The sequence below is a fragment of the Mesoplodon bidens genome (genome assembly GCF_964165515.1).
Source record: "Mesoplodon bidens genome assembly, chromosome: 3".
In the NCBI taxonomy this organism is placed as follows: Eukaryota; Metazoa; Chordata; class Mammalia; order Artiodactyla; family Ziphiidae; genus Mesoplodon; species Mesoplodon bidens.
In genome coordinates, this window is record NC_138178.1 from 71925966 (window position 1) to 72047861 (window position 121896).

At 41.9% G+C, this 121896-nt stretch overlaps 1 protein-coding gene across 2 annotated transcripts; it reads left to right on the forward strand.

Moving 5' to 3' along the window:
- Window positions 1-20139: 20139 nt before the first annotated feature.
- Window positions 20140-119128, forward strand: GABRA5 (gamma-aminobutyric acid type A receptor subunit alpha5; the record flags this gene model as incomplete). 2 transcript variants are annotated; one of them, XM_081230178.1, is made up of 10 exons in its annotated part: window positions 20140-20161; window positions 21732-21891; window positions 35059-35180; window positions 36004-36071; window positions 36177-36397; window positions 80289-80371; window positions 101855-101998; window positions 104778-104930; window positions 107636-107847; window positions 118829-119128. In XM_081230178.1, the coding sequence occupies exons 2-10, from the start codon at window positions 21806-21808 to the stop codon at window positions 119126-119128; spliced, it is 1389 nt and encodes a 462-aa protein (XP_081086304.1). In that variant the 5' UTR covers window positions 20140-20161; window positions 21732-21805. The 2 variants fall into 2 exon arrangements, with proteins under 2 accessions (XP_081086304.1, XP_081086303.1); XM_081230177.1 differs by lacking the exon at window positions 20140-20161 and adding an exon at window positions 21320-21357.
- Window positions 119129-121896: the final 2768 nt, after the last annotated feature.

A 121896-nucleotide genomic window follows, 5' to 3' on the forward strand; every position in this document is an offset into this window, starting at 1 on the left:
GCCTAACTGGCCACTGTATCAGCTTCAATCCTTCTTTTATTTATCTCTTTTAGCTTTGCTGTTACTACTGCATTATTAGTACCTTATTGTATACTATTTTATCCTGTGGTTGTGATTGTCTGACCCAGCTCTTTATTAGGTAATTTTGTTATGCACAAAAGCCTCTTACTTAGGCACATGTGTGTGAGTGTGTGTGTGTGAGCAGGCCCATGTTTTTCAATAATGAAAATGACAATATTAATGATAGGTGCCAGTTGTTGAATTCCTTCTACGGGTGTGCCACACTTCTCAGAACCTTCCAAATACAGCATCTTCTTTACCTCAACTTGGTAACTGAGATAATGATTTATTAGACACTCCCATATTACTTTTTTTTTTTTTTTTTTTTTTTTTTTTTTTTTTTTTTTTTTCTTTTTGTGGTATGCGGGCCTCTCACTGTTGTGGCCTCTCCCGTTGCGGAGCACAGGCTCCGGACGCGCAGGCCCAGCGGCCACGGCTCACGGGCCCAGCCGCTCCGCGGCATATGGGATCCTCCCAGACCGGGGCACGAACCCGTATCCCCTGCATCGGCAGGCGGACTCTCAACCACTGCGCCACCAGGGAGGCCCTCCCATATTACTTTTTGATAAGATAATTTAGGAAGCTAAGTATTTATCTCCTTAACTGAGAAAAAAAAAATGTTTTGGAACTATGAAATTGTTTGCATTTTGAAATCTTTGCAGAATTCTTAATTTTGATAGGGATAAGACTACTCTGTACAACTTTTGAACAACACAATTTTCAACAGAAAAAATAAGGCTGTGAATCAGATTAAAATGATTTTCTTTCAAAATGGAATTAAATTAAAAATAAGGTATAGAACAATTCCCAGGAAGCAAAGATCTGAACTCTGCTGTAGATGGGACAATGTCAGTCTTAGCTGAGCAACACCAGGACAGAGCTCTGTCACAGCAAGCGTTTTCGGATGACATAAGGTGGAGAAAGGCCCTCAGTCCTCCATTGCCTCTTCCTACATGACATTGTTGCTGCTTCTCCTCCTTTGCCCCCCAAAACAAAGGATCTAAGGAGGTAGATGGTCTTAGAATTGTAAAGACTCATGGTTGAAAAATAATCGTACCAATTATGCCCCAGATATGGGCACTGGTGCTTGTGGTCAGAGCCAGAGCCAAGGAAAGACTTGGGGACTGATCCAAGGACACTGTTTTGACTCAGGGCAGTAGCAGCCCGTGGAAATGTGGGTGGCAGCCTGCTTTCTCCCGAACTGTATTATTTTTATTTGCACATTATAACTTTTTACTCCTCAGAGAATGTCTCAAAGTAATTTGATGACTTAATGTAGACATTCCTCTCAGCTAATTCCTTGTACAACATCTTTTTTTAATCAAAAGGTATTACTATTCTCAGTAATGGAGGAGAGTACATGAAAGTCCCCCAAGAGAAAATGAATTAGTAACTGGAAGCTTAATCAAGTGCTAAGAGAAGAATGAAATTGGTATATTGTTCTGTTCATTCCTCCAAATCTGTTCCTTATACTAAACTGATCTTAATTTCAGAACTATACTTCCTTTACATCATGGGGTTGGTGAAGTCCTGCAGTTCAGCAGGGGAATGACCAGCAAATGCACATTTAAGACACTTGCTATTATGACCCACACATGTACAATTTTGTGGAAATCACTACAATTTCTAGCAGAGTACTTCATGACTTCTACATGATTATAGATATGTATAATTATTTCCAATAAGAAGTAAACAAATGGCTGTTTTTTTGAAGGAACATCAAAGAATAGACTCTCCAAGCAAAAAGAGCCATGAGTTAGAGCATGGATGCAACCACTCTTCGTCACGTGAATCTTGTCCTCTTGTGCTTGCCAAGGAATGAGCTGTTGCCCACATATGTGTAGTGTTTGAAAAATTAAGAGTTTACAAATATTACAAATAACATTATTTTTTAAATGCAGCTTTACATCAGTGAGCTTATGTAGAATTTTGGGAGGAATGGAAGAATTTACAAATACCCCTGCTAGTAGACTTTGAGATCTAGCACCAGCTTACTTCCATAAAGAGATATAATAAAATAATACAGTTAGGTGATCTATAAGAAGTTTTACTTAGAGACGACTGCCTTTTTTTTTAAATTTTTTAATTAGTTTCTGCTTTATAACAAAGTGAATCAGTCATACATATACATCTGTTCCCACATCCCTTCCCTCATTCATCTCCCTCCCTCCCACCCTCCCCATCCCACCCCTCCAGGCGGTCACAAAGCACCGAGCTGATCTCCCTGTGCTCTGTGGCTGCTTCCCACTATCTATCTACCTTACGTTTGGTACTGTATATATGTCCATGCCTCTCTTTCGCTTTGTCACAGCTTACCCTTCCCCCTCCCCATATCCTCAAGTCCATTCTCAAGTAGGTCTGTGTCTTTATTCCCGTTTTGCCCCTAGGTCCTTCATGACTTTTTTTTTTTTTTAAATTCCGTATATATGTGTTAGCATACGGTATTTGTCTTTCTCTTTCTGACTTACTTCACTCTGTATGACAGACTCTAGGTCTATCCACCTCATTACAAATAGCTCAGTTTCGTTTCTTTTTATGGCTGAGTAATATTCCATTGTATATATGTGCCACATCTTCTTTATCCATTCATCTGATGATGGACACTTAGGTGGTTTCCAGCTCCGGGCTATTGTGAATAGAGCTGCAATGAACATTTTGGTACATGTCTCTTTTGGAATTATGGTTTTCTCAGGGTATATGCCCAGTAGTGGGATTGCTGGGTCATATGGTAGTTCTATTTTTAGTTTTTTAAGGAACCTCCATACTGTTCTCCAATTCACATTCCCACCAGCAGTGCAAGAGTGTTCCCTTTTTTCCACACCCTCTCCAGCATTTATTGTTTCTAGATTTCTTAATGATGGCCATTCTGACTGGTGTGAGATGATATCTCATTGTAGTTTTGATTTGCATTTCTCTAATGATGAATGATGTTGAGCATTCTTTCATGTGTTTGTTGGCAGTCTGTATATCTTCTTTGGAGAAATGCCTATTTAAGTCTTCTGCCCATTTTTGGATTGGGTTGTTTGTTTTTTTGCTATTGAGCTGCATGAGCTGTTTATAAATTTTGGAGATTAATCCTTTGTCAGTTGCTTCATTTGCAAATATTTTCTCCCATTCTGAGGGTTGTCTTTTGGTCTTGTTTATGGTTTCCTTTGCTGTGCAAAAGCTTTGAAGTTTCATTAGGTCCCATTTGTTTATCTTTGTTTTTATTTCCATTTCTCTAGGAGGTGGGTCCAAAAGGATCTTGCTGTGATTTATGTCATAGAGTGTTCTACCTATGTTTTCCTCTAAGAGTTTGATAGTTTCTGGCCTTACATTTAGGTCTTTAATCCATTTTGAGCTTATTTTTGTGTATGGTGTTAGGGAATGATCTAATCTCAAACTTTTACATGTCCCTGTCCAGTTTTCCGAGCACCACTTATTGAAGAGGCTGTCCTTTCTCCACTGTACATTCCTGCCTCCTTTATCAAAGATAAGTTGGCCATATGTGCGTGGGTTTATCTCTGGGCTTTCTATCCTGATCCACTGATCTATCTTTCTGTTTTTATGCCAGTACCACACTGTCTTGATTACTGTAGCTTTGTAGTATAGTCTGAAGTCAGGGAGCCTGATTCCTCCAGCTCCGTTTTTCGTTCTCAAGATTGCTTTGGCTATTCGGGGTCTTTTGTTTTTCCAAACAAATTTTGAAATTTTTTCTTCTAGTTCTGTGAAAAATGCCTGTGGTAGTTTGATAGGGATTGCATTGAATCTGTAGATTGCTTTGGGTAGTAGAGTCATTTTCACAATATTGATTCTTCCAATCCAGGAGCATGGTATATCTCTTCATCTATTTGTATCATCTTTAATTTCTTTCATCAGTGTCTTATAATTTTCTGCATACAGGTCTTTTGTCTCCTTAGGTAGGTTGATTCCTAGATATTTTATTCTTTTTGTTGCAATGGTAAATGGGAGTGTTTTTTTAATTTCATTTTCAGATTTTTCATCATTAGTGTACAGGAATGCCAGAGATTTCTGTACATTAATTTTGTATCCTGCTACTTTACCAAATTCATTGATTAGTTCTAGTAGTTTTTCGGTAGCATCTTTAGGATTCTCTATGTATAGTATCATGTCATCTGCAAACAGTGACAGCTTTACTTCTTCTTTTCCAATTTGGATTCCTTTTATTTCCTTTTCTTCTCTGATTGCTGTGGCTAAAACTTCCAAAACTATGTTGAATAAGAGTGGTGAGAGTGGGCAGCCTTGTCTTGTTCCTGATCTTAGTGGAAATGGTTTCAGTTTTTCACCATTGAGGACAATGTTGGCTGTGGGTTTGTCATATATGGCCTTTATGATGTTGAGGAAAGATTCCTCTATGCCTACTTTCTGCAGGGTTTTTATCATAAATGGGTGTTGAATTTTGTCGAAAGCTTTCTCTGCATCTATTGAGATGATCATATGGTTTTTCTCCTTCAACTTGTTAATATGGTGTATCACATTGATTGATTTGCGTATATTGAAGAATCCTTGCATTCCTGGAATAAACCCCACTTGATCATGGTGTATGATCCTTTTAATGTGCTGTTGGATTCTGTTTGCTAGTATTTTGTTGAGGATTTTTGCATCTATGTTCATCAGTGATATTGGCCTGTAGTTTTCTTTCTTTGTGACATCCTTGCCTGGTTTTGGTATCAAGGTGATGGTGGCCTCGTAGAATGAGTTTGGGAGTGTTCCTTCCTCTGATATTGTTTGGAAGAGTTTGAGAAGGATGGGTGTTAGCTCTTCTCTAAATGTTTGATAGAATTCGCCTGTGAAGCCATCTGGTCCTGGGCTTTTGTTTGATGGAAGATTTTTAATCACAGTTTCAATTTCAGTGCTTGTGATTGGTCTATTCATATTTTCTGTTTCTTCCTGAGTCAGTCTTGGCAGGTTGTGCATTTCTAAGAATTTGTCCATCTCTTCCAGGTTGTCCATTTTATGGGCATAGAGTTGCTTGTAGTAATCTCTCATGATCTTTTGTATTTCTGCAGTGTCAGTTGTTACTTCTCCTTTTCCATTTCTAATTCTATTGATTTGAGTCTTCTCCCTTCTTTTCTTGATGAGTCTGGCTAATGGTTTATCAATTTTTTTTATCTTCTCAAAGAACCAGCTTTTAGTTTTATTGATCTTTGCTATCGTTTCCTTCATTTCTTTTTCATTTATTTCTGATCTGGTTTTTATGATTTCTTTCCTTCTGCTAACTTTGGGGTGTTTTTGTTCTTCTTTCTCTAATTGCTTTAGGTGCAAGGTTAGGTTGTTTATTCGAGGTGTTTCCTGTTTCTTAAGGTGGGATTGTATTGCTATAAACTTCCCTCTTAGAACTGCTTTTGCTGCTTCCCATAGGTTTTGGGTCGTCGTGTCTCCATTGTCATTTGTTTCTAGGTATTTTTTAATTTCCTCTTTGATTTCTTCAGTGATCACTTCGTTATTAAGTAGTGTATTGTTTAGCCTCCATGTGTTTGTATTTTTTACAGATCTTTTCCTGTAATTGATATCTAGTCTCATAGCATTGTGGTCAGAAAAGACACTTGGTACAATTTCAATTTTCTTAAATTTACCAAGGCTTGATTTGTGACCCAAGATATGATCTATCCTGGAGAATGTTCCATGAGCACTTGAGAAAAATGTGTATTCTGTTGTTTTTGGATGGAATGTCCTATAAATATCAATTAGGTCCATCTTGTTTAATGTATCATTTAAAGCTTGTGTTTCCTTATTTATTTTCATTTTGGAAGATCTGTCCATTGGTGAAAGTGGGGTGTTAAAGTCCCCTACTATGATTGTGTTACTGTCGATTTCTCCTTTTATGGCTGTTAGCATTTGCCTTATGTATTGAGGTGCTCCTATGTTTGGTGCATAAATATTTACAATTGTTATATCTTCTTCTTGGATCGATCCCTTGATCATTATGTAGTGTCCTTCTTTGTCTCTTCTAGTAGTCTTTATTTTAAAGTCTCTTTTGTCTGATACGAGAATTGCTACTCCAGCTTTCTTTTGGTTTCCATTTGCATGGAATATCTTTTTCTATCCCCTTACTTTCAGTCTGTATGTGTCTCTAGGTCTGAAGTGGGTCTCTTGTAGACAGCATATATATGGGTCTTGTTTTTGTATCCATTCAGCCAATCTGTGTCTTTTGGTGGGAGCATTTAGTCCATTTACATTTAAGGTAATTATCGATATGTATGTTCCTTTTCCCATTTTCTTAATTGTTTTGGGTTCGTTATTGTAGGTCTTTTCCTTCTGTTGTGTTTCTTGCCTAGAGAAGTTCCTTTAGCATTTGTTGTAAAGCTGGTTTGGTGGTGCTGAACTCTCTCAGCTTTTGCTTGAGAGACGACTGCCTTATTCTGACCACTTAAACATGTTTCTAGTGAGAAACTATATAAAGTTCATGGGTGCTTTATTTCATTGTGGGCTTTATGCCTTTGTTGCATTTATTTATTTTTATACCTTCTCTGTTCCACCAAAAATATTGAGGTAGGCTCCAAATTCTCATACAAATTCTCATTTAGTATTGATCATCTTTACTCCATAAGTAAGGTTTCATCTATATACTGTGCATCACTTTCATCACAATTCTTAATTGACCTTATTCTATGTGTTTGTCCAATTCCAACAAATGAGTATTTGAAAGCCAAGAATGCTTCTCCTTTAAATAGATGAGTAACGTAAACAGATCAATACAGGCATCTTTTATTTACATTTTAAAAGATGCAAACTTCTGAGAAAGAAGTTTGCAAATATATACTAAAAACACACATAGAAAACCAAGCTGCTGCTTTGGATCTGATCAAAACTTTCCCAAGTCCCTTATTTTCTCCTATTTTTAGTATTTCTTGAATATCTATAAGGTGTTTGGGAATTTGTAAATTTCTCCCAGATTTTATAAAATTTATTTAAATATTTATTTTAAATTTTATTTAAATATTTATCAAATAAATATATTTATTTAAACATTTGTTTATATTTATTTAAATATTTATCAGACAGGAAGTAGTATAAATTTTACAGAAGTAGTCATTAAATAAAATATGTATTTTCATTCCTAAGATAAACATTTTATAACCCATTTAGTCATTTTTGTGGCATTTATATTGAGGGTTCAGAATTGTAGTTATACTATATATAGGTGGAGAATGAGCTCTAGTCAGATTCAAAATATTACTATTAACTCCTGGATGATTCCTTGACAGAATTGACATTTTACAACTGAGAATAACTCCAAATAAAATGTTGGTTTCTGTGAAAAATAAAAATATAGGGTTTTTTTCCTTCCTTGTCCCTGATTTAAATTAGCATAAGTGGTGTAGCCCATGGACGGTGATAGAATTGTGACATGTTGGACACATGAGAGCAAGTCTTTAGGGTTACAGCAGAAGAACCCAGATGTTCAGAGCCCTTCAAAGAGGGTCCATGCTGGGGCTGCTCTTTCCTTGCTAAACATGACTGTGACTTTTTGGTGATGGGACAACATGCAAAATTATGCATGAACAGAAGACACTCTTGATGACCCATATTCTATATCAATCAAATGTATTTCATCATTTTGAATACTAAAACCCCAAAGTTTTAGCTATGAAAATCACTAAATAATCTAAGATAAATAATCTATGAATATGAATCTATGAATATAATAATCTATGAATATGAATGAGTGCTCTGAGTTTCATAGTAATGTCTTCACATTTATATTTTGCTTTATATGTGTCATATATAACGTTTCATTTGATCTTCTGGCAAACTGTAGAACAGGTATGCCTTTCATTTTTACAGAGGAGGTAGAGAAAATATAGAGAAAGTAAGTAATGGGTTCAAGTTTCTGAGGTTAATTATGGAAGAAAAGTCTATACCAAAATCTAAATTTTTCTCTGCAAATTGAGTGCTCTCCCTAGTGCCTCATTCTAAATGACTTTTTCAGACTAGGTATAATAGAAATGCTACCTTAATTTATTATGCAACATGACAAATTCACAAAATATGCATTTTATTTCTAGGAATAAGCCACTATGGTCACTTCTAAAATTGTGTGTTACTTTTGCCTGTTTTTGAACTTTTAAAAAAATGGCTTCACACAGTAAATACAGTTTTGTGCCTGGCATTTGTTTAAGAGATTTTTGCATGCTGTTACATGGAGGGATCATTCATTACTTTTCATTACTGTATGGTATTTGATGGTATGAATATACCATAATTTATATATTTGACCTATTATGGATGGATATTTGTCACCAGATTTTGTCTATTATGAATAATGCTGTTAGGAATATACTTGTACCTGTCTTTTGGGGCACAAGTGCACCCATTTTTACTTAGTATGTACCTAGTATTGAAAGTATTGGGTCATAGAGTATATGGATCTTCAATTTTAGCAGATAATATCAAGCAGTTTCCCAAAGCAGTTACATTAACTTACACTCCAATAAATATATAAGAGTTCCAATTGATTCACATCCTTAGCAATGCTTGAAATTGCCAGTCTTTTCAATTTAAGCCATTCTCACGCTATAGAGTGGTCTCTCATGGTGGTTTCATGTTTATTTCCCTGATGACAAGTGCCACAAAGAATCTTATCAAAACTTTACTGCCCATTTGGTTTCCATCTATGGTGAAACACCTGTTTAAAAGTGTTGCTGATTTTTTCCTATTGATTTTTAAGATATTTTATATTTTTTTAACATAAGGCCTTTGATAGTTAAAATTTTTGCAAATATTTTTCCCACTCTTTGGTTTCTGATAAACAAAAGTTCTAAATTTTAATATAGTTTAATCTATCAGTCTTTTTCTTTGTGCCTTTTCATGTATGATTCGTGTGGAATTGATTTTTGAGTGGTGTGAAGTTGGGAGCAAGTTTCTTTCAATATGAATGTCAAATTGAACTAGCACCATTCATTTTAAAAGACCACCCTTTCTCCACTACACCACAGTACCTCTTTGTCATATCCCAGGAGGTTGTATACCTCTGTTCGTATTTGTTTCCTCTCCTTGTGTTGATACCCTATTATTTATATTACCATTGGGGGTTATGGTTCAAGATGGTGATATGAGAATGTCCTGAACTCACCTCCTCCCATGGAGACACAGAACCTACAGCTAAATATGGAACAATTTCTTCTGAAAAAAACCCTAAAAATTGGCAGAGCTATCCCTTCACATCAGGCAAACAAGAGGGAAATCACATCAAAGTAAGTGGGAAAGGCTGAGACACAATCTCACCATAAAGCTCACCCACAGCAATGCAGCCCATAATCAGGAGGGAACTCAAAATCTGATGCTTCTCCCTGAGGAGCCAAGGGTTTGTACCCTACAACAGGCACCCCAGCTCCTAAGTCACACAACTGAGAGAAGAGCCCCCCCAAAACACCTGTCTTTGAAGATCAACATGGTTCGTGCCCATGAGATCTGCAGGGTTGTGGCAAATTGAGCCCAGGGCCCAGTGCAGAAGCAGCCCTTGAAAAGCTCCCAGACTTTATGTGAAAGAGACCCACTTCCTAATTTTAAAGCATTGGTCTGAGGGGCAGGGACTTGCTCAGATACTCCTCTGGGTTGGAAGCTGGCAAGTGCCATCTTCCTGCTCTCCCTCTGCTAAAATCAGTGGGCACCGTTTTATTTTTTTCATTTTATTTCCCTTCTTCCTTCTTCTTTTTTAAATTTTCTTTTTTTTTCTTTTCCTTTATTCAGCAGGTACCATCTTTGCACTCTTCCTCTGCCTCGCTCTAACTAGTGAGAGCCATCTTCACCCTCTCCCTCCACCGTGCTCCAGAACACCAGTATATCCCAGAGGACAGCTTCTACACATGTCCAGTGCCCTGTTTTTTAAAATTGAGGTATAGTCCATTTACAATATTATATTACTTTCAGGTATACAACATAGTGATTCAAAATTTTTATAGATTATTACTCCATTAAAAGTTATTATAAAGTATTAGCTATATTCCCCATGCTGTACAATATGTTCTTGTAGCTTATTTATTTTATACATAGTAGTTTGTACTTCTTAATCCCCTATCATGCCCCTCCTTCTTCCCTCTCCCACTGATAACCACTAATTCATTCTCTATACGTCTGTTTTCTGTTTTGTTACATTCATTCTTTTGTTTTATTTTTCAGATTCCACATATAAGAGATAACATGCAGTATTTGACTTTCTCTGTCTGATTTATTTCACTAAGCATAATACCCTCCAGGTCCATCTATGTTGTTGCAAATTGTGTAATTTCCTTCTTTTTTATGGCTGAGTAATATTCTACTGTACATATAATCCACATCTTTATCCATTCATCTCTGTTTTTTGTTTGTTTGTTTGTTTGTTTTCTGTTTTTTGGTTTTTTTTGCGGTACGTGGGCCTCTCACTGTTGTGGCCTCTCCCGTTGCGGAGCACAGGCTCCGGATGCGTAGGCTTAGTGGCCATGGCTCACGGGCCCAGCCACTCCGCGGCATGTGGGATCTTCCCAGACCAGGGCATGAACCCATGTCCCCTGCATCGGCAGGCAGACTCTCAACCACTGCGCCACCAGGGAAGCCCTATCCATTCATCTCTTGTTGGGTATTTAGGTTGTTTCCATATCTTGGCTATTGTAACTAATGCTGATATGAACATTCTGTGTATTAATTTCATATCCTGCAACTTTATCCAGTTCATTGATGAGCTCTAATAGTTTTTTGGTGGCATCATGAGGATTTTCTATGTATAGTATCATGCCACGTGCAAACAGTGACAGTTTTACTTCTTCCTTTCCAATCTGGATCCCTTTTATTCCTTTTTCTTGTATGATTGCTGTACCTAGGACCTAGGACTTCCAGTACTATGTTGAATAAAAGTGGTGAGAGTGGGCATCCTTGTCTTGTTCCTGATCTTAGAGGAAATGCTTTCAGCTTTTCACTGTTGAGTATCATGCTAGCTGGGGGCCTACATTATATGGCCTTTATTTTGTTGAGGTATGTTCCCTCTATATGCACTTCATTGAGAGTTTTTTTTTATCATAAATGGATGTTGATACAGATGATGAATAGGTACATGAAAAGCTACCAACATCACTAATTATTAGAGAAATGCAAATCAAACAACAGTGAGGTACCACCTCACACTGGTAGGAATGGCCAGCATTAAAAAGCCTACAAATAACAAATGCTGGAGAGGGTGTGGACAAAAGGGAATCCTCCTACACTATTGGTGGGAATGTAAGTTGGTGCAACCACTACAGAAAACAGTATGGAGGCTCCTCAGAAAACTAAAAATAGAGTTGCCATATGATCCAGCAATCCCACTCCTGGGCATATATCCGGACAAAACTATAATTCAAAAAGATACATAAACCCTTATGTTCATAGCAGCACTATTCACAATAACCAAGACATGGAAACAACCTGTTCATTGACAGATAAAGAAGATGCGGTATACACACACACACACACACACACACACACACACACTGAATACTACTCAGTCATTAAAAGAATGAAATAATGCCATTTGCAGCAACATGGATGGACTTAGATATTATCACACTAAGTGAAGTAAGTTGGAAAAAGACAAATATATAATAGCACATATTTGGAATCTAAAATATGACACAAATGAACCTATCCATGAAACAGAAAAGACTCACAGACATAAAGAACAGACTTGTGGTTGCCAAGGGGATGGGGAGTGGGGGAGGGATGGATTGGGAGCTTGGGGTTAGCAGATTCAAAATCTTATATATAGAATGGATAAATTACAGGGTCCTACTGTATAGCACAGGGAATTATATTCAATATCCTATGATAAATCATAATGGAAAAGAGTATAAAAAAATGTATGTATATGCATAACTGAATCACTTTGCTGTACAGCAGAAATTAACACAACATTGTAAATCAACTATACTTCAATTAAAAAATAATTTTTTAAAAATGAATAAATAATTGGATGTTGAATTTTGTCAAAACTTTTTCTGCATCTATTGAGGTGATCATATGATTTTTATTCTTTAATTTGCTAATGTGGTGAATCACACTGATGGATTTGCAGATATTGAAAAATCCTTACATCTCTAGGATAAATCCCACATCATCATAGTGTATAATCCTTTTAATATATTGTTGGATTTAGATTGCTAATATTTTGTTGAGCATCTGGAATCTATGTTCATTAGTGATAGAGGCCTGTAATTTTCTTTTTTTGTGATATTTTTGCCTGGTTTATATCAGAGTGATGCTGGCCTCATAGAATGAGTTTGGAAGTGTTCCTTCATCTGCAGTTTTTTGGAATGGTTTGAGAAGGATAGGTGTTAACTCTTCCTTGCTTGGTAGAATTCAGCTGTGAAGCCATCTGGTCCTGGACTTAGGTTTGTTTTTAATTAGGAGTTTTTAATTACTGATTCAATTTCATTACCAGTAATTGTTCATACTGTTCATACTTTCTATTTCTTCCTGATTCAGTCTTCAGTCAGGTATTTGCCTATTTCTTCTAGGTTGTCAATTTTATTGGTGCATAGCTGTTTGTGGTAATCTCTTATGATTCTATTATTTCAGTTGTGTTGGTTGTAACTTCTCCTTTTTTATTTCTGAATTTATTGATTTGGGCCATGTCTCTTTTATGCTTGATTAGTATGCCTAAAGGTTTATTGACTTTATTTATCTTTTGAAAGAACCAGCTCTACTTTCATTGGTCTTTCTATGTTTTCAAGTCTCTATTTCATTTATTTCTGCCCAGATCTTTATGATTTCTTTCCTTCTATCAACTTTGGATTTTGTTTGCTTTTTTCTAATTCCTTGAGGTGTAAGGTTAGGTTGTTTGAGATTTTTCTTATTTCCTGAGGTAAGGTTGTATCACTATAACCTTCCCTCTTAGGACTGCTTTTGCTGTGTCCATAAATGTTGGATTGCTGTGTTTTCCTTTTCATTTTTCTCTGGGTATTTTAAAATATTTTCTTTGATCTATTGGTTGTTCAGTAGCATATTATTTAGCCTCCATGCATTTGTGTTTTTTTCCAGTTTTCTTTCTTGTGGTTCTTTTCTAGTCTCATAGCGTTGTGATCAGAAAAGCTGCTTGATATGATTTTAATTTTTTAAAAATTTACCAAGGCTTGCTTTGTGGCCTAGCATGTGATCTATCCTGGAGAATATTCCATGTGCACTTGAAAACTATGTGTGCTCTGCTATTTGGGATTAGAATGCTCTCTGCATATTTTTTAAGTCCATTTGCTCTGATGTGTTATTTAAAGCCAGTGTTTTCTTACTGATTTTATGTCTGGATGATGTGTCCATTGATGGAGTGAGGTGGAAAAGTCCCTCACTATTATTGTGTTACTCTCAATTTTTCCCTTTATGTCTGTTAATAGTTGCTGTATGTACTTAGGTGCTACTATGCTGGGTGCATATAAATTTACAATTGTTATATCTTCTTCTTGTATTGATTCTTTGATCATTATGTAATGTCCTACTTGTCTCTTTTTACTGTCTTTGCTTTAAGGTTTATTTTGTCTGATCGAAATATTGCTACCCTGCCTTTCTTTTGATTTCCATTTGCATGGGATACCCTGTTCCATCCCCTCACTTTCAGTCTTTGTGTGTCTTTAGATCTGAAGTGAGTCTTTTGTAGGCAGCTGATATAATGGTCTTGTTTTTGTGTCCATTTAGCCACCCTATGTCTTTTTTTTTTTGCTTTACGTGGGCCCCTCACTGTTGTGGCCTCTCCCTTTGCAGAGCACAGGCTCTGGACGCACAGGCTCAGCAGCCATGGCTCACGGGCCCAGACGCTCCGCGGCATGTGGGATCTTCCCGGATTGGGGCACGAACCCGTGTCCCCTGCATCGGCAGGCGGACTTTCAACCACTGCGCCACCAGGGAAGCCCCACCCTATGTCTTTTGATTGGACCATTCAGTCCATTTACATTGAAAGTAATTTTTGATAGGTGTGTACTTATTGCCATTTTGTTAATTGTTTGGGTTTTTGTTTTTTTAGTTCTTTTTTGTTCCTTTCTTATTCTTATATTCTTTTCCCTTGTAATTTGATGGCTACCTTTAGTGTTGTGTTTGGATTCCTTTCTGTTTTTTTGTGTGTATCTATTATGGGTTTTTGGTTTGTGCTTACCTTTGAGGTATATATATAAATATATATATATATATATATATATATATATATATATGACTATTTAAAATTGCTGATTTCTTAATTTCAAACACTTTTAAACAACCTCGGCTTTTTACTTTCTAGCCCCCAAGAATTACTGTTTTTCACTTTATATTTTACACTCTTTTATTTTGTGTATCCCTTAACTACTTATGCAGATATAACTGATTTTACTACTTTTGCCTTTTAACCTTCCTATTAGTTTTGTACAAGGCTGATTTACTACCTTTACTGTATATTTGCCTTTACCAATGAACTTTTTACTTTTGTAACTTTCATGTTTTTAGTTGTGACTTTTTTTTGCTTAGAGAAGTCCCTTTAACATTTCTTATAAATTTGGATTGATGGTGTGGAACTCTTTTAGTTTTTGCTTCTTTGTAAAACTTTCAATTTTTCCATTAAATCTGAATGAAAGACTTGCCAAGTAGAGTATTCTTGGTTGTAGGTTTTTCCCTTTTATCATTTGAAATAGGTCGTGCTATTCCTTCTGGCCTGCAGAGTTTCTGCTGAAAAGCCAGCTGATAGCCTTATGTAACCCTTGTATGTAACCTGTTGCTTTTCCCTTGCTGCTTTTAATATTCTCTCTTTATCTGTCATTTTTGCCATTTGAATTACAATGTGTCTTAGTGTTTTCCTCTTTGGGTTGATCCTGTTTGGGACTCTCTATGTTTCCTGGACTTGGACGTCTCTGTCTTTTCCCAAGTTAGGGAAGCTTTCAGATGTTATGCCTTCATATATGTTCTCTGCCTCTTTCTCTCTCTCTTCTCCTTCTGGGACCCCTATAATGTGAATATTAGTATACTTCATGTTTTCTCAGAAGTCTCTTAAACTGTCCTCATTTCTTTTTTTTTCTTTTTTCTGTTCAGTTTCAGTGATTTACACTTTCTCACTCTGTTCATCTATTCTTCTCTAAGCTCTTTGATCATCTTTACAATCATTATCTTGAACATTTCATTAGGTAGACTGCCTCTCTCCACTTCACTTATTTCTAGGGTTTTATCTTGTTCCTTCATTTGAAACATATTCCTCTGTTGCCTCATTTTGCCTAATTTGATGTTTTTATTTTTATGTCTCTGGTAGGTTGGTTATGTTTCCTGACCTTTGATAAGTAGTTTTTTGTAGGAGACATCCTATGCATCCCAGCAACACACTCCCCTCTGATTACCAGTGTTATATGCTCTAGGGTTGTCCCCTATGAGGGTTGTGTGGGTCCTTCTGTTGTGGCAGGCTGACAACTGTGGGTAGTTTGGTAAGCATGGCTGGCCCTAAGTCCAGTTGGTTGCCAGGCCCTGCCTTGTGCAGAGCTTGCCAGCTTCTGGTTGGTGAGTCTGTGTCATGGGGTGGCTGTCTGTGGAACCCTGGGGGGTTCTGGGGCTGGCGCTGGCTCAGTTGTGGGCAGAGCCATGTTCTGGGGTGGGTGGTTGCAGGGCTGGTGTTCCTGGATCTAGTGTCATCCTGCTGGTGGGTGTGGCCAGTTCTTGACATGGCTGGCTGTGGGTTCTGGGGTGTCCCAAAGCTGGTGCTGAACTGCTGGTGAGTGGGGCTATGGCCCAGTGGGTCCTGGGGCTGTTACAGGCCTGCTGATGTGTTGGCTGTGTCCTGACAAGACAGGGGGCAGGGTTGCAGTTGTCTTGGGGCTGGTGTCCAACCACTGGTATGTAGGTTCAGGGGCCAGGAGATCCTGGGGTTAGTGTCCACCGACCAGTGTGTGAAGCTGGGTCCTGGGGCTATGCTGGCTCATTGGCAGACAGAACACAGTACTGGAGTCTCTGACTTCAGGGTCCAGGGGTTCCAGAGCTGCATTAGACTTCTTGTGGGTGGGGCCAGCTGTGGGGTATGCATTGTCCCAAAGCTTGTGTCAGATCTCTGGTAAGAGTGGCCAGATCCTGGGGTGGCTGATTGAGGGGTCCAAGGTGTTGGCCTGTGTTGGCCTGATGGTTGGCAGGACTGGGGCCCAATGAGCTTTGGGGTTGGCGCTAGCTTCCTGGTGTATTGCTAGGCCCTGACAAGCCAGGGGTAGGGCTCTTGTGATCTCAGGACTGCTTTCTGCCTGCTGGTGGGTTGGTGGGGCCCAGGGGACTCTGTGGCTAGTGCTTGCCCCCTGGTAGGTGAAGCTAGGTCTCAAGGTTTCTGGCTGTAGAGCCCTGGGGGTCCCAGTTCTGATGCCTACACACTGGTGTGTGGAGCAGTGTCCTGGGCCTTCTGGTGGACAAGGTCATGTCCAGGAATGGCTCGGGGCTTAGTGGATGTTAAGACAGCCTGTAATTGGTGGGTGGGGCTGTATCCCCACCCAGCTAATTGCTGGGCCTGAGGCGTCCCAGTACTGGTGCCTACAGGCTGGTGGGTGGGGGCAGGGCAGTGTTCCAAGGGTAAAAAGCTAAAGGGAGGCTTCCAAATGGCACTTGCCTGCATCAGTGCCCACATGGTAGAGCAGCTCCCCAAAATAGCTGCCACCAGTGTCTATGTCCCCAGAGAGAGCTGCAGTTGCCTCCTGCCTCTCCAGGAGACTCCAAAATTAGTGGGTGGTTCTGTGAATTGAGCTTTTATCACTTCATGTGCCCTGTTCTTTCCTACCTTTGTTCCTGCTCTTTCTTTTACCTTTTCTGATATCTTCTGTACAAATTCTTTTTCAGAGTCCAAATCAACTGCCACCTTTTCCTAGGAATCTTGCTTCTTCTTCCAGTCAGAACTGACGTTTCTGTTTCCTTAACAACCAAGACCCTCTTGTTTCTGTTCGGGCAAAGCACTAATAAATCCACTTTGAGTACATGTGAATCAATGAAGTTATGATTCCATTAATGAAAAGACTCAAACATTTATTAAACTCCCATCCACCAAAGGCTGGTCCTGCGATATTCATTCATGCTTTTAGCCTACGTTTGCCTCTTCTCAACACTTTTTCTGTATACAGCTGCTACAGGGAATCTGCTCTGGAACATGTACCTCCCCCACCAACAAAACTATTCAATGACTCCTTCTTGCTTGCAGAAGAAAGTTAACTGCTTGGCGCCACATTTCTTGTCTTCTGGCACCTGTCTCATCTTACCTGTTGTTATCTTTACCCTGTACTTGAATTTTCCTAAACACAAAATTACATACAGTTCCATGAGCATGCCTTAGTTTACACAGGTGGACTCAGCTTAGAACACCCTCCATTCAACTTCTCACCAAGCTCTTCTTCTTCATGGAGACACTGTTTTCTCATTTAGCCATCTCTGCTCCACCTACCCCGACAAACACAGCCTCCCTGTGCTGTCTCTGCTCTGGATGGGGTAGAAAGTGTCCACCCATCTCCCAGCTTCCCCAAGTTCAGCTATTTTAGGCTCTCACACTGGAAACTATTATGGAGACTGGTCCAACCCTAAGGTTATGTGGAACTGTGGTGCCCTCTACTGCTTTCCAGAACTATAACTACTTTGCTTTCTTTCATTCAATACAAGGGAAAATGCTAAAGGAACAAATGGGAATTCGGCCGATAGACCATTATTTTTCAGGGCAAACATTGAATTCCATATTAAAACAAACATTATGAAACGGTAATATATATTCTTCTAAAATGTGAATTTCTATAAGGTTATGATATGCCTTATTATTTCACTATCCTTTCAGGTCCATCTGACCTAAGGCTCTGTTATATGTTCATAAATATGGAGAGACTGGGTTACCATTTCATCTCAAGGAGAAGGTAAATATTTAAGCCACATGCTTAAATACAATTTTAAAGATTAGCTCTTAGTAAACATAGTTTCCATATGTTCAATAATATGCACTGAAATTAAACTAATAGGAAAAACATGGAAATTTTAAAAATAATTCATCAAAAGAACATAAATTCTCCTACAGTTGATTTCATTGATTAAAATAATATTGTTAAAAATTAGTATCTGTAACTCTCACTAATCCAAAATAGTCCCTGGTTTATCTACTTTTTTTTTTTTTTTTGCAAAAATTACTGAATGAATTTGGTAATTTCTAAAGCTTTAAATTCACCAATTATTTGAACTCTTTGATTTGCTTTATCCTGGGAAGAGTAGCTGTCACTGGTATCTCCAAACCTAGAATTCTAACACTTAGTAGGGTAAATTATATTGATTCTGATTGTTTTTAATTTAATGATTTTGACTGTCAATGAACTTTATCTTAGTGATATGACTTTTGAGAAATTATAAAATAAAGAAATGCCTGTGTTCAATTTATTCATTTTAGAATCAGAAAAGCTTTTCAAATGAGCATCTTACCTAATTTATATTTCATACAGAACCACTAGAATCTCAGTTATTTAATACTGTGACTAACTGTATATTCAGAATAACACTTCCTTATATTTGCAACATTTATGTATTTTTATGTCCTGTTCCTTAAATATATTTACAAGTTGTTATTTTTGGAAAATCTTAGAAATTTTGGAAAGTGCAAAAGTGCTAGCAGTTAGTTTAGATTTGGAATACATGGCATTAAACATAACTGAAGAACAGAGTGACTTCACACACTGAAAGATTAAAGATATTTTCTGGGGGAAAGTTAGAAATTTGCCTTTCTCACAATTATTCTGTTAAAAGTGATTGTAAACAACTCAGTGTCACAAAAGATGTGGAAATAATAGTACACTGCCCATCATGCTCTTGCTGGTTTTACTTTAAATCTTGAACATCTCCCCCTGGGTGTTCTCATAGCCAAAAGGCAGCTGCCTCCTGAGGAAACCAGATGCTGCCATCTTAAAACCAGGACTGTGCTTGCTTTTGCACCCCTATTCCGCCCAGGCGTCATTAGTGCCAGCCTCACCTCTTGGAGTGAGCACACTGCGGCAGAGACAGACACGATCCCAATAGTGAAATCTCACATGTGCGTGGGTGCAGGAGGCAGTGCCCTGCACCAGTGTCCGCGCCCCAGACACGTTCTCAGGTCTTCAGACCCCAGGGCCCCTTGCTACTGACAAGGCGGCTTCTTGTCCAGAAAGGGAACTTCCTAAAACGCCCAAATGTATACTGCAATTAGGTAAGTGTTTAATTCTACTTAATCCAATTTTACTCTGACTTTCCTTCCCGTGGCGATGAATTACAGATTTAAAAAAGTAGCCTCACAAGCTAGCTTCTTTCTAAAGCGAGGAGCAGATGCGGACACAGAGGTCTGCGTGGAGGACTAAGGAAGACTGAGGCCAGGCCAGTAAGGTGCTCAGGGCTGGCCCTGGAACAGGAAAGCTCTCGGAGAAACGGCCTCCGGCGGCTGCCTGCTGACACGCCCTTTCCATCTCAGCTCTGAAAAAGAGGGACCGCTGCTTATTACAGGAGGCATCGATATTCTCCCGCAGGCTACCAAGAAACTTCATCGAAAATGTGGCCTATCCCAAACCTGGCCCAGCCGCAGGCCCGGAGCCCTCCCCCTCCGCTGAGCCGGCCCGAGGCGAGGGCGCATTTGGTGAGAGTCTGGCGGCCTCTACCGGAGCGCCTCTGCAGAGGAACGTTCCCCAAAGCCGGAGACGACATGTGGCGCTCGGGCGAGGTGAGAGCGAGCGCGCGAGTGCACTGGGGACGCGGCGGGGCGGAGGGGGGGCGGATCTCTGCAGCAGGGCAGAGCGCGGCCTCGGTCGCGGAGCGGAGCCGCAGGGCGGCGGCGGGAGCGCGGGAGGCACCGGAGCCTTTCGGCCCGGGAGGACTGGGGAAGTTCGCGCTGGCGGCATGGGGCGGTGACGCCGCACTGGCCTTCCGCTCCTGCCACCGGTTGAGAGCAGGAGGAGGAGGAGGAGGATGCACCCTCACCGACGGCTTGCCTTCCCGGGCCGGCGCGCAGGGTAAGCCCGGGCGCGCGGGACCGGGGAAGTGGGGTAAGAAGCTGCGGGCGAGGGCGACAGGACGGGCGGCCCCGGCTCGGTCCGCACCCTTATCATCGGGGCTGCCTGTCTTGGGAAGGCAGGTAGAGACAGGCGGGGAGCCACGGGCGGCCGGGAGCGCAAACTTTCCCCCGGCGACTGCGGAGGCATAGCCAGCGCGGGAGCTCAGGGGGGTCCAGAGCGGCGCAGCCCCGCGGGACGGGGCACCAGGGCTCAGTGCCCACGGGCTCGCCGGTAGGAACTGGGGCGTGGGGCATCCGCCGCCGTCACTGGAGCCGACGGGCGGGATCGCCTATCCGGAGGGCCCCATCGGCCCCAGGCCTTCGAGGCGCGCGGCGTCCAGGAGCTTCCTGCAGGGTGGGCGCCGGCTCGGCGGCGGGGGGCGCGGGCGGGTCGCACGAGCTGCTCGAGGCCGGGGGACACCAAGCCGGCACTGCACCGCGCGCTTCTCTCCGAGAAAGAAAGCGCCGCCCGGCAGGACGCTCCGCTCGGACCCCGGGCAGGAGCCGGGAAGGTCTGCTGGGGCCAGAAGCTAGCCGGGGAGGGTCGGCGAGCGTTTGGCGCTGGGCGCGCCGCTGCGGACCGGGCAGGAGGCCGACCCTGCCGGGCCGTGGGCACCAAGCCGGCGGAGGCTTACTTCCGCAGTGCCGCCCACGCGCCCACCAGCTCCCGCGAGCCCCCGCGGCGGTCCCGGGACCGTGGGAGCGCAGCCTCTCTTTGGGGTTCCGGCTCCGGGCTGAGGGCAGCAGGAGGCGCCGCCCCGGTTTCCCGCATGCAGCGCCGCCTGCTCGCCGCCGGGACCCTGGCCCGGGTTTGGCGACAAGCCCCAGGACGCGCCCAGGCGACCCCCGCCCTGTCTTTCTCGACTCGAGGGCCTTGGATTCTGAGGTGGAAGTACCTGTTGTGTGTTTCCCATTTCCGGAGTTGGCCTGGGGTCGCCTCGGGAAAATGTGTCTTTTGAACACGCGGTGCTCCTATAAGACGTGTATCTATTTGCGTTATGCGCATATTGAGAAATATATGCCTTCGCTAAGGTTAGTTGCAGAGCCCAGGGATTGTGGCTACTTGGATTTCAAATGCATTAATTAGGGCCCAGCACAGAGCCCAGAGCCAAGAGACTTTCCCAAATGCAGTGATTTTTAAGTTCTTCAGTCATGGGGACAGATTGCTGAGAAAGTGGCAACCCTCCCTTATAAGCCAGTTCTTATATTATCGTGATCTTGTAGAAGACCTGTTTCTTAAATGTGCCTTTTTCCCCCTCTTTCCATATACTGTCTCTCAGCACCTTGAAGAACAAGGAGTAGCTTGCTGACTTTGAACGCGTGGCAAATATTTCAGAAAGGTAAAAGTATTCCACTTGTGGATTTGACAGATGCAAAATACAGTTAGATAACTTCAGGCATTGAATTTAATAATAGGACTAATGGGTCATTTGATAACATGGTAAAAATAAAACAAAGTATTTGAGGCATGGGAAAAAATAAATTAGGGGAATGATTCTGCACCTTGAGTAAAAGTGAAAATTAAGCCTACTGTAATTTCTTTTTATGCCCCCATAAAAAGGCCAGTGAACACAGATAACTCCTGATGTGGAGCCGTGCTGCACAAGGACAGCCAGGCTCCTTTCTTTCTGAACTGTGTGTGTTAGCAGTGTGATTTGATTCCAGGAACTGCGTCACAGAAACATTCATGTTTATATATTTTTCCCCCTTTCAGCTTCAAGATCAAGGTTGAGAAAGGAACAGTTATTCTTCCAAATTCATCTGCTTCAGCTATTATTCTTATTGGGAATGGACAATGGAATGTTCTCTAGCTTTATCATGATCAAAAACCTCCTTCTGTTTTGTATTTCCATGAACTTAGCCAGTCACTTTGGGTAAGTTATCATCTATGCTTTGATTTTACGATTTTCGGGGCACAAGTGCCTTTCAGAAACTTTGCTGAGCAGTGTATTAGCAAACCTTCGCTGGCCACCTTTGCAGTCCCACACCCTTGAACTTGGTGTAAATAAATAAAAGAGTCCTTGCCCTACCCCACACTTTATTCCTGAGCAAGGCACTTGGAATAAAGGCACTTTATTCCTTTATTCCAAGTGTGGGTCTCTGAAGTGAGTCAGAGAAAAGAGGCACATTATGTTTTCAAAAGTGGAAGAAGATGGTTTCAGAGTTGGCTGTGTTTCCTCCCACTCAGGTTAAAGCACGATTCAGAAGTTGACCTGCCTAAAGGACATTTATTGCTTGTTAGACAAGGCAATGATCACCATTCTGATTGCCCTCCTTGGTGCCATTATGCAAAGGAATTTGCCTTTAAAGCCAGGCCCACACTAGGCAGCACTGACAAGGACTTGCAGTGGTCCTGGCTTGAGGCATAGGCCTTGAACTGTGGCCATCTGAATGCAGAGGTAGATACCAGAAACTACATGTGCCTGAAGATCTGCAGGACACCCAGGCATTTGGCATTATCAACTCCTTTCCTCTTCTTCCCCAAACTGTTCTGGCTGATCAAAAGGATTGTCACTTGAAGTTGGTGGAGTATAATTAAGAAGTTAAATTTTAGGACAAAAGTCACCAAGCACCCCTTCTGTGAAAATCAACTGTGGAGGTTGCACTTGTGTGAAACATGGAGGGATCTTCAGGGCACGGTGAATCTGCAACAGATCCCTGCTAGCTGGCAGGAAGGAGGACCCTTCCAAGAGCATGACCTTCTCTCTTTGTCCTCTGGACACTTTCTGTTCTTTTGACATTCCCAGGTGTGTACAGAGGAGGAAACAGAGAGAGAGAGAGAGAGAGGCTTGTGACCATCCCCAGGTGTGTGGCTGGTACATGACGGCAGTGGGGCTGTGTACCAGCTCCGTCACGGACTAGTCCAGTCCTCAGCACCGTGAGGAATGTGCACACTAACCATGCCTGTGGGACGTGCCTCTTAGCCATTCAGGGTATTCCCTTGGGAAAGAGCATTAGTTGTTATTCTTGCCTTGCTGCTTGTCTTGAGTGGTTATTTCCCTACCTGTGCCTTTGGTTTTCTTATCTGTTCAGTGAATGTCTTCCTTTTCAAGGGCTCTCCCTGCTGCTAAACCTTATAGGAGTTAACCATGATGTTCCTACATATCTCTGCATGAGAAGTGTGTTTAGAAGTGAAATCATACACAATATTTAAATTTCCAAGTTAATACATTAGGTAGTTAATTTGCTTACTATATATAACGCATATATTTAGCAGTATTTCAGAGGTAAGAAATAGGCTAGGATTGAGAACATGTATTTTTTCCTAAGATTTTGGTCAGATATATTTTTGTGAATCTGCATTCTGTAGTCACGAAGGTATTGTACTCTCTGGTGGATGAAAGTCTGAAATATGAAGGAATGTGCATACCGAGTTTAGCTGTTAGAAGCAGCTATACTTTATTTCTTATTTAATTTGATGGCTTTCTGAGGTCATCTTCAAAACAGAGATATATCTGTTAGTTTCTGGAAGCTAATACAGAGCAAATGGTAGAATACCCCTCAATCTCCTTAGAGAATTAGCTGTTGGAGAAGTTTTGAATCTGTTAGATATAAGGTCAATAGTCCATCCCAAAACGATACCTACTGACTGCAGAAAATGTGTGAGACACAGAATAGTATGTGAAAAAGAAAAACATCCTTAATTCCACCACACAGAAACAATCATTCTTCATATTTTGGTGTGTTTTCTTCCCCTTGTTTCTATGCCTAGCTTTATACAGTTGGGATCATACTGTGCCTTCAGTTTTGTGTTTTTGTGCTTTCTTCATGCCAATACTTTGTTACTACAAACTTTGAAATGTATGATTTAAAATAGATGAATATTATTACAGTGCATAAATGCTTCATCATGGGCTACTTCCCTAATTTGGGGTGTTTACATTGTTTCCGGTTGTGCTGTTATTGCATTTTCCTACAGTGAACATATTTGGCTTACAATTATTTTAAGTATTTGAGATCATTTCTATTAGAAGATCTTCCTGTAAGTGGGATTTTACGTCAGCTCCCCTGAGTACTTTTAGCTCTTGGTCCTACATGTCCAGTTGCTTCTGAGCACCAGGATCTGCAGCAAAGCAGGAAGCCCAGCAGGGTGTGGTTTTCAACAGAAGACATCTTGACACCTGGGGGCACAAGTCCCTATTTATTTCCCTTCTTATACAAGGCTCCTTTCACTTGCTTATTACTATAAATGAATTTAAGAATAATTTTGTCAAATTGCAAAGAAAGTTTCAGAACACTTATTTGGCTTAAAATCTTGACAAAATAATAGCTATTGCAATATAGAGTGCCTGTTTGTTATGTGGTCTGTTTTAGATAAACCCTAGGAGGAGCCTTATGAGCTAAGCATCATTAGCCCTGTCTTATGGTCGGGAAGGCAAGAGTAAAGGATGGCTAACTGGGGAAGTTCGCCAAGCCGGTCATGCTGGAGTTCCGTCCTCAGCCCTCCTCAGAGTGAACCTGCCTGGTGGTCCTGAGGCTCCCCTCTTGATTTCATGTGGTTTGCAGGGAAGGTCTAAGTCAGACTGATCTATAGAGGAAGGGGACATAGTTTTTGAAAGGGATTCTCTGCATTGGAGTAGAGAGAGTTTTCTGTTCTGAAATTACAGGAAAAAAAGAGTTTGGGTAAGCTCTGTTATTTCCCCCAAAGAAAGAGTTTATGTGATTTGGTTCTAAAGAAAGGTGAACGGGGAAGCATGTAAGGCCTTAATTTGAGCATTGTGGGACAAGAGAAATGCTGATGCCTGTAAATACGTAAAGGAAACCAGACAACTGGTGGAGGGTTAGGAGGGTGACAGGAAACCAGTCAGGGAGCAGAAGGAAAGAGACAAGTACACGTGTGCTTTTGTGCAGTACAAAGTTATACCCAGTGTTTGTGAAAAGCATGTGGATTTGGCAATCAGGAAATTTATAAATGTGATAAGTAAAATGTATTTGGTGATTATATAAGATAATGTGAAATTGCTTTGAAAATATGAGTCTCATTTCTTCTCCTTCTTCTCCCTTATATTTTCTAAGTTTGATCAGAGCCACCAGTAGCTCATTTTCAGTAGCCTTTGTAATTCTTCTGTTAGTTTTAAGTTATATAACAGAGCATGAGTCAAGTGTATAACAGAACAGAGGCCTATTTGCCTGTCAGCCTTATGCAATGTCACGTTTAGAGACATGGTTTAATTTGAGGCATTATGATTATTTTAATGAGACCAGTAATCAAATGTACATGGTAAAAAAAAAAACTAGCACAGAAACAATGTCTGAATCAATGTAATGTCAAAATACATAATATTAAATTTAATCTGGAATTAGTTTATCATCATTTGAAAAATCATACTTTATCAGACTTGATTGACCAGTGTTAACTGTAAGATAAATTTGAGGATTATCAACTCAATGATAAGGTAAAATCTGATTCCATTCATTTAATAGTATTAAACATTTTTTAGAGGTTTATCTATTGGAAAATTAAAAATGCATTAGAATTTTATCACATGGGAGCTACAATTCAAATAGACTTTGGAAAACAGTATTTTATAATTGGCAATTATAGGCAGATTCTTGTAGAAGTAGCTTAAGAACAGGAACAGATAAGGTTCTTCTTTATCTGTCTACACAAGTGTGCTAACCGGGACCTTTGGTTTCATGAAGAGGGCTTGTTCATACACTTTCTCAAGGACAGTTCTCTTCTTTTAACTAGAGCAGAAAGTATACTCTCTCTGAGTCATTTAAGTAGTCACAATGTCTTTTTAAATGGCAAGTTCTCTCTTGTGAATCCCCAGATGGCAAGTTCTTCCTGCCTGTAGCTGCTGGTTCACAAGACCCAGGACAAAAAGCCATCGTAACAATTGTAAAAACACAGAGAAGTGCTGTGAAGCAGTTAGGACACACACAGGTGAGGGGGCGTCTAAGTGGAGGCTGCAGAGATGGCCAGAGATCTCACATATAGTAAACATTTTAGGTGACTAAGATCCTGCTACAGAGTAACGCCCAATATTTTTTAAGGCACCAAAAGAAAATACTTCCAAATTACACACTTTGTAGAAGAAACTCTTAGCAGGTTTATCATGCCAACAGGCAGAGCTTAGAAGGACAGTCAGCCAGAGTTGACCCAGCCGGCCCTGTCTGGCCATCAGCTCCAAGGTGAGTCACTGGCCTGGTTCAAGGGGAGAAGGAGAATGTGGGCTTTTGGATTTTTTACAAAGGTGCAATTGCATAACATGCATATTTTAATTGGTGTGAAATTTCAAAGGAAAATATTAGAATCAAAAGTAGAAAAATCTTATCATAGAACTATGGTGGCAGCAACAATAATTATCAGTGTTTACATGAGTATTTCTCCTTCATTTCCAGAATGCATTTTCAAAAAAACGTACTGTTTAATTTTCACAAAACCTTCACTTTGTAGGTGAAAAGAGTTCAGGCGATAGAACACAGAGAAACATGTCTAAGTTTCATCACTGGAAAGTGGAAAAGTCAGGATCCATCTCCAGGCTCAGGGCCTGGGCTAGCACCCTCCATGCAGGACCTTTTCCAGAATGTCTGGATATTTAAGGTGCAACGAAAAGGGATAGAGTGGGGGAAAATCTATACTTTGAAATGCCCTAACCTAGAACTCAAATAACACTGCTCTAAAGATAGTTGGTTTATCGTAGCCTGAATAAAATCAAATACAAAATATGTACTATGAAATATAATGTTATAGCGAGGGAACCATATTATAGGAAAATTAAGATATACTATGAAACTGGCTTTAGCAGTTCATTGAAAATTCTGTTTTATTTGTATTTATTTAACACTTTATTTCAAGGTCAAAAGGCAAACCTAAAAATAAATGAAACCCAGGACCAGTTCATTTTCAGTTTTAACAACAACAGAAAAAATGGGGCCATCACTCCATAATCAATTTGGTTCCTATTTCAGGGATGTAGGTGTCATTTTGACAGAGGACAGTGAAGCTGCTCTGTGTGGCAGCAGAATTACTAAGCCTGCCTGCAACTCAGTTTCCTAATCTCCAGGTGGAGTTAATAATGGATCTTAAGTCACAGGGTTGATGCGAAGGATAAATTGCTGAATGAGTGCTAAATGCTGAAACATGGCCAGGTAGGGAGGGAGTGCTAAGTCCAGGCTAGCCGTCCTGGGTGTTGTGACCAGGAGACCCTGAGGTTTACTAGACCCATGGGGTGGGCACGGCAAAGTCATGTCAGCAGAGTCTCCCTTGCCACGTGAGGGAGCACATTCACAGTCACAGGTTCTGGGGATCAGGATGTGGGCATCCTGCAGTACGGTGCCCTGTGGCTGCATCAGTGTTTACTGAGTCCTTCCTACATGCCAGGCACTGTTCTAGGTGCTGAGACTCTGTGGTGGGCAGAGTAGAGCCTGCCTTCCAGGAGGACTCCTTCTAGTGTGCAGTAAACACATACTTATCAGTTGGGTCACAAGGATTGCTGAGAAGAGTGATCAGAGTAGGAAGTAGTGAGTGTGCTGGAGAGAAGTGCTCAAGCAGATGTCTAAAGAAAGTGAGCATGTGAGCAGCGCCCTTCATGGAGATGATTGGACAGGTGAGAGAAGCAGCAGATGCAGGATGATGAGGAAGCAGCGTGAGGAAGGGGAAGGTTGGTGGGAGGCAAGACCAGAGAAGCAATTGGGAGGGTCAGATCATGAAGGACCTTGTAGGCCACACTAGGTAGTATCAGGACGAGCAGTTGGCTGTTGAAGAGTGAAATATGAGCCCATTGAGATGTGACCATAGAATGACAAACGTTAAAGCTGACTCTGGCTGCCGAGTGGAGAATACACTAAGAGTCCAAGGTGGGCAGGCTTAGTAAGGGAGGGACCAGGGAGGAAGTTAAGAGGCAAATCAATGACCCAGGGGAGGGGCATTTCGGTCAGCAGGATCTGTTGATGGGCTGATGTGAACGTGAAAGAAGAGGAGTCAGGGATGATCTCCCCAGTGCTTGACCTGAAAACATGATGGGTTCAATTGGCTGTTGTTGTGCTGGTGGGGACAGTAGGAGAAGAGGCTGTAGAGAATCATGAGTGCAGTCTTGGACCTGTGAGATGCTTGTTAGATATCCAAGTGGCCAGGCAGGCCATTGGACATACAGGTCTGGAGTCAGAGAGGAAGAGATTGGGGATGGAGACATGAACTTGAGAGAGACATTTAAAGCCATTAGATTGAATGAGATCAATCAGAGATTGAGTGTAGACTGAAAAAGGGTCCCCGGACAGCCCTGGAACACACCAGCGTTTAAGGTCAGGAAGGTAAGAAGCAGGCAAGCAAGACTGAGGAGAAGAGGCCAGTGAAGATAAGAAGAAGAAAGAGAGTCATGTCCTGCGACGAGCGGAGAAGTGTTGTAAGAAGAGGATGTGGTCAGCTGAGGGCTGAGACTGGACCTTCGGGTTTGGCAGTGTGGAGGAGCGGCCAGAAGAGAGCTTTCACTGGGAGGCAGTTGGGCAAAGCCCGAGTGGAGTGGAGCAAGAGAAGGGAGGAGAGACAGCAGAGACCTTTGAGCAGAAAACTCCAGGGAATTTTGATGAGAAGAGAGGCTAAGGATGGAACAATAGCTGGGAGGGGATATAGGGTGAATGAAAGACTTTTTAAAGACCTGATGTAATTACTGATAGGAATGGTTGGGGGGAGGGAGACCCGTGTGTGATAAGCACCAGTATGATTCATGTGCTTTATAATCATATATGTGGGGCACCCAGTGTGGCTGGGGGGAGGGAAGGGGCTGAGTCTAGGGAAGTGGGCAGAGTCAGATGAAGGGGGTGTGGCCTGCAAGACCGGGACCTGGGTTGCACCTTGCAGGTGGTAGGATTCTGAACCAGGCTGCAGTGGTTGGGGACAGGAGTGGAGCGTCTACATGGAGGGTGGCAGACAGGGGTAGGGTGGACTTGAGCACTGTCTACGGAGCTGACAGGCAGGACCAGGGGCACCTTTGACAGGGGCGCCATCTAAGAGTTCTGGCATAATGTTTTATGGCCATGACTTTATCCACATAAAGCACACATGTCAATCCCCGTTTTCCACCATAAGAGGGAACAACTCTTATTTGGAAACTCGGGGTTGACTTTCACGTCTGGCTATATCTACCATTTTTTAAATTAAATTTTACATATTTTTTAACATGGTTAGCTAAAGTTGCGTGCAATGGAAATTTGAAGAAAACATCACAAAACCATGCCATTTAGAGGTACTTATTTAGTGAGCTTAAAGTAACAAGCAAATAAACTGAAGATACATTTCTCAGAAGTAATTAAATACTGAAGAAAAAATGCAGAAAGAAATACAGTTCAAGAAAACAGATAAGCTGCTGCTTAAAAGCAATTCTGTTCCAGTCCCAAAGTAAGTTCACATTCAAGCTGGCCTGCAGATGCAATTACCTATCCTATTTTATGGAAATCAAAAAATGCCTGTCAGCATAAGCAGAGATAACATCACAAGAAATGCATCACACATTGCCATCAATAGCACCATTTGTGGTACGGGACAAAAGATTTTTCTTCCACAGAAATAATGACATAACTTGAACTTGAACTTGAACCCTTTACTGAAATAAGGAGACCTCATCAGGCATCAGTTGGTAAAATGAAGCACCTTTAAAGATGGACTCCACCTCACAGTGTTATTACTAGCAGAGATTGTAATACTGATAGAAAAGATACACTGGAGTAAAATTTCCTCAAAAAGAAAAAGACTCTTAGATTTGACTACCAGTACAACTCTTTGCTCACTCCTCTTTCAGAGTAATGTATGGATTCTACTGCAGGTTTCACCCTGTGTTCGTAACTGATTTTGGAGACAGTTCTCTTGGGATCCCTGCCCTGCTGTATTCAGACTCCTCCCTCCCCATTCCTCCCCGACTCCCCATCTGAAACGCTGCTGATGGCCTCATCCATCCCGCCTCTACCCCCTGCCATCACCTGAGCAATGGGTCTCTACGCCTCCAGTCTTGCCTCTTCTAAGTCCATCATCCCCAAGGTGCCTGGGGGCCACAAGGAAAGAAAATGTCCCTGTTAAGATGCTCTGAGTTTCCCACCACCTTCAGGCTAGATCCTAGCGGTGGAGCTTTTCACATGAATGCGCCATGATTTGAGCCACACACGTGGCTCTTCTCACCAGAGTTCAACGTACCCTCTGCAAATGTCAGTATTTCTTTTCTTTTCTTTTTTAAAATTTTTATTGGAGTATAGTTGATTTACAATGTTGTGTTAGTTTCTGCTGTACAACAAAGTGAATCAGTTGTAAATATACATATATCCACTCTTTTAGATTCTTTTCCCATATAGTTCATTACAGAGTATTGAGTAGAGTTCCCTGTTCTATACAGTAGGTCCTTATTAGTTATCTGTTTTATATATAATAATGTGTATATGTCAATACCAATCTCCCAATTTCTTAGTGCCACTGCTCACAACCCCTTCCTTTGGCTTGAGACCTGATCTTCATGCTTGAAGCCTTAGGTCTGCTTTCCTCTCCTCTGATCCCATACAAAGCTTGATCCCTCCCCTTTGGGTACGTAGAACGCCCTGCATATTGCAAAGATTCCTGCACCAACCATATTCTACAGAAATCCTCTGGGAACATGGCTTATTCTTTTAGATGCAGTCATGTTCCCTAGGTTGGGGACGCCACCTTTCTCATTGACACCACCAGTCCTCACCACAATACCAGGCACATGGTTGATGTCCACAATACCTTTGTTGAGCTGAGCTGCTGGGATAAGCACTGGGCCCAACCCGACAGCCTCTCTGAAGACGTGAGAGAGAAGAGACACTCTCTGGGGTCATTTGGAGTCACTCTGGCAGTTGGCTCAGAGAGCAACCTTTCTGTTTCCAATCTAGACAGGCTTAGAACAGTACCTCTCCCCCATGGCTGCACATGAAGATCACTTGGGGACATTATAAAATACCAGTGCGCATTCCTCCTGGGTGAATTAAAGCTGAGTCTCTAGGGCCTAGAAACCCCTAGAAACCCTGAAGAGGCTAATGCAGAAGTCACAGAATCAAACGCCTTGAAGAGACCAGATGTAAGACCCCAGGGACAGGTGGGAAATTTGCACAATTGCTAGAGTTGACCCTTTCTAAAGTCATTCACATTTATTGTTCTGAAAACTCTGCTGGTGAAATAAACCCATTAGTGGACCACGTTTCAAGGCTGTCTGTTCCCCACTCCACCTCATCAGAAGTCTCTGAAAGACCCAGAACCTCAAGCCTGGCAGGGGCCACTCATAGCGTTTTAGGAAGCCCTTCCACCTCCTGAGCATCTTGTACCACCCGTATCACTGCCCATGTCACAACCACCAGCTTCCTTCCTCAGTCTGGAATATGGGGCTCAGAGTTCAAGTTTAGGAATCGAGTCCTTGTGCCTTTTGTATAGACCTGTACCTGGGTAGGAAGTTATAAAAAATGAGGATGTTTTAACATGCATGGTTAGGTCTACATTTCCTTTATGATCCCTTTTCTGGAATATCAATCTGAAAATATTGCAACTGTTTCATAGACTAAATGTGACATGTGTTTGTAGAAAACAGGCAGTAACTATAAGGAAACAGTTCATATTTTCAGAGATCCTAGTTCATTAATCCTGATACTGAAGGGGAAATCAAATTTTTCAAGCATTTCTACTTTATCTAAGGTCGTTCTCAGAAATAACGGATCTAGTCTCAGCTTCTCCCCGAGATCAGAGCCTTATCCTGGAAGCAGCTGTGTACTCACAGCTTACCTGAGGGCCGGCAGAGCTCTTTGGTTTTACTCAGAACAGTGAAGATGCAAGCTGGAGCCTGCCTTCTGTACCTTAGAGGGCTGAGGGCATCTTGTGTTTCCACCTGGAGGACTCGTGGATTTGCTCACTGCGTGGAATTGCTCACCGAAGGCACAGCCCACTCTTGGTGTGTTACTTTGTTTTCCTAGCCCAAATGGAACAAAGCAAGCTGAAGTCACTCTGTATATTAGAAGCAGTCTGTAAAGATTATACAACTTGATGTGCGTGAGCAAGTTCACCAGACCCCTCTGAGAGTCTCCTGTACGCTGGCATGTCATTTGCTTTCAGTGGTAAGGGAAGGGCCTTCCTCTCCGTAGCAGTGAATGCGGTGCATTTTGTAACAACGAGCTGCAGATGAATGGTTTTTGAGGAAGATCTATGGACTGAGGAGGACTTCCCAGTTGTTCACGAGAGGAACCTCTACTCCTGCCCCGACAGGCATTTTCAGGACTTTTTTAGAAACCGTTTCCTACCTCCTAGGGCCTACCTTCAGTAAAAATAGAGAAAAAATCACTGCAAATCCCCAGCCATGGCCTCTCTAAAAAAAATTAAAAAGTCCACAGATAAATAGAAGAAGCAGTTACAGCAAAAGATGGCAGATATTGAAATTCCTGCAAGAAAAGTGTAATTATGTGTAAATGGGTGTAGATACATTTGAACTCTTTTTAAAATTTTGGCCAAAAAGTGGAAGAAGAGCTTTGGAAGTCTTAGACATTGCATACTATCCCATTGCTTTTGGCAATGATTTGGGTATTTGTGAAGCAGGATTCAGAGCCATGTGGAATGGTGTTTGTCTGAGTCAGTGGTGGAGCAGTGTACCAGAGTGTCTGGGAGGCAGTTCCCCTGGAGACAGGCACTGGGACTGCATGGTCTGTGGGCATCTCCATAGTCTCTGTCTCTGGACAGTCAAGGCTATTCAGAGCAAATATAATTTAAGAACATTTTCACAACAGATGTAATAGTTTTTAAAAATGTGCTTGAAACATTAAAGTATGCTTTTTCTTTTATTTTTTCTCATTGTGACTTTATTTTACATTTTTTATTGAGATATAATTGATATATAACGTTGTGTAAGTTTAGGGTGTGTTGATTTGATACATTTATATATTGCAATATGATCACCACCTTAGCATTAGCTGACACCTCTATCATGTCACATAATTATCATTTCCTTTTTGTGATGGAAACACTTAAGATGTAGCCTCTTAGTAACTTTGAAGTTTATAACACAGTATTGTTAAGTATAATTACTATGCTGTGCATTAGATCCCCAGAACTTATTTACCTTCTAGTTGGAGGTTTGTAACCTTAAATAACATCTCCCCAGTTCCATCACCCCCAGCCCCTGGTTACCACCATTCTACTCTGTTTCTATGAGTTGGCTTTTTTAGATTCCACATACAAGTGATAAGCCTTTTCTACTAGTGTGCATGCTCTCATCTCTCCTCTAAGTTAAAGAGCCAACGGGGACCTTCCAAAAATTGGACACTTGGACCAAGCCCAGAACTGAATAACCAAACTGGTGAGAGTTATGAGCACCATGCGACGTGGACATTGAGGTCAGATTTACTTTGAGCAATAGGTGTTCAACTGGGCATGTGCACAGACTTTCTTTCATAAACTTGGAGGACAGTGTTAAGCCCCTTTGTCCTGACATTAGGTCTTCAAGGCTGAGTGCTTTGTCTTTCTAAAGTGTGAAACTACAATAGATGTCAGAGAAAAGGGAATTCAATATTTTTAAACACTAAGTCACAGAGTAAAAAAAGTGTGTGTCTGTGGGCTCCATACTAACAGGGCTGAATTTTAGGTTGTTAGAGCTTCAACAATATGCATTTTAATGGTGATGGGAAAATTAGATCCAAAGAACTTTATAGTGTCTCATTCAAAAGGGAGTCACTTTAGGCCATTAGAGAGTTGATCTGTTTAGATGCAGTCAGTGAAAATGACCAATTTTTGAGAAGTGGGTGGGGCAGGTACTGCCCTCAGTGCTGCCCTCTTGATCCACCTGCTGATGGCAGGGCTCAGCGTCCATTCCAGCCACTTCACAGAAGAGAAAGTGCATGAGCACAGTGGGGCCCCACAGTCAGGCACTACAGGGAGGTCCCAGGAGCCCTCTGTTCTTCTCCCAAGTACCAAGGGTGCTTGACTTCTCAGGACCACAGCTGGCTCTCAGCTGGGTTGAGTTCCCCTTGAAGCCAAGCCAGATGTGCAGGTCAGGTTCTTGGTAATAACACATATCTTGCTATTTGCACTTCTGAAAAAGCAGCAATGGATGCCTGAGGTGGAACCCATGATGTTCAGGTGTGTTACCGTCTTCTAGACTTGTGACTTTCTTTCCCTCCAGATAACTTCCTCGGTTTGCCCAAATCTGCTCAGGGCCATTTCTCATTTCCAGGTGCTCCATCAACATACACTTTTGAGGCCTGGATAACTTCACTGAATTGTACAAACTAGACTGTTCTTCCTGTGAACCTCCTAGAAGGTTCTGCCCGTCTTCTCAGGGTTTTATCGTAAGTTGACATGTTGGGTCACACAGAACACTGTGCTCCCTTAGTCTCTCCTCTGAGGCGACATCACGTAAAGCCAGGGTTTTCAGCCTGGGCTTCACAATTCCTGCTCCCTGCATCCTGTGCTTTGGCTGGAGCTGTGTGTGCTGGCAGCTGGCAGTGCTGATGGTACAGAAGCCCACAGACTCTGTCGTCCCTTCACCATATGCTCCAGTCCTGGCATAATGCTCATAGCACAAATGCTCCCAATTAAGGATACAAGGAAATTTGGGCACACCAATCTTACTTTCAAATTGGATAAAATTTTTAATGTCTCCCCGACACCCTATAGCCCATTGCAGTTGACTCACTAACAAAATGAAGACTCAGTTTTTCTGTGTTTAAACCAAACTTCTGAAATACCCTGTGAGTGGGTTAGGTTCTGCTAGTCCATGTGCAGTGACTAATATGTCTTAAAAATGGCTACACTATTGACACAAACAGCTCTTCAGAATCTGGGAGGGATGGATTTTGAGCATCACGTAAGGTTGATGGGCGACCAGCCCAGAGCCAGCATTCTCTGGCTGGCTATTCAAGAATTAGGGTTATTCAAGATATTCAAGAATAAGGCTTATGTATGCAAAACAATAACCTGGGTAGTACAGGAGATCATTCTTAGATGCCCTCCCTTCAAGACAAGTCACCATATTATTCCCTGGTTTCTATACTTTGAGAATAATTTGTAAGAAATAATTAATACAAGCTTGAACTCTTTCTTTTGTTTCTCCATTAAAAAGCTTTTCACAAATGCCAACCAGTTCTGTAAAAGAAGAAACCAATGACAACATCACAATATTCACCAGGATCTTGGATGGGCTCCTGGATGGCTACGACAACAGACTGAGGCCTGGGCTCGGAGGTTGGTGTATGCTCCTTGGCTGAGGCCCTCGAGGCCCAAGGGAAATTTTTGCTTAAACCCAGCTCATGTTTCCTGTGGTTCAAACAATTCCTCAAAGAGCTTCCCTGCTAGGAGTTTGAATTGGTGGTGTTGCTAAGGCTTCTGCATATTTTCATTTTCCAGATGCAAGAAGCCAGGGGAAGTGGTCTCCCTGCAAACTCCCTTTTCTCCCCAGATAATGGTAAGGCCATTCTGGTCCACTTAAGGAGGAACCACTTCTTAGGTGTTACTGAAGCGGAGGTTACCCTATGTTAGGAAATACTTTATAATCAATGTCATACCCTCCCATCTATGCGAGTCCTTTTCAGAAATCCACTGTTCAGTGCAAGTGCTCATCACACCATTACATGTTACAGGTTTAATTTTTCACTAGAGCCATAATCACAGTTTTTACTTTGACCCTATATAGTTGATAAAACTAAATGTATAGTAAAATATGCTTTCAGGGTACAACTGGCTTAATTTTGTGCTGAGAATCATGTGCCGTTTCAGGCATGTGTGGTGCCCTTGGCTCTAACCGATTTAGATGTGGTACATTTGAACCTGCTCTATTAGGTAAGGAGGGACCTTCTAGCAAATACATTCCCAGAGGAATATGTTTAGTCTTTCTCCATTATTTGCATTTTTAGCAGGGACATTTACTTAAAGCATCATTTGACATTCTCTGCCTTTTTGGCAAGACAAGTCCACATAGGCTCCTTGACACCGTTTTACTCCACCCTGAGTTATGTCCCTCTGAATTGTGAGCTGGGGCCCTGGTGAGGAACCTGTGTCTGTGTTTCAGAGCGTATCACTCAGGTGAGAACGGACATCTATGTCACCAGCTTCGGCCCAGTGTCTGACACGGAAATGGTAGGTGTGAGGCGCGGCCCCACCCAGACCACTCTAAATCCTGAAGGCACTGGCCCAGGGCCTCCTCTCCTTGAGTTGTCACCTGGTTGCCTCCCTTTGCACTAGGAATACACCATAGACGTGTTTTTCCGACAAAGCTGGAAAGACGAAAGGCTTCGGTTTAAAGGGCCCATGCAGCGCCTGCCTCTCAACAACCTCCTTGCCAGCAAAATCTGGACTCCAGACACCTTCTTCCACAATGGGAAGAAGTCCATCGCCCACAACATGACCACGCCCAACAAGCTGCTGCGGCTGGAGGATGATGGCACTCTGCTCTACACCATGCGGTGAGTGTGCTTAGTCGTGCCCTGGGCTGCTGGGCAGGGGTGGGGGTGGGCGGAGCTGAGAGGAGATGGGCTGGTTTGAGGATTCTGTCATGTGTGTGATGGATATTTTTTACCTTGACCTACCTATACTGATGTCCATGTAGCTTATTTCTTTGGGCTGCTATGGGTTCATAGTATTTACCTATATTTGTTTTTTGATTCAAGATCAAGGGCATCTTTGTTGTTGTTGTTTTTTCTGGCTGTGCTGGGTCTTTGTTGCTGCACATGGACTTTCTCTAGTTGCCGTGAGTGGGGCTACTCTTCGTTGTGGTGCACAGGCTTCTCATTGTTGTGGCCTCTCTTGTTGCAGAGCCTGGGCTCTAGGTGCTTGGGCTTCAGTAGTTGTAGCATGCAGGATCAGTAGATGAAGCGTGTAGGCTCAGCAGTTGCAGCTTGCGGGCTCTAGAGAGCGGGCTCAGTAGTTCTGGCCCACCAGCTTAGTTGCCCTACAGCATGTGGGATCTTCCCGGACCAGGAATTGAACCCCTGTCCCCTGCATTGGCAGGCGGATTCTTAACCACTGCACCACCAGGGAAGTACAGACCAAGGGCATCTTTGGAAGAGTGACCCAGATAATGTAAGTTAGGGAAATTTTATTTTAAAAGAAATTTTATTTTAAAAATCTAAGGAGAACCCTTTTTTGTTGCAATTGTGCCACGCTTTTGACGTTTTAAAAGTCTGTTTCTTGTATGGTTTGATAACATTTCAAATGCTGAGGTTAAAATTTAGTATTTCTCATTTAAAATGATCATTAGTCATTTAAAAAAAATTCTGAGTTATTCATTGCATCTGAGTAAATCAATAAATTGACCAGAGAGACTCCTTTATAGCTTTTCAGGTTCCATGGTAGACCTAAGTAGACTTTAGAAAATATTTTTTAAATTAACAAAAAAGAAAGAAAAAAGGCACTAAAGCCAAGTTAAAAAAAAAAAGCACATGCATTTATGTAGCTGTTATTGGAATTTCTCTTAGTTACAATTCTTCACAATAAACTTTATATTTAAAAGAATAATCATAGTGGAAAATAATATTGATACAGTCATCTTTAGAGGCTGCATGTCCTAACATAATTTTGAGGAACCCTTTGGCACATTGTGTCCCAAACTTATTTGACAGCAGGTCTCGATTTATAGCAACCCAATAAGGATTCTGATCAGTGATCTGTGCACACACCTGGGCATTTTGTTCCAGTCCTCACTCTTCCCTTTTCCCTACATTGATCTGGAAGGTGTTTCACCCATAGATGGAGACAGGAGTTGTGAACTCACGTCAGTGTCCGAGGCAGTGCCTTCTCCATGCAGAGAGTATGTGAAAAGCTGAGAAATATCTTAAGGGTCGACAGTTAGTCCTTTGTCATCATTCTATGGAAAAGGAAGCCTGGGCAATGAAATCAAGAACACTTTGTTCAGCCCTGTGAGCAGAGAGCAGATATGGAGATGAGTTCCACATCCTGGAGGACGCTGGGGGTCCCCACAGTGGGGGCACTGTGTGGGCCTACTGTTCTACGTTCCGTTCATAGAATAAAAATACCCCCGGTCGCCATGGATTATTGCCCTTGATTCACACCTGGTTCCTATCCTGCAGAGATCAGTTAGGTCCATCACCTAAGACAATGGGATGCTTTCATCCCATGCACAGTTGCTTGGACAGGATGGTGAGATAAACCCCTGGTCTAGAAGGGGAAGAGGCAGCAGAGGGACCTCTTAATGAGTGTCTGTGTACCAGGCAACTTCACAAACACAGACAGCCCTTCAGTCCTCAGACAGCCCAGCCAGCTAGGGGACACCATTTCCATTAACCAACAAACAGGTTGAGGCTCAGAGATGTTTGGTAATCAGCCCAAGGTCACACAGCTAAAGAGGGGGGCAGCAGGAATTTGCATTCAGGTATGAGCAATTTCCTTCTTTAATCCACCACATTTGAAAATTGGAGAGATGCAACATTATTAGACATATAATGGCCTTTGTCTTACCTTTGTTAAAGTGTCATGCGGAAGACGGTGAGACCCAGAGCAACTTGTCAGCAGTAATTTGTCCTTGTTTATGTAGAGGAAGCCTGCTGCTAACGAGTTGCAAAGTTGATGACCAATTCTCTTTTTCAGTCTTATAAAACATTTGGAAAGTGGAAATAGTTCCACTTGAAAGTGTTAGGAATTTTAATATGATAGAGCTATAGCTGTAATTTGATAGCATTTTAATCTACTGATTTAGCAAAGACAGCAAAATGGCAATAGGAATTAACTAGTGATAGGACGGATCACACACACAGCCCCGTCCAGGTCCCACCCTGTCACTGAGTGTCCAGAGGTACAGCCTTTCTGTTTAGCACTTGGGTCACTCCTGCCAAGCTTTATAAAAGCAGTGATATACTTTGACCCAGTAATTTCTACGTAATGTCCATCTTAAGGAAATAATTAGGAATAAGGACTAAGCTTTAGACACAAAGGTTTCTATTGTCATATGGCTTATGATACCAAACATTGGAAAAATATAAAAATTCCATACAGTCTTCAACTAAAATTATATTTAAAAAAATTTTTTTTTTTTTGGTACGCGGGCCTCTCACTGTTGTGGCCTCTCCCATTGTGGAGCACAGGCTCTGGACGTGCACGCTCAGCGGCCATGGCTCACGGGCCCAGCCACTCCACGGCATGTGGGATCTTCCCGGACTGGGGCACGAACCTGCGTCCCCTGCATCGGCAGGCAGACTCTCAACCACTGCGCCACCAGGGAAGCCCTTTAAAAATTTTTATTCAGACTTTGGACCTACCTAAAAAGATGGAACATGAACATGAAGAACAAACTAGGGTTCACGTGATGCACTTTTAACCTGAGACAAATGTTGAGAAATGTCTGAAAAAGTACTGTTAGCAACTTCTAAAAAGTAACTCTATAGCGATTATGGTACATGGGAGGGATTCATTTATGTAAAATCCCCACCATGCTCCAGAAATCATTTAAGGTAGTATTCAAAAACACACACAATTCAGATGGCCAAAAAAGCCAAGGGAACATAAGCCATTGATGCCATTTGCTCCCAAAATGTCTTTTCTAAAAAGCCTTATTAGGTGCTTGCCTGGAAGTGATCTACAATTTCAGTTCTGAAGAACTTTCTACCACCCGTGTGTAATCTGTTTACAGGATCTAATGATAAAAGTCACTAGCTGTTCAGGGTAAGCCTAAAGAAAGTGACAGACATTTCCTGTTGGACTGTCAAGCAGAGGACACATAAAGTACCAAGTAGTTTCTTCCAGGATGTTCTTGTAGCAAACAAAATGATATGTTTTATAGAACCATCCCCAGAGTTGTGCTTCAGATGTCAGGCTGGTGGCCAGGCATCCTCAAGGGGACCCTCAGCACAGCAGTCTCCTCGGTCATCCTTGCCAGAGCTGGAGAAGGAAGAGGCACAGAACCCAGAGCCTGACTTCAGTCCACCCAAGGACTGAATGACTGTCTTTCTGGCCAGGCTTGCTAATTGTTTGTTTTTTTTGCTGGGTAGAACTTTAGGTCATCATTGAGTAGCAGCAAGTTCTGATTTCACTCCCCAGCAAGCCCAGGCAGTCCTGGGTGACCACATCTCTCAGGGCACATGCCGAATCTCATGACACATTTTCTTTATAACAAGTGAGCTAGGAGATAGTGACCAGCTCTCATCTCCATTTCCTCCACACCCTTGGAAGGTGCAGACTCTTGTGAGGACCACCTTAGGGCTTATTCCCCTGGCCCTTGGGTCCCTGGCAGAAGAGCCAGTCTCTCTTATTTAGTTTCTAGTGTAGGAAACCACAACAGGCAAGAAAGGAATTACTAGAAGGCAGGCTCTGCTAGTACAACACGGTATCAGAAAACCTGGCTGCTGTTCCACCCAGGATCACCATGTCCATGCCTGTGGGCAGGCATTTGAGAGTGCCGACGACTGTGCCATCGTGGGTAATAGAATGCCCTGCACTTGGGAAAAGAGCACTGGACAGAGAGCACTGCATTGTCACTCTGGCACACTATGAATTCCCCCATGCTATTTTTATTTTGAGAAAGGCATATTTTATGATTGTTTACATCTAAATATTTAGATTTTCATTATTAGTGAAAAACACTACTTTGAATTGGGGTGATAGGAAGAGAAAAGAGCATGGATTTTGGAGTTAGGCTCACTTAAGTTCGAGTCTGGACTTGATCATAGAGCGGTCATGAGTACTTTGTTGTTTTACTTTAATCTCTTAGAACCGCTATTTGTTAATTTCTTTTTTTTTTAACATCTTTGTTGGAGTATAATTGCTTTACAATGTTGTGTTAGTTTATGCTGTATAACAAAGTGAATCAGCTACATGTATACATATATCCCCATATTCCCTCACTCTTGCATCTCCCTCCCACCCTCCCTATCCTACCTCTCCAGGTGGTCACAAAACACCGAGCTGATCTCCCTGTGCTCTGCGGCTGCTTCCCACTAGCCATCTATTTTATATTTCATAGTGTATATATGTCAATGCTACTCTCACACTTCGTCCCAGCTTACCCTTCCACTCCCTGTGACCTCAAGTCCATTCTATATGTCTGTGTCTTTATTTCTGTCCTGCCCCTAGGTTCATCAGAACCTTTTTTTTTTTTTTTTTTTTTTTAGATTCTGTATATGTGTGTAAGCGTATAGTATTTGTTTTTTTCTTTCTGACTTACTTTACTCTGTATGACAGACTCTAGGTCCATCCACCTCACTACAAATAACTCAATTTCCTTTCTTTCTGTGGCTGAGTAATATTCCATTGTATATATGTGTCACATCTTCTTTATCCATTCATCTGTCAATGGACACTTAGGCTGCTTTCATGGCCTGGTTATTGTAAATAGTGCTGCAGTGAACATTGTGGTACTTGACTCATCTTGAATTATGGTTTTCTCAGGGTATATGCCCAGTAGTGGGATTGCTGGGTCATATGGTAGTTCTAGTTTTATTTATTTAAGGAACCTCCATAGAGTTCTCCATAGTGGCTGTATCAATTTACATTCCCACCCACAGTGCAAGAGGGTTCCCTTTTCTCCACACCCTCTCCAGCATTTATTGTTTGTAGATTTTTTGAAGATGGCCGTTCTGACTGGTGTGAGGTGTTACCTCATTGTAGTTTTGATTTGCATTTCTCTAATAATTAGTGATGTTGAGCAGCTTTTCATATGCTTCTTGGCTATCTGTATGTCTTCTTTGGAGAAATGTCTATTTAGGTCTTCTGCCCATTTTTGGATTGGGTTGTTTGTTTTTTGATACTGAGCTACATGAGCTGCTTGTATATTTTGGAGATTAATCCTTTGTCAGTTGCTTCGTTTGCAAATATTTTCTCCCATTCTGTGGGTTGTCTTTTTATCTTGTTTATGGTTTCCTTTGCTATGTAAAAGCTTTTAAGTTTCATTAGGTCCCATTTGTTTATTTTTGTTTTTATTTCCATTACTCTAGGAGGTGGGTCAAAAAGGGTCTTGCTGTGATTTATGTCATGGAGTGTTCTGCCTATGTTTTCCTCTAAGTGTTTTATCGTGTCTGGCCTTACATTTAGGTCTTTAATCCATTTTGAGTTTATTTTTGTATACAGTGTTAAGGAGTGTTCTAATTTCATTCTTTTACGTATAACTGTCCATTTTTCCCAGCACCACTTATTGAAGAGGGTGTCTTTTCTACATTGTATTTCTTGCCTCCTTTATCAAAGATAAGGTGACCATATGTGCGTGGGTTTTTCTCTGGGCTTTCTATCCTGTTGCATTGATCTATGTTTCTATTTTTGTGCCAGTACCATACTGTCTTGATTGCTGTAGCTTTGTAGTATAGTCTGAAGTCAGGGAGCCTGCTTCCTCCAGCTCCATTTTTCTGTCTCAAGATTGCTTTGGCTATTTGGGTTCTTTTGTGTCTCCATACAAATTGTGAATTTTTTTGTTCTAGTTCTGTGAAAAATGCCATTGGTAGTTTGATAGGGATTGCATTGAATCTGTAGATTGCTTTGGGTAGTATGGTAATTTTACAATACTGATTCTTCCAATCCAAGAACATGGTATTTGTGTCGTCCACAAATCTATTTGTGTCATCCTCCATCTAATTGTGTCATCTTTAATGTCTTTCATCAATGTCTTATAGTTTTCTGCATAAAGGTCTTTTGCCTCTGTAGGTAGGTTTATTCCTAGGTATTTTATTATTTTTGTTGCAATGGTAAATGGGAGTGTTTCTTAAATTTCTCTTTCAGATTTTTCATCATTAGTGTATAGGAATGCAAGACATCTCTGAGCAATAATTTTGTATCCTGCTACTTTACCACGTTAACTGATTAGCTCTATTTGTTTTCTTGTAGCATGTTTACGATTCTCTAAGTATAGTATCATGTCATCTGCAAACAGTGACAGTTTTATTTCTTCTTTTCCAATTTGGATTCCTTTTATTTCTCTTTCTTCTCTGATTGCTGTGGCTAAAACTTCCAAAACTATGTTGAATAACAGCAGTGAGAATGGGAAACCTTGTCTTGTTCCTGATCTTAGAGGAAATGGTTTCTGTTTTTCACAATTGAGAACAATGTTGCCTGTGGGTTTCTTGTATATGGCCTTTATTATGTTGAGGTAAGTTCCGTCTATGCCTACTTTCTAGAGGGTTTTTATCATAAATGGGTGTTGAATTTTGTTGAAAGCTTTTTCTGCATCTATTGAGATTATCATATGGCTTTTATTCTTCAGTTTGTTAATATGGTGTATCACATTGGTTGATTTGTGTATATTGAAGAATCCTTACATTCCTGAGATAAACCCCAGATGATCATGGTGTATGATCCTTTTAATGTGCTGTTGGATTCTGTTTGCTAGCATTTTGTTGAGGATTTTTGCATCTATGTTCATCAGTGATACAGGCCTGCAGTTTTCTTTCTTTGTGATGTCTTTGTCTGGTTTTGGTATCAGGATGATGGTGGCCTCGTAGAATGAGTTTGGGAGTGTTCCTTCCACTGCTATATTTTGGAAGAGTTTGAAAGGATAGGTGTTAGCTCTTCTCTAAATGTTTGATAGAATTCGCCTGTGAAGCCATCTGGTCCTGGGCTTTTGTTTGTTGGAAGATTTTTAATCACAGTTTCAATTTCAGTGCTGCTGATTGGTCTGTTTATATTTTCTATTTCTTCCTGGTTCAGTCTAGGAAGGTTGTACTTTTCTAAGTATTTGTCCATTTCTTCCAGGTTGTCCGTTTTATTGGCATATAGTTACTTGTAGTTATCTCTCACGATCCTTTGTATTTCTGCAGTGTCAGTTGTTACTTCTCCTTTTCATTTCTAATTCTGTTGATTTGAGTCTTCTCCCTTTTTTTCTTGGTGCGTCTGGCTAATGGTTTATCAATTGTGTTTATCTTCTCAAAGAACCAACTTTTAGTTTTATTGATCTTTGCTATTGTTTCCTTCATTTCTTTTTCACTTATTTCTGCTCTGATCTTTATGATTTCTTTCCTTCTGCTAACGTTGAGTTTTTTCTGTTCTTCCTTCTCTAATTGCTTTAGGTGTAAGGTTAGGTGGTTTGTTTGAGATTTTTCTTGTTTCTTGTGGTAGGACTGTATTGCTATAAACTTCCCTCTTAGAACTGCTTTTGCTGCATCCCATAGGTTTTGGGTCGTCGTGTTTTCATTTTCATTTGTTTCTAGGTATTTTTAAATTTCCTCTTTGATTTCTTCAGTGATCTCTTGGTTATTTGGTAGCATATTTTTTAGCCTCCATCTGTTTGTACTTTTTACCATTTTTTTCTGTAATTTATATCTAGTCTCATAGCGTTCTGGTCAGAAAAGATAAGTGATACTATTTCAAGTTTTTTAAATTTACCATGGCTTGACTTGTGACTCAAGATATGACCTATCCTGGAGAATGTTCCATGAGCACTTGAGAAGAAAGTGTATTCTGTTGTTTTTGGATGGAATGTCCTATAAATATCAATTAAGTCCATCTTGTTTAATGTATCATTTAAAGCTTGTGTTTCCTTATTTATTTTCATTTTCGATGATCTGTCCTTTGGGGAAAGTGGGGTGTTAAAGTCCCCTACTATGATTGTATTACTGTCGAGTTCCCCTTTTATGTCTGTTAGCATTTGTCTTATGTATTGAGATGCCCCTATGTTGGGTACATAAATATTTAAAATTGTTATATCTTCTTCTTGGATTGATCCTTTGATCATTATGTAGTGTCCTCCTTTGTCTCTTATAATAGTCTTTATTTTAATGTCTATTTTCTCTGATATGAGAATTTCTACTCCAGCTTTCTTCTGATTTCCATTTGCATGGAATATCTTTTTCCATCCCCTCACTTTCAGTCTGTATGTGTCCCTAGGTCTGAAGTGCATCTTTTGTAGAAAGCATATATTAAGGTGTTGTTTTGATATCCATTCAGTGAGTCTGTTTTTTGGTTGGAGCATTTAATCCATTCACATTTAAGGTGATTATCAATATGTATATTCCTATTACCATTTTCTTAATTGTTTGGGGTTTGTTTTTGTAGGTCCTTTTCTTCTCTTGTGCTTACTGCCTAGAGAAGTTCCTTTAGTATTTCTTGTAAAGCTGGTTTGGTGGTGCTGAATTCTCTTAGCTTTTGCTTGTCTGTAAAGGTTTTAATTTCTCCATTGAATCTGAATGAGATCCTTGCTGGGTAGAGTAATCTTGGCTGTAGGTTTTTCCCCTTCAACACTTTAAATATGTCCTGCCACTCCCTTCTGGCTTGCAGAGCTTCTGCTGAAAGATCAGCTGTTAACCTTATGGGTATTCCCTTGGATGTTATTTGTTGCTTTTCGCTTGCTGCTTTTTTGTTTTTTAATTTAATTAATTAATTTTTTTATATAGCAGGTTCTGATTAGTCATCCATTTTAGACACATCAGTGTATACATATCAATCCCAATCTCCCAATTCGTCACATCACCACCACCACCACCAGCACCACCACCCCCAAGCTGCTTTCCCCCGTTGGTGTCCATACGTTTTTTTCTCTACTTCTATGTCTCAATTTCTGCTCTGCAAACTGGTTCATCTGTACCATTTTCTAGGTTCCACATATATGCGTTAATATACGATATTTATTTTTTCTTTCTGACTTACTTCATTCTGTACGACAGTCTCTAGATGCATCCATGTCTCAAATGACCCAATTTTGCTAAATTTTATGGCTGAGTAATATTGCATTGTATATATGTACCACATCTTCTTTATCCATTCGCCTGTCGATGGGCATTTAGGCTGCTTCCATGACCTGGCTATGGTAAATAGTGCTTCAATGAACATTGCGGTGCATGTGTCTTTTTGAATTATGGTTTTCTCTGGGTATATGCCCAGTAGTGGGATTGCTGGATCATATGGTAGTTCTAGCTTTAGTTCTTTACGGAACCTCCATATTGTTCTCCATAGTAGCTGTAGCAATTTACACTCCCACCAACAGTGCAAGAGGGTTCCCTTTTCTACAACCCCTCCCCAGCATTTGTTGTTTGTAGATTTTCTGATGATGCCCATTCTGACTGGTGTGAGGTGATACCTCATTGTAGTTTTGATTTGCATTTCTCTAATAATTAGTGATGTTGAGCAGCTTTTCATGTGCTTCTTGGCCATCTGTATGTCTTCTTTGGAGAAATGTCTATTTAGGTCTTCTGCCCATTTTGGGATTAGGTTGTTTGTTTTTTTAATATTGAGCTGCATGAGCTGTTTATAGATTTTGGAGATTAATCCTTTGTCCAATGATTCGTTTGCAAATATTTTCTCCCATTCTGAGGGTTGTCTTTTCATCTTGTTTATGGTTTCCTTTGCTGTGCAAAAGATTTTAAGTTTCATTGGGTCCCATTTGTTTATTTTTGTTTTTATTTCCATTACTCTAGGAGATGGATCAAAAAATATCTTGCTGTGATTTATGTCAAAGAGTGTTCTTCCTAGTTTTCCTCTAAGAGTTTTATAGTGCCCGGTCTTACATTTAGGTCTCTAATCCATTTTGAGTTTATTTTTGTATATGGTGTTAGGGAGTGTTTTCATTTCATTCTTTTACATGTAGCTGTCCAGTTTTCCCAGCACCACTTATTGAAGAGACTGTGTTTTCTCCATTGTATATCCTTGCCTGCTTTGTCATAGATTACTTGACAATAGGTGTGTGGGTTTATCTCTGGGCTTTCTCTCCTGTTCCATTGATCTATATTTCTGGTTTTGTGCCAGTACCATATTGTCTTCATTACTGTAGCTTTGTAGTATAGTCTGAAGTCAGGGAGTCTGATTCCTCCAGCTCCGTTTTTTTCCCTCAAGACTGCTTTGGCTATTCAGGGTCTTTTGTGTCTCCATACAAATTGTGAAATTTTTTGTTCTAGTTCTGTGAAAAATGCCATTGATAATTTGATAGGGACTGCATTGAATCTGTAGATTGCTTTGGGTAGTATAGTCATTTTCACAATATTGATTCTTCCAATCCAAGAAGATGGTATATCTCTCCATCTGTTGGTATTATCTTTAATTTCTTTCATCAGTGTCTTATAGTTTTCTGCATACAGGTCTTTTGTCTCCCTAGGTAGGTTTATTCCTAGGTATTTTATTCTTTTTGTTGCAGTGGTAAATTTGAGTGTTTCCTTAAGTTCTCTTTCAGATTTTTCATCATTAATGTATAGGAATGGAAGAGATTTCTGTGCATTAATTTTGTATCCTGCAACTTTACCAAATTCATTGATTAGCTCTAGTAGTTTTCTTGTGGCATGTTTACGGTTCTCTATGTATAGTATCATGTCATCTGCAAACAGTGACAGGTTTACTTCTTCTTTTCCAATTTGGATTCCTTTTATTTCTTTTTCTTCTCTGATTGCTGTGGCTAGGACTTCCAAAACTGTGTTGAATAATAGTGGTGAGAGTGGGCAGCCTTTTCTTGCTCCTGATCCTAGTGGAAATGCTTTCAGTTTTTCACCATTGAGAATGACGTTTGCTGTGGGTTTGTCGTATATGGTTGATGTAGGTTCCCTCTATGCCCACTTTCTGGAGAGTTTTTTTTTTTTTTATCATAAATGGGTGTTGAATTTTGTCAGAAACTTATTCTACATCTACTGAGATGATCATATGGTTTTTATTCTTCAATTTGTTAATATGGTGTATCACATTGATTGATTTGTGTATATGAAGAAATCTTGTATCTCTCAGGTAAATCTCATTTGATCATGGTGTATGATCCTTTTAATGTGCTGTTGGATTCTGTTTGCTAGTATTTTGTTGAGGATTTTTGCATCTATATTCATCAGTGATATTGGTCTGTAATTTTCTTTTTTTGTAGTATCTTTGTCTGGTTTTGGTATCAGGGTGGTGGTGGCCTCATAGAATGAGTTTCAGAGTTTTCCTTCCTCTGCAATTTTTTAGAAGAGTTTGAGAAGGATGGCTGTTAACTCTTCTCTAAATTTTTGGTAGAATTCACCTGTGAAGCCATCTGGTCCTGGACTTTTGTTTGTTGGAAGATCTTTAATCACAGTTTCAATTTCATTACTTGTGATTGGACTGTTCCTATTTTCTATTTCTTCCTGGTTCAGTCTTGGCAGGTTATACCTTTCTAAGAATTTGTCCATTTCTTCCAGGTTGTCCATTTTATTGGCATAGAGTTGCTTGTAGTAGTCTCTTAGGATGCTTTGTAATTCTGTGGTGCCTGTTGTAACTTCTCCTTTTTCATTTCTAATTTTATTGATTTGAGTCCTCTCCCTCTTTTTCTTGATGAGCCTGGCTAATGGTTTATCAATTTTGTTTATCTTCTCAAAGAACCAGCTTTTTAGTTTTATTGATCTTTGCTATTGTTTTCTTTGTTTCTATTTCATTTATTTCTGCTCTGATCTTTTTGATTTCTTTCCTTCTGCTAACTTTGGGTTTTGTTTGTTCTTCTTCTTCTAGTTCCTGTAAGTGTAAGGTTAGATTGTTTATTTGAGATTTTTCTTGTTTCTTGAGGTAAGCTTGTATAGCTATAAACTTCCCTCTTAGAACTGCTTTTGGTGCATCCCATAGGTTTTGGATCATCGTGTTTTCATTGTCATTTGTCTCTAGGTATTTTTTGATTTCCTCTTTGATTTCTTCAGTGATCTCTTGGTTATTTAGTAACGTATTGTTTAGCCTCCATGTGTTTGTGTTTTTTACGTTTTTTCCCTGTAATTGATTTCTAATCTCATAGCAGTGTGGTCAGAAAAGATGCTTGCTATGATTTCAGTTTTTTTAAATTTACTGAGGCTTGATTTGTTACCCAAGATATGATCTATCCTGGAGAATGTTCCATGCACACTTGAGAAGAAAGTGTAATCTGCTGTTTTTGGATGGAATGTCCTATAAATATCAATTATATCTATCTGGTCTATTGTGTCATTTAAAGCTTGTGTTTCCTTATTAATTTTGTGTTTGGATGATCTGTCCATTGGTGTAAGTGAGGTGTTAAGGTCCCCCACTATTACTGTGTTAGTGTTGATTTCCTCTTTTAGAGCTGTTAGCAGTTGCCTTATGTATTGAGGTGCTCCTATGTTGGGTGTGTAAATATTTACAACTGTTATATATTCTTCTTGGATTGATCCCTTGATCATTATGTAGTGTCCTTCTTTGTCTCCTATAATAGTCTTTATTTTAAAGTCTATTTTTTCTGATATGAGAATTGCTACTCCAGCTTTCTTTTGATTTGTATTATGCATGGAATATCTTTTTCCATCCCCTCACTTTAAGTCTGTATGTTTCCCTAGGTCTGAAGTGGGTCTCTTGTAGGCAGCATATGTATGGGTCTTGTTTTTGTATCCATTCAGCCAGTCTATATCTTTTGGTTAGAACATGTAATCCATTTACATTCAAGGTAATTATTGATATGTATGCTCCTATTACCATTTTCTTAATTGTTTTGGGTTTGTTATTGTAGGTCTTGGTTGTAATCTTGGTTGTAGGTTCTTCCCTTTCATCACGTTAAGTATATCATGCCACTCCCCTCTGGCTTGTAGTTTCTGCTGAGGAATCAGCTGTTAACCTTATGGGAGTTCCCTTGTATGTTATTTGTCATTTTTCCCTTTCTGCTTTCAATAATTTTTCTTTGTCTTTAATTTTTGCCAGTGTTATTACTGTGTGCCTTGGCATGTTTCTCCTTGGATTTATCCTGTATGGGACTCTCTGAGCTTCCTGGACTTAGGTGGCTATTTCCTTTCCCACGTTAGGGAAGTTTTCTACTCTAATCTCTTCAAATATTTTCTTGGGTTCCTTCTTTCTCTGTTCTCCTTCTGGGACCCCTATAACACGAATGTTGTTGCATTTAATGTTGTCCCAGAGGTCTCTTAGGCTGTCTTCATTTCTTTTCATTCTTTTTTCTTTATTCTGTTTGGCAGCAGTGAATTCCACCAATCTGTCTTCTAGGTCACTTTTATCCATTCTTCTGCCTCAGTTATTCTGCTATTGATTCCTTCTAGTGTAATTTTCATTTCAATTATTATATTGTTCATCTCTATTTGTCCTTTAATTCTTCTAGACCTTTGTTAAACATTTCTTGCATCTTCTCGATCTTTGCCTCCATGCTTTTTCCGAGGTAGTGGATCATCTTCACTATCATTATTCTGAATTCTTTTTCTGGAAGATTGCCTATCTCTGTTTCATTTAGTTGTTTTTCTGGGGTTTTATCTTGTCCTTCATCTTGTACATAGCCCTCTGCCTTTTCATCGTGTCTATCTTTCTGTGAATGTGCTTTTTGTTCCACAGGCTGCAGGATTGTAGTTCTTCTTGCTTCTTCTGTCTTCCCTGTGGTGGATGAGGCTATCTAAGAGGCTTATGGAAGTTTCCTGATCTTCCCTTGCTGCTTTTAATATTTTTTGTTTGTATTTAATTTTTGATAGTTTGATTAATATGTGTCTTGGCATGTTCCTGCTTGGATTTATCCTGTATGGGACTCTCTGTACTTCCTGGACTTGATTGAGAATTTCCTTTCCCATATTAGGGAAGTTTTCGACTCTAATCTCTTCAAATATTTTCTTAGACCCTTTCTTTTTCTCTTCTTCTTCTGGGACCCATATAATTCGAATATTTGTGTGTTTAATGTCCCAGAGGTCTCTGATAACTGTCCTCAATTATTTTGATTCTTTTTTCTTTATTCTGCTCTGCAGTAGCTATTTCCACTATTTTATCTTCCAGGTCACTTATCCGTTCTTCTGCCTCCATTATTCTGCTATTGATTCCTTCTAGAGAATTCTTAATTTCATTTGTTGTGTTGTTCATCATTGTTTGTTTGCTCTTTAGTTGTTGTAGGTCCTTGTTAAACATTTCTTTTATTTTCTCCATTCTATTTCCAAGATTTTGGATCATCTTTACTATCATTACTCTGAATTCTTTTTCAGGTAGACTGCCTATTACTCTTCATTTGTTTGGTCTGGTGGGTTTTTACCTTGCTCCTTCATCTGCTGTGTATTTCTCTGTCTTCCCATTTTGTGTAACTTACTGTGTTTGGGGTCTCCTTTTCACAGGCTGTAGGTTTGTAGTTCCTGTTGCTTTTGGTGTCTGCCCCCAGTGGGTGAGGTTGGTTCAGTGGCTTGTGTAGGCTTCCTGGTGGAGGGGACTGATGCCTGTTCTCTAGTGGATGGGGCTAGATCTTGTCTTTCTGGTGGGCAGGGCCGCATCTGGTGGTGTGTTTTGGGGTGTCTGTGAACTTAGTTTGATTTTAGGCAGCCTCTCTGCTAATGGGTGGGGTTGTGTTCCTGTCTTGCTAGTTGTTTGGCATGGGGCGTCCAGCACTGGAGCTTGCTGACCGTTGGGTGGAGCTGAGTCTTAGCCTTGAGACGGAGATCTCTGGGCGATCTCTTGCCGATTGATATTATGTGCAACTGGGAAGTCTCTGGTGGTCCAATGTCCTGAGCTCGGCTCTCCCACCTCAGAGGCTCAGGCCTGACACCAGGCCAGAGCACCAAGACCCTGTCAGCCACACGGCCAGGTACATGGGGATTTTCTTGCCTTTTGGGAAGTCTGCGGTCTTCTGCCAGCGTTCAGTACATGTTCTGCAGGAGTTGTTCCAAATGTAGATGTATTTTGGGGGAGGAATGTGATCTCCAAGTCTTACTCCTCCGCTGTCTTGAAGGTCCTTGTTTGTTTATTAACTTTCTTTCAATGCAGTGAAGCTGCAGGGTCTGAGAATGTCAGTTTGAAAACGTGATTGTATATACAGCTATTCCTTGAATGGCCACCGGGAGGCAGCACAGTCACATTTTTTCATAGCGATTGGCTGACGGCACCATGAAGTTACAGTATAGTTATAGTATAAGTAACTTACTTGAAGGAAATTATATACATGTTACATGTTTGATTTGTGGGCAATATATTTGAAGAAATTTATACATATGTAAGTAGAAGTTTTTAACTAAACACTGGTATGTGTATGAGAGTGTCTACATCCCTACTTATAACACCAGTGTCTGGTTAAAAATGTCTCTCATGGTGGCACAGTAGTTAAGAATCCACCTGCCAATGCAGGGGACATAGGTTCGAGCCCTGGTCTGGGAAGATCCCACATGCTGTGGAGCAACTAAACCCGTGCACCACAACTACTGAGCCTGTGTTCCAGAGCCACAACTACTGAGCCTATGTGCTACAACTACTGAAGCCTGCACGCCTAGAGTCTGTGCTCCACAACACGACAAGCCACCACAATGAGAAGCCCGCACACCACAATGAAGAGTAGCCCCCAAGTGCCACAACTAGAGAAAGCCCATGCACAACAACAGACCCAAGGCAGCCAAACATAAATAATAAATAAATAATAATAATAATTTTTAAAGTCTTTCATGACACCAACAGATATATTGGCCAAATCTTGAAATTTTTAAGATAACATTTATGTTAATAACAAGAATCAATGTATTATTTAAAGATTTGTGAAACATGGAGAATCATCAAATATGGAATACAGTTATGGCACCCAGACCAAAGAAAATCAATGTTAATGGTTTGATGTGTGTCATGTACATGTGTCTGTGTGTGTGGGCACACCTGCATACACGTGTATATCTGTGTGTGTCCATACATACTCTTCTGTAGTTTTTGAGTGGTCTCATTCTCTGAAACTTGTTTTGTAAATAGCTTTATAATTTGAAATATATTGAACACTTTTTTCCTGTCATCAAACATTGTTCTCAAGTATTGTAATCCATCAAATTCCATCAGGTCAGTATCCTGTCATTATATAGTCTCTAAAAAAATTCATGTCATTTCCATTTTTGTCCTCGGTGATAAACATTGCCATGCAAGCATATAATTCTACCCATTGGATAAATTCCAGGAGTTGGCCAAAAGATAAGCCTTTTAATATGTATTTCCACATTGCTCTCTAGAAAAACTGTACCAATTCCCCTCCCTCCAACAGGGGGAAGAGGGATGGTCTCTGTTACTTCCTCACTGACACTTTATCTGTGAACTGAAAATGAAGCATCAGCCCATTTTGCTACATGAGATGTGATCAACAATAGAAAAGTCTATGTGTAACAGTTAGCCTGAGATTTATAGTCACACCAGCTCACAAGCTGTTCTGTGAAACGAGTCTCACAGAACAGCTTGTGAGCTGAGTTGACTGAAGATGACCTTTGCTCCTAAATGGGGGGCCTGGGAACCTGGCTGTACAGCACAGCCCTCACCTCCATCTCCCCATCAGGTGTGCACCCTTGCCCTCTCTCGGTTTCCTCGGGCATGGACACCCAGGCTTCCCCAGACGGCTCCCTGAAGCTTCCTGCTCTGTCAGCCCACTGGCACCTGGCTCAGCTCAGGGTCCTCTGGTCGCAGCCCCAAGTCATCTTGTCTGGAGCGTTGGCCACCTGCATCTGATATCCCGGTTGAACTTCTGAGCATCTTGGAGAAGGGCCCATGTCTTGATCATGCATGATTCTGTGTAATTTCATACACTCCATGGACTGTGGGTGCCTGGCTCCTGGGCTGGCCCTCAAGAGGAATTTACTGCATGTTTGTGAAGGAGTATACGGTAATGAACAGACCACATTCCTTAATCTAGCCCATTTCCATGCTTAGCCCTTAGCTTCAGGGATTTGGAAGGGAGATCTAGAAAATTTCTCTTCCACAAACATGCTCAGTGCTTAGGTTTCTGCCAGTTTTATATTGATTCAAGTTTATGTTTGGCTAACAAATTGTACTTTGGGGATACACATGAGGACATTTTAATACAGGTTTCTTGCCTATTTGGTTTGAAAACATGACTGGAATTATTCTGGGTCAGTTCACTCCAGTTAGTCTAGACTTTTGGACCATTAGATTGGACCACATCATCCTTTGCAAATGGGCAACTCCAGCACATTTTTGTCTTTTTAGGTTCTGGCCCCACAAAGGTTGTCAGACACTCAGTCCTAGGCTCCTGGCACCGTGCTCTCCTGGGCTGGAGTCTTGGGCTTCCCTGTCCAGGCAGGGACTTTCTTGAAAAGGAGCCACCTGCAAGCTCAGGGCCACAGCTCACACAGTGTTGAGGAATCTCTAGTAACCTCTCCTTGGAGGCAGTTGTGGAAAGTCCCAGGCAGCTGCTGGCTGGGGACTTGGTCCCAGACACCATTCCCAACCTTACAAAGGTAAGGTCCAGGCCCTCAGTAATGTCAAATGGAAAAAACCTCTTGACCTGGGCTGCTAATTGCTTTTCAAAAAGGTATATAGCCTTTATTACTTGCCAGATACTTTAGCAGTATAAACTCATATAACCCTCAAAACACCCTAAGAGGTTGGTACCATCATTATCCCTGTTCATAGATGAGGCAAATGAAGCAGGTGAAAATGAATATGCAGGAATTAGTCCATCAATAAAGCCCAAATGCCCAACTCACCTGCCTATACTTACTTTACCATAATGTCTAAGAAACGTACAGCCGTCAGCTATGCACTCTCAGCCAACATGGGTGAAAACAGTCACCACCAGGTGGCGCCCCATCCACTTACATTTAGGGGAAATGTATCAGACCCAAGGAAACTCTGGTTTCACCGAAACACTTTTCAGTGAAAGCAAAGTGCTGCGTTTCTGGAGAGTTTTCCCATGAGACACACTTAGCGTGTCTGCAACCGACCTGAGGTTTCTCAGAGCCCGGAAATCTGTCCTTAGCCCCACACCCTCACCCGCACACAACTGGCCTGTACCTGCCACCAAGTCATTGGGACACCTGGGTGCTGACTCAGTGTCGAAAGGCTGCTGAAGAAGTCCTCCCACCTCCTCACCTGGGGAAACATGAAGGTCCTTCTAGGTTGCTGAAATTGGTGGTCTCAGCTCATGCATAATCATCTGTCCACACTTTGAGTTTGAGATAATCCATAAATGTCAGACAAGTACCTTGCATAGTATAAAATTCAGAGAGGTCACTGTCTCTCAGTTACGTGGCTAATGCCCTGAGGATTTCTGTATTTACCCTGAAAATGATTATGCATATGTCTGATACTTATGGAGAAGAATGAAGGCACCAAGTCATCAGTGCTTAAAATATTTCCCAAGTGGCATGGAATCATGAGTTTTGGGTTTTGTTTTTCCTGTAATCTGTGCTATCTCTAATGTTAAGATACAGGGCTAGCTACTGTAACTTTTTTTTGTGTGTGTGGTACGTGGGCCTCTCACCGCCGTGGCCCCTCCTGCTGCGGAGCACAGGCTCCGGACGCGCAGGCCCAGCGGCCACGGCCCACAGGCCCAGCTGCTCCATGGCATGTGGGATCCTCCCGGACCGGGGCACAAACCCATGTCCCTTGCACCGGCAGGCGGACCCTCAACCACTGTGCCACCAGGGAAGCCCTAGCTACTGTATCTTAACATTAAACTTAAGATTAAATAAAACATTGAACTTAATGGTAAATAAAATTTAAAATTCAGTTTCTCAGTCATACTGGCCACGTTTTAAGTGGTCAATAGCTAGTCAAAGAAGGGCTTCAGTATCTGACAACACAGATACAGGACATTCATATCATCACAGAAAGTTCCGTTGGAAACCCAGCCTAATCCAACAGAAGCAGAAAAGTTTCTTAAGGGTCATATTTTTCTATTGGCCCTGATCATAGTTGCACACACAGCACATAGACCAGCAATAGCCAGCTTTTTGCTGTAACACATACAAAGAAGGGATGACAGTCAGAGGATACCAGGTATCCTCGGATTTCAGTAAAATTTTAGAATAGCTTTGAAAAAAGTTAAAGCGTTTATGATACAATGCTTTTTGTATATTTGTTTTCTAGTTTTATTAGGGTAATTGACATATAACTCTGTATAAGATTAAGGTGTACAATTTGTTGATTTTGACACCTTATGTGCTGCAAAATGATGACCACCATCATATTAGGTAACACCTCCATCACTCACATAATTACCATATCTTTTTTTGTGGTGAGAACGTTTTAGGTCTACTCTGTTAGCAACTTCCAAGTATGTGATGCAGTATTATAAATATAATCACCGTGCTTCCACATTAGGTAGCTAGAACTTATATTTTTAACTAGAAGTTTGTACCTTTTTACCATCTCCCCTATTTCACCCACCTCCCAACCCCTGATAATCACAAATCTACTCTTGTTTCTATAAGTTTGGCTTTTTTAGCCATATAATATTTGTCTTTCTCTGTCTAACATAATGCCCTCAAGGTTCATCCGAGTTGTTGCAAATCACAGAATTATCTTCTTTCTCATGACTGAATAATTTTCTGTTGAACATACTGGTATGTGTATATATCATATCCTCTTTATCCAGTCATCCAGAAAAGGGTACTTAGGTTATTTTTATATCTTGTCTATTTTGAAAAAACCCTGCAATGAACATGGGCATGCAGATATCTCTTGGAGCTAGTTTTCACTTCCTTTGGAAATATTCCAAAGTAGGATTGCTGGATCATATCGTAGTTCTATTTTTAATTTTTTGAGGAGCCTCCATACTTTGTTTCCTGTAGTGGCTGCACCAACTTACATTCCTACTAACAGTGTAGGAGGGCTCCCTTTTCTTCACATCCTCTCTAACACTTGTTATCTCTTGTCTTTTTGATGATGATAGCCATTCTGACAGGTGTAAGGTGGTATTTCATTGTTGTTTTGATTTACATTTCCCTAATAACTAGTGATGTTGAGCATCTTTTCATGTACCTGTTGGCCATCTGTATGTCTTCTTTGGGAGAATGTCTTTTCAGTTCTTCTGCCCATTTTAAAAATTGGATTGTTTGTTTTTTGCTATTGAGTTGTATGAGTTTTTTATATGTTTTGGAAAATAAACCCTATCAGATATACGATTTGCAAATATTTTCTCCCATTTCATAGGTTGCCTTTTCATTTTGATAATTATTTCTTCTGATGTGCAGAAGCATTTTAGTTTGTGGAGTCCCCCTTATTAATTTTTGCTTTTGTTGTTATATCCAAAAAATGGTTGCCAAGACCAATGTCAAGGAGCTTTTCCCCTGTGTTTTCTTCTAGCAGTTTTATGTTTAAATCTTTGATCTACTTTGAGTTAATTTTTGTGAATCGTGTAAGATAGGGATCTGATTTCATTCTTATGCATGTGGTTATCCAGCTTTCCCCACACCAAGTATTGAAGAGACTGTTCTTTTCCCAATGAGCATTCTTGGCTCCCCATGAAATATTAATTTACTGTATATTTGAGGATTTACTTCTGGATTCTCAATTCTGTTCCATTGGTCTGTGTTTCTATTTTTAAGCCAATGCCATACTGCTTTGATTACTATAGCTTTGTAATATGGTTGAAATCTGGAAGTGTGACACCTCCAGCTTTGTTCATCTTTTCCAGGATTGCTTTAGCTATTCAGTCTTTCATTGTTCCATACAAATTTTAGTATTGTTTTTCTATCTCTGTGAAAAATGCCTTTCGATTTTGATAAGGATCGCATTGAATATACAGACAACGTTGGATAACATGGACATTTTAACAATATTGATTCTTCTGATCCATGAACATGGGTTTTTTTCCATTTGTTTGTGTCTTTTTCAATTTCTTTCATCAAAATCATGTTCTTTTCAGTGAACAGATCTTTCTCCTCCTTGGATAAATTTATTCCCAAGTACTTTATGGTTTTTTGTGCTATTGAAAATGGGATTTTTTTCTTTATTTAGATTTTTTTTATTAGTGTATAGAAATGCAACTGATTTCTGTATGTGATTTTGTATCTTGCAACTTTATTGAATTCACTGATTAGTTCTAACAAGTTTTTGATGGAATTTTTAGGATTTTCTATATATAAGATCATATCATCTACAAAAAAGACAATTTTAGTTCTTTCCAATGTGGGTGCCTTTTATTTCTTTTTCTTGCCAGATTGCTCTGGATAAGACATCTGGTAACTATGTCAAATAGGAGTGGTCAGAGTGAGCACTCTTGTCTTGTTCCTGATATTAGAGGAAAAGCTTTCAGACTTTCACTGTTGAGTATGATGTTAGTGGTGGTCCTGTCATATATTGCCTTTATTATGTTGAGGCATGTTTTATACTGAAATTGGTAGATGTTTTTATCATGAAAGGATGAATTCATTTTCAATGAATACTTCTGTTGAGATGAACATATGATTCCTATCTTTTATTCTATTTATGTGATATATCATATTTATTGATTCCCTGCATCACTGGAATAAATCCCACTTGATCATGGTGTATGATCTTTTTAATATGCTGTTGAATTTGGTTTGCTAATGTTGGTTAGGAATTTTTGCATCTAAGTTAATCTGGGATATTGGTCTGTAGTTTTCTTATAATGTCCTTTCCTGGCTTTGGTATCAGGATGATGCTGACCTTGTAAAATGAATTTGGGAGTGTTCTCTCCTCTTCAGTTTTTTGGAAGAGTTTGAGAAAAATGGGTGTTCATTTTTCTTTTTATGTTTTGGTAGAATTCATCAGTGAAGCCATCTGGTCCTAGGCTTTTCTTTGTTGGGAGGTTTTTGATAATAATTAAATTTCCTTGCTCATTTTTCATCTGTTCATACTTTCTATTTCTTCTTATTTCAGTCTTGGTAGGTTGTATGTTTCTGGGAATTTATCCATCTCTTCTAGGTTATTAAATTTGTTGGCATGTAGTTGTTCATAGTAGTCTTTTATGATTCTTTGTATTTTGTGATATTAGTTGTAACATTTCCTCTTTCATTTCTGATTTTATTTGTCTTCTCTCTTTTATTCTTAGTCTAGCTAAAGGTTTGTCAGTTTTGATTATCTTTTAAAAAAAAAAAAACAACCCAGCTCTTAGTTTTGTTAATCTTTGTTTTTTCCTGGTCTCTCTTTCTAAAATTTCTGCTCTGATCTTTATTATTTCATTCTTCTGCTAACTTTGGGCTTAGTTTGCTATTTTTCTAGTTCCTTGAGGTGTAGAGTTAGGGTGTTTATTTGAGCTTTTTTTGTTTTGTTTTTAGTCTAGGCATTTGTCTGTAAACTTTCCTCTTATTCCCTCTTAGCATTGCTTTTGCAGCATCCCATAGGTTTTTTTTTTTTTTTTTTTTGCAGTACACGGACCTCTCACTGTTGTGGCCTCTCCCATTGCGGAGCACAGCCTCCGGATGTGCAGGCTCAGCAGCTGTGGCTCATGGGCCCAGCCGCTTTGCGGCATGTGGGATCTTCCTCGACTGGGGCACGAACCCGTGTCCCCTGCATCGGCAGGCGGACTCTCAACCACTGCTCACCAGGGAAACCCCCATAGGATTTTGTATGTTGTATTTCCATTTTCATTTGCTTCAAGATATTTTTTGATTCCCCTTTAGGTTTCTTCTTTGACCTATTGGTCATTCAAGAGAGTGTCATTTAATTTCTAGGTATTCATGAATTTTTCAGTTTTCTTCCTGTCATCAATTTCTAGTTTCATACCATTGTGGTCAGAAAAGACACTTGGTATGATTTCACTCTTCTTAAGTTTGCTAAGGCTTTTTGTGTCCTATCACATGATCTATCCTGGAGAATGTTCCATGTGCACTTGGGAAGAATGTGTGTTCTGCTGTTTCTGGGTGGTGTGTTCTGTACGTGCATGTTAGGTCCATTGGTCTAAAGTATGGTTCTAGTCCAACTTTACTTATACATTTCCTGTCTGGATGTGTGTATATTGTTGAAAGTGGGGTATTGAATACCCTACTATTATTGTACTGTCTATTTCTCCCTTCAGATATGTTAATATTTGCTTAATGCAATTAGGTGTTCTGATGTTGGGTGCATATATATTTAGGATTGTTATATCATCTTGATGAATTGACCTATTATCATTATATAATGACCTTGTCTGTCTCTTGTTACAGATTTGGTTTAAAATCTATTTTTCTGGTGTAAATACAGTTATCTCTGCTTTCTTTTGGTTTCCATTTTCGTGGAATATCTTTTACTATCCCCTCACTTTGAGCCAGTGTGTGTCCTTAGAGTTAATGTGAGTCTCTTGTAGGCTACATATGGTTGGTTCTTGTTTTTCAATCCATCCACCTACTCTCTATCTTTTTTTTTTTTTTTTTTCTTTCTTTTTGCGGTATGCGGGCCTCTCACTGTCGTGGCCTCTCCCGTTGCGGAGCACAGGCTCCGGACGCGCAGGCCCAGCGGCCATGGCTCACGGGCCCAGCCGCTCCGCGGCATATGGGATCCTCCCAGACCGGGGCACGAACCCGTATCCCCTGCATCCGCAGGCGGACTCTCAACCACTGCGCCACCAGGGAGGCCCTCTATCTTTTGATTGGAGAATTCAATCCGTTTACATTTACATCAAGTAATTTGGTTGGATAAGGACTTATGATTGTGGTGGTGGCCAGAGCCAGTGGTGTGCACTCAGCTGCAGGGGTCAGTTGCAGACACACATGTAGTGGTGGAGGCCAGGAGAAGCAGCAGGGACAGGGTCAACCGTGAGGGTTCTGGCTGTCTGTGTGCACTAGGGGTTGCTGTATCATGCCATGGGTGCAGCAGTGGAGACAGATGACGAGTCTGGCTGGGGGCTTGCTGGTACACGGCTGGAGGGGAAGGGCCAGCTTCAGGGAGCACAGTGGTGCAGGTCAGTGACAGAAGACAGGGCCCAATTTGAGCCCACCAGCAGTTGTGGCGACCTTGGCTCTCGTGTGCTCTCTTATGGCTACACAGTCTCCCCTGAGTGTGCACACTGTAGTGGAGGCTGGCAACGTGCACAACCCCACTGGAGGGGCTGGCCTCCAGTGCGTGCATGGTGGTGAGAATCAGCGGTGGGTATCTAGGCTGGAACTCATGCATCCACAGAAGCCTGGGATGGCTGCTGGTGTGGTGCCTGTGCTCTGGCAGGGGCACAGGGAAGGGACCAAGGAAAGACCCAGGTGGCTGGAGTCAGTGAAATATCTATGGGGTGAAAGCTGGAGAAATCTACAGGGGTTTGATGGTGGCAGTGCCACCTTGGTTTCATCAGTGGCAACATCTGCTGGTTTTGTCTACAGAGCAGGGCACTATCACTCTGCTGTCTGGCTGCTCCTAGTAGCCCCTGCTTTTCTTTCTGTTTCTAGCCATGTCTGTATATCAGCTTTGCCGGTCTTGGTTGGGTATAAGTGAAACGGTACCTTTGCACGGTGCCCAGAATAGCTGGGGAACCTGATCGCTCACCCAGCTCTTCCTTTCCTGGAAGTGGAAAGTGAGCTCTAGATCTCCCAGAGCTATTTTTAGTCATGAATAGCAATTGTTGATCTTTGTGAGTGGAAGGAGACTGGCATCTTCAAAATGATGATGTCACTCCCTTACAATCTTTTTTTTTTTAAAGATTTAAAATTTTTTAAAAATATTTAAATGATTTTTTTAAAAAGCATTTTAAACGTATTAATGATCAAGTAGACTAAATATTTTTAAAGACATCCAACAAAAAAATAATAAACATTGCTAATCTAATTTTTATTATTGAATGTATTGTTTTCCAGTTGAATCTAATTTCTTTCCCATAGTGCTTCAGACAATATTAATAAGGTCAATAAACAGACCTTTAAATATAAACAGAGGAAATGTTATTTTCTATTAGCATTAAAACACAGAGGAGAAAAAGAACATGGGAGAGAATAATAGGAAGGGCCCTTTAGGTTGGGCATGGGCCCAGGAAAGTCTTCTCTAAGTCACTTTGCAATTGTGGCCAGAAGGAAAAGGTGGCACTGGCTGGGTGTCCTGAGCCAGCATTTTAAGGAACAGAGGAAGGACTGATGTGGGGAGTGAAGTGCACGGGTTTAAGGTTAGGTATCTGCTGCCTTCTGAAAAAAACAGGGCTTGGAGGAATCAGGCTTCTGACTGGGATCACGATGCTCTTAGGGGCACCTAAGGGCTCCTAAGAGCACCATGCCACATCCAGGCAGGAGACGAGGGCAGATCTGCTGGAGGCAAAACCAAAGGACAAAATGGGTAGACTCATTTTGGAGGGAGAACTGCCAGGACTTGCTGGTAGAATTGAAATGGATAGATATGTGTGTGAGAAGTGTCAAAAACGATTCCCAATCTGTCTTGCAAAGCAGTGCTGTTCCGTAGACAATAGTTTGAAGGAATGAATGGCTGGGGACACCTGAAGGGCACCAGGGTTTCCTGAAAGGGTCAGAGGAAGGCTGAATTTCATGTTAACTATGCTCAGACTGTGCAGCCCTGAGGCTGCTAAGTGCAGACGAAGATGCAATCACACTCGACATTTTGGGTTGACTTTCAGCACATTGCTAAACCCTTTCCCTGGGTGCCAAACGGCAGAGGCCAAGCCCTGAACAGTGGGCTTGAGGGGACAGCAGATGACAGAGTAGTCCTGATGGGGGTCTGCCGGCCTCCCCGCCCCTGTGGTCACCTGCACCAGGGGTGCTCCATCAGCCTCTAAGTGCACAAGCTGTGCTTGGCCCTGCCTGGAAAACAGACAGTTGTACAGATGTCTGGAGGACGTACTCCTCCTCCCTCCCTGCTCTCTGTTTTCCTAGTGCAGTATTGAGCTTGTGGAAGGACATTGCACAGGATGTCAGTGCCAGAGTCGGAGCAACACGTAAGCCTGTGCGGGTGTGTGGGGGTGGTGATGAGGGGACGAACCTCCAACTGAAAGTATGTTATTAAACAGGGGAGGGGGAGGCGAGATGAAGATCTGTTTGGCTCATCTCCCTGTGTGTTAATTTAACTAAGCAGTGATCATGGGAGCAGGCCTGTCAGCCGGGATGACAACCTTCTCCCCTCAGCCCTTCACTTAACCATCTTTTTCTCCCCACTTGCTCCATCCCTTCATCAATTTACAGTTCCCTGAAAGAACTTTAGTTGGTGCATAAACACCATCCATGGACCCGGATGTCATGGAAATGGAGGCAGGCATATTTAGGAATACGACAGTGGGGGCCTGTCCTCTTGGGCTTTTGGGCAGGGGACCAGGTTAACAGAAGGAGTGATAGAGGGCTGTCTGAGCTGGGTCTTGAGGAGGTGTGGCTAGTGAGGTGAGGGGGAGTTGCAAGGATGTTCTAGACATAGGGACAAAAATGTGCAAAAATATGAAAATAGGAGTCAGAATGAAGTAGTATAAAAAATGTGTGCTGATATCAGAATAGACCTAAAAGGTGGGCAAGGACCGATTTAAAAGGTCCCTGTATTCAGGGCTGGTTACTTCTGCTTTGGGCCACTGGGAAATTCTAGGACAAGGAGCAGAACATTTCCTGACCCCCTGACTGGCCACCCTTCTCCTTTCCTTCTCAGATGTCTTGGAGTAGGGATCACTGTTCTCTGTGGCAGGTCAGCATCAAGTGGGGCTCATGGCTTCAGGCTGTTGCACTGTCTCTGTTACCTGTTTGTAAAAGCTGGTCCCTGATTGTCAAGGATCAGCCGGGTCAGATCCACTTCCCCTCATGGTCCTTCATCTTAATCCCTTGGCCTCTGAACACTGGGGCATGAACTCCATCTACAAGTGTTCACCGTCCTTCACTGTATAAACCTGTGCTTTCCTGTGCTCTTCTCTCACCAGACCCTTCCTTTCCTCTCACATTAGGAAGACGCTAATACCTGTTATTTTAGCCTCTTGAGGTGCGTGGTGTACTCTCCCTTGGGGAGGTTGGACATATATTTTTCCCCATTCTGTAGGGGGTTGAACTGAGACTTGGGACCCTCTCAAAGACACACAGACCCAGAGGCACAGCTGGGCCAACAGAACATCAGGCCCTCCGGTGTTTTGCCTTCTCATCTCACTCCCGGGTTTCTTCTCTGAAAATTCTTCTGTTTCCATGGCCCAACCTATCTATTTACTTATATGCTGTAAAACACAAGCCCTTATTTCATCTTGTGTGGTCCCGGGTTCCCAGTGGCCTTTAGGACACCCCCTCATGCACATCTGCTGAGGTCTGAAATGTGGCCCAGAGTTCTTCCCAGATAGCAACTGCTTCCCTAGTTTTTGGTTGACCAAATGGTTCCTTTTCATTCTTTCTCTGTTATGTGGCACTGGCCCTTTTTTCCAGCCCTGGCTACCAGGGGCCGCCTATCCCTCAAGTCCTGCCCTGCCTGCCAGGCCACTCAGGCCCTTCACCTCTGCCGGGAATGTTGCACTTGGCTGACTCCTGGCTCTCGGGGAGCCATTCTGAATTATTCATTCTGAATACAGAAGCCAAAACCATTTAAAACACAGTCTGAGTTTCCCTTGTTAGGGATGCAGAGCTTGTTAACCAACTTACAAGTTCTTGACCTGACACCACTTGTGTGCAGGCTCTGGAATGATTCCACTTGGGTTGGAATCCTAACTGTGCCACTAATTGTGTGACATGGGAGAAGTTTTGTAACTTCATTTGTAAGATGGGTATAAAAATAGTACCCGTGTTCTAGGATTTTTGTAACTATAAGTGAAAAGAGCTTTTTCACAGCACATGGCCCAGAGGAGAAACCCGTTTAGTTATTGTCAGCCAGGCTGGGTCAAGGTCTCCACGAGAGCCGGGTGGACCCCACTCAGGCTTTCCAATGAAGGGATGAACCTCCCTTTTGTTACACGTTTTTCCTCCAGAGTCGTCAGTTTACATCCTTCCCACCCTCGGCCATTCCCCAACCTTGAATTGTTTTGGAACCCAACACCTCTGGCTGCTCCTTCACTCTGTATCACACAGGGGTGTAAAGACTATTTGGAATACATTGACTTTCTTTTTAAGGGCTATGAGGTATCACTTGGTGTGTGTGTTAATGTTGCCCCCAGATGAACCAAAGATTTCTTGCTCTCTCTTCAAAGCAACCATAAAAGAGCTGTTCAAAAGATCTCATAAAAGGCATATGAAATGGAACATAATGTCTCACAAATTCAAAAGTTTTCACTCCCTTTTTAAAGTCACTTGTCAACAGTCCAAGTTTAACCAATTCAGGTAGATTTCCTCATTGTCTGTTTCAGTCTGTATGCCATCATTTGTCAAGTCAGAAAGGTGGGGGGAGCTGCAGGTAAGAAACACATGAGTTGGCTATTGTCATGGGCTGAATGGTGTCCCCCCAAATTCACACATTAAATAAGCCCAGGTTCCTCTGAATGTGACTATATTTGGAGATAGGTCCTTTAAAGGGGTAATTAAGTTAAACAGAGGTCTTTAGAATAGGTCCTAATCCACTACGACTGGTGTCTTTATAAGAAGAGGAGATCAGGACACAGACAGGCACAAAGGGAGACCGTGTGAGGACAGAAGGCGGCCGTCTGTAAGCCAAGGAGATAGGCCTCAGGAGACACCAGCCCTGCTTTGATCTCAGACTTCCAGCCTCCAGATCTGTGAAAAAATTCATTTCCGTTGTTTTAGCCACTGAGTCTATGACACTTTGTTTTGGCCGTCCTAGTGAACTCACACAGACATCAATGAAAAGCTACAATGCCATACAAACCATCCCAGCCCACTCTGCACAGCTGTCTCACCTGCACACTCAATTCCTTATGAACTTGGAGAAGTACAAGTTACTCATTGATAAAGTCTGAAGTTTCAGAATTCACAGGTCATTTATGTCTACTAATGGTAAGGAGAGTGGAACCCAAATCCTCTTGTCGGTTTTCCTGTTTTATGCTCAGCTCCTCCACTACAAGTATCTGATCCTTTGCTCTACGAACTTGCATCCTGAAGACCAGTCAATGCTACTCGTAGGGTATTCACTGTGCTGGGGGTAAGACCAACCCAGAAAGGGACTTTGTAGGGCACATTTTATCATGCTATTTTCTAAAAGTAATGCAATTTTCCTAAGTCGATGACATTTGGGGACTGGTAGCCTTGAGCTCAGTAATTTCAACAATAGTGAGAGAAACCCTTCCTGATTCACAGAAACTCCATACAGTTCTAAAATATTTGGCCACTTAATGAGAATGATAGACTGACACAAAATAAGTTGCTAGAGTAGAAAATAGAGGATTCTGAAATATGAAGTGGAAAGAAGAGATTGATGGTCAGACCACAGTCATGGAAATCAAGAGGAGTGACACTGAGGGGCAGTTCTAGGTAGAAAATCACTGAGTCTCTGAGTTTGGGCAAAGAAATCCCCACTGTCCAGTGAAGCCAACAGAAAATTTAACCAAGTCCTTGCATTATGGAAGATGTAGCCGCCACTCAGTTGGGGCTCAGCCCTCTAGCATCACCCAGTACAGCAAGTGTCTGTCTACTCACCCACGTGCTCCAACACCACCCTTTCTATCAGCTCTCCAAAAGAAGGATGTGGTCATCATTTGAAAGATTCTGGGTTGTTAAAATATGTTAAATAACTTTATAAATCCTGCTGTAATTGTCCATTATCTGCAGCATTCAGAATTCTGGAAGAAGGGATTCAAGGATAGAAAACTGCAGCATCTGTGGTGTGGAAGACTTGCACTGGGGCTGCAGACCCTGTGGGCTTTAGGTCACTGGGCAGCATGCCCTCTGGCTTCTCTGTGAGAGAGGCTGAGGTTTTTCTATTCACTACTTCACTTACCCAGTCTTTATTATTTCCTTCCTTCAGTTAGCTTTGGGTCTAGTTTGCTCTTCTTTTTCCGGTTCCTTAATATGTAAACTTGGGTTATTGATTTGAAACTTTTCTTCCTTTTTTATTTTTATAAAGTTATTTATTTTATTTATTTATTTTTAGCTGCATTGGGTCTTCGTTGCTGCACACGGGCTTTCTCTAGTTGCAGCGAGTGGGGGCTACTCTTCGTTGCGGTGCGCGGGCTTCTCGTTGTGGTGCGCGGGCTTCTCATTGCGGTGGCTTCTCTTGTTGCAGAACACAGGCTTTAGGCACGCAGGCTTCAGTAGCTGTGGCACACGGGCTTAGTTGTTCCACGGTATGTGGGATCTTCCCAGACCAGGGCTCGAACCCGTGTCCCCTGCATTGGTAGGTGGATTCTTAACCACTGCGCCACCAGGGAAGCCCCTTTCTTCTTTCTTAATGCAGACCTTGACAGCTCTGAATTTCACTCTGAGCACTGCTTTTGATGCATCCCATAGGTTTTCATATGCTATATTTTTGTCTCCATTCATCTCAAAGCTTTTTTCTCATTTCTTTTGTGATTTATTCTTTGACCCATTTGTTTTTTAGGATTGTGTTGTTTAATTTCCACATATTTGTGAAATTTTCCATTTTCCTTCTGTTATTGATTTCTAATTTCATTCCATTGTGGTCAGAGGAGATGCTTTGTATGATTTCAATATTTTGAAATTTATTGAGACTTGTTTTGTGGCTGTTCATATGGTCTATCTGGGACAGTGTTGTATGTGACCTTGAAAAGAGAGCTGTTGTTGGATGAAGTTCTCTATATACGTCTGCTAGGTCTAGTTGGGTTACAGTGTAGTTTAGATCTTCTATTTCCTTGTCATTATTCTCTGGTTTTTCTAACCACTATTGAAAGTGGGATATTGAGGTCTCCAACTATTATTGTAAAACTGTCTATTTTTCCTGAGTTTTGTCAGTTTTTGCCTCATATATTTTTGAGGCTCTGTTGTGAGGTTCATATATGTTTATAATTTCTATATATGTTTACTGGATTGAGTCTTTTGTCATTATATAGTGTCCTTCTTTGTCTCTTGTAACAAATTTTATCTTTAGCTCTCTTTGTGTTATGTTTGGGTGGAATGCTTTTTTCCATCCATTCACTTTCAACTTATTTGTATTTTTGGAACTAAAGTGAATCCCTTGTGGATAGTATATAGTTAGTTCATATTTCTTTATTGATTCTACCAGTCTCTGCCTTTTAATTGAAGTGTTTGTTTCATTTAGATTTAATATAACTACTGACAAGGAAGGATTAAAGATAATGTAGTAAGGGGTGTTGTTATGGGCCAAACTGTGTCCCTCCAAATTTGTATGTTGGAATCCTAACCCCCAGTACCTCAGAATGTGACTGTGTTTGGGGATAGGGTTTTTAAAGAGATGAGTAAGTCTATTTGCTTTCTGCTTTATTCATTTTTTGGTTCCTCAACTCTTAAATTATTGCCTTCTTTGGTATTTAATTGATTATTTTTTCTAGTGCACTATTTAAATGCTCACCTCACTTCTCATACTGCATATATTTTTAGTTATGTTCTTAATGGTTACTCTGGGGATTTAAATTAATATCTACATGTATGACAATCTAGTTTGAATTAATGCCAACTTAGTTTCAATAGTATATGAAAACTTTGCTTCTATATTTCTGTTCCCCCTCTTATGTTGTTATTGTCAAAAATTACATCTTTATACATAGTGTGCCCAGTAACATAGACTTATAATCACCACTTTATGCATTTGTCTTTAAAATCATATAAGATAATAAGGAAGTTTATGAACCAAAAATAAAAATAATACTGGCTTTTATATTTACCTATGTCTTTACCAGTACTGGTATTCTTCATTTCTTCATGTAACTTCCAGTTACTGCTAGTGCTCTTTTGTTTCCACTTAAAGGACTGCCTTTAGTGTTTATAGTAGAACAAGTCTGTCACAATGAATGCCCTCAGTTTTTTGTTTATCTGGAATATCTTAATTTCTCCTCCATTTTTGATTATCTTACAAAATTATCTTAATTTTGATTATCATAATATGGATACTTTTTTCTTCCAGCACTTTGAATATGTCTCTTTACTGCCTCTGACTTCCATAGTTTCTGATGGAAGTCAGTTGTTAATCTTATTTAAGACCTCTTGTTCATGAGATTATAATTATAATGTGTCTCAGTGTGGATCTCTTTAAGTTTATCCTACTTGGAGTTTTTTGAACTTTGATGTTAGATTAATATTTCTCATTAAAATGAAGACATTTTAGGCCATTATTTCTTCAAATATTCTTTCTGCCCCTTTCTCCTTTTTCACTAGTTCTGGGACTCCCATTATATATGTTTTGGTATTCTTGATGGTGTCCCAGAGGTCTCTTAGGCTTTGTTCATTTTTATTCATTTTTTTCTCTCTGTCCTCAAACTGGATAATTTCATTTGACTTATCTTCAAGTTTGCTGATTCTTCCATCTTCTCAGATATGCTGTTGAAACTCTCTAGTGAATTTTTCATTTCAGTTATTTTTTTTTCACCTGTAGAATTTCTATTTGGTTCTTTTTATACCTTCTATCTCTTTATTGATATTTTATATTTGTTGAGATATTGTTCTCTAGGTTTCCTTAATTTCTTTGTCCATTGTTTTCTTTAGCTCCTTGATATTTAAGGCAATTGATTTAAAGTGTTTTCTAGTAAATCCAATGTCTTTGCTTCCTCAGAGACAGATTCTGTTAATTTCTTTTTTCCCCTATGAATGGGATATCTATTTTTGTGGGGTTATTTTTTTTTTTGTATGCCTCAATTTTTTGCTGAAAACTGGATGTTTTGATTATCATAATATGGTAACTAGAGAAATCAGATCCTCCTCCATCCATAGAGTTTCCTGTTTTGCTTTTTGTGGTATTTTTGTTTGTGTAGTGAGTTTTCTCAACAACTTTTAAAAGTTTGTATTCTTTGTCATGTGTGGTCACTCTCATTAGCTTAATGGCCAGCTAGTGATTTGATACAGATTCCTTAATAACCTGGAGCAAGAAAAACAAAATAAAAGCTCTCTTAGTCTTTGCAGATAGACTCTGTGTGTATGTTGGAGTGCTCTTTAAAGTTTAGCCAGTTTACAACTTTGCCATAGCTTTCACTTCCTGCCTGTACAGATCCTGAGAGTCAGCCGGAGATGAGAACTTAGGGTCTTCTTGGGTCTTTTCTGAGCATGTGTCCAGTCCTGAGCATGCACATGGCCTTCTAGATTCTCTGGAATATGTGGGAACTTTTCAGCCCTTATTTCCCCAAGTATCTCCTCCTCAGCCTCTCCTTCCTAGGCTTTCAGTCTGTCTGTTGCTTGCCCCAACTTTATCCATTTCCCCTGTGACTGTGGTGAATACATTTGCCTTTAAATGTTTTCAATAAATAACACCCTAGGAAGACACCTCTGAGTCAGTTGAAACAAAGGCAGACCCTTGAACCAATCCTTCAGGGACCCACCAGACAGATCAAAACAAGCAACTAACATTCTTTGAGAATAAGGTCCATATCATTCCTGTTACCAGCAACCTGCACAAGGAATGTGAGTTCCCATTTTCATGCCCACTGCAGAGCTAGAGAGTGGGGGCTGGTAACAGGGTAAGTTAAAATGCTACAGAACCTGCTTACTGGTTTTCAGGCATTTTTTGTTGTTGTTGTTAAGTTTTCTCTGGCTGTTGTAAGTTTTTTATCAGATTCCAGAGTTCCATAAAAAGTCGATGCTGACTGTTTTTGCAGCTTATTCACTGCTTTTGTGGATGTTCCCTAGTCCCCCACTTCTACTGATGTCACCTTTACTTCTCCTCTAGGATTTTTAAAGCATTTACTGGGTGTTAGGCATTGTACTACATATCTGTATTGGTATTTGGTATGTCAGGACTTAACACTGTAAGATAAGCTTTATATAATCCCTTTTATAGGGGAATGTGGGCACATGAAGACTGAGCTGAGTGTTGGGGCTGGGTCTGTTTGATTTCACTGTCTATTCCATCTTCTCTGTAGCCCATGACACTGTTGATTGCATTGTGCTTTATGATTAGAGATGTACTTGAATTTCACTTTGAGAAAGGAATGTCTTTGCATAATTTTGCTGCTCCTTATTTGCAGCAGTCTTTTTATTGACCAAGCTTGTGTTTATTTTCCTACATTTTATTTATTAAGGTTTATTGCTGGGTGCGTGGATACACATAAAAAATTAACCAAAATGTTTCCACTCTCACATCAATCATTACAGTGCCTTCCTGAGGAACACAAGCATTAAAAAAGAAATAGCCATGTTAATCAAAATAAATCAGTAAAGTTTATATCCCTTTTTGATAAGAACTATGGCTAAGTTTGTAAAATTATCACACATCTACTAGTTTTCCCAAAGTATAGAAGAATTCCTAGCATCTTCTTTCTAACAGTTGAAGAAGAATGAGAATCCTAATAAATAGTGCAAGTTCAGAGAGGATTTTCACCCAGAATAATTCTGATGGTTGGTCCCTTGTACATCCCTATTACATTGAAGAGTACAAAATGAATCAATTAGATTTAGAATGACTTATGAAATGTGTAACTCAAGCTGGAAGTAAATTGTAGAATTTGGCTTCATTGCTAAAAGGAAGAGCTTCATTATGTTATCTCAATAACAGTTTTGTGTTTTTTTTTTAAGTATGGAACTTTACAATTATATAAACCAAAACATGCATCATTTTAGTATAGTCTTATTGGAACTTTCAGATAATGCCCTAAGTTCTGCTTTCTGCAAGCTTGCACTTCACTGAATTTAAATTCTATTGCCTTTTAGACAAGTCACTGCACCCTTTATTCTTCTGCTCTCCACTGGCTGCTGCCCACCCCAACCTGGGCTGTACCTGCTGATCTTGGTATCTCATCTCATCTTTATCACAGGCAAAGGCCCTGCTTTAGCTTTGGGTAGGGTCAGGGTTAGTGCTAAGATGGAGATCCCTCAGGAGGGCAACTAACCAGGATAAGCACCATGGCCAGGCCCTGAAGGAAACTAGGCTTGCAGTTCTGGTTTGGATCAAACTTAATTACAATAGATCTACAACTGTCACCAAAGGGACCAGTATACACAGGTTAGTTAGTAAAAAGATGGGGTGGAAGTGGCTGAACCTGGCTATGACCTCTGGGTTCCAACATACATTGTTCCCAACTTGTCAATGTTTAGATTTTAAAAGTTCAGCTTTTACATAGCTGAGCTTTAGAATGTTTTCCTCAAAACATTATTATGAATTGTAGTTAGTTTCAAGGAAAACCAGCGATGCCTAACTGACAAATAATAAACATGGTATATCACTATTTATCACGATACACGGAATAATGATTGTTTATAAGAAGAGAAATGCATTCATGCACTTTTTTATTGAATGAATAAGTTTGCAGCTCTTCCTGAGCACAGGAGTATAGAAGAGAAAGCTCCAGTAAACAGGATTTTGACATCAGGCAGAGCTCTTGAGGAAGTTTCTGACGGAGAAGCAGGGCTATCTCTATTCCTAGTGCTAGTGACTCAATAAATACACATGAGTAGACATGTTATATTAATAAAAAGACCAGTTCTTTGTAATACCTGAGTAAACTTCTTTTATTTGCCAATCTAGAGGTAAATCAAATATAAGGAAAACAGGCATATAACCCTCAGAACTGGGCTTCCTTTCAGAGACCTTCCCCCGACGACCCAGCACAACAGGTACTCCTCATGCAGATATTAATCTATAGCTTCTTCATCTCTGAGGATGTGACTCAGGTGTAGAGCAAGGAAGACTCTCTAGAGTGTTGAAGGAGCCCTGCACAGCCCCATCCAGGTGGGAATAAGCCAGAGGCAGCACAATGAGCCTACAGAAAAATAAAGATGTTGCCTACAAAGAGCCAGCTGAGAGTGCCAGCTTTCCTCCATCTCCAAAGCTGGCAGCCCTTCAGATGGGTGCAACCATAGTAAACAGAAAGTTATGTACATTAAGTATTCTTATGTTCCTTACAAAGACTCACTTGGAAAAGTATCAGCCAAATTAAGCCTCACCTCTTTCCCATAACACCAATCATTAGGTGCTATGTTAGTATTGAATTTCAAGAGTCCCCAAATAAATTTCATATATTGCCTGAGAGTCTTGATAGGAAGGTGATGTTTCCACTGAATGACCAGTGGAAGCATGTTATTCAGCCATAAAAAAGAATGAAATAATGCCATTTGCAGCACCATGGATGGACCTAGAGATTGCCATACTGAGTGAAGTAAGTCAGACAAAGACTATCATATGATATCACTTATACGTGGAATCTAACATGTAACACAAATGAACACATCGAAGAAACACAAACAGATATAGAGAACAGACTTGTGGTTGCCAAGGGGGAGGGGTGGCAGAGAGAAAAAAAAAACAGTGGAGACGCAGCCTGCAGCTCAGTCACTGACCAAGCCAGGCCATCTTGCCTGAGGCATCTGGTCCATTTCATTATCAAGCCTGTGATTTTCATGACAGTGAATATTTTGTGAGCTATTTATAAGTTGACCAAACCAAATTTCTTTCTCAACTTTGTGAAAATTATTTAACAATTGGTTATTGGATTAGTAATATTATTATTATTTTATTTTATGGAAACTACTGTGCTAGTTTTCTATTGTTGCTGTAACAAATTACCACAGACTTAGTGGCTTTCAAACTATACAAATTTATTATCTTACTGCTCTGGAGACCAGAAGTCTGAAACAGGTCTTATGTTGCCAGGATTGTGTCTCTTCTGGATTCTCTAGCGGAGAATTATTTCCTCACTTTCCCCAGCTTCTGGAGGCTGCCTGCATTCCTTCATTCATGGCCCTGCATCACTCCTTCCACTATCACTGCTTCCAGCATCACATCTCCCACTTCAGCTCAGACACTCCTGTCTCCTTATAAGTAGCCTTGTGCTTACATTGGGCCTGCCCAATAATTGGGGTAGTCTCCCCATCCCCAAATCCTTAATTTAATCTCATCTGAAAAGTCCCTTTGGCCATGGTAGGTATCACGTTCATAAGTAGGAAGCATCAGGACATGAACATCTTTAGGGAATCATTATTTTGCTTACCACAATCTGTGTTCTGCCCCCCAAATTCATGTCTGTCCCATGTGCAAACAATATTAATCTCATTCCAATATCCCCCCAAAGTCTCAACTCATTACGGCATCAAAGTCCATAGTCTCAACTAAATCTCATTAGCTCCAAAGTTCCAAATCTCATCATCTGAATCATCTAAATCAGCTATGTGTGAGGATTTGGGTATGATCTAGCCTGAAGCACAATCCTCATCTGTGAATTTGTGGAACTCAATAAACAAGTTAATTACCCACAAAATACAATGGTGGGACAAGCATAGGATAACAGTTAAAGATATTCCCATTTGAAAGGAGAGAAAATAGTAGGAGAAAAGGAAGCACTATTCCCCCCCAAATTTCTAAATCCAGTTAGGCAAACAACAAGTAGGTTTTAAGGCCTGGGGCTAATCCTCCATGATTAAGGCTCTGCCCTTAGAGTCATCCTGCCTTTTTCATGAAGGGTAGCACGTGTTTGCAGTTGAGTAGTTTCTTTCAACCTATTTCCTGCCTGTGGAATGTTGGTGTTCTGACAGCCTTCTTCCATTTTGGCCTCTATCTGTCCCATTCAGCCCAAACTGACAGTGTTTCTGCTGCTATAAAATTTTTGAGAATCATTTACATCTCCTGTGTATGTCTTAAGAATTTACACTACTAGACCTCCTTCATAAATCTTTCATGGATAATCCTTTTGCTTACATGGCTGAGAGGACCCATGAGTCACACATCTAATTTCCTCAAAGAGTCTGAGGCAGTAGCAAAAGGTCCAACCACACCCTTGGCTTTCCCTTAAGAGTATGTTTTCCTGACAATGAATCTCCTAATTATAGCATCTTTTGCAACCTGGATAAACTGAGAATTTCCCAAATCAAGTCTTGGTCCCTTTTTTGTTGGCAGTTCTTACCTTAATCTGTCTCTTCTCACATTTTACTATAAGCAACAGGAAGAAAAAACAGGCCACAACTTTAACACTTAGCTTGGACTCTCCTCATCTAAGGGTCCAATTTCATCATTGTATCAGTTTCCTGTGGCTACTGTAACAAATTACCACAAACTTGGTGACTTAAAACACATTTACTGCCTTACATTTCTGGAGACCATGAGTCTGAACTCAGTTTTGGCCAGGCTGTACTCCCTCTGGAGGCTCTAGGACAAAATCCGTTTACTTGCCTTTTCCAGTATCTAGAGTGGCATGCCTGCGTTCCTTGGCTCAGGGCACCTTCCTACATCTTCAAAGCCAGCAGCACAGCATCTTCAAACATCTGTGCTTTCATCACGTCACCTTCTTTCTTTTATCTATGTACAATTTCCTTTGCCTCTCCCTTATAAGGATCTTTGTGACTGCATTTAGTGCCCACCTGGTTAATCTCCCCATCTCAAGACCCTTAATCACATCTGTTAAAGACCCTTTTCCCATATAAGGTAATGCTTACAACTTCCAGGAATTAGGACCTTTTATCTTTAAGGGGCATTATTTAGCCTACTGCAATCTTTTACAAGTTCCGCTTTCCACGTAAGCTTTCTGTCACTATACAGTGAGAATCTCCTTTCCTCCAAGTTCCAGTTTCCTCATTTCCTTCTGTGACCTCACCATTAGGGCCTTTGATGTCCATATTGCTACCAACAGTTTGTTTATGACCATATAATGTAGGTCTTCTCTACCATGTTTCTCACTGCAAGTTCTCATTACAGAATCATTAACATTCACATTTCAATTAACAGTCTGTTCAACGTAGTCTATGCTTTTTCTATAATGAATCTCAAAATTCTTCCAGCCTCTTCCCACTGCCCAATTCCAAATCATTTCTACTTTTTTAGGTATTTGTTACAGTAGCATCCCACTTCCAAGTATCAAATTTTGTATTATTTTCCTATTGATGTTGTAACAAATTATCACGAATTTATTGGCTAAAACACAACCAATTTATTATCTTATAGTTCTGGAGGTCGAAATTCCAAAAGAGGTCTTACGAGGCTAAAGTCAAGCTGTAGGTAGTAGGATTGCATTCCTTCTGGATTCTCTAAGGGAGAATCCTTTCCTTGCCTCTTCCAGCTTCTAGAGGCCACCTGCATCCCTGGGTTCATGACCACAATCCCATGACCTCTGCTTTTGTCATCACATCGCCTCTGACTCTGACACTCCTGCCTTCCTCTCATAAGGACTGCTGTGATTCTCCTGGGCCCACCTGGATAATCCAAGATAAACTCCTCTCTCCCAAGGGCCTTAACTCAATCACATCTGCACAGCCCTTTTGCTATTTAAGATAACATATTCACAAGTCATGAGGTTTGGGGGATTAGGACATGGACATCTTTGCAGGACCATTATTCTGCCTACCACCACACCTTCTATTGCACTGAATATTCTCAAGTAAATGAAGAAGGCTCAGATCTGGAGAGCATATTGGGTAGAAATCTCTTTACACACCTTATTAACTATTCTCGTTTTTTTCAGAGAACAAAGTAGCTGTTATTATTTCTCTTTTTCAAATCGAAAGGCTGGACCAGAGAAGTTAGGCAGTTTTACAAAGTTGCACAATTCATTAATGGCAAAGCTACTCTAGAATTTGGCTGTTTTTTTGTCTTTTTGTTTGTTTGTTTGTTTTGCAGTACAAGGGCCTCTCACTGTTGTGACCTCTCCCGTTGCGGAGCACAGGCTCCGGACGCGCAGGCTTAGCGGCCATGGCTCACAGGCCTAGCCGCTCTGTGGCCTGTGGGATCTTCCCGGACCGGGGCACGAACCCGTGAACCCTGCATTGGCAGGCGGACTCTCAACCACTGCGCCACCAGGGAAGCCCGAATTTGGCTGTTTTAACACCTGAAGCACATGCCACTGCGGGCTGCCCCTGGGCAAGCAGAGAGCTCTCTAGGGAGTTTACATCCAAGTTGAAGCAAACAGCTTAACTCACAAAATGCCCTTTTTCTTACCCTAAAATTAAGATGTTCAAAAATGGGATATTATGTTCCAGTAAGTCAATGCCTGAACGTCTTTAGAAACAGAAATTTGACCTTTGGGGAAAAAAAGCTGGATCCTTGGATCTACCAGTAATTCAGTAAGTTTTCCCATAGGCATATTCCTTAACCTTTTGAGAAAAGTAAGGGTTTCTAGGAGGTGACCTGGCTGGCTCCTTTGAGCTCTGACAGTCCACATTCCATGGAGTGCTCTGATCTCAATTCTGTGTGAAGGAGGTTGGTTGTACATCAAGGGACACTGCATTTTAAGAACCCCATGAATGGAAGGGTCCCTCTTATCTAGAGATATTATTTGAATACTATAAAAGCATAGGCCTTTTTTGAAATACTTAAAGGATCAAAAATTTAAGTGTTGTTCTCTTACTAAGGTTGAAACATTTGCTATTGGAGAATTTATCTGAATAATACATTCACTCCTTAGAGGAGAGACACTATCATAGATGAAGTATGTTTTTTCTGATGTTTGGAATTCAAATTCTAAAGAGGTCTATTAAAATGGGGAACAATCTGTGAGGCTCTCATGTTAGCATTTATCAAGATGGTAATTGTAGAATTATCTTTTTTATGTTTTCACTGGAATTATTTTTTCCTTCAAAAGGCTTTTCTGGGCTTCCCTGGTGGTGCAGTGGTTGAGAGTCCGCCTGCTGATGCAGGGGACACGGGTTCGTGCCCCGGTCCGGGAAGATCCCACATGCTGTGGAGCGGCTAGGCCCGTGAGCCACAGCTGCTGAGCCTGCGTGTCAGGAACTTGTACTCCGCAACAGGAGAGGTCACAGCAGTGAGAGGCCCACGTACCGCAAAAAAACAAACAAACAAACAAACATAAAAGGTTTCTTTTTACATCCAGCTAAATTCTGTCCACCTGTCTCTACCCACCCTCTCTCCTCCTGCTATATGCTAAAAGCAGACTCCTTGGTGTACATTCCTTGCCATCGTTAAATGTTGTCAGTGCAGTGGTTTTGACCTAGATCTCAGGACCAAACAGTTAGAATAAAACAAGACACCAGATGCTGAGACCACAGTGACAGAAAGCATGGCTCCTCACCTCTCTTATAAACACACGGTGTTGGCCAAGAAAGAGGAGTACGTGAGGAAAAGGAGGAAAAGTCAGGAGTGGGCAGAGTGCCAGAGGTGGGAGGTCAAGTCTCCCTGAGGGGTCTACTCTGACAAGTAAGGGCAAGCAACAGGAATGCAGGTGGCAGTGCCTCCAGTGGCCCTGGGGATCAAAGCAGAGACCCAGCACCAAGCAGTGGGGAGAGGAGTTAACTGTGATTCACCACATCGTCAAGAATTCAGCCAACAGATCTGGCTTCAAGGCAGCCTCCAGACCCAGTGGGCCATAGAGTGTTTTCTGGGGGACAGAAGCCCAGTTAATGTGAGCTCCAAGACATGGCAGTGTCTGGAGAGAAGATTCTGCCATGGAAGGATCATCTCCACGTCACCCTGCTGGTGGGAGTCCAGCCCATAGTTGTTGATATTATTGGGGGCAACTTGAAGACTGCAGCACTGGGTCTGCTGGTTGAAGTCTGCTGTGCATACAGCAGGGCTTGGACAGTCAGGACCACCTGAAGCACCCTGCCCCCCCTCACACTGTTCCCACTGGCTGAGCCCAGCATCTTCCTTACACCAAGGCCATCAACTGTTGGAACAGAGGCCGTAGACCAGCACTGAGATGTACTTTTCTAATTGGAAGCGTTCTCTGTTCTCCCACATCACCATTTCTTCATGTGCTTACTTTCATATTTATTGCTTTGTACCTGGCACTATAGCTTTATATTACTTTTTATTTCCCTACTATAAATTTGCTTCTCAAAGAAATTCTAGATTTACTGAGTCATGGTGATTTTATTCTCTAGAACATATTTGACTCACTTAAGTTTTCTGCCCCACTATTGCTTTGTTTAACAAATGGCTTAAGTTTACTAACAAGATAAAGTAACACTATTTTCCTTTATGTTGTCCTTCTCACAGGCTGTGGTTTTTTTTTTTTTTTTTTTTTTTTTGCGTTACATGGGCCTCTCACTGTGTGGCCTCTCCCGTTGCGGAGCACAGGCTCCGGACGCACAGGCTCAACAGCCATGGCTCACGGGCCCAGCTGCTCCGCGGCATGTGGGATCTTCCCAGACCGGGGCACGAACCCGTGTCCCCTGCATCGGCAGGCGGACTCTCAACCACTGCGCCACCAGGGAAGCCCTCAGGCTGTGGTTTTTAAGTCCTGTTTTCTTAATTCTAATAAGTAAATATTCCTTTACCTTCCCCATTTTGTAGTCTCTAATAATAATCCTTTTACATAGTTTATGCTTGAAGATGTCCACACATATACAAATATATGTATATGTATATTACACACACACACATCTGCATGCTAGAATTAAATATTTACCTTTCAAAGTCATGATTATGCAGAGATTTTAAAGATGTGGGAAATACCCCTGCTCTAATGTTAGGTAAACAGAAGACTGAATTTTATAAACCAAGAACAAAAAGAAAACATCTGTAGCTGTGAAGAAATCTGGACAAAGTGTACCAGGTGAAATTATAAGTGAAATGATATGTATTTGTAATTTTCTTCTTTATAACTTTTCTGTATTTTCCATATTCTTCTACGAATATAGGTGGCATATAATTTTAGATATCATCTCCCCACCTGAATATGAGACTTTTGTGGTATATTCTCATCCATGTGCACTCACACCCTCTGGAACTCACTCCATTTTGGGGAGAGTGGTACCCCCAGGCAGAGGCAGCAGATTTCCTCTCCGTGATGGGCACATACCTTCCTTCCACTGACGTGTTTTAGCTCCATTCAGAGAATACATGAATTGACTACTCCATCTGCAATCATCAAGTGTGAATAACATGCCCAATTTAATAGCAAAAAAGTTAAGCTATCTTAAAAGAAGGAAGCAGTAAGGGCAAAAATGACTGTTTACATTTTTATTCTCACCCCAGGCACACGGGCAAGATCCAGACTTAATATAACAAAATAGAATTGTAACGTCTGTTTAAAGTTGAAAATTGTGCAATTTGATTTCATTTTATGCAATTACATTTCATTTTAAATAATAGAATTAAACACTAAGAACAGAAGACTAACTCATTAAAGAAATTTAGATTTACTACTTAATTAGTAAATCTGTAGGGAAGTAAAAGCACCACAGCATGATGACTCCGCAAGTACAAACAGAGCTTTGGGTCACACAGCCAGGGGGGCACGTGCCATTAGGGGCTCTGCATTCTTGTCCGGATCCCTTAATATCCATGCCTCACTTTCTTACCTTGAAACTGGGGTGATAATAGCAATACATTGTGCTATTCTAATTAGATATGTTAATGCAGGTGAAACACTTAACACAGTCCCTAGCCCAGACCAGCAACTCTTATGATCAGCACTGTTTTAGTCATTGGTGACAGTGGTAGTGGATGGTGGTATTATTATTTGGAAGACCAGACTTGGATTAAAAACCATAAGAAAGTTGCTATCATAACACAATTTCACTTATTCTATAGTTTCATGACATCAGCCCAGTACACAGTAATTGTAGCCAGCTTCTGGTCGAAACTTGGACTGTGTATTTATTCCATATTTATACTTTTGAACTTATAAATTATTTTAGAACATACATATATTTTCAGCCTTGTCAAGGGAAGTTTTATTGATTACTGTGGGTAAGTGATGGGAGAATAAAAGAATAAATTATCTTTAAAGACATCTCAAATTGCTTTACAAGCAGTAATGTATGTACAGACACTCCCAAGCCACAGAACTCCTGAGTAGATTTGATTTAAACCTTATTTCTAAATGATATTCATCTACAATGCAATCCTATGTAATTTGGTGGGACAGTTTAGACAATTTCATAAAAGATAGTAATTAAAATAATGAGTGGAGTGCTTAATATGGCTTTCGAAATGTGATGTCCAGTAAATAGCCAGAGTCAGTGAGTCATTGAAAGGTCCCCATCTCTTGTTTTTCAGCTTGACCATCTCGGCAGAGTGCCCAATGCAACTTGAAGACTTCCCGATGGATGCCCATGCCTGCCCTCTGAAATTTGGCAGCTGTAAGTTATTTTCACAAGTAAGAATCATGGATATATTTTGGGGGTTATGTCCCCCAAAGACAGAGAAGCATTTAGGTTCTATATGTGAGTAAGAATGAGATGAGCTGCAGTCTGCTTGGGAAGGCTGGAGAGTATTGTGGGACACACACCAGGCTGGTTTCCTTGCTTGTAACTGAGAATGCAAGTGGAGGCACTTGCCCGTTAGGGTATGCTCCTCAGGAAGCAGTTCCCTACCCCTAGACCTGCACCAGGCAATTCTTTCTTGTCTTCACTTCTCAGATTGCAGGTCACCTCCTCCAACAGGCCTTGATGACCCAATTTCGGTTACCCACCTGATAACTCCTTATTGCATGGTAGTTATTGCTATGCTGAATCATTTCTTCTCAGATGTTCCATATGAACATTTGATTATTTATATGTGGGTTATTTAATTTTTAAACAGTTTGGGGATTTTCCTGTTATCTTTCTGTTACTGATTTCTAGTTTAATTCCATTATAGTCAGAGGACACCCTCCATATGGTTTCAACTTTCTTTACATTTATGGGGGTTTATTTCATGACTCAGAATAGGATTCATTTTGATATTTGTTCTGTGAACACTTGAAAGTCATGTGTACTTTGCAGTTGCTTGGTGGAATGCTCTACAAGTATTGATTAGATCCTGTTGATTATGGTGTTGTGAGTTCTATGTTGTTTGCTGATTTTCTGTCTACATCAATTGTTGAGAAAGAGGTGCTGAAATCTCTGACTGTAACTGTGCAGTTGACTATTTCTACTTTCAATTCAGTGGGTTTTTTGTTTCATGTATTTCTCAGGTGTTATTTGGTGTATACACATTCAGGATTATAATTTCTTGTGGATGAATTAACCCTTTATGATTGCATAATGTTTGTATCTGTCTCTGGTAATTTTCTTTGCTCTGAATTCTACTTTACCTGAAATCCATATGGCCACTCTTTCTTTCTTTTGATTAATATTTGAATGATGTATATATTTCCATATGTTTACTCTAAGCATCATTACGTTAAAATGAGCTTCTTGCAGATGGTGTATAGTTGGGTCATATTTTTTAATTCACTTTGCCAGTCTTTATTTTCAATTGGTGTATTTTCATAATTTACATTTTATGGAACTATTGGTATGTTACGACTTAAGTCTGTCATTTTATTTGATTTTTTGGTCTTCCATTCTCTATGTTTTCCATTTCTCTATTTTCTTTTTCCTGACTCCCTGTGGGTTAGCTGAACATTTATTATGATGCCATTTTTATTTATTTACAGTGTTTTTGTGTATATCTTCTTGTACATCTTTTATTTTAATTTAATTTATTTATTTTTGTCTGTGCTGGGTCTTTGTTCCTGCGTGTGGGCTTTTCTCTAGTTGCAGCAAGTGGGGGCTACTCTTCATTGTGGTGCACGGGCACGGGCTTCTCATTGCAGTGGCTTCTCTTGTTGTGGACCATGGGCTCTAGGTTCTAGGCTTCAGTAGTTGTGGCACACGGGCTCAGTAGTTGTGGCTCGCGGGCTCTAGAGTGCAGGCTCAGTAGTTGTGGTGCACGGGCTTAGTTGCCCCGCGGCATGTGGGATCTTAGTTCCCTGACCAGGGATCGAACCCACGTCCCCTGCATTGTAACAGATTCTTTACCACTGGACCACCAGGGAAGTCCCTAGCCATTCTTTTGGGATAGATTGCTGGCAATAAATTCTCTTAGTTTTTCTTCATCTGAAAATACCTTGATTTCTCCCTTCATACCTGAAGAACATTTTTAATGAATATAAGATCCTGTTCTGACAGTTCTTGTGGCATTTGAAAAATGTGCTACTTTGCTGTTGCCTCCATGGTTTCTGATGAGGAATCTGCTGTAATTCAAACCATATTCTCTTTATAGGTGAGATATCTTTTCTCTCTCTCTATTTATTTATTTATTTATTTATTTTTGCAGTACACGGGACTCTCACTGTTGTGGCCTCTCCTGTTGCGGAGCATAGGCTCCAGACACGCAGGCTCAGTGGCCATGGCTCACGGGCCTAGCCGCTCCGCGGCATGTGGGATCTTCCCGGATCGGGGCACAAACCCGTGTCCCCTGCATCGGCAGGCAGACTCTCAACCACTGCGCCACCAGGGAAGCCCTCTTTTCTCTCTTGTTGCTTTCAAGTTTTTTTCTTTGACTTTAGTTTCAGAAGTTTGACTATGATGTGTATTAGTGTAGATTTCTTTGGGTTTACTGATTTGGGATTTACTCAACTTCTTGAATCTATAGATTTTGGTCATATTTAGGACGTTTGACCAATTATTACTTTGAATACTTTTTCTGCCCCATCCTCTTTCTCGTCTTCTTTCCTGACGCAAATGACATGAATATTAGATCTTTTGTTGTATTCCCACAAGTACTGAGGCTCTTTTCACTTTTTTTCTATTACATCTGTGTATGGTCACAGGCCCCTCCAGATGGCTGTTCCCTTGTTCTCTGTATATCCCTTGCCTGACCAGTGCCTGCTTCACCTGCACCCTACTCATATGACTGGCCTACATACTTGCCCCAGGCCCCAGCTAATGACTGTTCTAGCTTTAGGTAAGAACTCTCCACTCTGCTTATCAAAGGGGTGGTGAGGGACAGACCCCTCTGCTGGTTTCCCTGGTAACCAATGAGGTAACCTGATACAATTTCCCCCTATAACTGGCAATATCTCCTTCCACCCCGGGAGCAAAGACAGCCTCATGTCCTGTCCGCCATCCGCCAAACATGGTGGGGTGTCACTCCAGGACCTTGCTTCAGAGGTGTAAGTTCCCCCATCCATTAAATCGTTGATGTTTCTGTCACTGGCTCTTTCTTCAGTCTTAAGGATGGGCAAGTAGAGGCCTTGTAGACCCGCAGGGTGCAGCCCAACAATCTGTTTTTCAGATAACTTAATTTTGATTGTTCTATCTTTAATTTTACTGATTCTTTCTTTTGTCCCCTCCATCTTTCTGATGAACTCATTTACTGAGCTTCTTATTATGGTTATCGTTTTCTTTAATTTTATGTGTCAACTTGACTGGGCCACACGATGCCCAGATATTTGGTCAAACCTTATTGTAGGCATGCATGTGAGGATATTTTTGGATAAGATTAGCATTTAAATTGGTTGACTGAGTAAAGCAGATTGCCCTCTCTAATGTGGATGGGCCTCGTTCAATCAGTTGAAGACCTGAATAGAAAAGAAGGGCTGACCTTCCCATGGGTAAGAGGAAACTCCGCCTGCCCGATTGCCTTGAGCAGGAATGTTGGTCTTTTCCTTCCATGCAAACTGAAACAGCTCTTCTTGGGTCTGCAGCCTAACAGTTCTCAGACTGGAACTACACCATCAGTTCTCCTGGGTCTTCAACTTGCTGATTGAAGATCTTGGGACTTCTCAGCTCCCATTATTGCATGAGACAATGTCTTATAATAAACCATGTATGTATGTGTGTGTGTGTGTCTATATATATATATATATATATATATATATAAATATATATATATATATATGTGTGTGTGTGTATATATACACATATATATACATATATATATGTAAATATATGTATATGTATATGTGTCTATATATATAGAGAGAGAGACACACACACATATATGTATATATATCCTATTGTTTCTGTTTCTCTGGAGAACCCTGACTAATACAGATTTTGGTTATGAGATGTGGGTGCTACTGTAGCAAATACCTGGAAATGTGGATGTGGCTTTAGAACTGGGTAATGGATAGAGGCTGGAGAGTTTTGTGGTGCATGTTAGAAAAAGCCAAGATTGCTATGAAGGGACTGTTGGGTGAAACATGAACGTTAAAGGAGATACTGGTAAGGGCTCAGAAAGAAAAAAGGGAGCTAGAGAGAAACCTTTCTTCTTCTTAGAGAATACCCAAAGAATCATGAACAGAATGCTGGTTGAAACTTGGATGTTAAAGATCTTCTGGTGAGGTCTCAGACAGAAATGTGGGACAGATTATTGGAAAGTGGAGGAAAGATGCTGCTTGTTATGAACTGGCAAAGCACTTGACTACAATGTGTTCCAGTGTTTTGTGGAAGGTAGACCTTGTGAACAATGAAATTGGTTATTTAGTTGAGAAGATTTCTAAGGAAAGTGCTGGAGGAGTGGCTTGGTTCCTCTTGACAGCTTAATAGTGAAATGTGAAAAACAAGAGCTGAATTAAAGAAGGAATTGTTAAGACAAAACAAAAAATGAAAAAAAAAAACAGAACTTAAAGATTTGGAAAATTCTCATACTCATATTGCAAAAACAGAGGAAGTTTCTTCAGGAGAGAACACCAAATAAAAAGGTTACCCATGGTGTTACTGGCCATCTCAATAGAAGGCAGGAAGAAAGACCCCAAAGGCAATTCAGAGACCATGAGGGCTGCCAGTCCCACCCCAGGTGCAGAGTGCACAGGCCCAGGGGGCCAGACAGCCTCCAACTGGGCTTCAAAGGGCAGGGCTGCCACCTAGCAGAGCCCTGGGTGCCACGCCTTGCAGGGCAATGGGCATGAGGCTGCTGCCTCAGAACATTGAACCAAGGAGAATTATTCTCAAGCCTTAAGATCTAACGGAACTTGCCCTGCTAGGTTTTGGACTTGCTTGGGACTTGTCACTCCTTATTTCCTTCCACATTCTCCCTTTTGGAACGGGAATGTCTATCCTATACCCATCCCACCATTGTATTTTGGAAGCAAATAAGTTGTTTCACAAGTTCACAGCTGGAGAGGAATTTTGCCTCAGGATGAATTGAGTCTAGATGATATTTAGATGAGACTTTTGACCTTAGATGTTAGAGTTGATTCTTGGAATGAGTTAAGACTTTGGGGATACTGGGATGAAATGAATGTATTTTGCATGTGAGAAGGACATGAATTTTGTGGGGCCAGTGGTAGAACACTATTGACTGAATTATGTCCCCCCAAAATTCATATTTTGAAACCCTAATCTCTAATGTTACTGTATTTGAAAATAGAGCCTTTGTAATTAAAGTTAATTGAAGTCATAAAGGTAGAACCCTCATCTGGTAGGATTGATGCCTTTATAAGTAAAGGAAGAGAGAAATCTCTCTCTGTCTCCACATGTATGCAATGAAGAAAGGCCATGTGAGAACACAGTGAGAAGGCAGCCCTCTGTAAGCCAGGACAAGAGTCCTCACCAGAAATTGAATCTCCTAACATCTTGATCTTGGACTTTCCAGCCTCCAGAACTGTGAGAAAATAAATTTTGATTGTTTAAGCCAATCAGTCTATGGTATTCTGTTATGGTAGCCCAAGCAGACCAACACAAGTGCTAAAACTTCTCTTTGTTTTTTTTTTCTCTCTTCTGTTTCTTTGCTGAGACTTTCTATTTTTTCACCTGTTTCAAGCATGTTTGTAATTGGTTGTTGCAACATCTTATGGTGGCTGCTTCAAAAATTCTTTTTTAAAAAGGATTTTTAAAAAGTAATTTTTAAAAAGGTAATTCTGACATCTCTGTCATATTTTCTTTGGCATCTATTGATTTTTTTAAAAATTCAGTTTGATCTTCCTGGTTGTTGTTAGGACACATTTTTTTTATTGGAACCTGAACATTTTGTGTATTATGTTATGACAATCTCGATTTTATTGAAACCTTCTATTTTAGCTAGATTTTTAAAACCACTGCTCTGGCAGGGAAAGGTGCAGCACGGCCTCATTACTGCCAGGTGGGCTTCCCTTCAGCCTGCACTGACACAGGGGTGACTGGGCTCTTGCTCCTGCTGGGTGGACGCAGGACTCCGAGCTCTATACAGGTCTTCACTGACACTATGTGGGGTAGGGTGGACTTGGGGTGGCAGGAGTCTGAGCCTCCACTAAGCTTCCTGTGATGCAGCCCCAGCAAGGAGCAGGAGGACATGCTCCTGCTGATTAGGGTGGGAGTCCAGGCTCCCCACTTGGCCTCTAGCCCACTATGGAGAATTGGCATCAGTGCTGCCCAGCAAGGATGGAAGCCCCGCTCCCTCGCGTTGGACCTTCGCTGATACATGCTGAGTGTGAAAGCCTAGGCTCTCCACTCTCTTTGCTGGCCTGGGGTGGGGTAGGGCAACATCTTTTCTGTGGTATTTGACTGGAGTCGAGTGATATTTTCTGTCTTTATAGGCTGACCCTTTCCTGCTCCTTTCATGTGGTGTCCAGAGTTAATAGTTGTGACCTACTAACAGCAACTCAGCCATTACTGGCAAGGAACTTCCTTCGATTCTGAGGGTTTCCTTTTATATTGCTTCTATAATTCCAAAGGAATTTGGGGGATTAGGAGAAATAAGTATGTGTGATGAGCCAAAAATTAAGTTGGATGGGAATAATTCATTTTTTTCAAACTATGATCTTCAAACACCATGGAGAGATAAAACATACATTTATTTGAGGGAAGTAGTATAATGGAAAGGGACTCTCACTAGGATTTATTTAAACCACTTACTGACATCGGATAGCTGTGCACATCAGTAGTTGGGACAAAGCCTTCAAAAGATCCCTAGGGCACCTCACTTGGGAATCACTGATTCATGTCTCTAAGAGGAAAATGAGTTGTATAACTTAAAATTATGCTACTCTTTGTACCTGAAAGTTATGCTCTTCATTTCATCAAAGGTAAAAACACTAAAAGTCAAAGATTGTTATTTTTTCATCATTAGTTAAATAAATTCAAGTCAATGTCATATTCAGATTTAATGGCAATGGTGTGCCGGGCAGGAGCACAAAAGCAATTTTTGGTGAAAAAAAGTATGTGAGCTTTTAACCCTTCTTCATATCATCTCATATTCAACAACTCACCAGCTGCAGTTATATCATTTATCATATTCAAAGCTAAAGTATGCATCTGATAGGATCTTTTCATTTCAACATTCAACCAAACAAAACAAGATCAATTTATATATATATATATATATATATATATATATAAATTTATTCACTTCTTGAACTCCATAGAGAGACAAAACCAATATAACCATTTCTTCAACTCAGTAGAGATATTGAACTCTCATGCCAAGTTTCTTTTTATCTGCCTGATATTTGAAGGCTGGTTTGAAATAGATGAGATCACTTATTTATATTTGCTCTTATTATCATTACTATGATATACAAGGCAGTTTAAAAGATTTTCCTGATATATCATATTTGCATACAATTGATCAAGAGCTAGAAAACTGCATAAACTTCACCTTTCCTCAGCTTGTATGGTTTCAGCTCAGGACTTAATAGGTTTAAGAGAAGAAATGCTATTCAATGAAGTGTTTTTCTTACTTGTCTTTCATCTTTTGGATTTACTAAAAATAGCTGCTTGGCCAAGTAGTTCACTTCTACCATCAGCATCGGAGCCTGCAGAGGCTAAATGTGATAGTATAATGAGTTTCAAATTACCCAATCCAACAGTTCTCTGCTATTAGGAGACAAAGCAATGCAAACAGTCATCATTATTCTAACGAGCCACATGCTCTGGCTTCTCTAATGCAGAGCTGGATTAACAGACATTCTGTTATTGCTATCTCCTCTCTCAAGAATTCAAACAGTTGTTGAAATTAGCTCTGACTTATAGAGGGATACTTCCCCGTACATAAGGAAATTCCTTAAATATAATGGCATGGCTTACATTTGGAAGCAAATGCTTAAACAAATCAAGACCATTTAGAAGAGAAAAAAACCCAATTTTTTTGTTCATTTTATTTGTGAAATGGTGCCTTAAGTATTAGATTAAGTCATGAGAAAACATCTGGATTCATGAAAATATATTCTCTATTAGACATGGACACTGTTTCGGTGGATCTCCAGTAGAGAGAATTTCAGGCCGTCAGGGGTAAATGTCATGGGGGTAAGCTGTCAGCGCATTCAGACATGTGGGATTACAACTCCACTCCTGCCTTTGTCATGCCCAATACGGAGTGCCTCAGCTCACCTGTCGGTGGTCTAGAGTGCACGTTTCGGAGTGCCTGATGTGAGGTCTTAGAAATACATTGAAGTTTTGTCTGTGTTGTGCGTTAGTTAACCTTGATTACTATCTAACAGCTATGTCGGGTGTGCTCTGCACTCAGCACTCTGCTAGGTGCAGTGAGAAAAAGAAGCATGACCGGTGCTCAAGGAGCTGATGATGGACATGTTAGATAATCAGGTTAAAACCCTTGTGAAACTGAAGGCCATTAGGGGAACCTCCTCATGAGGGTCATATTTTGAACTGAGCCTGGAAGGATTTGGATAGAAGAAGGCATAATGGATATAAGGACAAAGCACAAATGACAGGTGATCAGTTAGTGGAGGACACCCTTTGGGGAAGTGACAGGACAGTGTTACAACCCAGATAGGAAGGGCCTTAAATCCCAAAGTGTAAAAGTAGTAGGCAGAGCAGTGATGTTGTGGAGTAAGGGGAGGATGTGCTGAAATCACTATTTTGGAAGTGAAACCAAGCACTTGGAATGCCATGAAGCAGTAGAAGTGATGAGAGCCGAGAGCAGGGTGGTGGCCGGTGTGACAAGTAGATTTTGAGATGGACTCTGGGCGCGTGTATAAGAGTCAAAGATGGCATCATGATTTTAAGACCAGGTGACTTGGAAAACACTATTTTCTATGAGAAATTGGAAGTAATTGGAAGGAACTGCTGATTTGAATGTATAAAAAGCTAATCAGTTTATGTGAGGGTAAGAAAGTACATGGAGGGATTTCCTCCTCATACTCCCGGCCTTTGACCTGCCTCTCACTCTTCTTCACAAAGGAAGCAGCTTTTCTGCTGGGAGGGTGACAGTCCTTTGTCCTTCTTTCCTGATTTGGTCCCATGTAAGTCTATAGACACAGAGAGCATGGTTTCTTGACTCTCCCTCAGAACAGCCGAGACAGTGACCCCAAGTAATTTTACAAGAACCTGACTGTGGGGTGGTGATGGGCCATGTGACTAGCAAATCTCAGGCTTCCAGTGTCGCTTCCTGGGTAACAGGGCAGCAGTGTTATCTGTTCATCTCCATCTGCAGAGAGCTGCACTCACTTCCCAGTTGATTCTGGGCAAGGAAAGTGGCCTGGCAAAGCCCCACTGATCCAATTGTTACCTGCTTAATTGAAAGCAGGGATATTGGTTATGCAATAGGCCATTAGAAATAATGTAACCACAGACATTTATATTTTACAAATTTTCTAATTTAGATTATGGAATCAATGTGTCAGGTATTGACTTGGTTTTCAGCTCAAGAGACTGAGACTCGGTACCGTTGAGGATGGGCAGGTCACGCAGGTGATGGGTGGTGAGGTCACCTGGGGCAGGTACTCTGCCCGTTCCCACCTCCAGTTTTAGAAGAGGGAGGAAGGCTGAGGACATGGGTGTCAGAGAACTGAAATCCTGTACGTTTTACAAATCACCAAAATTCCAATTACATCCTAACCTGCATTTCTTCTAATGCCAAAGACAGTGAATGCACAGAGTAAAAGAGGTTTCCTCACTGGTTACTGGCAGTTCCTGGGTGTCTATGCAGCCTGTCAGATAAGACTAACCAGTGGTCCTCACACACTGGGTTTGCTTTTGATAGACAGTTAGAAAGTGAATTCATGTAGAAAGATCTTCTCACAAGACTGGATTTGACACCAAGCAAAACTTCTTTCCAACCTATGGCTATGTTTCTTATAACTACTATTTATTTATAACTGTGTGTCAGGCATGTGCTAAATACTTGACATTCATGAATACACTTTACCCTTAAGCACCCCTAGGTTGCTTCCCTCAGTCTGCAGATGAGGAAGTAGAGCTTTGAGCGTAAAGAGGTTGTCGAAGATCATCCCATAGTGAAGGTCAGATATGTTTCTCTCTTAGTTAGGCAAAAACTCATCGCTTCTAAAAGGCCTTGGAAATAAGGGGTTGATGTGCCATTGTGGCCTTTTGTTCAGGACTTGCAGTGCCAGAAGTGGACAGACAGGAAGTGTCAACCCAGGGACAGAGCTGCTCTGAAAGCAGTGATGAATTCCCAAGTTAGTTGTGGATGAAAATGTTTCAAACCTTCTTGCCTGGCTCCGCTGATGTGTGGTTGGAGGAAGGCAAGCATTATGTTTCTGGAGCTCTAAATCATGACAGATGATGGCAGCATGGTAAACTTGATGGCCTTGTTTACTGTCGTCCCCAGATAAGAGATAGGCTGCCACACCTCTGACACACAGAGAAGAATTTAGTGTTGCTAAATGCCCAAGCAGAAAGGCACATGAGTGCCTCATTTATTCCCATCCTTAATTTGATGGCGAGAGCAGAGCTCACGGTGTTGAAGTGACGTGCCGGAGGCCGCACTCGTAGCTGCTGTTATCAATGCCATTAACATCGTCAATATCAATAGGCCATTTAATATTTACAGTTTGAAAAACCAGAGGATATAAATTATTAATATACATTGTAGGTGACATTCATACATCACTCTGTGATTTCAAGTAACTTTTATCTAGTTATAATTATTGTTTTATTGGGTCCTTATTGTAAGATAAGTATTATTATCCACCCCCACACCACCCCCCAACAATGGAGAAAAAGGCTTGGAGGAGCCTGCAGGTTACCTGCGAGCCTGCAGGTAACAGAACCAACCTCTCCCCAGCCACTGATCCCTGCAGGACAGAAATGCTTCCCTGGTCAGTGCACCTCTTAGACCCAGAGCACAAGGACAGCCACCCCCAGTCCCAAAGAGGAGAGTGATGCCCAGCCTGAAGTCAGGACCGTGTCCCCAGCAGTCCAGTCTGCATGCCCACCTCTGTGCCTCCACCACCCCACAGGTCCCACCTGCATCCCCACATTCTCAGTCGACGTCCCTCCAGGCCAGCCGAGGAAGCACCTGTCCCACTCGCCCAAATGCCTCATTCGTCCGGAAAGTCCTCCCTCTTCAGTGTGTTGGCAGCTCTGTGCCCTCTTTCCCCTCTTCCTTGGGGATGCTGGGCACTGAGTAGGTAGCTCCATGGGGGAGGGGGAGGGGGAGAGGGGAAGCATAGTTTTCTGTGCTCCGTACTCTCTTTTTTTTTTTCTATTTCTTTTTTTATTGAGGTATCATTGACATATGACATTATTTCAGGTGTACAACATAATGATTTTTTTATATAGTTTTACATCTATATTGGAGTATAATTACTTTACAATGGTGTGTTAGCTTCTGCTTTATAACAAAGTGAATCAGTTACACATATACATACGCTCCCATATCTCTTCCCTCCTGCATCTTCCTCCCTCCCACCCTCCCTATCCCACCCCTCTAGGTGGTCACAAAGCACCGAGCTGATCTCCCTGTGCTATGCGGCTGCTTCCCACTAGCTATCTATTTTATGTTTGGTAGTGTATATATGTCCATGCCACTCTCTCACTTTGTCACAGCTTACCCTTCCCCTCCCCATATCCTCAAGTCCATTCTCTAGTAGGTCTGTGTCTTTATTTCTGTCTTACCCCTAGGTTCTTCATGACATTTTTTTTCTTAGATTCCATATATATGTGTTAGCATACGATATTTGTCTTTCTCTTTCTGACTTACTTCACTCTGTATGACAGACTCTAGGTCCATCCACCTCACTACAAATAACTCAATTTCATTTCTTTTTATGGCTGAATAATGTTCCATTGTATATATGTGCCACATCTTCTTTATCCATTCATCCGATGATGGACACTTAGGTGGTTTCCATCTCCTGGCTATTATAAGTAGAGCTCCAATGAACATTTTGGTACATGACTCTTTTTGAATTATGGCTTTCTCAGGGTATACGCCCAGTAGTGGGATTGCTGGGTCATATGGTAGTTCTATTTGTAGTTTTTTAAGGAACCTCCATACTGTTCTCCATAGTGGCTCTATCAATTTACATTCCCACCAACAGTGCAAGAGGGTTCCCTTTTCTCCACACCCTCTCCAGCATTTATTGTTTCTAGATTTTTTGATGATGGCCATTCTGACCGGTGTGAGATGATATCTCATTGTAGTTTTGATTTGCATTTCTCTAATGATTAATGATGTTGAGCATTCTTTCATGTGTTTGTTGGCAATCAGTATATCTTCTTTGGAGAAATGTCTATTTAGGTCTTCTGCCCATTTTTGGATTGGGTTGTTTGTTTTTTTGATACTGAGTTGCATAAGCTGGTTGTAAATTTTGGAGATTAATCCTTTGTCAGTTGCTTCATTTGCAAATATTTTCTCCCATTCTGAGGGTTGGCTTTTGGTCTTGTTTATGGTTTCCTTTGCTGTGCAAAAGCTTTGAAGTTTCAATAGGTCCCATTTGTTTATTTTTGTTTTTATTTCCATTTCTCTAGGAGGTGGGTCCAAAAGGATCTTGCTGTGATTTATGTCATAGAGTGTTCTGCCTATGTTTTCCTCTAAGAGTTTGATAGTTTCTGGCCTTACATTTAGGTCTTTAAACCATATTGAGCTTATTTTTGTGTATGGTGTTAGGGAGTGTTCTAATCTCATACTTTTACATGTACCTGTCCAGTTTTCCCAGCACCTCTTATTGAAGAGGCTGTCCTTTTTCCACTGTACATTCCTGCCTCCTTTATCAAAGATAAGGTGACCATATATGCGTGGGTTTTTCTCTGAGCTTTCAATCCTTTCCATTGATCTACATTTCTGTTTTTGTGCCAGTACCATACTGTCTTGATTACTGTAACTTTGTAGTATAGTCTGAAGTCAGAGAGCCTGATTCCTCCAGCTCCATTATTCGTTCTCAAGATTGCATTGACTATTCGGGGTCTTTTGTGTTTCCATACAAATTGTGAAATTTTTTGTTCTAGTTCTGTGAAAAATGCCAGTGGTAGTTTGATAAGGATTACATTGAATCTGTAGATTGCTTTGGCTAATAGAGTCATTTTCACAATGTTGATTCTTCCAATCCAATGTTGGTGCATTTAATGTTGTCCCAGAGGTCTCTGAGACTGTCCTCAGTTCTTTTCATTCTTTTCTCTTTATTCTGCTCTGCAGTAGTTATTTCCACTATTTTATCTTCCAGGTCACTTATCCGTTCTTCTGCCTCAGTTATTCTGCTATTGATCCCTTCTAGAGTATTTTCAATTTTATTTATTGTGTTGTTCATCGTTGCTTGTTTCATCTTTAGTTCTTCTAGGTCCTTGTTAAATGTTTCTTGCATTTTCTCTATTCTAGTTCCAAGATTTTGGATCATCTTTACCATCATTATTCTGAATTCTTCTTCAGGTAGACTGCCTATTTCCTCCTCATTTTTTAGGTCTGGTGGGTTTTTATCTTGCTCCTTCATTTGCTGTGTGTTTTTCTGTCTTCTCATTTTGCTTATCTTACTGTGTTTGGGGTCTCCTTTTTGCATGCTGCAGGTTTGTAGTTCCCGTTGTTTTTGGTGTCTGTCCCCAGTGGCTAAGTTTGGTTCAGTGGGTTGTGTAGGCTTCCTGGCAGAGGGGACTCATGCCTGTGTTCTGGTGGATGAGGCTGGATCTTGTGTTTCTGGTGGGCAGGTCCATGACTGGTGGTGTGTTTTGGGGTGTCTGTGGACTTATTATGATTTTACGTAGGCTCTCTGCTAATGGGTGGGGTTGTGTTCCTGTCTTGCTAGTTGCTTGGCATAGGGTGTTCAGCACTGTAGCTTGCTGGTCGTTGAGTGAAGCTGGGTGTTGGTGTTGAGATGGAGATCTCTGGGAGATTTTCGCCATTTGATATTACGTGTAGCTGGGAGGTCTCTTGTGGACCAGTGTTCAGGCACAGCACTGACTCCTGGCTGCAGCACCCAGAGCCTTTCATCCACACAGCTCAGAATAAAATGGAGAAAAAGTAGAAAGAAAGAGGATAAAATAAAATAAAATAAAATAAAGTTATTAAAATAAAAAATAATTATTAAGAAAAAAAATTTTTAAGCAAAAAAATCCCGAAAAAAACAGACGGATAGAACCGTGGGACAAATGGTGAAAGCAAAGCTATACAGAAAAAATCTCACACAGAAGCATACACACTCACAAAAAGAGGAAAAGGGGAAAAAATAATGAATCTTGCTCTCAAAGTCCACCTCCTCAATTTGGGATGATTCGTTGTCTATTCAGGTATTCCACAGATGCAGGGTACGTCAAGTTGGTTGTGGAGATATAATCCGCTGCTCCTGAGGCTGCTGGGAGAGATTTCCCTTTCTCTTCTTTTTTTGCACAGCTCCCGGGGTTCAGCTTTGGATTTGGCCCCGCCTGTGCGTGTAGGTCGCCGGAGGGCGTCTGTTCTTCGCTCAGACAGGACAGGGTTAAAGGAGCTGCTGATTCGGGGGCTCTGGCTCACTCAGGCCGGGGGGGAGGGAGGGGCACGATGCGGGGCGAGCCTGCGGCGGCAGAGTCCAGCGTGTCGTTGCACCAGCCTGAGGCGCGCTGTGCGTTCTCCCGGGGAAGTTGTCCCTGGATTATGGGACCCTGGCAGTGGTAGGCTGCACAGGCTCCCCAGAAGGGAGGTGAGGATAGTGACCTGTGCTCGCACATAGGCTTCTTAGTGGCGGCAGCAGCAGCCTTAGCGTCTCATGCCCGTCTCTGAGGTCCGCGCTATTAGCCGCGGCTCGCGCCCGTCTCTGGTTCTCCTTTAAGCAGCGCTCTTAATCCCCTCTCCTCGCACACCCGGAAACAAAGAGGGAAGAAAAAGTCTCTTGCCTCTTCGGCAGGTCCAGACTTTTCCCCGGACTTCCTCCCGGCTAACCGTGGTGCACAAACCCCTTCAGGCTGTGTTCACGCCGCCAGTCCTTTCCCTGCGCTCCGATCGAAGCCCGAGCCTCAGCTCCCAGCCCCGCCCCCCCCCCCCCCCCCCCGTCGGGTGAGCAGACAAGCCTCTCTGGCTGGTGAGTGCTGGTCAGCACCGATCCTCTGTGCGGGAATCTCTCCGCTTTGCCCTCCGCACCCCTGTTGCTGCGCTCTCCTCCGCGGCTCCGAAGCTTCCCCTCTCCACCACCTGCAGTCTCCGCCCGCGAAGGGGCTTCCTAGTGTGTGGAAACCTTTCCTCCTTCACAGCTCCCTCCCACTGGTGCAGGTCCTGTCCCTATCCTTTTGTCTCTGTTTATTCTTTTTTCTTTTGCCCTACCCAGGTACGTGGGGAGTTTCTTGCCTTTTGGGAGGTCTGAGGTCTTCTCCCAGCGTTCAGTAGGTGTTCTGTAGGAGTTGTTCCACGTGTAGATGTATTTCTGATGTATCTGTGGGGAGGAAGGTGATCTCCGCGTCTTACTCTTCCGTCATCTTCCTCCGGCCTCCCCCATACTCTCTTTAGATACATGTCTGTGCTCCCAGTCTTTCCTGACTCTCAGAACTGCGCTGGTCACTGAGACCTATTGCCCCAAGGTTTGAGCTTCTTTTTCCTTTTGAGCTTTGGGATTCACGTTTCCCAACCCACTCACATCTTCCAGGGGTTATGGGGGCCCCCTTAACTCTTTGGGCCAGGGTACAGACTCACAGCCCACGTGTGGATTGGGACTGGAGTGGGGGTTGTTAGTGGGACACTGGCAGCCCTCCTCACTGCAAATGTAGCCGGGAAGGGGGAGGCCAGCTTCACAGTGCAGCAGCTCTGCCTGCCATGAGGCAGAGGAGCTGGGGGAAGATGCAGGACAGTGGCACAGGACAACAGGAGCACAAGCTGCCTGAGCCAGTCTGGGGACTGCCAGGAAATGCTGCCTCATCATCATGTGCCGTCCACTGCATACTCACAGCCCCAGCTAGAATCCAGTGTGGCCACTCTGCTCAAGTCCATGTCTCAGTACCATGGCCCTTCAATATTCAGGGTCCTGTAGCATCTAAATAATAGGAAGATAGAAATCTCATGTCTTTTATAGGGAATTCAGGGCACCATCCAAGTCTCAGCATATGCGTGGTGGTGTCTGTGACCAGACACTTAGAAAGCAGCTTGCCAGGGTGGAGCACATCGTCAGGCCTCACCTCCCTCATCCCCAGCCATGTTCCCCCAGTAGAGAAGGGAAATTACGGCAGAATGCACTGTGTTGGGTAGCTCCAGTGCTGTCCATGTGAAATCAACACTTCTGTAATACCTGAAACTTGGAAATGGTAGGTCATGCTAATTTAAATAAAACATGACAAGAACACTCAGCCTCCACCTGCCGTGTAAGTCAAGTATAGCATCCATGTTATTCCATTGACTGCTGTATCTGGTCTACTCTATTTACGTCCTTCTATTTCATGTCTTACTAATATGCAGATGAACATTGGAATCATGTCACTAATTCTCAGGGTTCTGACCACCCCCTCGCCGAGCAGTCTTCTGATAAGTTGGGATCCCATATGGCTTTGCTCAGAGACAGGATACACTGGTTTTTGGAACCATGTTGAGTAACACACATCTGGAGGGAGAATGTCTAGCACAAGAAAGAAAGTGATACAACTTCACTGAAAGATATTTCAACCTAGAAGACTACTTTGTGTTGCTCTCAGCTCATACATTAGCGGTCAGAAATGCTCTGTGACTGGGAATGCCTGGGGTGCTCATCTGGGCCCATACTACGCATGGTGGCCCCTCAGACATTCCCTGACCAGAGGCAACGCTGAGGCTGGACTGGCCTTTGTGGTTCCTATTACGATTGCAAGGCATTCTTAGCAACAACCACCAGGGAACTTTGAAAAACAAGGCTTATTACTCAAAGGTCTCAGAGGGTACACAGCACGCCCAGGGCCACACAGCACTGTCATGGGTAAGGGAGAGAGAAAGAGTGCAGACCCAGAGCTCTACCCTTATTGGGGTCCAGGGTCGGGTGCTTAGGGTTTCACCAGTTCAATCTTCATTGGCAAATTTAAAACATAAGAACAGGAATTAGGCACTCTAACTAGGGAGAAGTGGGGTCATCAAATGACCAGTTATCTAGGTCACCTTGGGCTTTCTAGAAGGGGAACTGCATGGGTGGACTTGCCCTTTATCCAGTAGTGTAGCTGGGAATATGCCTATGTGAGGTGGATGCCTTTTAAATAGTTGCCTCGGCAATGGAAAACTTAATGCCAGGCAGTTACATTACAATCAAAAAGGCTTACTGTCAGGCACTTTCACTCCAAAGACCTAAATACACATCAAGTCCGTGATAAAAAGACTCAATACCATAAGATGTCATGTCTCCCCAATCTGTAATCTATAGATCCAATTCATGTCCAACATAAATTTCATCAGAGTATTTTTGGGAAAGCCTGATGAGCGGATTCTAACATGTATATGGATGAGCAAAGGATCAAGAACAGCCAGGGCCCCATGAGGAAGAAAAGGGGGCACCTTGCCCTTCCAGCTGTTCTTGTCTAGAATTCTAAAGTCTGTGTAGTTAAGACAGGGGAGATTGAAATTGGGGTAGAAAAAAGGAGCAGAACAGAGAATCCCACAAGAGAGAGAACCCATGCCTGATGAAGACCTTACTTGTCAGAACAGGCCCTGCAAGTACGTGGGTGGGAGGGACGGCTTAATAATTTCGGTGGGAGCACCAAAAACCACATGGAGAAGATCTGACTGGATGCTTATGTAGGAAAATATATACAGAAGTCAACTCTCTGTGATCAAGGCCCTAATGGTTAAAGATGGAGCATTCCAGCTTTGATACAGGAAGGCCTCTGAAATAAGATGAAAGATTAAAAGGTTGATAGATTTGACTAACTTAACATACCATGTATCAAAAAATTTAAAAAAAATGAACAAAGTGAAATAGCCACAAACTTGGAGAAGACATTTGCAGCACATGGAGCAAAAAAATATGTATATCAGAATATATTTGAAAACATGAATCAAATGGGTAAAAAACACAAAACAGATTGCACAAAGAAAACATAGGCAAGGCAAAAAAGCCCCTTTGTTTAGTGCTGTCTGCCCAGAAGGTACAACTACAAAGCAAACAACGCAATGATTATCATAAAGTTCAGAATACCACCTGTGGGGAGAAAGTGAGCCTTTGGTGAGTCGTGCGCGGAGGGCCTAGAAGGTTCTGACATTTTCCTCTGTGTTAAGCCCAGTGTTTGCTACATACATGCTTGTTTTATTATTTTCCAAGTGTTACGTATACACTTTGCACATAAAGCAAGAATAAGGAAGTGATGTGCACTAGCAAAGAAACTCCCACACTTAGTGGGAACACGGCTCATTACTAATATGACCGCTTCTGGCTCCTTCTGTGGAGACCTCTGATCACGTGTGTAGTCCTGCTTGTCTGCCCCAGCAATGGCCACACCAGGAGCCCATTCGCAGTGCCGGGCACCAGCCCTGCCTGGTGGAGTCCCGGAGCCTGCTGTCCTGCTTAGGGATGCCTTCCCTGCCAGCCCATCCCATCTCCTGAGACGTCTGCCGAGGCCTCCCTGTGAGGGTGCACGGGTTCTTTTCCATCTGGAGTTGGCGTCAGGCTGCGAGCCAAGCACACAGCCTTGTCCAGAAGGCACTGGATGCTGTGTGTGGCAGCTGGGAAGATGCACAGGTTTGTACTACAGAGCGGGTGTGCGGGTTTGCCTTCAGGGCCCTCAAGAGCCATGGGGAACACTTGAGCTCCCCTGTTCCTTAAAGCCAACTGCTCCTCTGGAAGTGCTCTTGCCGAGGTGAACAGATGCCCCGAGGCCCCGAGGCCGCTTCTCGGCTGTCCTCTGAAGCTGTGACACAAGCCCCTGGGAAGCACACTCCCCATGTCCTCCCACTGCAGTGGCCACTGCGCCAGTGGCTCTGCAGCTCCCTCCTCACCTTCCCAACCTTTAGGCCCTGCAGCACCCGCCCCCCCTCCACCAACATTCACTCTGCAGGTGACCCTGTCACCAGCCCCCGCTTCAAGTGACATCTGTGTGCCGATGCCTCAAGGAGTCACATCCTCACCAGGGACCACTCCCATGAACTCCTGACTTGTGTGGCCCACTGTCTGCTCAGCATCCCGAGGAGACCTCTCATAGGCCTCTCAACTCTGGAATGTCAGCACCTGAATGCTGCTGTTTCCTCAGAAGCTGGGTTGTTCCAGAATCTTTGCCATCCTAGAGTGCAAATGACCCGTCTGGATGCCTGGTTTGGTCACCCTCTTCCTCTCACAGCTCACATCTGATTTGTTAGCTGATTGGATGACCCTTTCCTTTAAAATGTATCCCTATTTTCTCCTCTTTTTACCACTTCCAGCCACTATCATCTTTCACCTGAATTATTTTAATATTGCCCTAAGCACTCTCCTGTTTCTGTTCTTTTCCCCCCTGCATTCTAGTCTCCTATCTCAGCCAGATGGGTCCTTTTACAGCATGAACTAGGCTATGTCACTTACTTGCTTATCCCCGCCCCCCCCCCCTTCCTGGCTAGCTCAGAGTAAAAGGCAAAGGCCTTAAATAGCCTTGAGGCAACGTTTATCTCGTCTTTTCCTCTGCCCTCTGCTGTCTACCCTGTCCAGCCACACTGCCCACCTGCCTTCTCCTCAGGCATTGTAGGCACACTCTTGCCCCAGGACATGTGCACCTGCAGGGCCCTTTTCTGGGATACATGTCCTTCTGACAACCATGTGGCAGGCTTCTGCACGGTCCTTGGGCCTCTTAAGTTATGCCTTCCCAGATTACCTTATTTAAAAGAGCACCTCTTTCCTCTTCATAGCTTATATTTCTCCATAGCACTTACTACCACTTCACATGTAACATGTCTTACGTATATTTGTCTCCCTTCTCTGGGAGAAAGTCTTCTGTTTAGCAGTCCATCTACCTGTTCCAGTTTTCTACTGCCATGACAAATTATCACAAACTTAGCAATTTAATGGAAGCAACACATTTATTAAGTAACCTTACTGTAGTGATCATTTTGCAATATGTATCAATACATGTATAAAATCATGATGCTGTACACTTTAAATTTATACAATGATACATGTTAATTATATCTCAATAATTAAAAACTTATATTATCTTACAGTTCTGTAGGTCAGAATACAGTGGATTTGCCTGGTGTTTCAGCTCTGGGTCTCCCACGGCCAGAATCATCATGTCAGTAGGGCTGCTTTCCCTTCTGGAGGCTCTGGGGGCAAATCCACATCCAGCCTCTCTCAGGCTGTTGGCAGGATTCAGTTCCATGGGTTGTAGGTTGAGGTCCCTGTCTCCTGCTGGCTGTCACCTGAGGGAGTCATTCTTGCCTTCTATGGGCTGCCCACATGCCTTGGCTCATGGCCCCTTCCTCCACCTTCAAAACCAGCAATGGCAGTCGAGTCCTTTCTTTCTGCTTCGAATCTCTCTGAGCTGGGTCTCTCTGACTGGGCCCAGCTGGAGAAAGTTCTCTGTTTTTAAAGGCTCGAGTGATTATATGGGGTCCACTGGGATCATCTAGGATAATCTCCTGATTTTAAGCCCATAGCTTTAATTCCATTTTGCACAGTGCCTTTTGCTGTGTAAGGTAACAGTCACAGGTGTGACACCAGGGGTAAAGTTTCTGCCTTCTGCACCACCCTCCCACCAGGACAGCATGGACAACAGGGCAACAAGTGCCTTCTGAAAAGAGAGACCTTTATAGTAGCTGATGTGGTCAGATGCTGCTCCAAGTTGTTAGAATCAAAAACAAACAGAGGGAATTCCCTGGTGGCACAGTGGTTAAGAATCTGCCGGCCAATGCAGGGGACACGGGTTCAGTCCCTGGTCCGGGAAGATCCCACATGCCGCAGAAGCCCACATACTAAAGCCCACGCTCTGCAACAAGAGAAGCCACCACAATGAGAAGCCTGCGCACCGCAACGAAGAGTAGCCCCCGCTCGCCGCAACTAGAGGAAGCCCACACGCAGCAACGAAGACCCAACGCAACCAAAAATAAATAAATAATTAAAAACAAAAACAAAAACAGAGACCAGACTTGAAAATTCCCTGAGCAGACAACCAGTTTAGTCCTACAAACAAAGCTTAATTTAGCTTATTTTGTAAGGCTAACTTGACCTGGGTCATTTCTTCCTTATGCCTCTGAAAATCATAAGCAAAACGTAAACTGTTTCCCAAGGTTGATATGAGGTAAATACTGACCATTTCCCTATCATTTAAGAAAATTTTGATACTGTAACCAGCACTGTGAAGAATAAACAAACCATCACCACTTTCCCACCATACAAGATGCTTTGCAACAGTGTACCCCTGAGCCTCAGTCCATGTTATGGTTTGAGTGCTCCCGGTTTCCAAACTGTCTTTTTGGTGTGTATTCATTACTTCTTGCGTGATTCATTGTTCTTACTTTGACTGTTTGTGAACTGTTGACAAGGCACTCTATGCATTACATCCTTACAGAGCTCTTGTAATGACAACAGGAGCCCTAAGAGCTGGGAGAGCCCCAGGCCCTGTGGTCTCAGGCCCGTGCAACAGTGAACCCTGAACAGAAGATACCCCGTAGGAAGCACTGGGCCCGGTTTCTGAGCACTCTGCCCTTTAGAAATGAGAAGGGCCTGAACTGTGATGCTGTCTGCCCTGGTCTGACTGCTTGTACTTTCTTTAGGTCATGTAACTTTGCCTTTCTAATCATCTCTCTTACTACTTTTATAAACATCGTTGGTTGTGCCACGCTGCAAATGATTCCATGTTTACACCCCTTTTTTCTCCCCCATACAGATGCATATCCTAATTCCGAAGTTGTCTATGTCTGGACCAATGGCACAACCAAGTCAGTGGTGGTGGCAGAAGATGGCTCCAGGCTAAACCAGTACCACCTGATGGGGCAGACAGTGGGCACAGAGAACATCAGCACCAGCACAGGTAAGCCTCACCCCCCATTCAGGGGCGCACACCCTGGGAGAGCCCAGGACTCTCCTTAGCTGCCCGGGCCTGTCGTGCTGTGCTGGCCACAAGGAACCTTCCACATCGGGCCCCCTCCCTCCAGCCGCACATGGAGGCATCAGCTGTGGCATCCTGGCATTAAGGGTCATGAGAGGCATTAATCTGAGGTGCATTTGCCTCCATGTGAGCAGCCCTGGTGACCGCAGGCCCTGGCCGGAGGCCTCGTGGACCTACTTATATAACATAGTCTTGCCCAAGCACTGAGACATGAGGGCAGCAGCCTCTGCAGGAAAGGTAGAGAGCTTCCTGCAAATACTCTCATTTACCTGTTCTGCTATCTCCCCACCTGGAACATTTCAGAGGTTTTCCTGGGGTTGAATTTGGGAAAGCACAGCCGGGCAGCATAGAAATAGCCGAGGCCTTAGCAGGTACTGTCACACCCGCAGGCACAGGGCTGGCCTGAGCCCGCAGGGCAGCACAAGCCGGGCTTCACCTGACACAAAGTGGGCAGGATGTCCAAAGGAACACAATGCGTTCCCTTCTTGCACCTGCAAAGGGTGTCCTCAGACACCTCCTGGCCACAGGAAGCCCAGCCCTAGAGGTCACGGTCACAAACTTGGCTGTGAGCAGGGGAGGGTCCTGCAGGGCTTCTCACGGCAGGAGAAATGTGGAACAGGGACGGCGTAAGTCCTGCTTGCAGCATGAGTTCTAAGCCTCAAATGTTACCCCGGTGAGCGTCCCTCTGTCAGCATCACCACCCCCTGGAGCTGGCTGGAAGCACAGGGACGTGCAGTGCATGCCTCTTCTCACACAGGCACTCAGTGCCCGTCCACTGGTGTGGGCTGCCATCCTGGGGAAGGGCCTGGCAGGGCTGGAAGGAGGCTGCTGTGCCATGTGGTTACCGTGTTAAAGGCAAGGGAAGAGGAAGCAGACCTGATTTTATGGGAACAAGTGAAAAGGTGGCACCGCAGAGGTTTGGCGTTAAGAATCGCAATGCTCATGGAGGGTGCTACAGTTGGGAGTCGTTTCATGTCGTTCTTTAAAAATTTATAAATGGGTTTCTGCTCCTATTTGCATTCCAAAAAGATGGTCTTTTTTTTTTTTTTTTTTTTTGCTGTACGCGGGCCTCTCACTGCTGTGGCCTCTCCCGTTGCGGAGCACAGGCTCCGGACACACAGGCTCCGCGGCCATGGCTCGCGGGCCCAGCCGCTGCGCGGCATGTGGGATCTTCCGGGATAGGGGCACGAACCCGTGTCCCCTGCATCGGCAGGCGGACTCTCAACCACTGCGCCACCAGGGAAGCCCAAGATGGTCTTTTTTTGAACGTTATCTTATATTGTTATCCTCAACTCAAAAATAGAATGAAAAGAACCACCACAACAAAAGAATTATAAGGAGAGTAACTTCAAATCCTAATGCAAAGAAACAGAACGGCATTTTCCCTCTTCTCAAGCATTGAGAGGCAAAATCGGATCATGATAAAGATGTCTTTGCTGCTAAACGTATCTTGCCCCCCTTCTCTCTGTCCCTGTCTCCTTCTGCTAGGCCTGAGCCTATTCCCCTCCTCTCACCTGCTCTCATCTGCCTGGGGCTGTGGGGAGGGCGTGGTGCACCTTGGCCCTGAGGGAATTTTGGTCCCCTCTTCTGTAAGAGGGCAGAGTTCGCCACATATGATCTTAACTCATGCTGTGAGAAAAGGCACGTAGGGACACATCCACAGCTGGCCTTGCCGAGCACTGGGCTTTGAATCCAACAGCAAGCGTCCGAGCTATGTAATCAGTCTCAAATGTCTCAACATTCTGCCCAGGCAGCCAGCCGACCACCCTCGAACAGATGGCCCCACCGGGGGTCTACCTTAGCAGAGACCCCAGGCCCTTCCGCCCACATTCACAGTTCCACCAGGTTCCCTGGCCACACCATCTACTTCTTGCAATTCAGCTGAAGAACTCTTGTCCTCAGATCAACTCAGCTCTGCCTCCACTTCTCAAAGCATCCTTCCCACCTCCCCAGGGAGATGCAAATTCACACAGCAAAGGAGACTCTGTCTAACACACCCTCCCACCGCAGCCGCCTTGGCTCCTTACCAGTTCACCGTCAGGGCAGCATCGTTCTCCGCAACGAAGGGGAGGTCTGCACTCGCCTCCCACACAGCCAGGCAGATCCAGAGAAGGCACTGGGGCATCGCCAAGGAAATGCCCTCACTCTCTCTGTGGACCAGCGGAAGCTCAGAGCGGCCAGCACCCGTGGCCTCCGGAGGCTCTTGCTCCTCACCCCCAAGCCGGCTGAGGGGGCACAGAGCCTGTGGGGAAGTGGTAGCCCCCCACTCCTTCCAGCCCTCCCTGGCTGGGAAATGAGAAAACAATCCGCCCACGACAGGGCTCTGTGATCTCCTGAGTTATATCTGGAGAGGCTAAATCCTGAAATCCCGATGGCAGTAGCAGTGAGGGGGGCGGGTGGAGAGTGGCATAGATTGTGGCCAGGGATTAGGAAAACACACAAATCTGATTTTCCCCAGCAAAGCATCCACCAGCAGAGGCTCTTCAGAGGCTGGGGGTCAAAAGACTTACTGATAAAATGACCGTTAAGAAATCCATGCATCCTTCAGCCTCTCCTTCACCCAAACAATACAAATAAGTGCTTGTCCAAAGGGAGGGTGGAGAGAAGGGAGGCTCCCAGGCTCTGACCAGGGGCAGGAACCACAGGGCAGGACTGTAGGGTTCATTTAGGTGGCTGACTGCAGTAATTTGCTCATTTGCAGGTGAATACACAATCATGACGGCTCATTTCCACCTGAAGAGGAAGATCGGGTACTTTGTCATCCAGACCTATCTCCCCTGCATAATGACTGTGATCTTGTCACAAGTGTCCTTTTGGCTGAACCGAGAATCAGTCCCAGCCAGGACAGTGTTTGGTGAGTGTCCCCAAGCCAGGCCTGCAGACTGTGTTCTGTGACTGCCTCTAACACCCTAAAGACAGCAGCGTCAAAGTCCCTAGTGCTGCCTGTCTATTCTGTGACCTAGAAAACAAACGGACCAGTTAGTTATGAATTCAGTGTTAAAGACTAGATTTAGGGCTGCTCTCTGAACCAGGGTTCAGAGCAATTCGATCACTGTTTCCCTTTTGAAAAGTCTTTCACTGGGAGCCTTTTTTTTCTTGAGGTTTGAAATTGCCAGCAATCTGTCTTATGTGGGATTTTGCTACGGTATTTTCACAAGTCTCATAAAGTACTGTTTTCTATGTTATCAGGCAGTTTTCTTTGAAATGTGCATGCCACTTTAAAATTAACTCCCAATATTAACAGTCAATATGTTACATGTAATATGATAGATTAAATGTATATAAAATATAATATATATTACCTTATGTATATATAAATATAATATATATGAGATATACATACATACGTATGATACATGTATATATGTATACATATATATGATAAGAATTTAGAAAATTATCTGACATCCCTGAGACATAAATCAAGTTTAGCAAGATCCAGCTCAGGAGGTACCTTAGTACAGCAGACATGGTCGAGTGTTTGACTTTTACGTGGAAGCTCATTTCATCAAAATCAATGTTAGAAGTAATTTTGTGGGTCAGTTGTAATGGATGCTCACATCTTTCTAAACTGTAAAGTACTATTCCCACCTCAGCTTTTCCTATTGCACTGTCCCTTCCAAAGAAGGAAAGCGTGCCCTGCATTTCCCGCCAGCGCTCCTGTAGGTGGAGGAAGCCGGGGGTGGGGTGTGGGGGCCTCGGGATTTCCAGTGACGGCCCAAGATTGCTCCTGTCCGACCATCTCTCTACCTCGAGCCACATACCCAGCTTCACCTGCCTCACCTGATTTAGCTTCAGGAAGGTGTGGAGGTTGGCTTGTGGCCAGGCAGTGCTCCCCCAGCTCTTTAGGGGAGCATTAGTAGGTGGGCAAGGAAAAAAATTTAGTTTGGAGAATGCCCTATATTCCAGTCTGCTTCCTCTTAGAGATTCTCAAAGCACATTAGGATGTTAAAGGACTCAAGGAGACACAAGAAGCCTGTTCAAGGTCACACACAGAACACTTCTCTCCAGCACAATGATTAACTGGATTTCTAAGAAAAATCAAAAATGACTACTGATTTCTCATTTAGCGTTAATTCCATGCACAGTACCATGTTCAGTGAGGGTATATAAATACCCCTGAAGGATGACACTGAATGAAGACTAAGCTGCTATGACCACCAGCAACATGACACTCTTTTGGTGCTCTTTCCTGAGGCTGCCCTAAAAAAGTAGCACACACTGAGTGCTTAAGCAATAGAAATTAACTGTCTCACAGTTCTGGAGGCTACAAGTCCAAAATCAGCAGAGTTCCTTTCTTCTGAGGGCTGTGAGAAAGGCTCTGTTTCTGGCCTCTCTCCCAGTTTCTGGTACTTCCTTGGCTTGTGGCAGCATAATTCCAGTCTTCACGTGCTGTTCTCCCTGTGTGTGTGTGAGAGAGAGATACCAGTCATATTGGATTAAGGCCTACCCTAATGACCTCATTTTAACTTGATTACTTCTGTAAAGACCATATTTCCAAGTAAGGTCTGGAAAGTAAATCTGAGGTTCTGGAAATTAGGAATTCAACCTATGCATTTCGGGGGGTACACAGTTCCACTCATAACAGGTGCATTGCACCCACACCCCATACACATACGTGCACCTTTTTGCAAACAAAACTGCAGTAAGAAGAAAGACACAGAGCACGTGGAAACTATATGGGCTGTACGGGTTCAGCAGACCTGGGTCCCAGTACAGGTTCTCATTTGCCAGCTGGCGAATTTGGGTACATTACTATTTTTAAATTTTAAGCTCCTCACTTGCAAAATGGGGATAATGACACCCATCCAGAATGTAGCTTAGATCAGAGTCTGGCCCTTAGTAGACGCCTGTTAGAGGGTCATCATCCCCTTCCGAGGATCCAGACTTCCTTTATGGTCACTGCAAATTTCCCCAGAAGACAAGGCAGATGGCTACAGGCATCTTGCATGGCAGTATCGAGGTGGCCCAGATCCTTCTTAGAGGGAGTGAAGTGCCAAGACCCAGATTCAGATGTGGTGCTTCTGTTGCACTCTGGTCCTCGGAGTCTCGCAGGCTGCATTAATCCATGTGAAAGCAAGCCTGTCTCATCAGTTTTCTGGAGCCCACGACTTGTAAGGTGCACAGTGAGTCTTTGTGAAGCACTTCGTTAGAGCGGTGGGAACGTTCTTGCCCTTCTCAGCTGGACTTAACTTGGGGCCACTAAGATGCCCCACTCCTCTGACCCATCCTTGTTGAGCACCAGCTCTCTGCAGGGTCAGGTCAGGACAACGGGAACACAGTTAGGGTATGCGTATGAATCAGACCCAAATCCCTGCCCACCTCGATTTATGTTCTAGAGGAAGGAGACGATTGACAAGGTAAATAAACTAAGCAGCGTTTTAAATGCTACGAACGTGTTGTGCTGTGAAAATTGTAGAGGGAAAGGGAGACCTGGGCTGGGGATTAAAGTCATAGTTCCTTTCTTTCTTTGTCACGTTCAGGGGTGTTATACTGGGGTCCAGTGCTGGTGCTGATCCTTGTTCCCATTGTCCCCACCCCTGTCATTGACAACCGCAGGGGTGACCACGGTGCTGACTATGACAACCCTCAGCATCAGTGCCCGGAACTCTCTGCCCAAAGTGGCTTATGCGACGGCCATGGACTGGTTCATAGCCGTGTGCTACGCTTTTGTGTTCTCTGCGCTGATCGAGTTTGCCACCGTCAACTATTTCACGAAGAGAGGCTGGGCCTGGGACGGCAAAAAAGCCTTGGAAGCAGCCAAGATCAAGGTACTGACTTCATTTTCCTCCGCACTCCAGAGAAAATGTGCCTGATTTTATGTCCAAGTATAAGACCAGGTGTTTGTTTTCCCTACATCCCTCCCCCTGAAAAATGATTTCTTCCCTTATACTCAAGGTCCTTACAAAGTCTTATAACAGGTCTTGTTTTACCTTTATTTTGAATCACCAGCTTCATTCAAGGGAAAGGTCTGATATCAGGCCTCTTACTTTTGCTAAAGTACCTTCTGTCTGTTCAGGGACTATTTATCCAGTTTTGAATGGTACAGTCAATTCTTCTGCTCACTCTTGCCACTTCACCATGCAGCGTGTCTTCTGCAAGGTGGCTTGAAGGTCATGAAGGGAGCAATCGAATTATTGGGAGCGACACAACAGGCAAACACACCCAATTCCACTGACGAGATGATTTGTCTTGCTTAAACGATGCACGTGAGTTATTGTGGGAAGCATTTCTCTATTCAGAGCAATTAAGTGCTGAGTATTTAGAGGGAGGTCGGTGCCTGAATCTAAAAAATATTTGAAGAAAAAAGGTTGCACAACATTCCAACCTGAATCAGATCCTTGGGGAAAAGAAAATAACATACATGGAATAGAAAATAAATAGCACATGGTAAAGTGCTAATTATGCCACATTTAAAACAAACAAGTCCTTTGCTCTGAGAGAGGAACAGGCGGAGCTATCAGGGTAGACTTGAAAGTGAAACTTCATCCGTCCTTTGGAAATCATCATGAAGGGAGTCTGGAAGGCCCTACCGGAGACTGTGCCCCAAACCCGTGACTACACCAAGATACTCTGCTGATGCTGAGGGCACTCAGCTGTGCGCACCCATGGCCCCACACCTGCTTTTTGCATTCAATGCTGTTGTTCCTTTCTTGTGAAAAGTCAGAAGTTCTGACTTGACCTGACCTATCGGATTCTTCCCACCTCCAAACGCCATGAGTCCACTCCCATTCCTGGGTTTCAGTCACGGAAGAAAGACCCACTTCCAGACGTAGCTCACCCAGAGGGAGGAAGGCCTAGTGAGACCCATTCCAGGCCCCTCAGGGAAGAAGGGAAGGGGGGAGATGCCTGGGGAGGGCCTTGACAAGCAGGAATCTCACGAGGGGCTGTGTTTTGGGGGATGATGGGGACAGGAGTGAGCCCACAGCAGCAGGCGATTGGTGTGGAGCTGAGAAAACATGGCAGAGGCAGGGCGTCTTCAGACTGTGGGAATTCTGGCCTGAAGTGTCCCAACGGACAGAACCATGGAGGATGTTTGTTGGGGGACATGGAGTCTGGGGAGAGGAGCTTCCCGACACCCAACACTGTGTTGCCAGGAAGTAAATGTTTGCCACAGGCCTGGAGACAGCCTCCCTGAGCCTGAGCGGGGCAACCGCCTGGGAGGGGCTGCAGGAATTGAGGCCGTGAGGCTCATGTCTGTGAGTCTAGGAGGAAGGTGGAACCCGGGGGCAATGGAGAGTCCATGAAGGTTGTTGAATGGGCTGTCATCATCGTCGGCCACCTCGCTTGCTCACACTCAGCCTCAGTGTCCTTATTACTCATCACAGATCTGAATGCAGACCTGGAGGGAGAAGAGGACATGGAGGTAACTAGCTCATCTAATCTCAGATTAGCACTGATCTCCTAGAAGACTAGGTTTTATCCCCCAAGGCTGTGGTGCTGGGGATACCATCCCTTAGGCCAGTGGAGGCATCGGGGCATCTGCATGTATCCCGGCAGGCAAGTCATACTGTTACACACGGTGGTGAGCATGAGTAAGTAAGTATAGCATTACTGGCTTTTACTTAGAAGTGGAGAAAATTTGAACACCGGACTGTGTTCACCTTCGTTACCTGTTGGGGTCTTCAGAGTTGGGATTGCAAGGTGGTTTTTAGGTGTGAACACCTGTGAAAGGACAAAGGAAGAAGTTGAAGTTGACCGTGTAGGGAGCTGTCTGCCCTCAGCTGGGCAGCAAGTCGTCCCAGAAGGAGGACAGAGGCCCGTCTCTGGACCACTGTGGCCATCCTGAGTCCTGTTTGAAACACCCACCTCCGAGACCCATCATCCTCTCCTCCAGTGTCTGCTCTGTCCTGGTTACACCCAGAGACAAAGGCTGTGCAAACCGTTGAGGTAGCTAGTCCATCATGCTGATGGACTTCTTCTGGCAGCCCAGTAAGGGTGTGTGCATGGCACTGCGGGGGCTGCAAAGAACCGTACCACTTCTGAGGAGTGGCCCACAGGCCCTGCTCTGCTCTGACGCTGTGCTCACCCTCACTGTGGCCCCGGGGTCGTTGTGCTCCCTGCATCTGGGTACATATGCACTCTTACTCCACCTCACTTTTCACTGCTGCTTCTTGCTCCTTCTCCATGCACTTCCTCTCTGCTTTTCATTTTTCACATATTTTTTTAACATCTTTATTGGAGTATAATTGTGTTAGTTTCTGTTTCATAACAAAGTGCATAAGTTATACATATACATGTATCCCCATATCTCTTCCCCCTTGCGTCTCGCTCCCTCCCACCCTCCCTATCCCACCCCTCTAGGTCGTCACAAAGCACCGAGTTGATCTCCCTGTGCTATGCAGCTGCTTCCCACTAGCTATCTATTTTACGTTTGGTAGTGTATATATGTCCATGTCACTCTCTCACTTTGTGCCAGCTTACACTTGCCCCTCCGCATATCCTCAAGTCCATTCTCTCGTAGGTCTGCGCTACTAGATGTTTATTCCCATCTTGCCCCTAGCTTCTTTATGACCATTTTCTTTTTTTTTAGATTCCATATATATGTGTTACGATACGGTACTTGTTTTTCTCTTTCTGACTTACTTCACTCTGTATGACCGACTCTAGGTCCATCCACCTCACTACAAATAACTCAATTTCGTTTCTTTTTATAGCTGAGAAATATTCCATTGTATATATGTGCCACATCTTCTTTATCCATTCATCTGTTGATGGACACTTATGTTGCTTCCATGTCCTGGCTATTGTAAATAGAGCTGCAATGAGCATTGTGGTACATGACTCTTTGAATTATGGCTTTCTCAGGGTATATGCCCAGTAGTGGGATTGCTGGGTCATATGGTAGTTCTATTTGTAGTTTTTTAAGGAACCTCCATACTGTTCTCCATAGGGGCTGTATCAATTTACATTCCCATCAACAGTGCAAGAGGGTTCCCTTTCTCCACACCCTATCCAGCATTTATTGTTTGTAGATTTTTTGATGATGGCCATTCTGACCAGTGTGAGATGATATCTCACTGTAGTCTTGATTTGCATTTCTCTAATGATTAATGATGTTGAGCATTCTTTCATGTTTTTGTTGGCAATCTGTATATCTTCTTTGGAGAAATGTCTATTCTGCCCATTTTTGGATTGGGTTGTTTGTTTTTTTGATATTGAGCTGCATGAGCTGCTTCTAAATTTTGGAGATTTTGTCAGTTGCTTCATTTGCAAATATTTTCTCCCATTTGGAGGGTTGTCTTTTCGTCTTGTTTATGGTTTCCTTTGCTGTGCAAAAGCCTTTAAGTTTCATTGCGTCCCATTTGTTTTTTTTTTTATTTTTATTTCCATTACTCTAGGAGGTGGGTCAAAAAGGACCTTGCTGTGGTTTACGTCATAAAGTGTTCTGCCTATGTTTTCCTCTAAGAGTTTGATAGTGTCTGGCCTTATATTTAGGTCTTTAATCCAGTTTGAGTTTATTTTTGTGTATGGTGTTAGGGAGTGTTCTAATTTCATTCTTTTACATGTAGCTGTCCAGTTTTCCCAGCACCACTTTTTGAAGAGGCTGTCTTTTCTCCACTCTATATTCTTGCCTCCTTTATCAAAGATAAGATGACCATATGTGCGTGGGTTTATCTCTGGGCTTTCTATCCTCTTCCATTGATCTATATTTCTATTTTTGTGCCAGTACCATCCTGTCTTGATTACTGTAGCTTTGTAGTATAGTCTGAAGTCAGGGAGCCTGATTCCAACAGCTCCGTTTTTCTTTCTCAAGATTGCTTTGGCTATTCGGGGTCTTTTGTGTTTCCATACAAATTGTGAAATTTTTTGTTCTAGTTCTGTGAAAAAATGCCAGTGGTAGTTTGATAGGGATTGCATGGAATCTGTAGATTGCTTTGGGCAGTATAGTCATTCTCACAATGTTGATTCTTCCAATCCACGAACATGGTATATCTCTCCATCTGTTTGTATCATCTTTAATTTCTTTCATCAGTGCCTTATAGTTTTCAGCATACAGGTCTTTTTTCTCCTTAGGAAGATTTACTCCGAGGTATTTTATTCTTTTTGTTGCAGTGGCAAATGGGAGTGTCTCCTTAATTTCTCTTTCTGATTTTTCATCATTAGTGTATAAGAATGCAAGAGATTTCTGTGCATTAATTTTGTATCCTGCTACTTTACCAAATTCATTGATTAGCTCTAGTAGTTTTCTGGTAGCATCTTTAGGATTCTCTATGTATAGTATCATGTCATCTGCAAACAGTGACAGCTTTACTTCTTCTTTTCCGATTTGGATTCCTTTTATTTCTTTTTCTTCTCTGATTGCTGTGGCTAAAACTTCCAAAACTATGTTGAATAATAGTGGTGAGAGTGGGCAGCCTTTTCATGTTCCTGATCTTAGTGGAAATGCTTTCAGTTTTTCACCTTTGAGGATGATGTTGGCTGTGGGTTTGTCATATATGGCCTTTATTATGTTGAGGTAAATTCCCTCTATGCCTACTTTCTGGAGGGTTTTTATCATAAATCGGTGTTGAATTTTGTCAAAAGCTTTCTCTGCATTTATTGAGATGATGATATGGTTTTTCCCCTTCAATTTGTTAATATGGTGTATCACATTGATTGATTGTCATATATTGAAGAATCCTTGCATTCCTAGGATGAATCCCACTTGGTCATGGTGTATGATCCTTTTAATGTGCTGTTGGATTCTGTTTGCTAGTATTTTGTTGAGCATTTTTGCATCTATTTTCATCAGTGATATTGGCCTGTAGTATTCTTTCTTTGTGACAGCTTTGTCTGGTTTTGGTATCAGGGTGATGGTGGCCTTGTAGAATGAGTTGGGGAGTGTTCATCCCTATACTATATTTTGGAAGAGTTTGAGAAGGATAGGTGTTAGCTCTTCCCTAAATGTTTGATAGAATTCACCTGTGAGCCATCTGGTCGTGAGCTTTTGTTTGTTGGAAGATTTTTAATCACAGTTTCAATTTCAGTGCTTGTGATTGGTCATTCATATTTTCTATTTTTTCCTGGTTCAGTCTCGGAAGGTTGTGCATTTGTAAGAATTTTTCTGGTTTTCCAGGTTGTCCATTTTATTGACATAGAGTTACTTGTAGTAATCTCTCATGATCTTTTGTATTTCTGCAGTGTCAGTTGTTACTTCTCCTTTTCCATTTCTAATTCTATTGATTTGAGTCTTCTTCTTTTTTTTCTTTATGAGTCTGGCTAATGGTTTATCAATTTTGTTTATCTTCTCAAAGAACCAGCATTTAGTTTTATTGATATTTGCTATCATTTCCTTCATTTCTTTTTCATTTATTTCTGATCTGATCTTTATGATTTCTTTCCTTCTGCTAACTTTGGGGTTTTTTTGTTCTTCTTTCTCTAATTACTTTTGGTGTAAGGTTAGGTTGTTTATTTGTGATGTTTCTTGTTTCTTAAGGTAGGTTTGTATTGCTATAAACCTCCCTTTAGATCTGCTTTTGCTGCATCCCATAGGTTTTGGGATGTTGTGTTTTCATTGTCATTTGTTTCTATGTATTTTTTGATTTCCTTTTGATTTCTTCAGTGATCTCTTGGTTATTAAGTAGTGTATTGTTTAGCATCCATATGTTTGTACTTTTTACAGATTTTTTCCTGTAATTGATATCTCATAATATCTTATAGTGTCGTGGTTGGAAAAGATAATTGATACAATTTCAATTTTCTTATATTTTCTGAGGCTTGATTTGTGTCCCAATATAAGATCTATCCTGGAGAATGTTCCATGAACACTTGAGAAGAAAGTGTATTCTGTTGCTTTGGGATGGAATGTCCTATAAATATCAATTAAGTCCATCTTGTTTAATGTATCATTTAAAGCTTGTGTTTCCTTATTTATTTTCATTTTGGATGATCTGTCCTTTGGTGAAAGTGGGGTGTTAAAGTCCCCTACTATGATTGTGTTACTGTTGATTTCCCCTTCTATGGCTGTTAGTATTTGCCTTATGTACTGAGGTGTTCCTATATTGGGTGCATAAATATTTACAATTGTTATATCTTTTTCTTGGATCGATCCCTTGATCATTATGGAGTGTTCTTCTTTGTCTCTTGTAATAGTCTTTATTTTACAGTCTATTTTGTCTGATATGAGAATTGCTACTCCAGCTTTCTTTTGATTTCCATTTGAATGGAATACCTTTTTTTATCCTCTCAATTTCAGTCTGTATGTGTCCCTAGGCCTGACGTGGGTCTCTTGTAGACAGCATATATACGGGTCTTGTTTTTGTATCCATTCAGCCAGTCTACATCTTTTGGTTGGAACATTTAATCCATTTACATTTAAGGTAATTATCGATATGTATGTTCCTTTTCCCATTTTCTTAATTGTTTTGGGTTTGTTATTGTAGGTCTTTTCCTTCTGTTGTGTTTCTTGCCTAGAGAAGTTCCTTTAGCATTTGTTGTAAAGCTGGTTTGGTGGTGCTGAATTCTTTTAGCTTTTGCTTGTTTGTAAAAGTTTTAATTTCTCTGTCAAATCTGAATGACATCCTTGCTGGGTAGAGTAATCTTGGTTGTAGATTTTTCCCCTTCATTACTTTAAATATGCCACTACCTTCTGGCTTGCAGAGTTTCTGCTGAAAGATCAGCTGTTAACCTTATGGGGATTCCCTTGTGTGTTATTTGTTGTTTTTCCCTTGCTGCTTTTAATATTTTTTCTTTGTATTTAATTTTTGATAGTTTGATTAATATGTATCTTGGCATGTTTCTCCTTGGATTTATCCTGTATGGCACTCTCCGTGCTTCCTGGTCTTTAACTATTTCCGTTCCCATATTAGGGAAGTTTTCAACTATAATCTCTTCAAATATTTTCTCAGTCCCTTTCTTTTTCTCTTCTTCTTCTGGGACCCCAATAATTAGAATATTGGTGCGTTTAATGTTGTCCCAGAGGTCTCTGAGACTGTCCTCAATACTTTTCATTCTTTTTTCTTTATTCTGCTGTGCTGTAGTTATTTCCACTATTTTGTCTTCCAGGTCACTTATCCGTTCTTCTGCCTCAGTTATTCTGCTATTGATCCCTTGTAGAGAATTTTTCATTTCATTTAGTGTGTTGTTCATCACTGTTTGTTTGCTCTTTAGTTCTTCTAGGTCCTTGTTAAACATTTCTTGTATTTTCTCCATTCTATTTCCAAGATTTTGGATCATCTGTACTATCATTATTCTGAATTCTTTTTCAGGTAGCCTGCCTATTTCCTCTTAATTTGTTAGGTCTGGTGGTTTTTTTGCCTTGCTCTTCACTTGCTGTGCTTCTCTGTCTTCTCATTTTGCTTAACTTACTGTGTTTGGGGTCTCCTTTTCGCAGGCTGCAGGTTTGTAGTTCCCGTTGTTTTTGGTGTCTGTCCCCAGTGGGTAAGGTTTGTTCACTGGGTTGTATAAGCTTCCTGGTGGAGGGGACTAGTGCCTATGTTCTGGTGGATGAGGCTGGATCTTGTCTTTCTGCTGGGCAGGTCCATGACTGGTGGCGTGTTTTGGGATGTCTGTGGCCTTATTATGATTTTAGGCGGCCTCTGTGCTAATGGATTGTGTTGTGTTCCTGTCTTGCTAGGTGTTTGGTGTAGCGTGTCCAGCAGTGTAGCTTGCTGGTCGTTTAGTGGAGCTGGGTCTTGGCGTTGAGATGGAGATCTCTGGGAGATTTTTGCCGTTTGATATTATGTGAAGCTGGCAGGTCTCTTGTGGACCAATGTCCTGAACTTGGCTCTCCCACCTCAGAGGCACGGCCCTGATGCCTGGCTGGAGCACCAGGAGCCTGTCTTCCACATGGCTCAGAATAAAAGGGAGACAAAAAAAAAGAAAGAAAGAAAGAAAGAAAGAAAGAGAAAGGAGGGAGGGAGGAAGAAGGGAGGAAAGAAAGAAAGAAAAAGTGAAGAGAAAGTAAAATATAATAAAATAAAAGTTATTAAGATAAAACATAAGTATTAAAAACATTTTTAAGTAATTAAAATAAAGAGAGAACGATGGAGCAGAGCAACCAAACCAAAAAAACAAATCAACCAATGATAACAAGTGCTAAAAACTATACTAAAAAAAAAAAAAAACGGACAGAGAGAACCCTAGGACAAATGGTAAAAGCAAAGCTATACGGACATAATCACACACAGAAGCATACACAGACACATTCACAAAAAGAGAAAAAGGGAAAAAAATATATACATCGTTGCTCCCAATGTCCACCTCCTCAATTTGGGATGATACGTTGTGTATTCAGGTATTCCACAGACGCAGGGCACATCAAGTTGATTGTGGAGATATAATCCGCTGCTCCTGAGGCTGCTGGGAGAGATTTCCCTTTCTCTTCTTTGTTCTCACAGCTCCTGGGGTTCAGCTTTGGATCTGGTCCTGCCTCTGCGTGTTGGTCACCTGAGGATGTCTGTTCCCCACCCAGACAGGACGGGATTAAAGGAGCAGCTGATTAGGGGGCTCTGGCTCACTCAGGCTGGGGGGAGGAAGGGGAACGGATGCAGGGTGAGCCTGCGGTGGCAGAGGCCGGTGTGACGTTGCAACAGCCTGAGGCGCACCATGCGTTCTCCCGGGGAAGTTGTCCCTGGATCATGGGACCCTGGCAATGGCAGGCTACACAGGCTCCCGGGAGGGGCGGTGTAGATAGTGACCTGTGCTCGCACACAGTCTTCTTGGTGGCGGCAGCAGCGGCCTTAGCTTCTCCTGCCCTTCTCAGGGGTCCTCGCTGATAGCTGCGGCTCGCACCCATCTCTGGAGCTCCTTTAAGCGGTGGTCTTAATCCCCTCTCCTCATGCACCAGGAAATAGAGAGGCAAGACAAAGTCTCTTGCCTCTTCGGCAGGTCCTGACTTTTTCCCACCCTCCCTCCGGGCTAGCCACGGTGCACTAACCCCTTCAGGCTGTGTTCACGCCGCCAGTCCTCTCCCTGCGATCCAACCAAAGCCCGAGCCTCAGCTCCCAGCCCCCGCCCGCCCCGGCGGGTGAGCAGACAAGCCTCTCGGGCTGGTGAGTGCTGGTCGGCACCGATCCTCTGTGCAGGAATCTCTCTGCTTTGCCCTCCGCACCCCTGTTGCTGCGCTCTCCTCCGCTACTCCGAAGCTTTCCCCCTCCACCACCCGCAGTCTCCGCCCGCGAAGGGACTTCCTAGTGTGTGGAAACCCTTCCTCCTTCACAGGTCCCTCCCACTGGTGCAGGTCCCGTCCCTATTCTTTTGTCTCTGTTTATTCTTTTTTCTTTTGCCCTACCCAGGTACGTGGGGAGTTTCTTGTCTTTTGGGAGGTCTGAGGTCTTCTGCCAGCATTCAGTAGGTGTCCTGTAGGAGTTGTTCCACATGTAGACATATTTCTGATGTATCTGTGGGGAGGAAAGTGATCTCCATGTCTTACTCTTCCACCATCTTGAAGCTCCCTCCCACATATTTTTAATGGTTAATATATTTTCTTTCTTTTTTTTTTTTAAACCATAGTTACCAGGCTGTGTATTACATTTCCCGATCTTATTTCTTACAACTGGAAGTTTGTACCTTTTGACCACCTTCACCCATTTTGCTCCCTGCCCCCCCACCTCTGGTGACCACCAATCTGCTCTCTGTATCTATGACTTCAGCTTTTTGTTTTTTTGTTTGTTTGTTTGGATTCCACATATAAGTGAAATCATATGGTATTTGTCTTTCTCTGTCTGACTTATTTCACTTAGCACAATGCTCTCAAGGTCCATCCCTGTTGTAAATGGCAGGATTTTCTTCCTTTTTTATGGCTGAAGAGTATTCCATTGTGTTCCAATGTGTATTCTATTGTGTGTATGTATATATATATATACACACACACACACGCACACACACACACACACCACATTTTGTTTAACCATCTACTGGAAGACACGTTGTTACCATATTTTTGCTATTGTGAATAATGTTGCTATGAACAAGGGGATGCAGATATCTTTTTCAGATAGTGATATATCTTCTTTAATTATTCTTATGTTTTCCAATTTTAATTTAATGAGATTGTTACTTTGGTAAAGGAATAGAATTTTCCCCAACATTCTATCATGCAAATTTTCAAACATACAGAAATGTTGAAGAACTACAAAATTAAAACCTGTCTACTATTAACATTTTACTGAGCTTGTGTCATCACCGCCCATCTATCATTTATCTATCTATCTATCTATGTTACCTAAAATCTGTCTATCCATTCATCCATCCACCCATCCTCAATCCATCTGTCAATACATCTTATTTTTTGATGTATTTCAAAGTAAATAGTACATTTCCCACTAAATACTTCAGTAAGCATATCACTAACTAGAGTTCAATATTTGTTTACTGTTTGATTCTTTTGAAGCAAAATTTACATAGTATGAAATGCACAAATGTTAAGGGTACTTTTGCTGAGGTTTGATGAACATGTTCACCTGTAAACCCAAATCCCTATCAAGATAGAGAACATTGCCAGCACTCCAGAAAGGTCACCATGCCCCTCCCCAGTCCATTCCTATCCCCACCACAACAAAGGTAACCACTATTCCGAATTTTTCTACCATAAAGTATTTTGCCTGTTCTAGAATTTCACATCCAAGACTGGCCATGTGGGGTTCTAGGCTTAGAAGTCTGTGGAAGGCTGCCCTCTGCCAGAGCTAAGCTGATACCCTCTCTGTCTCTGTCTCTGTCTTTATGTCTGTCTCTGTCTCTCTCTTTTGAGAGATAAACCTTCAGAACCTTTAGAAGTGAACTGACCGCTGCCTGCAAATGTCATGCCCTTAAATTTTTTGTATTTTGCAGAAAAAGGAGCGTGAACTTACACTAAATAAATCAACAAATGCTTATACTACTGGGAAGATGACCCACCCCCCAAACATCCCAAAGGAGCAGACCCCTGCAGGGACCTCAAATGCCTCTTCAGCCTCAGTAAAACCTGAAGACAAGACTTCTGAAAACAAAAAGACTTACAACAGCATCAGCAAGATCGACAAAATGTCCCGAATTATATTCCCAGTCCTGTTTGGCACTTTCAACCTAGTTTACTGGGCAACATATTTGAATAGGGAGCCAGTGATTAAAGGGGCTACCTCTCCAAAATGAGCTGCCATGCTCCCAAACTCCAAGACAGCCATACTTTCAGTGACGGGCACGAAGGAGAGGTTGAGCTTGGGGGACCTCCCTTTTTTGGGCTCTATCTTTCAGGAAGTTTTTGCATGTTTAATTATATGTACAAATAATATTGCCTTGATGTTTCTATATATAATGTCAGATGTTTCAAAGATGTCACATTGATAAATCAAGCCACTTTCTAGAAAAACAGGAGACAATGGCTCTGACACTCAGATGCTCAGTATCTTGCATTGACAGTTTACAAACAAGTATATTTTTAACTGTTCCAAGTGTTACCTAACAATGTTTTTTATACTTTGAATGTCATTTCATACAAATTTTCCCAGCAAATAAATATTTTAGGAAATACTCCATGATTACTACTTGACCAACTCTCACAAGAACAAATATCACAAAGAGCACATTTTTCATTGAAAAAGAAACTGTGGGCATTTATGTACAAAACTAATTGCCTTTGATAATTCTTACAGTTCTGAAATTAAAAGTACTGCATGATCTTATGTTAAGAAATAGAATAAACAAATATTTATGCAGACATTTAATAACAGAAATATATGGTATGTTAGATTAACAGATACAATGTTTCCCCAAGGAAAAATTGAACTGCTTAAAAATAGTTTTTTGGGGGGAGGTGGGAATGAAACTTACTTCTCTCCCTCTGACTCCCCCCACTAACTGAACGATGACCAAGAAAGAAAACATCTTAAAACAAAAAGTAGTGTGATGACAGTCTTGGCATTTGGCCTGAGCATCCACTGTCTGAAACACTGACCACACCTCACTGTAGCCAGTGTGTAGTGCTTCAGTGGTGAGAAATTGTAAATGAGTTATTTACCATTTTATTTCCCTGTATGTTATTTCATGATTGACTTATTGCTCTGTTAGCTTTTGTATATGAACCTTAAATGTTCATTAAAAAAATAAACTGATCTTGTGGATAAATGTCATATTTTGAAAAATATTTCATATTTTGGTGGGCGGATTGACTCATTTTCTAAAAATGATGTAAAGGAAACCCATTATGAAATTGCTTGGGAAAAAGTGTCTCACTTGGCTGCTTACCTCTGTTCCAATCTAATTCTTCTGGGTAGTATGTAGAGAGAAAGCGGACTTCAACCACAGTGAGGTGAATAGGTAGAATTGGAAGTTCTTTCCATCTCATACATCTCCAGGGTGCGGAGCCCTACGGGTCTCTGCTTGATAGAGCTCTCTCTACCTGAAGGTGTTCCCAAGGTGGGTGCTTGCTGTGGGCAAAGTGACTGCTCAGTTCTCCATGACTTTCCTTTTGCTGTTTGTAAAGAGTGATACGAAGAACTGCATGTGGACCAGCTACTTACTGTTAGAAGAAGTATCCAGGAATAACATGTATAAAAAGAACAGTTTCTGTCTCCTCTATGACTTGTAAAAGGGAAATTATGACCATTAGCAAATGGTATCAAAATTAAGCCTGCCTAAATTGACTACTTCATGGTACCTAATTCTTAAAAACCCATCCACCTCACCATGTTTGGTGGACACAGACATGATCATGGCCATGGACACACATATAGGCAGATATTCAGAAGTCTTTCATCTTGAATAACCAGATAAATGCCTATAGCATCTGTTCACTGAAAACTCCAAGTACTTATCCTGAAAAGCCTTTTCACAGGATTCAAGATGAGGTATTACATTTTATCAGAGTAGTATGAGAGATGCACAGAACTACTACATTCTTCAAAAAGACTGGTGCCCATTTTTGGCATCGCTTGTTCATTAAATACACAGAGGTTCCATTGCCACTACTCAGGCTCTCATAATAGAAAGGTAAAGGTCAACAAAAGGGGTGCTCTTAAAACTTCACACAAGAAGCATTTCTCTATTTCAAATGGTGCTATATTTGTAGAATGATGTTTGTGCTTTCCATTATACCACAGCATAAAATCGGCCAAAACCAAAGGCAGACGTGAAGCTGACTATGAAGCTTCTGTTTTCATTTACTGTTTGTTTATATTTCTCTTACAGTCTTTACAGTTTAGCCTTGCATTGTAGTTTGGAGAAAAATATACTATAGGTTAGATCTAAAAGGCTACACATACAAATGCTCACTTTAAACATCTCAGTCCTAATGGGAAATGATATCTTCCATATCAGGTTGCAATCATTTTCTTGACAAGTTCTAGCTTTTGTTACAGGAAACCCTGGAAGCCCTGCTAGGTGAATTCCAGTTTGAAGATATAACTACTGCATTTACATGCTGCTCAGCCTTAAATCTGATGAATATTTAGTGAAAAAGATCATATCAGTTGTCTGCTGATTTTGTAGTATAGATATTTCAGTGTTTGTTATTTTTAATGAGGACATAATGAAGAATCACCGTGGGAAAAATGACAACAAGGCAAGGAATAAAATTTTTTGAAAATAATTATAAATTACAGTGCTCTACTTTTAGAACCAGAGTATTTAAATGTATCTCTTTTGACATCAACATAAATAGACAGAATATTCTAATAAGTCAGCAATCAGAAGTATTACTTCTCTATTTCTCAGGAAGCGATGGGTCTATTTAAGGCAGGCTCTGGTGAAAGTTGACCTAAATGTTTATATGCAACAATTGGGTTCAGATATTTCGAGAGTAACTATCAAAGTTAAAATGGTACAACACCCTGCATTGAATATTGACAAGGAAGTTGTAAATCTTCTAATCTATTTGTTATGTTAATGCTTTAGGAATAATGCTGTACGTCTCCTTTGTGATA